This window comes from Pelobates fuscus, chromosome 3 (assembly GCF_036172605.1).
Source record: "Pelobates fuscus isolate aPelFus1 chromosome 3, aPelFus1.pri, whole genome shotgun sequence".
NCBI classification, from domain to species: Eukaryota; Metazoa; Chordata; class Amphibia; order Anura; family Pelobatidae; genus Pelobates; species Pelobates fuscus.
Window position 1 is genome coordinate 250,278,684 of NC_086319.1, and position 144,179 is coordinate 250,422,862.

General features: G+C 41.3%; 3 protein-coding genes across 3 annotated transcripts in view; all 3 read right to left on the reverse strand.

Annotated features, from left to right (window-relative positions):
* Nucleotides 1-13,581: 13,581 nt before the first annotated feature.
* Nucleotides 13,582-86,071, reverse strand: NRF1 (nuclear respiratory factor 1). The gene is made up of 11 exons (XM_063448310.1): nucleotides 85,953-86,071; nucleotides 66,346-66,601; nucleotides 62,559-62,673; nucleotides 59,195-59,321; nucleotides 57,090-57,230; nucleotides 46,712-46,870; nucleotides 44,166-44,360; nucleotides 41,524-41,625; nucleotides 38,060-38,217; nucleotides 34,377-34,501; nucleotides 13,582-16,096 (listed from the first exon to the last, which is right to left on the reverse strand). Exons 2-11 carry the CDS (start codon nucleotides 66,590-66,592, stop codon nucleotides 15,933-15,935), a joined length of 1,533 nt encoding a protein of 510 aa, XP_063304380.1. The 5' UTR covers nucleotides 66,593-66,601; nucleotides 85,953-86,071; the 3' UTR covers nucleotides 13,582-15,932.
* A 35,518-nt stretch (nucleotides 86,072-121,589) lies between these two features.
* AHCYL2 (adenosylhomocysteinase like 2) overlaps nucleotides 121,590-144,179 on the reverse strand; it is a 198,520-nt gene continuing 175,930 nt past the window's right edge. Inside the window, exon 18 of the transcript XR_010090444.1 lies at nucleotides 121,590-121,599. The gene's annotated coding sequence lies outside the window, so the exon portion shown is untranslated. The remainder of the gene's footprint in view (nucleotides 121,600-144,179) is intronic.
* The window catches only part of SMKR1 (small lysine rich protein 1), a 7,401-nt gene continuing 1,364 nt past the window's right edge, over nucleotides 138,143-144,179 (reverse strand). The window contains exon 2 of the mRNA XM_063445473.1: nucleotides 138,143-138,560. Within this exon, the coding sequence (XP_063301543.1) occupies nucleotides 138,321-138,560 (240 nt within the window). The 3' untranslated portion in view covers nucleotides 138,143-138,320. The remainder of the gene's footprint in view (nucleotides 138,561-144,179) is intronic.

A 144,179-nucleotide genomic window follows, 5' to 3' on the forward strand; every position in this document is an offset into this window, starting at 1 on the left:
AACTGCCGCTCGAGGGCTGTGGTCTTTTGTTTGAGGTGCGTAATCTCCGATTGCATGGAGGTGATGTTTAGGTCGTGTGCTGCCGAGGTGACTTCCAGGGTGTCCAGCCTCGAGGTGATGCCTTGTAGCTCCGCGCGGAGGGTGGCTATGTCCCCATGGAGCGTGGATTGCAGGCCTGCCAGCAGGTTCTTTAGTACCGCTGTTGTAATCGGTGCTCCATCAGGGTCCTGGGGCTTGGACACGGCCACCGGTTGTCTCGGTGTTACTATCGTGTCCTCCTCCAGGGAGTATTCGTCTGATAGGTCGGAGTACGTGTCGGCGAAGGTAGCCATCTTGGGCCCTGAGGCTTCATGGGCTTGTCTCCACATTGTCCCAATATCGTGGTTCTGGCTTGGCCGATCCGGCTTCGTTTTTTTTGTTTTTCGACCCATAATTGTTCTGCACCCTTGTGCCGGTAGCTGTGGCTATTTTAGGCGGTTTTGTCGGGCCGTAGCAACGTATTTTGCAATATTTGCTCAGGAGCTCCGGCGCCATGCGACCTCTCTGCTTCGCAGTTAGACTCCGCCCCCCATTATGAAGGTTTTTAACACCTGCCACACCACAGATATATCTACTAAACCGCTAGCAGCTTGTGGATACACACTATAACCATGTAAGTGGGCAGTCACTGATGCCCAGTTGCTAGAAACACCTTATTCCAAGGTCATCGCGTTGGGGCTTTAAATAATGGAGGACAAACCGATCACTGTACCCTCTTACCTCCACTCATGGCCAGCGGGTGAGGGCTATTAGATAAAAATAGCTGGGGGACATCCAAGTGTCCCCACTTGCCCCAACCCATAGTCAGCAGATGCGGGCTGCTTATTAAACTAAACAAGGGTTACTTAAATATTTCTCTAGCCCCCACCCCTGGGTGGCATGTGGGGGCTTATCATTCTATAATAGCCAAGTGTGACCTAATGTCCACCCCTAGGCACAGACACTAATAAAATATAAAAGGAGGGTGGACATACCTGACTAGCAGTTGCCATGCCACTCACCAAAATAAAAAATAATATTTGCCATCTCTCAAAACCCTAGTACATTTTGTACAGATGTCCCTAAACACAGCTGCCGATTCCTGAATGAGGTTTAGCTCAGTGACAATGCTTCTGCATGCTCCATAGACGACCGTGTCACTCTTATTTACACACATGTACATCAACATTATTCACCTCACGTGGGCTGAAGTAGTTGAATATTTCCTTATCCACCTGTCCAATGCAGCAAGATGCTTTTTTTTTTATTGTTCGCTAACAAAAAAAAGCAAAACATTGTTAAAAAATATATTATATTGCTCAAACACCAATACTCTTTTAGAAAACAGAATACTATCAAACAATCCAAAAAATAATTGTGTACATAGCAGGGAGAATATAAACCAATAATTAGAATGAAAACTGTCTGTATGATGTGATTTTTGTGTTCCCCTCAGTGTGGTTACTTTACATGTACCTTCTGTACATGCCAATAAAGTTTTCAGTTTTACTTATGGTGAAGGCAACTTTGGTATGCTTTCATTAATACGAATGTTCATAATGAAGTACAAAAGCATATTAGGTGAATTTTACAATAAGGAGGTGTAAATAGGTTTAAATAAACACATACAAATAAGGAAGATATTAGCAGAACAAGAAATATGAAGGAAAGATGATATGCACAAGACAAGCTGATTATTAGCATCATAAACCATGCAATATAACTCTCCCATAAAGTCTATCCAGAAGTCCTGTATCTTGTGGAAAGGATAAGAGTTATTATGGACCAAAGCTGTTAATTCATCCATGAGTTTAAGATGCTTAATTTTGGTAATCACTCCTGTAAGACAAGGAGTTGTATAATTCAGCTAGCTCCCTACAGGCTGCTAAGGTAATTATAATGAAAAGTTTTTTATTGATAATTAGTAAACCCCTCTCAAGGTCAATATAGCAGAAGAGTCCATCGGTCCAAATCTCTAGGAATCTGAAAGATCCTAGCTAGTTCATCCTTTATTCCCTTATTATCTTCAAGTAGAGGATGACCTTGGGCATGAACCCACAAAATGCAACCCTCGGTGCCCTCTAGAGTGCCATAATCTAGGTAGAGCATTTAATTAAAAACGGTTTGGCCAGAGCTTTGGATTATTGTAATAATTATATTTGGAGATTTGTTTTGAAATTTGAGATCTGGCCCGATTGTGTGGTCATCGAATTCTTGAGATACAAGCTAAATTGTACCAGAATCACGGGCCAACTGAAACGCGCAATGGCCGAGCATAATCATTTTGGTACGTCATTTTGTATTTGGCCCGTGGTGCCAAAAAATATCTGATTGATGGGGAAAAAAACATAATTGATGACTAGGGCATAGCCCCATTTTTTGGGCTCTTGTCCTGGTATAAATGGGTCACAAGACTTGTCTTGCATAACTGGCAACCAGAGAGCAGTGGCTGCAGTCCTGGCAGTAAGTCATTAAACTTTATTTCCTCCCAGCACACAGAGGGCTGCGCAGGGGAGAAATATAAGGCAGGAGCAGTTTGACAGCTGCTATGGAGAAGGTCCCTAAAAACGACAGGACAGTCGAATCCCTACCCCAAGATCACTCTATTGGCTGTGAAGCAATCATGCAGGCAAAGTGCCATGGATGGTGTATCACTCGCTGCTTGTAGTAGCTCCAGGATACATGTATGATGGAGTATTTTCCACAACGCTATGTGGGGTCAGGTTCTTATCTGCCAAAATGATGCTGGTACTCAGATTTGCGGTAGAGCACCCCTATGTACTTGTAAGCCTTGCTCATGAGTGGATATCATTGTTCCCAGAGCTGCTTGTAGTAGCTAGATCTGTGAGTGTTTGAATGTGTGTATGTAGATACATGCGTATATGTGCTGCAAAGTGTGTATATTTTTAACAGTGTATTTGGGTGTATAAATGTATAACAGCAGATGTGTATGTGTAACAGTGCATGTGTGTGAATCAGTGCATCAGTGTGTGCTAGTTGAACCCCAAAGGCGGATTCCAACGGCATCTGACTTCTGAAACTGAGTTTTAAGAAGCCTGGAGTGCCGCCAGGCAGGGGTGCCAATGATTGGCTAGAGCAGTCAGCTGATACTCTTAGCCAATCTGTAGCTCCACGTTTAAAAAAAAAAAAAAAGAAAAAAAGAAAAAAAAAGGTCCGTACCTTTTTTTTTTTTTTTATGAATGATGCACCTAATTTATGGCTTGAGAACGACACTGACACACACAGTGTATAAAAACGTAGCATTTCTGTGATAACTGAATAAAACCACCACTACACCATAATTGCACTAGCATTTTCCTTCTCTCAATTGTATGCCTTATAATCCTGTGGGACTGTATTTTTCTAGCGGCATAGGCAGCCATGATTGGGGTTCATTGTTACGCTACACACTTTATTTATTTGAAGTAGGAAATACCAGCCCCATATATTCCTAGTCAGGCCCTGCACGTGCATATCAAATTTTGTGATAGATTCTCGGGTTTCAACTTTATTCTTTTTAAATAATAATATAAAATTGTTACTTTTCAAAATATCTTTTTTAAAAAGGACACTAAGCAACCATTATAGCTAATTGCAGTCTAGCTCTTCTTCCAGTCTGTGGTATTTCTCATGTTCCTTCTTCCTGATGTTATAGTCACTGGGTATTGCCACATCCACCACCACTACAGTTTTCTGTTCCTTGTCTACCACTACGATGTCAGGTTGGTTGGCCACTACTGGTTTGTCTCTCTGTATTTGAAAGTGCCACAGGTTTCTAGCCCTGTCATTCTCAACTACCCTTTGTGGTATATTATCTGGACTTATGGAATATGGGTCCAGCCCGTATTTGAATCAGATATTTCGGTACACAATTCCAGCAACTTGGTTATGCTGTCTTTGCCAACATCTTGCACCCGACTACTACGTGCTGGATTGTCTCAGATGCCCCTTTGCACAGTCTGTTCCTTGGGTCTTACCTGGAGCGGTAGACTCCTGCTTCTATTGATCTTGTGCTAAGTGCCTGTTCCTGAGCTGCTAGGATTATTGTCTCAGTGCTGTCTTTCAGTTCTACATATTCCAATTACTGGTAGGATTTTGTAATTTGAGCCACATCCACTATCTGCAAGAGGTACACCCCATGGAGAGGTTTGTCTTGCTATGGAACTGTCACCTTTTCTGCATTCTCTATTGTTGTCTTAGGCTTTCCATTAGAAGTTCATCTTTTGGAGCCCTCATTGTGATGTACCTGTTGAATGCTCTGCATTTTATCCAGGACTGTGGCCTTCACCCTTATAGGGCTGCAACCTCCTTCCTTCCTTCCAGCTAGTATACAGTGTCTGGGTGCTGAATTTTGAGTGGAATCCTCCATTCATAGTAAGTAGTTAGTCCATGGTGATCAGCTCTTCTCTTGGCCAAGTTATTATTCCAGCTAGGCACCTACTAAATGTTAAGACATATGTGTTGATGGCTTGGATCTTGTTCTTGCCATTGAGCTGGGGCTTCAGGGCCTGTTTGACTCTCTAGAAGTACCTGGATGTTGATATCCTTGCCTCTTCCACATGGTTGTCATGTGTTTGTGGTGCCCCCAGGTACTTGTTGCAGTTTTCTAGATCCTATATTTTATTTTCTGGCACTTTACATCTTATATTTTACTTTCTCGAATTCCTTCTGTCCTGATCATCTTCTCTCTTTTTGCTATCATCTGCCGAAACGTACCTAGTCAAAACAACATTGTTTTGTCCTTGCTGTATATCCTAGTTAGGCAGATCAGTGAATCAATCACCTGCTCTCTCTTGGCATCCAGCTTGATGTCATCCATGTAGAGTAGATGGATGATGGTAGCTACTCTCTTTAACCTGTATCTACTCTTTATGATGATCTGCCTATAGAGAAAAGCATTAAGGATAGCGCCTCACTTTGGCATATGCCACTTGTGTTATTATCCTGGAATTGATCTTCTAGAGTGGTTTTGCATTTGCCCATCAAGATCTTGATAAAGGCTCTTTAGCAATCCTCTACACCCTCTATAGCCTTTCTCCCCCCCCCCCCGTACCCACAACAGCCTGTTAACCATCTCCATTACCTATATTCCTCCCTTGCACCCACTACAACCACAATCACCCCTGCAACAACTATGCAGTGGTGGAAATTATTGGTGCACCCCCCAATTGGTGCCTATAGTATCTCTTTAAACCTCTTCACAGAGACTGTCATATGAGATATGCTGTGGCTTTTGGTAGCCAGCAGCTTACATGTCTTTGAATATACTAATTCCTTGCGGTTTGTTATTTTGAACACAATATCATACAAAACCTAGATTAAGTGTAGACTGTGTGTTTGCTTTCTGGTCAAAACAAATGAATTCTATCCCATACAGTGAAGACTCACTAGTGGATACCTGCTTAACCACCATGTCCAAAAAGTTTATTGAAAAAGGGATACAACCACCGTTCTTCTCCAGGCAACAAAACACTAAATGATGCATCTGTAATGGACAATCTGCTCTCAACACCCCACAGAATTAAATCTGATTGGCTTCCTTTTATTAAGTACATTGTACCCTTTTACTTCTTACAATATCCATCTTATAATTTAAAAAGGCCATACTATATGTACTATGGTAGTCAAAGCAGACAATTTAACACAAAGTAAGCACTTACCCTTGACACAGTGTCCCCCCGCATGATCTCAATGACAAGCGTGAGTGGGAATGGTTCCTTTAGGTACATCCTGTAGTACCCACTGTACAGTGAGTATTTTTCTTTGTCTTTTTGTGTCTATTGACCTTCAGGAATTATTCTGCTAACCTGATCTATTTGGCACTGCTGCTAACTTAACCAATTCCCTGCAAAGAGAGTTTGTTATGCTAATTTCATATTATCACTTTTATGCACTCATACTGAAGTCACTCTTTTTATATTTTGGTTCTGTCTCCCTAGACGTATTGTGCTTTTTTAAACACAATGGTCGAATATTGATGCCGTTTTCCTGATTTTCTGTTTGAGAATTATGAGGGAAAGTTTCCCTTTACAAGTGTTTACATTGTGTTTCTGATGGTTACAATTTGAATTATTTCTCAATGCATTTTTGTATGCCGTGCACAGCGATTCTGCTTGAAATGCCGTTTAAACTCTTGCTAATTTACCTCTGTAACCACTTTTATGTAGCTTCATCTTAAACATGCATTTTACTTGTATCATAGCAACACCGTCCAGTGACGCGGGATCTGTGCAAGTTGCACTTGATGTCACACTGGACCACATCAGTGTGGAGAGGATGGCGAGACATGCTGGAGGAAGACCACAAGGTTCTTTCTTTGCGGGTGGTACTTGGCTTGATGGATTCACTGATTGCTATGTATATATACTGGTGAGTGTTCCTATATTATTATTATTATTATTATTTTATTATTTATATAGCGCCAACAAATTCCGTAGCGCTGTACAATGGGTGGACTAACAGACACATAATCAGACCACTGGACGTACAGGAACAGAGGGGGTTGAGGGCCCTGCTCAATGAGCTTACATGCTAGAGGAAGTGGGGTATAGTGACACAAACGGGTTAAAGTAGGGGAATTAAATAGTTTGTTAGAGAAGGGTTTATTGAGTGCTTGGTAGGTCATTTTTGACAGTTGCAGGAAAGGAGTCATGGGGTGGGGGATGAGAAGCCTGCTGACAGTTTAATTGATACGCTTTAACGAAGAAGTGAGTTTTCAAAGATTTTTTGAAGGAGTGGAGGCTGGGTGAAAGTCTGATTGAGGAGGGAAGGGAGTTCCACAGAATAGGTGCAGCCCTAGAGAAGTCTTGAAGGCGAGCGTCAGAGGTGGGGATCCGGGCAGAGGATAGGCGTAGGTCTTGGGATGAGCGCAGGGGTCTTGACGGGACATACTTGTGTATGAGGGAGGATAGGTATGTTGGAGCAGCATTATGTAGGGATTTGTAAGCAAGCGCCAGAATTTTGAATTGGGCCCTATATCTAACTGGAAGCCAATGCAGGGACTGACAGAGCGTGGAGGCGTGGGAGGTGCGACCGGACAGGAAAATAAGCCTCGCAGCCGCATTCATTACAGATTGCAGCGGTGCAAGCTGGGAACATGTAAGACCGGTCAGAAGGGGATTGCAGTAGTCGAGGCGAGAGAGAACAACAGCATGAACCAATATCTTAGCCGCGTCTGGCGTTAGATATGGGCGGATGCGCGCTATGTTCTTGAGTTGGAAGCGACAGGATTTGACTATCGATTGGACATGGGGAATAAAAGAGAGGTCAGAATCGAAAAGAACCCCTAGGCAGCGAGCCTGCGAGGTAGAGGTGATAGTAGCGCCGTTGACTTGGATGGAGACAACAGGAGTAGCAGCACTTGAGGGAGGAAAAACTAGAAGTTCTGTTTTGGACAGGTTGAGTTTAAGGAAGTGAGCAGCCATCCAGTTGGAAATAGCAGAGAGGCAGTCAGAAACACGAGTCAAGTTGGGCGGAGAGAGATCAGGGGAGGACAGGTAGATTTGCGTATCATCTGCATATAAATGATATTGGAAACCAAAGGAGCTGATGAGTTTACCAAGGGAGGCAGTATAGATGGAGAACATTAGGGGGCCGAGGACAGATCCTTGGGGGACGCCGACAGAGAGGGGTTGGTGAGAAGAGGCAGAACCAGAGAAATAAACACTGAAAGAGCGCTGGGAGAGGTAGGAGGAGCACCAGGAGAGAGCAGTATCCCGTAGACCAAAGTTACGAAGAATGTGAAGAAGCTGTTGATGATCAACAGTGTCAAATGCGGCAGAAAGATCAAGGAGGATTAGGATAGAGTAGTGGCCGTGAGATTTAGCAGCAATTAAGTCGTTGGATACTTTGGTCACAGCAGTTTCGACAGAGTGACCAGCGCGGAATCCAGACTGAAGGGGGTCAAGCAGAGAGTTGGATTCGAGAAAGTCTGTCAATCTGGCGTACACAACTCTCTCGAGGATCTTGGAGGCAAATGGGAGTAGTGAGATAGGGCGGTAGTTGGATGGGGAGTTGGGATCAAGGTTGGGCTTTTTCAGAATCGGGGTTACGGTTGCATGTTTGAAGGGTGAGGGAAATGTGCCAGAGGAAAGGGAGAGATTGAAAATGCTAGCGAGAGGAAGAGCAAGAAAGGGAGACAAAGTGCGGATGAGATGCGAGGGAATAGGATCGAGAGAGCAGGTGGTGGGGCGAGAGGACAGGAGCAGTGCAGAAACCTCTTGTGCTGTAGCAGGTGCAAATGTGCATAGGGTGGCAGGGGGAGTGGGGTTGGGTGATATAATGATAGGGGAAGGAGAGAGATTAGAGATCTCTTTCCTGATTGTAGAGATCTTCTCAGTGAAATGAGATGCAAAGTTTGTGGCGGACAAGGTGGTGGAAGGAGGGGTAGTCACAGGGCGAAGAAGAGCATCAAAAGTGTGAAACAGGTGTTTGGGTTGATGGGACAGTGTGCTTATGAGGGTTTTGAAGTAGTTTACTTTTGCAGAGGAAAGAGCCATGCTGTAGGAGCGCAGCATAAATTTATAGTGGACAAAGTCAGATGCAGAGTGAGACTTTCTCCAGCAGCGTTCAGCAGTTCTGGAACATTTTTGGAGGTAACGGGTCAGCTTAGTGTGCCAGGGTTGTAGTTGGGGGCGCTTGCTGCGTTTAACTGTAGGAGGTGCCAAGATGTCAAGTTGAGAGGAGAGAGTGGAGTTGTAGAGTGAGGTTGCAGAGTTAGGGCAGTTGAGATTTGAGATGGGTAAAAGGAGTGTTTGGAGTGTGGTGGAGAAGTGCTGGAGATCGAGGGAGTTGAGGTTTCTGCGAGGTTGGAGAGTTGAAGGTGTAGAGATTTTGGTATGAGGTATGCAGATGTTAAATGTTAGCAGATGGTGGTCAGACAAAGGAAATGGATCAGTGGAGAGATCAGAGGTGGTACAGAGATTGGTGAAGATGAGGTCAAGAGTGTTTCCTGCGGTGTGAGTTGCGGAGGAGGAAATCTGTGTGAGTCCAAAGGAGGAGGTTACAGAGAGCAGACGGGAGGCATCAGGGCAGTTGAGCTTGTTGATAGGGATATTGAAGTCCCCAAGTATGAGAGAGGGAGTGCTAGAGGAAAGAAAATGGGGTAACCAGGAGGAAAAGTGTTCTATAAATAGTTTAGGGTGACCGGGGGGGCGATAGATGATGGCAATTCTTAAAGGAGTGGGCTTAAAAAGGCGTACAGTGTGAACTTCAAAGGAAGTAAAGGATAGGGCAGGGACAGGGAGGATAGGTTGAAAGGTGCATTGAGGGGAGAGAAGGATGCCTACACCACCTCCTTTACAGTCGAGTCTAGGAGTATGGGAGAACTGTAGACCACCGAAACATAAAGAAGCAGGAGTAGCGGTATCGGATGGGGACAGCCAGGTCTCAGTGAGTGCCAGTATTGTGAGCGAGTTAGAGATGATGAGGTCATGTATAGCTGTAGATTTGATGTTAGTGCAAATGGAGCGAGCGTTCCAGAGTGCACACTGAATTTTGGTAGAGTTGGATAAGCTGCAGGGTATTTGGAGGAGGTTTGCATGGTTTCTATTTATTTTGGTGTGAGCAGATGAGGTGTGGGGCCCTGGGTTGGGAGAGATGTCACCAGCTGCCAGAAGTAGGAGGAGAGATAGTGACAGGAGGTGTGAATGGGTTTTATATGGGCGGCGACTAGGGTGAGATTGGGTTAGAGCAGGAGAGAGAGAATAGAGAAATGAGTGCAGGGCTTGAGATGAGAGAAGGGGGGAGTGTAGCAAAGAGGGATTGATGTAAATGTGAGTGTGTTGAGGGAGGTGGGTGGAATTAGATATTTTGATTCTGAGGGAGATAAGAGAGAAGGAGAGGAGGAGAGTATAGAGCATTGCTCTGATGGGTAGGTAATTAGAGGAAAGGAGAATGAGCAGAAGTAAGAAGGAGGACTGAGTGTTAGGGGTTAAGAAGGTGGATTGTGCTCATTGCTGGTAGTGTTTGCAGCTGCTATTTGGAGTTATCTAAAGTTGTGTGAGGGATTCAATCTATAAATGTAGTAAGAAACATGGGGTGGGGTGGTGTTGGGGAGGGGTGGGTGGGACCCTGAGCACTGTTCAGGTTTGTTAGAAGTGGTCTTTTAAAACTCTGACTGTGGAAGAGAGGGATGATAGGGTCAAAACAGGACTGCAATAAAATCTATGGAATGGAGATGCACAGAAGAGGTGAGGATTGGTCAAGCAAGACATTTGGGTGGGTATCAATAAAATAAGGGGGGGGAGAGCAAAAATAACAGAGAAAGTCTTTAGAGATAAGCAGAATGTTAAATAACATTTAAGTTAATAAACCAGTGATGAGCAGGGCAGGGAGCAACTAGCCTTAGCATGCAGGGCAAGATAAACTGCAGAATATATGCATGTATGTGTGAGCAAACACACACATCTATATATCTATATATCTATATACATACAAATACACATATGTATATACACACACACACACATACATATATTAAAGAACAAGCACACCCAGTTAAGATACAATGACAAAGAAATGGTGGTTAGAGATACATAGTTTAAAAGTATGCAAGTGGTTAAAATTCAATACAATTATAGTGTCCAGTATTAAGAGTAGATAGTTTCCTCCATAGTCTACCTTGCAGAAACTCAGATATGCATAAGGCCTTTTCCTTCAAGCTGTAGGTGATCTGAGCACTGTTCAGGTTTGTTAGAAGTGGTCTTTTAAAACTCTGACTTGCAGAAACTCAGATATGCATAAGGCCTTTTCCTTCAAGCTGTAGGTGATCTGAGCACTGTTCAGGTTTGTTAGAAGTGGTCTTTTAAAACTCTGACTTGCAGAAACTCAGATATGCATAAGGCCTTTTCCTTCAAGCTGTAGGTGATCTGAGCACTGTTCAGGTTTGTTAGAAGTGGTCTTTTAAAACTCTGACTTGCAGAAACTCAGATATGCATAAGGCCTTTTCCTTCAAGCTGTAGGTGATCTGAGCACTGTTCAGGTTTGTTAGAAGTGGTCTTTTAAAACTCTGACTTGCAGAAACTCAGATATGCATAAGGCCTTTTCCTTCAAGCTGTAGGTGATCTGAGCACTGTTCAGGTTTGTTAGAAGTGGTCTTTTAAAACTCTGACTTGCAGAAACTCAGATATGCATAAGGCCTTTTCCTTCAAGCTGTAGGTGATCTGAGCACTGTTCAGGTTTGTTAGAAGTGGTCTTTTAAAACTCTGACTTGCAGAAACTCAGATATGCATAAGGCCTTTTCCTTCAAGCTGTAGGTGATCTGAGCACTGTTCAGGTTTGTTAGAAGTGGTCTTTTAAAACTCTTGCAGAAACTCAGATATGCATAAGGCCTTTTCCTTCAAGCTGTAGGTGATCTGAGCACTGTTCAGGTTTGTTAGAAGTGGTCTTTTAAAACTCTGACTTGCAGAAACTCAGATATGCATAAGGCCTTTTCCTTCAAGCTGTAGGTGATCTGAGCACTGTTCAGGTTTGTTAGAAGTGGTCTTTTAAAACTCTGACTTGCATATAATGTAAAGACATTATACATTGACAAAGGGGCAACCTGAGACGTTTGCTTTATTGTTTATTTTGTCCTTCAAATAAACCGTTTTAGCACTGCTTGTGCACCCTTCATCAGGTAGCGCTGCCCTCATATTTTCTTACTGTGATTACCTTTCCCTATCTGAACTACAGTGGAAGGTGCATGCAGCACAAAGTGAATTTCCTTTTTACTTATCAATGGTACTGTAGTAACCGAAAACTAACATCTGTTCGCTTTACTTGGTTTACAAACAGTTTTGTTGCACAATTATGTAGTGTATACTATCAATAGTTGCCAGCATCACCAACTATATTTTTTTATCTGCTTCTTACATCCTGCTGACTACAAGTGGTATTCAGCATGGAAACAGTACCAGCTGATAAGAAACCCTAATCAACCAAGAATCTCAACCTGATTAAAGAGAATGTATACCCCCTAAGCGGTCATGTGGTTGAAGGCAGAGCCAAAAAAAAAAAAGGGAAATTAGTGTTCTCATCATTAAAGATCAAATTAACCCAGTCACACAAATAAGGATTTAGAAGATAGTAAAGTGGGATAAGCACTCAACCAGAAGTCTCGGTTGATGCACTAACACTAGTTACGGCAAAAATCTTCAACACAAATAACAACGTTTCAGTGTCACTATAAAATCTTTGACAAATTTTGACAAAGGTCTCATAGTGGGACCAAACATTGTCATTTTTCTCTTGACCCAATAAATCTGCTTAACCCCTTAAGGACCAAACTTCTGGAATAAAAGGGAATCATGACGTGTCACACACGTCATGTGTCCTTAAGGGGTTAAATAAGTGTGACCATAAGGATTGTCACCTTTTTAATATATCAATAAACAAACAGACATAAGCACAGAAATACAGCTTTCGGGACAAAATGAATATAAAAGTTTCCTAGGGGTTTCAGACAATGCATACAATGGTTCTATGTTTAGATTTGCTGTTTTGTTTTTTTCATTCACGATTACATTTTTTTTTATATTACCATATTTTATTCAGTCACTCTAAACTATTTTTTATTATAAAATACAAAACAAAAACATGATAATTGGCAGATATCAGATATCTGTAATGATTTAGGTTGTGTAAGCTACTATATAGTACTTATGCATTTGATAGCTTCAGTTATGCCTATAAAGATGCAGAGGAAACATTTGCCATCTCTATGACTTTATAATATGGTCAACATCTGTTATATGAATGGTTACGCATCCAAGATACGGATACACACATTTTAAACAATTTATTTTCTCAATGCAGCATACACTGAAAGAGTAAGACATATTTCATTCAATGCCAAGATACATTTCAGAGATACAATTTTCTTTTTCTCTTTTCAATGTATTTTCTCGGTTATACATTTTGTTGCAGTAAACAAAACAATTCAGTCATTGGGAATCCTCAAAACAGGTAAAAATAAAATGTTCTAGAGGCTAGACCAGTTAATAGATTATCAACATTGCCCTAGACATTGATGGAGTAGCAAAGAAAACCCAAATAATACACATACACTATTTCTGTATAAAACACAGCAGAAGTATTTAAATAATCCCAACCAGGACACAGGCCCCAAAGTGACACAGCAATCCTACCTAGAGCAGGAAAGGTGCCAAAATAATGCAAGGCAAAAAAATAACGAGGACAAAGAATTGCTAGTTCAAATCATTTGTAAATACAACGCTTACTGAAAACGGATGGAATTGTCTTTGGAAGCAAACTGGCGCTCACACAAAACAAGAAATGGGGAATCGGATTTTAATCCATAAATCTGAATAAACTCTCAAATACTCATTCCTATTGTTTTATATATCTCTTAAACCTGCATATTTCGAACATATATGTTACTGTGATACATGGATATTTAAAAACAGCAAGTAAGGGACTTCATATATAATGAATTCAAAAACTCTGCAAAAGAAACAACCTAAATCTCCCCCCCCCCAACAAACACACTGATAGTAGTTTTATAATTGTGAACTTGTAATAGTTTATTTTGTATCAACTATATGATCAAAACCAATTGGGAGTTCTTTAAATGTAACTAAATCCCAGGCAATACTTAAAGGGTACTCATATGTTAATCTACCTGATTATCTCATATATTTTAACACTCTCTTTTCAATACAACTAGTGATGAAAGTGTTCTTTTAACCCTTTACAATGACAGGATTTTTTTTCATTTATTTATTTATTTAGAAAACCGGGATGAAAATATTTCATAAATTTAGATAATGCATCATGGTCATCATTACAAATCTTTCAACAGTACGAAGTCCATGATTTCTCAGTTAAAACTAGCAAAGTGTAAAACTAAAACCCTTATGACTTCATTTATAACCCAAATGTTTCAAATCTAAAAACATGACACATGACACATGAGTAGCAATGGTAAAACATGAGTTACAACTGAACTACGATTATAAAGTAGACCACTCCCAGTGACAAGGTTAATATGTCTGGATTTACTTTATCAGATGCAATGAAGCTCCACTCAGCCCTTCTAAACCTAATCTAGAAAGCCACACCATGAGGATACATGGTCACCATCATGTTTGTGTAGTAAAAAAAAAATTCTCTAAAACAGTCTTTCCCTACACTATCTTCTAAATTAATGATATTTACAAGGAAAGGAAGATAACGCTGATTTATAAACCTCTGGCAGAAGAGGAGATCACAAATTGTAATAATCTCAACAAGATTTGTAAAAACAAGTGTTGTAACTTTGTGCCATCTTGACATTTTATCCAAGAGCTGTTCATGAGCAAAACGACCAATTAGCATTTCATTCTGGTCGTCAGCAATTAAAGTATAATCCACCATAGCATCACACCGCACTCAGGGAAAAAGGTCACTGGACACACAAAACCCAAGTTCCATTAAACATGGATCCACAAGTCCTCAACCTAACTAATAATGCAAAAAATGGTGATCATAGTTAATGTGCACAGAAATATATTAGGAGATAATCAACCACAAAAAAAATAAATAAAAAAAATGCAATGCGTTGTCCAAAATTACTTTTTCTATGGCTCCTTTATTAGCTGTGATCACTTGTATGTTTTGCTATTATTAGTTAAAGAAATGCATGTCTGACATATGAGTAGTAAGTTGCTCAGGTGATATTAAGAATCTCACAGCCTACTAGAAAGTAATTCAGGACTTTGGGTCATTGAATGAGCTCAGAGAAAGTTGTGATATTAACATAGATGCCTAGCAACACAAATATGCAAGAAACAAAGTCCAAATGATCAACGCACATTAGCACAATTATTATATGAACATTTTATAAGTATACATTTTAGATGTGTGTATCTATCAGCAAACAAATATATACCATATATGTTCTCTTTTTAAGCAGTTTACACCAACTTTTATTCAACACAATGCTGTGTGTGAATGTATTTTAGCCCATATGTAATTTTATTTTGGGCAAGGAAACAATCAATTTCATAGAAGCACTGATTACACTAGATGGCAATTGCATTTTTACTTTTGTATTTTCCTGGATCCATCCTTCATGCTGAAAGACAGCTACTTGATTATTTAATTCTAGAAATTAATAGCATGCCAGAGAAAAGTTTAGTAGTCTTCACTAGGGGAAATATCAGGACACAAGGTGAATCTCTCTCACAAAAGAGATGGTGGAAGGTACTACAAAGTCAGATGATGCAGCCACCATAAACTGGAGAAACAACCTCATTCGATCCTGACTGACCTGATCTATGAAATAGTACCGCTTCAAGACTCAAGGTTTTCAAAATTTCTTGTACAGTGGCCTAATGACATCCAGGCTGTTGGCCAGACTTTGAGCACATCCTTTTTTCACCGAAATTTTTTAGAAAGCAGGCATTTAGAAATGTATATTACAAAGTCAAACCACAGATGTAGGTGGACAAAAGGGCAGACACAACTTAAATTAAATTTCATTCACTCCTCACCACCCACAACCCTGCCAACCCAATCCCCCCAAAAGGACATATTAAAAGTTAGCATTTTTTCCTTTTTCCTTCCAGAATAGTCCCTTTTATTGCAATCTGAGATTAGAGTATGAAGACAAGGGAAAATACAAAGTCATGGCTTTTTTCTTCTTCTCCCCTTCAGTGCATGGTACGTTCTCTCCTGGGCTGATGCACTTCCCAAAAAAAAGTGTGTATTCAAATAAATTAAATGGAAGAGAAAACAGCAAATGGGCAAATGAGCAGCTCAGCTAAAATGAACAAAAATAAGGGTTTACGATGCTTAATTTGGAGTTCCGTTTCAAACACCCAGGACCTGACAGAATAGCATCCGTTGTGGATGTCCAGAAGCACTTCAGATCAGAAAACAGGATACACAATGGAGACAGGAAATTACATCATGATTCTTCCTTGGCGTGACAGTCATTGCTCCAGTGTTACAACCTCAACTGCCTGCCCATCGACAGTGACAGTCGAATCAGATATCCTAGCAGTAACTGGTGCCATAGCAACTTGTACAGGTCCATTACCCTGCGTCAGGCTTGTTACCACAGTTTGATACATACTGACTGGAATCTGGACAAGTCCTGAAAGGAAAAGATAAACAAAATGAATATTTTTTATGTTACATCAAGCAAGAAGGCATTAAACTTCCTTGAACCCATTTACTCATTTAATAACTTAACAGGTCCCTTTACGTTAATAGGTTGGCAAGTGTTATGCCATAAAAACACTTATACATACATGAAAATCTTGAAGGCAAATGAGGTGATAGCGCACAAATGGTAAATGTAATTCATAACAGTATTGGAAGGCAGAATGGAACCTATTAATAAGAACATAAAAGCGACATAGCGCAGACTGTATATAGTGGTATCCGTGCAAGAAGTATAGAGGACACTCACACATTAAAAAGCCTAAACTCAGTAGGTAATTTCAAAACTCTCAGAATGATGTGGTATGCCTGGTCCCAGCGATATTTTCCTTCTATATTGAAGATCAGTAACCAGTAGAGAAGTAAACAAAATTACTTTATTACAAGATATAAAAACCCAACAAACTTTGGAGGTGAATATCTCAGCACAACCGCCTTTCGACTGCAAATGGTCTTCCTCAGGTGCATATCCCTACAGAGTTCTAGTTCTCTAATTTATATTGAAATAAATCGTAAAATCCCGAAGAGTTGTAGCATTATTAATGCCCAAATATGGTATTTCCGGGATAATCGGCCATTACCCATCAAGCAGAATGATATCCCGCAACCAATCCCAAACCTCCCAATGTGTCAAAAAAACACCCACAATGCCGCCGTTCTTGTTCCACCTCTTCCGTCCATTCCTTGCGTCGAACAGGGATCTTCAAGATGGCACTCCGTTCATTTACTGTCAGGTGTGTTCCGGACGTCATCACGTACCCGTGATGACATCATACGTCCATGTCCGTAATCCTGAACTGGTACAGCCTGTCCCTTAAGTCCTCACTCTTTCCCATATTCTATATGGTGGCTATGGGCAATAATAAAAGATAACAGTGAGCAGTCATATAAAAGAGATAGAGGAGGATTGATGTATAAAACATTACAAAAATTAATAAGAGGGTGGAGATAAAATACATATATTGATTAAAAACAAACATTAAAACTGAAAGGTTCAAACAATTATAAAATTGTTACATGATCCATTTTTAAAGTGCAAAAGTCAAAATGAGTAGTATTTTGGGCAGACTAGATGGGCAGAATGGTTCTTATCTGCCGTCACATTCTATGTTTCTAAGTATTGCCAATAAAAGATTGAACAATTATAGAAGTGTGCCAATATCAAAATCTATATTTAACCCTTTTGGGGACAGTGTCTGCAGTTCAAAAATCAATTTTAACTCCTGTGTCTAGACGGCTGACTAATCATTGGAGGGGTGGGGACAGTGCCTGCAGTCTAGACAGACAGGAGATAAAATGGATTTTTGAACTGCAGACACGGTTCCCAAAATGGTTAAATATAGATTTTGGTATTGGCACCCTTCTATAATTATTTAATCTTTTATTTGCAATACTACTCATTTTGACTTTTGCAGTTTAAATGTGGATCACGTAACAATTTTATCATTGTTTGAATCTTTCAATTTTAATGTTGATTTTTAATCAATATATGTATTTTATCCCACTCCCCCTCCCCCCCCCATTAATTCTTGTAATGTTTTATACATCGATCATCCTCCTCTTTTATATGACTGCTCACTGTTCTCTTTTATTATTGCCCATATTCTAAATGGTGGCTGAGGACTTAAGGGACAGGCTGTCTCAGTTCGGGGTTAAGGACATGGACGTATGATGTCATCACTGGTACGTGATGACGTCCGGAACACACGTGACAGAAAATTAATGGAGCACAATCTTGAAGATCTCAGTCCGACGCAAGGAATGGACGGAAAAGGTGGAACAAGAACAGTGGTATTGAGGGTGGATTTTTGGGATTGCTTGCGGGATATCATCTGACAATCTCCACCCGATGGGTAATGGCGGATTATCCCGGAAATACCATATTTGGGCATTAATAGTGCTACACCTGTTCGGGATTTTATGATTTATTTGGATATAAATTAGAGAACTTGAACTCCATAAGGATATGAACCTTAGGAAGACCGTTTGTGGTCAAAATGCTTTGTGCTGAGATATTCACCTCTAAAGTTTGTTGTGTTTTTATATTTTGTAATAAAGTATATTATTTACTACTCTACTGGTTACTGATTTTCAATATAGAAGAAAATATTGCTGGGACTAGGCATACCACATCATTCTGAGAGTGTTGAAAATACCTGAGTTCAGAGCAGACTCTTTAATGTGTGAGTGTCCTCTATACACTGATACTGTCGTGAATTACATTTACCATTTGTGCCATTACCATTTGTGCGCCATCACCTCATTTGCCTTCAAAAACTTGTCAGTTTCTGAATGAATGAAAGTATGACTGCATATATATTTTTAGGGTGGTTGGTTGATGATTATAGACGATAACACAACTTTTATGCATTTTAATGCTTTTACCTTAAGTACCTACATGTAGGTGTAATCTGTGTACACTTTTTGTATAGGAAGAATAAAAGTTTTGGAAACATTCTGCATCTTAACGCAATACAGCACTCACCTCTCCTTTTCTAAATTACTTTATTCTTGCTGGTTAGCTTGCTACAGCACTGAATGTCACAACACATATCACAGACAGGAACAGATATTGAACCACATGAAGGTGGACAGGTTGATTTACATCGTTTCAAATAATAGGCTTCAGCCTGGAATTCCTCTTTAATATTGACTACTACACGATCACAAGATTTGTTGGTGAGCAGATGCAGGAAAAATAAATACAATACAATAAAATAAAATAGACGAAAAAATGCATGCTAATGCAGAAGCCTTTCATAATACAATGATTGGAAGAGGCATATACCAGTGTCATCCCCCCATGAGAATCATTAATGGTGCAGGATTAAGGATTATCAAATAGAGTTCAGATAGGGATATCTGTAAATCCTGGAACATTAGCAGCCCTTTAGGAGAGGTTTGAGAAGCTCTGGCATGGGCTATTGCTAGTAGCATTTAAAAAAATACGGACACCTCAGCAAAACGGAGTATGCAGGCTCACGTACAAACAAATTGTATAAACTTGTGTACAAATGTATATACAGATTACACAACAAATAAGCCACATATTTTGATAAGACATATTTTATTCTATGCAGATAACTCAGTTTCTGAATACCAGAGCAGTTAATTTAAGGTTTAAATTGTCAAAATTGGCGTCAGTAAACAGATCGACACATATACAAATCTGGTAATGTTGAAACCGGCAAACATCACGGGACTGCAGCACAGCCCACATTGACAAAGAATTTCTCCAAGCTAGCCATGATAAATATGGTCAGTTGTATGTGTATATCATTTAAAAAAAAAAAATATGTTATAAAAGGACAAAGTAGATTAAAGGTAAGCCACAATTTGTTCAACTCCGTAAGCAACTAATGCATTCAAATATGCATGTATATAAAAAATAAAATGAGAACGAACAGATAATTATTTATAAAAGGAACAAAGTATTAAAGATAATGAAATCTATTCCTAGAGATAAGGCATTAAGTTGAATTCTTCATTCAAACCTCTCAGGAACATGATTTTAAGGGTAGGCAACCTTTGGCACTTCAGATGTTGTGGATAACATTGGCAAAGCATCATGGGAGATGTAGTCCAAAACATCTGCAGTGCCAAAGGTTTCCTATCCCTAGTATAGATCCATCGTGATTCCAGTTTCAAAAGATGGTGGTTTATCTTGCCTTTAAATAAATTGATTTTTTTTCCCCTATGACTTGAAACCGTAGATTTTTTAGGAATCGTGTTATGATTGCAAAGCACATGTCTTGCAATAGGTGTTGTCACATTCATGCTGGTAATAGAATTAATGTGTTGTAAAAGTCAACGCTGGAACTGTTGATAAGTTCATCCTATGTATTGTAACCCACAGGAGCCCATAGTCAAATAAATAATCTGTGTGGTGCTACAGTTAACAAAATACCATGATACTGAAGTCGATGGTTGAGTTTAAATCGCAGACCTTACAATGACCACACCAGAAGAAAGTAGACCATGTAGATTCAGGGTTTTGGAGGCTCTAAAGCAAGCATGTCAAACTTGCAGCCCATGTGCCGCATGTGGACCACAATGATTATCTTTGCTGCCCACATGCCCTATGGCCACTTTGTGTTGTGGCTGCAACTGATTCTTGTCCTCCCTCCCACGGCCGATTGTGTGTTTCCGTGGCCGAAAGAGGGCAGAGTGGCTGTCTGCACAGCAGGCCAGCCACTGCCCCTTCCCTCCTGCTCGCAGTGCCAGAGGAGCAGAGAAGAGCAGAGCTGGAACTGGAGGACGGCAAAGAGTGGCTTGGGAGACCTTCCTGTCTAGTGTGTTAAATGGGTCAGGGGGGCAGTGTATTGATTTGAGGAGTGGGGCAGTGTATTAATTTGGGGGAGGGAGTGGGCAGTTTATTAGAGTAGTGAAAGGTGGGGCAGTGTATTCACTCCAAAAACACACACTGCATTCACTATACACACACTGCATTCACTATACACACACTACATTCATTATATACACACTCCACTAGTAATCGACCGATATTGATTTTTTTTTATAGCCAATACCGATAATGTAAACTTTTAGGTCGATAGCCGATAACTTACCGATATTCTCTACATTTACCATTTTTAAAGAATAAACTATTTCTACACAAATCTACTGTTAACTGAACATGTTTATTATTTATTTTTTTGGGGAAAAAATTGTATTATGGTAAATGCACAAAATATACATGCCAGTGTTGTATATGTGTCAGTCTGTTTACTGATGCCAATTTTGACCATTTAAACCTTAAATTAACTGCTCAGGTATTCAGAAACTGAGTTTTCTGCATAGAATGAAATATCGGTCTTATTAAAATATGCACAAAATATACACGCCAGTCAGAATTTATGTTTTCAAGAATACGTGTGTGTGTGTAGTGGATGCAGTGAGAGTATTTGATTAGAGAATGCAGTGTGTGTTTGTGTAGTGGATGTTTGGGTTTTTTTGGCTTAAAAAAACATATTGCTTAAATATTGGCCATATGGTATCCCAATTTTCAGGTTGCAGAGATGGTCATTCTCCCAGTGCAACAGACTGTTGGGTGCTCTAGATTTCCTGTGTAGGTTAGTTTCAACACTACCAATCTTGTAGGATCCTAATTCACATTCATCTATTTGCGTAAGTTTAAGATCAACATCAACATCATTATTGTTCAATTCCTCTACTATTTCTTCAAACAGTGCTATGGTGCTGGCCCAGAAAATCAAAATGTCATCAATATAATAACCTTTAATAATGTGGGATGTATATTTAGAGTTTGAGGGCACATGGACCATTGTTTCTTCTGAAAAACCTAGAAAGAAGTACCTCATGGCTGTTCACTTTAATTAGAGGTAATATTTTCCATTAAAAGGTGAAAAAAATGTGAGAACACAAATTTAAACAAAGCCAAGATCAATTCTTTTTCAGAAGAATTTAAGTGATTAGACTTATGGAGAAAATATGAACATCGATCCAGGCCTTTGTCATGGGGGAAGTTACAGTAAAGGAAACAATGTTCAGATTGGCTATTAGAGTAAATAGGTTTACAACTCAATTTTCAAAAGCCAAGAGTGTTTGATTTGTATCTCCTAAAAAGGATTGCAGTTCTGATACAAAAGGATGTAAACATTGGCAAATTTGGATAGCTTGATACTTATATTGTCAGCTGTTAAACAGGATTGTGCCTGTGTTGTAATTCTTGTATCTCCACTTCCATTTGTCTCAAAGGTCTTCCTACTTTGGATGGGGCATTCCTGTTCTAAAAACAGGAGATTCTGGGACTGAGGTAAAGACCAGAAGAAGTTGTGGTGTTATAAAGAGAATTTTTTCTCTGAAGGTTCCAAAATGTCCGTCGACATAAAAGGCAAATGTTCAGGGGGTCTATCGCTGGAAATCCTATGTGAAGTTGTTATATCGGAAGAGGATGCTACTCTACCCCTGGAGTTTCTACAAAATCTGTGTTTGTGTCAAAAGATGTCACTATCTTTAAAATCTCTATAATCTCTCTGAAATGTAGAATTGTTTTTTTATTTGTTTATTTAGATTGTTGTTAAATTCATTGATCTTTGTGATTTCACCCTCAAAGTTTTTACTGATTTGGTCCAGATGTTCTTGTTCAAATTTCATTAAAAAAACTATGATCTTAGATGAGCACCCGGGCATAATATTATTCCATTCACCAATCTGTTCTTCTGTTTTAACCTTATCTGGCATAAAAATATCTGGTCGTAACCTCTTTTGATCAATATATTGTCTGAAGCAAGCCAATTCCCAATAGATTCTTTTTTGATTTTGATATATTTTAAAAATTATTTAGTATTAGTAAAGTAGGCTGAAAGAGCAACGTTTGTCTTTGTCTAAATGACAGGACGTTCGAACGGCGAATGAAGCAACGCATGAACACGGGTGAGTATTGTGGGAACATTTCTTTGACCACAGGAAATGGAGCAACTTAACCTCCTCCGTTGGTCAAAGAAGGTCAAGCATAGGAAAAAAAACATAAGACAAAGTAGTCCCTTCATTTGTTTTAGGTTTTAAAGAAAACTAGATCAGATATGAAGAAAAGAGGAACAGATTCAGAGAGGAAGAGAAGATAAAACAATAGGAGAAAGGTAACTTGGGCATGACAGTGCCGCTGTAAATAGTGAGAGCATGAAACAAAGTATGTATATATACCCCAGCTAGTATTAAACATCTAGAAAGAAGGAACACTTGTATCTAAGGCAAAAAAAGACACAGACATAGCCGTCACTGTAATATAAAAGTGCTATGCAGCAGTTCACCTTTACATACGTAGTGATGGCCTAATGCACTATTTATCAGCTCATTGAATACATTGCTGGCAGCCCATGTGCTTATATTTAGCAATCAGAATTTATTTATGACACTTTCACACACTGGGGGTTTGTTTTTTTAAATTGTTTTCTTTTTTTAGATACAAGTGTTACGTACTCATTGCCAGACGACAAAAAAAAAAAGAATGACTATCTGACATGTTAGCCCACCACTCACAGTCTTAATATCCAAGTTTGGATGGATAATGTGGAAGTGAATATTCTGCCTTACTGCAGTATCTGCAAAGGAAAAGTGCTTTATGTAATGTGGAGTGTCACACAAAACCAGGCAAATGCACCATAATCAGTACAATATGTATGGAACTTAATTACCCTAACAACTGATATAACATCAGATCAGGAAAAGCTTTTGGTTGTAGCAAAACTTCATTTTTATATAAATGTCAGATAAAACAATCTAAATAATGATTAAAAAATATATATATACATAAAATCCCTTTTAGAGTAAAACAAAAAAACAAAACCGAACCAGAAATGTTGCCAACAACTAACATTCAGAAAAGGCTGAAAATTACAACTGGAAAACATTGGTAATTTTGTAAGGAGGTAGTGAATAATAATTGAATAAACTTTGCACTTTGGATTTAGCAAAACACAAGATTTTGTAAGTACAGCATTCCTAGAGTATGGAGATGGCAGCAATGAGTCTCCAAGATGACAATGTAAAATAATCCATGTATTAGAGGTCATAGGACAGACAGTGGAGTGATTAAGCCTTTGACATGTATTAATCAGGTTTGTGATTGTCCCGACACTGCATATGGTCTGGCGTGGGGCTTTGATTAGGCTAATCTAGTCTGCACATGTTCATAATCCAAAGTGTGGGATTAAGACCCTTTCAGTTTTATTAAAAGACAGTCATGCTTCTGATACACTTATGTTCAAGCATTGTCTTTTCAGTTTTTTTTCTTTCTCAAAAAGAAATTTTGATTATGGAGTTTTGCTAATTTGCTTTTTTTGTTGTTTTTTTTTTTTTTTTAAAGGGAGAACTTTTTCTTCCTTATTTTTTTTTTTTCTTCTACCGGTAATTTGTAACTGAAAACGAATAATGAAGATGAATAGGGGAATTACAAAACTATGTTCTGATGTGAGAACTGGCTTGGCACTTTTATGGATTAATACGAGCAGTAAGCAAAGTTCACATAGCTGTGCAGTGAGCCAGCCATACATTATGTTTTTTTAAGGTAAGAGCTGCACTGATTAAGTTATTTAAACACAAGCACCACATACAGCACTGAAAAAATACAACTGCATGAAATACAGCAATGTTCCTCTAAAACTCATTTTTTTTTATTGTAGTGTGTGTGGGTATCTAGATCTATTTATATATAGATAATGGTAAGCCACCGCAAAAATACAAAAATCTAACAACACAGCACCCCACACAACATTTATTTCACTTACCAACAATAATAAGTGCGCCATGCATATAATTTTGCTCCATAAACCTTTTCTAAAATCTGAGATTATTATTTGGCTATTTCATCCACAGGAATAGGAATGTTTGAGAGTATGTTTTCTAAAATATTACTTTAATTAAAGTAGCACTGTCCTCCTCTCATGAATATTTCATAAAGATAAAATCTTCAAGAAATACTCACATTGACTGTGATGGCATTTCACAAAAAAATACCAAAGCAATCAAAAGATACCATAAGACAAATTATGGACTACTCTGTATCATGTATATTCCCTACACCTGACAAAATGTGAAGCCTACCATAGTCAAGTTTTGCCATTTCCCCTGGTTGTCCCTAATTATTGCAGTGTTGCAAAGGCTTTGTCTAAGGAGGCTCGATCCAGACCTCAGTGTTGTACTCCTGTACATGCGTCAGAGAACAACTACGACATGGGCTCCTGGCAGATGAAATGCCAGGTGCTGAAATGGACCCACATTATCGTCCATGGTGGTGACCATGAGTGATAGCTTCAGATAGCTCTGTTGACAGCTTTTTACTTATTCTTAAAAAAGAAAAAGAAAAAGTTACTTGGGTAGTATCCAAAACCTTATGGACATTTAAATAACTGGAGGTTTTTAGTATCACTCCAATAGCCATTTCAGTGTAAGCTCACCTGCCATATCAAGGAAAAACCTCTTCTAAGGGGAGTCCTACGCTAATAATTCACCTTGCTGCTTTCAGCTAAAAGGTAAAATCTCTAATGGGACGGAGAGGGATATTTTTCTAAACCCCTACATACTTACTAACCCTTAATGGGAAACACATGGGATAGGTGGCAGCACTGTAGCATGGCTGTGTAATACAAAAGCAAATACAAACATACAAAACTAAGTCCGTGCATTAATTTCTTAAATAATCTTATTTATTTTTTACGTACAATTTTGCACTACCGTGCTGTTTTTTTGTTTTACATATACCAAGATGGAAAAAGATTGAAGACACCATCTTCCTGTCTTCCACTCCAATGCTTTCCTAGGGGATTTCATGGACGCTAGATGCCCTCACGTAGAGCGTGAGGATGTCCAGCATTAGTTAGGCCACCTAAAGTCCAGCAAAATACCAAAAGTGCCTCTATTGGCTGTCTGATAGACAGCCACTAGAGGCAGTCTTAGTCCTGCAATATAAACATTGCAGTTTGCTCTAAAACGGCAGTGTTTTACATTGCAGGGCTAAGTGTGACCGGGACACCGCCCCCAGACTGTTTCAATGAGCTGAAGTGGCCTGGGCGCCTATAGTGTCCCTTTAAAATCCAAGAAGCAGCTTATCAACACAGTCTGTGAGATAGTAGTGACTGTGCAGTGTACAATGACATTTACATTTGTACTTGCTTGAAAAGATGAGAAGCAAGAGACAGACTGTTAATGTAATTTAAAACAAGTATTTTTACTTACTGGGAATGTAAAGCTCTACCAGTAGCTAATAGCATAATCCGTAACTGCACGGCTTTATTTGAAATGATCAATGGGTAAAATGTATTTGTAACAAGAAAAATTAACAATTTGTTTTCAAAACATTTCATCCAGGTGTGCCATGGGAAACGCCACATCTGTAAGGAAACTACATGTTCTACTACAAGTGAAAAGACTAGTTACTGCAAATCCTACAACTTGGAAAATGTATTGCACTTGGATCATAATGCATGGTTTTACCCGTTTACTGTATTGTAGAATATAGTAAACTCCCAGCACTCAGCAGCGGTGGCGACTGCCTCAGAGTCTAGTCTGCAGTGCGGAACAATAGGCTCGATTCAACCTGCAATGTTCCTGCACAGCTGTTTACTGGCTCCGGATTACTGCAGTCACATGAGCTGCTTTACAGCACAGCAAGCTGTCAGGAGCTGGGAAGGTCATGGGGAGGAGAAGGGAATCAGGATTGCTCCATCCCACTGCACTGCAGTATGAGGGAGGAGGTAATGAGAGCATGTCCCCCCCAAGCAGTGAAACAGGGTCTGGGCAACTTTAACCCCCTGAAAGCAGTTTTACACTCTATTCCGTGCATGTATGTGCAATATTTTTACTTTATGAAACTTCCCCTCGGTAAAATCCAAGAAGGGAAGACCGAGGACTCAGAAGGACCACAGCGACCTCTGCCCATCGTAACAGGAAGCTACCAACCATATGACTGTTTTTCCACCATTAACATTTTACGCAAATCGAATATTTGGCCAATTGCTACTACAAACGGCAAGCAAGGAGTAATAATGTGCGGTTTATCTTATATATAGCAAATAATAGGTTAATAAACAAATATAATTTATAGTGTATATTTGCAGAACAAGTATTAATCATTAGGCCGGGTACTTACTGCACGCAAGCACAAACAGAAAATTGCTTATAAATTGTCGTGCTCTCTGCCTGCAAAATTAGCTACTGTAAACACGATACACACATCACTTAGATATTACTTTGCAGCTAAAATTCCTTTGGGAAAGAATTATAAAAAAGTCTATGCTTTCTCAACATACAAAATTAAGTCAGTAAACGTTTTATTTCACACAGCACACTTCTTACCAGTTATATCAGCAAAAACAATGATAGAGTTCCAAATAGAATATAACTCTCACGAAACAGGACTTGTATTCCAAACGAACATTAGAGCTTGGATAGGATGGCTGAGGGGCCACAGTAATAATTAATACGGTAAACAAATGATAGAACGCTGGAGTACTTCCAAATTAAGAGTGATATAGAATGAGGTACTGAACTAAACAGATTGACATTATATTCTCAAAATCTCCCTGAATTATCTGCTCTTCATACATTTATGAAAACAAGGGGAGTATTTTGTAGAAAATAATGCACAGAGGAGAACAACATTAATTTAGTAAGACTGGATCACAATCTAGTAGTCTCTTCTTATCAACATTGCCCAGGGAATATAATTTGGTTTGAGTATTAAAAAAAAAAAATTACAAGTCTTTTAGTCTGTGAACTTTTTGATCATCTCTGTCAACTCCTGTGCACCAGATCTTTTAAAAGCTGCTGCTTGTATTATGTTTGGGAGTGTTTTATTTTTTAAAAACCTGACACTGCCCATTAATGCATATAAGTACCTTTTGTATTCTGTGGCCAACACTGGTGTTTTGCTGGAATTATATTTTTATCTGGGTATCTCCTAATGATTGGAGGCCTTTAGTCTGTGTTTTTACAGTTTGTTTAGAGGTTTGCTACAGGAAGACTGCAGATTGCCTCCAGTGAGAACATATTTTATTTTCTTAATTTTATCTGAATGTCAGGAACCACTTTACTACACAAGATGGTGTATGCAATTATAGTCGCCTTCTGGGAATAAGGCCAACAGCATCTTTCAGATCATGTTACTACTTTCCTATGACAGCTGTCTGTGGGAAACTATAGGTTATCTATACATAGAAAACAAATATCGAAAATGCAGAATGACGTATTCATTCCGAGATTAAGTATAGAGTTTGAATGGCTAAAAAGGAGCGTGATCAAAATCAAATCTGCTAACACCATAAAAAGTATGTACTTAGCTTCTTATTCATCTCTACATTTTTGAGATATGGAAAGGACCCTGCTCACATTTATAAGTAAAACAGTAACAGTAGCAGCGGGGGGCTTTGTAATCAAGGACTTAATATCTCTGGATTCCCAAGGTAAGGCGTGAGATTATCTCTATGGTTATGGGTATTCCTTATAAATGATTCCCAAAATTACTTGAGGAAATCTCAATCATGTTCTGGAAGTCGCATTATCAGGCAAACACAGATTTCGCGAGAGATGATGGGACAAAGAGCAAGGGGTCTGGGACATGTGGACTATTAGAGTAAGAATTAAAAAAAAAAAAAAAAATCACCATAATTTACTTTATTGGGTCATGCTCAGTTTGTATAATACATAATCAATACATTACCTCCCATTCCGATATTTTAATGAAAGAAAACAAAGAAACCCCGAAAAGTAAAATAAATAAATATATATACACATGATAACCCATGCTTTTTTAAATTAGACAAACACTATATGCAGGGCTGTATAAACACACATTCATCAGTGAACAGGTGAAAAAGCATCTCCACAGTTCTAAGATTCAAGATAATAATCTCTTGTGTGTTTAAATGGCTCCAGTTATTGTTTCAAGGACAATAAGTGGATCACAACAGGTCTGACCTAATAGCTACCTAGTACTACAGAGATAAAAAATAAAAAATAACACAGCCACTAAATAGTGAAAACTGTTACCCTCTTGTCTTGTCAAACTTCTTGGCAAGAACAAATCCACCCATCCTATTTTATACAAACAACTTAAATTATACATATAAAAAGTAAACTGATATTTTATGACCTCTATATTATTATTTACTGCAAGTTATTTGTAAACTGGAAGATCAGTTAATTGTTCACAAACATTTTTTTTTTTTAAACTGAATGACCATAAAGCCATAAATCACGTGAAAGAAAAACTTCAATAACGTCATTAAAGTTCCACACAACATTTATAAAAATTATAGTCTATTATGATCTTCTAGCAATTACCTACAAGTTATTTAGTTCTAAACACATTATGGACTATGTATTGCCCATTACAATTTTATACGTTCCTTATTTATTCTGCTAGGGAATATAGTATCAGTACATTCAAGTGGGTGAGAGACCCTGTTCTGAGGTGTGGTTAACGGACACACATAGAAACATAGAATGTGACGGCAGATAAGAACCATTCGGCCCATCTAGTCTGCCCAATTTTCTAAATACTTTCATTAGTCCCTGGCCTTATCTTAAAGGGAATCTCCAGTGCCAGGAAAACAATCCGTTTTCCTGGCACTGGAGGGTCCCTCTCCCTCCCACCCCCCAATCCCCGGTTACTGAAGGGGTAAAAACCCCTTCAGTCACTTACCTGAGGCAGCGGCGATGTCCCTCGCCGCTGTCTCCTCCTCCGCGACGTTCCTCCTCTTCATTGCGTCGGCCGGTGGGCGAGACTGATCCCGCCCACCGGCCGAGGAGACCTAATGCGCATGCGCATTACGTATCCCCATAGGAAAGCATTGAAAAATTATTTCAATGCTTTCCTATGGGGAAATGAGCGACGCTGGAGGTACTCACACAGCGTGAGGACGTCCAGCGACGCTCTAGCACAGAAAACCTGTGATATGAAGGAGGAAGTGAACTCTAGTGGCTGTCTAGTAGACAGCCACTAGAGGTGGAGTTAACCCTGCAAGGTAATTATTGCAGTTTATAGAAAACTGCAATAATTACACTTGCAGGGTTAAGAGTAGTGGGGGTTGGCACCCAGACCACTCCAATGGGCAGAAGTGGTCTGGGTGCCTGGAGTGTCCCTTTAAGTCTAGGATAGCCGTATGCCTATCCCACGCATGCTTAAACTCCTTTACTGTGTTAACCTCTACCACTTCAGCTGGAAGGCTATTCCATGCATCCACTACCCTCTCAGTAAAGTAATACTTCCTGATATTTTTAACCTCCTGAAATTATTTTTATCATATTTTTTACATCCTTGGTTTTATAAGAGGATGCTCTTTTTTTGTCCACTTCTACTCATATGAATTATCAAAAAGACAGACAAAATGGCAGTTGCGAGTAATTATAGATACGCAAAGGATAACAGTAATATATTTTGGTATTTGCAGAAATTCACTTTGCATTTATACTTTGAATAACAGTCTTACAAATCACTTTTTTAATGGCAATCTATATTCCCTTTACTTAATCCATTAGCATTTAATAATCAAATAATTGCTCTCTCTTGCACAGCATGATATTTTAGACAGTTTTTCAGTTAGTATCTTTTTTATTATGTATTGCTATGCAAGCTCTTTTCAATGCAAGCTTAATTTAGGCCAGTTGTCAGAGGATTTTGTCACAGTTATCACTATCACTGCACATACATGTCTTTAGGTGGAGTCAGCAGAGGTCCTCAATTAATTCCATGCCAAACTAAGATTTATTTTAGGAAGGATTATATACTCTATTCTACAATAAGGCAAAGTATAAACTGCATACATTCTTCATAAGTATAAACTACCGTTTATGCGGTTTTTGAAGTCCAATAATTGCCCTTTTCCCTGTACAATATAAAGCATGTTTGATGGTCCTTTGCCCTTTTCCTGTATAATATAAAGCATGCTTGATGGTCCTTGAGTGGATGCTACTGAGAGGAGTGAAATTAACGTGAATTTAAAGTGAGGAGGGTGTCTTACAGCTCTGTCAACAGTCTATACTACTCTCAGCTGCTTCTTCCTATAAAGTCATTTAGGTTGTGAGTAGATATTTTAGGATATACTAGGTAACCGCCATCTAAAATAATTATATTTAATTACTTTTTTATTCCTGGAGCTCACACAGAGAGATTGAACAAAATAGTTTTCGAATCCAACAGCAATGTGCCAAAAAAATAATGTCTATGTCTTGAGGAAGGGAGGTATATTACATTTAACGAATGTGATATCAGAAACTGCTTGCTGTCCTCATCTTGTATTTTAATTTGAGACCGAAAAGGGCATAAAACTGTTCATATCTGATTTACCCATGGCGTCTCACACACACACACACACACACGAGACAGTGATCAGCCTTGATCTGCTTTGTGGATTATATTTAGTTTAGGAAGATGGGCAGATCAGGACTAATCATCAGCAGGAGTGCTCCAGAACTTCATAAGAATCTGGTGGGATTTGTACTGCTGCAGTGTGCTATAGCAGAGAGCTTCCACTTAATTTAGAATTTACAGTATGCACCGTGGAGCCAATGCCACAGCAAGGTAACATCTCCTGGGTGCACTTTATGAATACTCAGCAGTCGCAACAGACTTCCAACCAACATCTTTGTCATTTATTACAATTAGAAAAAAAATAAAATAAAACAAAAAAACTATTCAATGCCATGAAAAAGCCAGAAACGAAAACTTTGACATCTTTTTCCCAGGGCCGAAAGAAAACAGGAAAACTTGGGACTTTTTATTGGCAAGTCAACAGTTTAAATGGATCCGTTATAAAGACAATGCTCACAATTAGATCAAAACTATGTCAAGTAATTTTTGTTGAGTCCAATTAAAGGAACACATTAGTGTTATGAATACAAAGATGTATTCCAAACACTAGTGTCCCTCTCCCTCCCTCCACCCCATCTATGAAAGGCTTAAAATACAAAACCCTTTAACACTTACCCAATTCCAGCAGCAATGTCACTCGTTACTGGGTCGGGCCTCTCCTCTGCTGACGTCAGCCGGTGGTGGTAATCTAAGGCGTGACTCAATGCTTTCCATGGGAATTTAGAAGACGCTGGACATCCCCGTGCCAAGTGTGAGGACATCCAACGTTGTTTCAGTGTCAAACAATGTGAAACTAGAGAAAGTGCCTCTAGTGGCCATCTGATAGACAGCTACTAGAGGCAGTCTTAAACCTGCAAAATGAACATTACCGTTTCTCTAAAACTGCAAAGGGGGACAGGGACAGTGCATTCAGACCACTTCCACGAGAGATGAAGTGGTCGGGGTGCCTACAATGTCCCTTCAATGTGTTCCTGTAGTGGTTATTTTCCCAATCCTTTTAGTTGATTTTAAAGTAATTATAATAAAATAGCTACAGTTTGCTCTGTAAATCTATACTACTCATGTTATAAAGGGGATATGCATACTTTTCTATTAATAAGGAAGCAAAGTCCAGCTCGCTTAATTCCACAATGCAAAGCAAAATGACAGAACTATGCCAGAAGAACATGAGGAGGGATATTTTGTGTCTCAATCTCTCAGATAAACAATACACTCCGATTTGTACTCCCTGTATATTGAAAAGCGCACAGTAATCCCATCCTGCTTGCGTCAAACAGCAGTAATGCATTGCTGCTTTCAGCATTAATTAATCTGAACCCGTTACATAGTAATCCGCTCCAGGTTGTATTTGTGTCTAAATTTAAACAAGCTCAAGTCACATCAAAATATATTAGGGCAAAATATCCTGGCAAAACTGTTAATGTCGGTATTTACGGGAGAATAAAAGAGCAATATCCATATAAATCATATTGTGTAATGCTGAACAAACTACTTTCTGTAATTTCAAACATATTTGCAACCACTTGGCAAAAGGACAGTTTACAACGCGTTATTGTATTCACAATGCATATATATCTATTGCAGGAACCATAATAAGACATAGATGTTATGCACTGCCCTAAAAAGCAAACCTATCAACATGGAAATATTTGTGAGATTACTTCTCTCTAAGCTTTTACCTAATTCTGTACTACATTTCTCCAAGGCACACATATATATATATATATATCTCCCCACAGGTAATTGTTTACTAAATAGTGATTTGTAAAACTGCAGAGACCAATGAAAGAATGGTCTAAAGAGCATTTTCTGAGCTACTTTAAAGATACACTATATAGTGTTACGAATGAAAACCTGTATTATCATAGAAACATGGAATGTGATGGCAGATAAGAACCATTTGGCCCATCTAGTCTGCCCAATTTTCTAAATACTTTCATTAGTCCCTGGCCTTATCTTATAGTTAGGATAGCCTTATGCCTATCCCACGCATGCTTAAACTCCTTTACTGTGTTAACCTCTACCACTTCAGCTGGAAGGCTATTCCATGCATCCACTACCCTCTCAGTAAAGTATCAACACTATAGTACCCCTGTTCCTTTTTACATTCATGTTCCCCATCTGTCTGCCATAATAATATTAAAGGGACACAGTGGGAGTGGGCCTATGGGAAGCCAGGAACCCTCATTCAGTGTTAAACTGCTCGTAACTGTTTAACACTGAATAGATGGACAGTGCAAGGGGATTCTAGGAATAATGATAAATTAATTTAGATTAAATTGTTATTGTGTCACTTTAAACAAAAAAGGTTTTCACTTGCCTTTTTCCTGGTGACTTCTCCGCTTCACGCAAAGTCATCAAGGATGAGGCGACTGCTCCATCACTGGTCCAATCAAGCGCTCCTTAGAGAGGAGGAGCGAGCACTGTGCACGCGTGCAGGGCTTCTTATAGTTAAGCATTGAATCCAATGCTTTCCTAAGAGCTGCAACATCAAGTGACCCAGGAGTGGAGTGTTTAACCTTCCAAGGTAAACATTGTCCCCTTCTTGAAGCGGTAAACATACAGGACAACTGTACCCAGACCACTTAATTTACATGAAATGTTCTGGGTGACTTGCGTGGTCCGTTTATAAAGTGTATAAATGCATTAGAGAGGATGCATGGTCACTAAGTGCAATAATAAAACTGTATTTTCAGTGCTGAATTGCATCACTTCTCTGAACATCCTGGCTTGCTTTGTATTAACACAAAGACAGGCTGGGTGTAAGTAGTCAAAAAATATCTTGCCGTAATGCATGTTTTCCTTGGTCAAGACAAAGCGATATGAAATAAAATGTTATTGAAATTTCAGGTTTACAGAGTTTAAAATAATGTTTTCTTTGGACACCAACATCAATCAGTCCTGAGTTGTCTACATGAACATACCTTTATAAATATTATGAATGTAAAGAGGAGTAATCATTCAACCGTTAGGATTATCTTAATTCCATAGCTGCCCTTAACATCTTTGCAACTGCTAATTTCTTTCATCGTGAAAGCAATTTTCCTGAATATGGTGTTTTTTTTTGTATCAAATTATTAATGCTGTGTGTTAAAGCTAAGTGATGACCAAATAGTGCTACACCAACAAAGAAATGGGCATCAAGAAGAGCCACAAACACACATCAGAGTATGCTAAGCACATCTTTAAACGCAGTGTACTCAAGCATTTCCTAAATATCCCATTGGTCAATATTTCTTTGTAATCTGCCAAGCCAATCATGGAAAGAGGAACATACCGATTCCATGCATTTGAGAATACTATCTTATATGGTAAAAGAAATATATATATAAAAAAAAATCCTTCTACGAAGAGGATCCTAATAAAAATTGTGTTTTCCTACCATTGGCATCTGGCACTCCGGTCAGTGCTCCCACAGCTGCTGCAGTTTCACCTGACAATACTATTTGTCCTCCTCCCTGCAAGGTAGCTTCTGCCAGAGTGGCTACAGCATGAGCAGCGGCTTCACTATAGTTAGACAAACAACAACATGGGAAAAAAGCAGATTTGAAACATAAAAACGCTGCAAAGTGACTCCAAACAATAGTAGACTCCACAATAACAGTAATATTAGCCCTGCAAACATCCAAAAGCATTGATATGATTACAAAAGTAAAATATTTGTAGAAATCAGCAATGGCACAAGGAAACTAAATAAGAGTGTCAATGGAATACTGTGTGAACTATGCAAAGGTACTTCATATATTAAAAGGATTTTATTTATTCTAAGGTTGGAGACCATAACCACTACATTCAATGCTCAAAAAATACATTTATCTGTAAAAATAAATAAATACACACACATATTATATAATATATTAAAATAATACAATACAAATATATATATTATTGTATTTTTAAGACTGAACACCAATAAAATATTGATAATTTAAAAGATTTGAATAATGGTTTCAGGTTGCCAACTTTAAAATGATAAACATTCCAAGCATTTATAATTTTTTTGATCATAAACAACAGTTCTAAAGTTCTAATAACAACATTGAGAATAATGCTAATGTGTAGTAGCCATCTGCACTTCAAGATTTAGATTAGGGATCGATTTAATAATCAATGTATCAAATGTAAAAAACAAGAACAAAAAAAAAAAAAACATTAAAGTATCAATAATGGTTCCAAGATCATTTAGAATGTTTATATATTTTCTATACTAAATAGAGATGCACTTTTAGTACAAGTCTGGGATTACTCCTCCAGCTATAGACAGACTAATTTTCTATTAGAATGGCTGCAGAGCATCAATGGACTTTGAGTGCTATTACAGCTAGAGAACTATTTACACCATTGTTATACGTTGTTTAATATATTATATGTATATTATTTGTGTTTGTGATGGCTGAATATTTTGTGCGTGGCAACCAAGCACTAAATTGATTTGGGAAAACTGGATATTTCAGCTGAATTAGCACTACATTTTGTCTGTTAAAACGCAGTCACTGCATCAAAAAAAAAGCAAAAAAAAATTCAGTAGCAGTGCCCTCTTGTGATAGAAATGAGGATCAGGCACAGACCATCTCTGAGGTCTTCCGGCTTTACTCCCTGCACAGAATCAGAGAATATCTTAGAGACTAACTGTCGGAATACAAACACTCTATGACTCAAGGTGTATGCATATGGATGAAGGATCCTGTCATATACTAAGGGTAGGGATGAGATTTCTTCTTTATTTACATATATGTCACTTTAAAATAAATCCATTTCCTTTCAAAACTTGATGAAATTATTATTTTATATAAAAAATATTTTGAGACAATAGGTTTCCTTTAAAGGGACTCTCCAGGCAGCAGTTTTTACTCACCTGGTTCCAGCGCCGGGAGCCTCGTGAAGCCGCGCCCCCTATTTAGTCAAAATGACGAAATAGGCGGGCGCGAGCAGGGAGCAATCAGACGCTTCTATTTGGAAGCGTCATTGCTCCCTTGTGCGGCTTTGCTGCACATACTTCAGAGGGCGGCATTCATGCCGCCCTCTGAAGTCCTGAGCGCACTAGCGCGCAGTGTGCGGCCGCGAGATGAGCTGACTGACAGCTCAGTTCGCGGTCTTTGCCCGCCCCCCTCCTCTGCTGACAGGCTGGAGAGAGAAGGCGCGCACACAGTGCCTTCTCTCTCCTGCACACGTCAGATGTATTTTAATACGTCTGACGTGTACAGGGCCTTTTTAGGGCCCTGCATGATAGGAAGTCCCTCTGGTGGCTGTCTGAGTGACGGCCACTGGAGGTATTCCTATCAATCAATGTAAACACTGTATTTTCTGTGAAAATACAGTGTTTACATTAGATTGCCTGCAGGGAGCTATAGATCATACCTGAACAACTACATTAAGCTGTAGTTGTTCAGGTGACTATAGTGTCCCTTTAAGCTGGTGGTTGAAAATGATAAAAAAAAATAGTAAATGTACTTGCATCGAAGATTGATTAGTTTAGTCTAGATCTGTTAAGTATTCAGTACAGGCAAGATTATACAAGTAGGCAAAGCCATACAGGGCTAACAAACATTCACCTGCGTTAAGAGCACACATTATTTAAAAAGTCCACAGGAAATACACTTTACATAACTGCATTAATTGCAAAAATGGCCACAATATCCAGAATACTCGTTTCATAGACAACTGTGGCACAAGCAGGTGGTTTCTCAAAACAAAACATTCCCAAGCTTACATAATCTTAAGAATACAAATGACAGAGGCAGATAGTTTGTGCTGTGGAAGTCATTATATGAGCTGCAAACATTTCAGATGGTCAGAGAGAGGCACACTCTATGGTAGTGGTGCATAATGTGTTATTCACTTAAGAGTGAATTTTCAGACATTTAAAATAAATAAATTTTAAGCCCAAAATGAACGAGCTGTGAACATTTTCTAAGTGCTTCTACTTGGGCTACTTTGCCTTTAAACTTGAAATAAATTTTGAATTCTCACTTTAGTGAATAAACCTGTATGTGAACGATGAATATCTTAAAATGTGACTAGTACTTCAACATACTGTATGTAAATAACAGACAAAAAGTTTAAGACCTCCACTATTATATTATAGTAAATAAACAGATTACATTTAAAATGGCTTTATACCACAGTAACACATTTTGCACGTATGATAGACTATGAAAAGTATAGAGTATAAAACTTTAAGCTGTTGAATAAAAACTTTAAGATCTTAGGGAATCAACATCACAATTTAGTAAATCTGGCAATCACTCTCATCTTGCATCATAATGCAGTCTAAATTGGACTTAAAGTCTCATAGCTGTTCTCAAAGACAACCAGAAGACAGTTAGACTATCTTACAGTAAAGTGAGCTAAAGTACTAGAGTTCTTAGAGGAGACTAGAGGTTTTTGCCTCATTACACACAGAAGATAAACGTATAAAACAATGTACTAAATGTACTTTAAGAAACACTGTAGGGTCAGGAACACAAACATGCATTCCTGACCCTATAGTGTTAAAAACACCATCTAGCTCCCCCTTAATATAGCAACATTTTACTTTTATGCCAGTCTGCTGTTGCTGGCTCTGACCCTGATCTGCCTGCTTGGCTGACATCATCTGAAGTGTTGATCAAAGCCAATCATAATGCTTCCCATAGGATTGGCTGAGATGAGGGGGCAGAGCCAGCACAAGTCAAATTAGCCCTGGCCAATCAGCATCTCCTCAAAGAGATACATTGAATCAATGCATCTCTATGAGGAAATTTAAGTGTCTCCATGCAGAGGGTGGAGACACTAAATGGCAGTGCTGCTTACTGTGCAGTACTGCTCCAGGAAGTACCTCTAGTAGCCATCAGAGAAGTGGTCTGTGGTGGTATCCTTAGGCTGCATTTTCTCTGAAAAGACAGTGTTTACTGCAATAAGGCTGAAGATAATGATTCTACTCAACAGAACAAACAGAATAATGAAGTTGTTCTGGTGACTATAGTGTCCCTTTAAGTTGAGATACCAGGTTTTCATGGTGTGGAAGTGTCAAACAATAAACGATCTTTAGATATCATGAACATGCTATCTTTAACACTTAACTACCTGTTAAGAGCCATGGTAACTGTAGCTCCTTGTGCCATATCATGTGACGCTGCCACTGCTGCTTCTGCCAGGGATGCCACAGCCTGAGTGGCTTCAGATGCCTGCGTCGTTTGGATGGTCATTTCACCCCCCTGAAGTGTAGCCCAATTCTGTTCTACCTAAATGGCATAAAAAAGAGAGCCATTCCAGAGGTTAGTTGGAGGATTTGTATATAAAGACTGGGTTTTTAGTTCCCTTAAAGAAGGAGGAGGATTTCAACTAAAGCAGAGAAGCAAGTTACTGGGAGAAAAAAAAAATTATATAAAAATAAACAAACTAATAAACCAAACCAACACACAATCAATATATAAAAGAACACCTCAATCAGAATTATTAGTGATAATAAAATAAAAAAATAAAAGTCTATTTCTGTTAACATGATGAAATAAAGAAGCCAAAAAATAAATTTAAAAAAACCCAAACAAAAAAATAAACATGTAGGAAAGCAACAAAGTCTTGAGGTGTTTATATTGCTGCATAAAAAGTATAAACATAGAAGTGTTACATTATAACCATGTCATACCACAATCATGCAGGTTCCCAAATGCCCCTACGTGATTATTTTTCTTTATTCTTAAAGGGACGCTCCAAACACCATAACACCTAGAGCTTATTGTAGTGGTTATGGTGCAAGGTAGTCAGTCACTGTTTTCCCCCAAAACTATTTTCGAGTGGTTTGACAGAAAACTGGAGAATTTCCTGACATCTTGAGCCCTTCCCTTTGCAATGTCATTCTGAGAAAATCTCAGTTTTCTTAAAGTAAACTATAGGAAATATGGTGCTTGGATTGCCCCTTTAAGATCTGTATTTTAGCTGTATACTACTGTGGGAACAAACAAAATTACTGATAACCTTCTAGAGTAAGAATGCTTGCACTGTGATTATGCAGAACCAAGGATGTATGCAATACTCTCTCTAAAACAGACATTTCATCTTTATACAAACAGATTACTGTTGAATAAACTAGAGCACTGTGGTCATCAAAATGACCCGCACACTTCTGTACAGTAAACGATGAAAGTATATTGTTACATCACAACCAAAGAACAAAGGCAAGCAATGTTTCATTTTTTTGCATACTGACAGTAACCATGCTTGCCAATGCCTTCAAAACAGCTATCTGTATCTGTAAGCATATTCTCTAGTGCTATGCTGTAAAAATAGAGTCCATCATAGTTTAAGATGCTTTGCTTGCAGCTAAAATGTACTTCTTGTTTCAATACATAATTTGCACAAAAACACTTAGTACACAAAAAATTGCTTAATAAGGTTAATATTAAAGGCTACTGCATTCTGATTTAAAGCTTAAGTCTAATGAGTGTTGTTTCTCTGTAGGGCAAAAGCTGAAAAGTGCAATCTCCGGTCAGTCCAATCGGCTTGTGGCCCAGACAGGCTCATTGTTCTGGCAGTTCTTCATTCAAAAAGCATGTGGCTGATGAATATTTTCTCACTTGCGTTTAGAAAACCCGCTCCAGATAAAAATGTAATAGGCATTTATCTTCACACACAGCTCTTTGTTGGAACAGCCCACCTACAGAATCATTCACACTTTACGGAGATATTTTAGAAACATTTTTGATTTAGCCTGAGCCACTTCTGCCACTAGAATGTTTAATAGTGTGTGGACTTGCAGATAATGCTGAACTGGCAAAGTACTAATACACATTAGTTCTTTCGCTTTGTGTATTTTTTTTGTTTGCCTTCTCTGATCATTTGTGAACTATAAATGATGCCCTGACACATGGTTGGCTGCAGTCTCTCTAGTTTTATAACGTTTCAGTTCATTAATGTGCACTACATTAAAGTGGAATTGTCCCTAGTCTGGAAAGAACACTATTGAATAAATCTTAAAAAGCCATCTATAACTTTTGTTAACCTTTATAATGTGATGCTCAATTATATAAGAAAGTTAGCAAATAATGCCGTAATTCAAATTTATCTAGGCACAGTCAGAGAAAATTGCAATTTAAGATGTAAAATAGAAACGGTTTCATTTCTCATCTTCTCTCTATGCGGACAGCCAGGTGCAAAGGACAGAGATTGGAACGACGACTGACAAGGATGGAGGAGTCCAATTAGGAGGAGGAGTCCAGGTCAAATAGCTGTAGATTTCTACACTTAAATTTATGTTGCATGCATCTCAATACATATTTGCTAAATAAAGAGGATGAACAAAAATTACTATTAAAAAGCCCTGGGAAGTGACATGTCCTCTTTAAGCCATATCCAATACACAACTAATCATTCAACAGGATTAAAATATACAAAATTAGAAAACGTAAAAAACAATTTATATGCAGGGATTGAATGTTTAATTGTGGTCACCAAATCAAAAACAGATAAATAAAATATATATGAGGGGGATAGCACTGAATGTACTAGGGAACTTAAAGAGACACTATAGTCACGCGTGAATAACCTGTCCACGCAGGCTGAGCACTGTAAATGCTGCCTTAAAAAAAAAAAAAAAGCACTTTTTACATTGCTGTCTAGTAACACCTCTAGTGGCAGTCAGACACACTCGAGGTGCTTTATGGGTTGGTGCTGCACAGTGTGCAGTACTGGTGTTCAATGCCTCCACACTCTGCATGGAGACTCTGAACTTTGCCCATAGAGATGCACTGATTCAGTGTTTGTATTCCTGACATTAAAGTGTTCCTTTAAGAGGTTAATCTCTTCAAGGTTCACTGCAGGCTGGAGTTGACCCCAACTTCTTAAGTTTTATTAAATAATTCATTAAAATACAAAAAGGGGATTTAAAATAAAATAGATAAAAACAAAACTGAAATATATACTAGCTTTCAAAGTTTGCACTCTGGTTGCTGCTAACTTGAGAGCTTCAAGGCCATCTTGAGATAAAAATAAATAAATAAAAGCTACAGGGGTAGCACTATACCCACAATGACTGTGATAACGCAAACATTGTACAGAAAATTTTTGAGCTAGGTAGTGCCACAAGCACTTGCAAAGACTTCTGGAAATGGAAGCTGAGATTGGATGTTTTACCTGCAAAACCTTATATGTACATTGGTGAGGTAAGCTGTTTTAATGTATTTTAATGTGCTCTTAAACAGTTCAGGTTCTAGAATTTCAAATCAAGAAGATCTCTTCAAGGGAGAAAATATATTCCTTAAATGTCACATTAAAATAAAAAAATATAAAAACGCAAAATAGGTTTTTCATGATTTATTTTCTTTAATAGCAATATTAAAAAAAAAAAAAATATATATATATAAAATGCAATGTTTTGCCATTTAAGCAGTAGCAATATTATAAAGCTACCTGAATTTTACAATATTTATACCATAATAGAATATTACTCATGGCAATCATTATTCTGGTTCATGGAAAGATGTCAAAGTCTTTGCAGCGTTTCTGCAGTAAAAAGGAAATTAACTGGCGACTTCTATAAACTCAAACTGTACCTCTCCATCGCTCACTGTAGAGTAATTTACTTGAGCAACAGTCACTGTCGTTGGTAGTTCTGATGCATCAGCAAGAGTGGCAACAGTAGCTCCTGTGCCAACCTAGGAGATATAAAACAAGGGAGAAAGTGGTTAGCCCTGAGATCCTGCCCCGGCATAGTTAACTCAATTATCGCAACAGTACTGTAATGTAATGTGGATTTACACAAAAACCATGGAAATAAAATTAAGGTAGTATTGTTGGACATATTGGCTGGAAAACAGAGACCATTGCTTACGTTATTATGGTTGTTAAAACAATCTGTTTATTTTTTTAACTTGTGTTTCATTACATTGTTTATACTTTAATCATACACTTCACTCAATATATTATTGCACAAAACTATTTCTTTATTGAGTTTTTGGTACATCAGATCAAACACTTTAAACTTCTAGAATTTATATAAACCATCCAACTGCCTTGACAAAGTTATTAGTGCCGACTTTGGATTGCGTGTTTCAGGTGATTAAAAGCACAAAATGCTAAATATATTCGCCTTGTTTTTGTCCACACTTTCAATATGCTCTGAATACATTAACCATATCTTTAAAATTTATAACAAATCACTGCTCAAAATGGAGTTGGATTTGTATAAAACAGTTTATGCAAAATATCACATACATATTGTGACAAGCTCCCCTTCCCACAAGCTCCTGAAAGATCCTGGCCACAGACTATGGGCCCTGTACTATGCCCTGTAAAAGTCTCAGTTCGTGTATATGGACTATATGGTTCGGGAACCGAACAGATTCACGAACCGGAGACCACTGGAGAGCTTGTTAAGCCTAATTAATACTGTGTAGCAATTTTGACAGCGGTGTTCTACGTGTTCGTCTGGGTGGCCGCATTTCCTATGGACGACCACGAGGTGGCGGCCATCTTGTTGGCACGAACGCAGGCAGCGGTGTACTATTGTCAAGTTCATGGAACTGAAAACGGACACAGAATCTCTCAAACACTGCTGGACTTCCAGCATCACCTGCATTCGTTTCTACAACACTTAGGAAGACACTGCTCGGTGGAAACGTTCCCACAAACAAGGGAAACAAGCTCCAGGGTAAGAATATTGACTATGTTCGGTAGTTTGTTCGGTTTTAAACTACCGAACTAGACCGACCTAGCTCTGATTGTATGGAACAGTTTTGGGCAGGAGCCTCATGTGCAGTTGGTCACTTAGGACTTCCAGGAAATTCCTGAACCCCTGAACTGATCTAGGTGATTTTTGGATACGTTGGTCACCCAGATCAAGGCTATCAGGGGATGTAACTTTTGTGGGATTTTTAAGGTATTTTGAGGATATTTGTGAGTCTGGAGATAATTGGGTTAGTTCAGTTCCTGATTCAATTATCTCTCAGGCACAGGGGAGGAGTTTGGGACTGGTCACTAGTCCCCTCTCAGGTCCAGGATAGGGATTAGCTTGTTTGTGTGGGAATGTCAGGGGCGTGCTTAACGGTGTTCAGAATTGCATAAAAGCAGGCCATCTGGCCAGATTAAGTTCATTCAAGCTTGTACTCCCAGTCGCCTGTTGTCTGGTTACTGGGACGGGAAAGGGCTAATCACTTATCACTGTTTCAGTGTAAAGGATTCAACGGGGAAAGTCCTTGAAAGGACTAGAGCTCTCAGGACTGTGTGTCGTCCAGTGCCTGGGGGTGGCTAGAGCGAGTTCCCCATTTGGCTCCAAAAGGGAGCGGTTCCAGGACCCCAGTCAAGCCACGGCGACTGTGGGCAGAAGTGCTGTGGTTGGTTCCCTGTTCCAGCTAGGAAGCGGTCCTTGGCGGAGGTACCCAGCCAGGGGTACAGAGAGCTCCGTGACACAGTTTTTAACCCAAATAATGTTAGCACTATTTTTTTTTCTAACTGGGCACAATTATTGTATTAGCCTTGTATTCTTTGCATACAGGGCTAACAGATTGTTGTACATGAAACAAAAAAGCAAATCAGCTGAAAAAAACAATCATTTCTATTTTTATTTTTATCTCTGTAATATAATAATGTAGAGGTAAAAGAACAACATTATGTTAATAATCACACCATAGATAAAAAACATTTTACTTTTAGTTAGATTGCAAGGGTTTGAATGGCCATTGTTTTAAAAGCGTTAAATCAGACGTACCAAAAAGTTAATCCCAGATGTTTTAAAAACAGCTACCATGATGCTTTGTCATTCTAAAAGCATGTAAGCATGGGAGTTATAATTCTGCACCTGGGGATCTACCTTTTGGGCCCCCCTGCAATAAAGGAACCCTGCATGCTAGTAGACGGATGTGAAAAGTCGCATATATACACGAGTGAGACTGGACTTTGTACCAAGTTGCAGAGCGACATGTGCTAATGACAGAACCTCTATAATCTAAGGTTATTTCTAAAAACTTGTATTTTGACAAACTAGCCACTAGAATATTTTAAATAAGTTTATCTTACTTTCAGTAAAATGCTTGTGCACACTGACTTATTAGACTCAAGACATTACTTTTTTTCCATGCTTTATAAGTATGCTCTCTTGCAGCATGCTAGGGATTTCAATTCAGATTACTGTGATTCAATTTCTGGGACAAGGAATCACACCTGCTGGTAGGTTATTTGTGAAGGATTAAAAACATACCTGAATGAGGGACACTGTGCCATCTGGGTTGCTAATTGTTTGTACCACGGTCTGCGAAGGAACAAGATGAGCAATACCATGCGCTGTTGTCACCTGTGTCGTCTGCTGATCTTCAAATGCATATAAGAGGTCTTCCCTACCGTGCTGTTTGTAACAGTTCTTAACTATCGTCCGCAATGCTTGAGTCCAGGAAACCTGCATTGCCACAAATTAGACATACCACAGCACTTGTTAGCAGCAGCTCTGTTAAGCTATGTCAATAACACTCAGCCGTATAAAATCATATGAATAAAATTAGTTTCTTGATTCAAAAACTATCAGTTGTCTTATTTTCTGTTTTACAGTTATTGAAAATGGAACAAGTTACATATATCAGACCAGCTCACTAAAGAAGGTGCCCCTTTGATTCAGATATTAATTTTAATGCAACAAAAGTACATACACATTTTCTGAGTGTCTCCCGACAGTAAAGCATGAAGCATTGCTGTCTTTTTATGCGAGGAAAAGAGTAAAGCTGCTCTTGTCTGGCAATTATGTTACTGACTGTCATAGGCCCAGCATATATATCTAGCCTACCAAACACTTTTAGTTTGCTCTAGTCCCAGCCTCTGCCTCGGTCCTCAGAAGTTGGAAGCAGTGAGGCAAGAGCTATAGCTATACTCTGGTGAAGTAACCCACCAAGCATTGCATAGAGGTACAGGACTCCAGGTTTTTAATTAACAAAGAACTAGCCTAGGGGTGGTGCCTTAGCTACCTGGCTACACGGGTGTTTGTTGTCCAGAAGCTTTACTGCTAAGTTTTGTTACTGTATGCTTCGCATTTACCCATTGCTGACATGGCCTGTTCCGGACTTTCTACCAAGATTGATAAAAAATATTATTCTGATACCAGACTGGTATTAACAAACATGTAAAAACCTGGTCTATTCATGCACTAGTACAGAGGTAGACAGCCTTTTAGCAGCACTGTGCCAAAATAGGATTGTGATGTCCTGTAGTGTGTCAGCCCTATTTTAATTTTTTTTTTTAAATAGACATGTGTATGTTGCCATGTTCTGCTTGTGTTATTTATACTGCAGTTGCTTTGTATCATTGTAGTTGTGCATATATGAGTTATTAAATTTGTATATGTTCATGAGTAGTTTGTGGTATCGTGTATGATACCTATGAATGTGGGCTGTGTATGGGGACTGCTTGTGGAATTGTGTGTGGTCGGATCCAGGATAGGCCACATTGTGTGTTTGTAGTGTGTGTATGTGAGGGGCTGTTTGGGGTATTGCATGTGAGAGGCTGCATGTATGTGGATTGTTAGTGTTGCATTTGTGCAGATTGTGTGTATGTTTGTGTGTGTGTGTGTGTGTGTGTGTGGGCTGTTTGTATTATTTGTATGAGGGGAGGGTTATTCTGCATTTCTGTGTATATCTAGCAGTGTGGGTAGCTTCACTGGGTTCTAGTGGGGACAAGGCTGGCCAGGTCAGGTCAAGGACAGGAGCTGCAACAGCAGCTGCAGGCTGCTCTACTCCGGTGTGGATTCCCATTCACAAGTGCTGAAATTAGTAAATTGAGGATTGTCCTTCACCACATTTTCGAATATCTGAAGTTTCACTGGGACTCCTGATAGGCCAGAGTCTGTTTGGCTCCAGCAGCCTTGAGTGCCGTGCAAAGACACATCGAGTGCCGCGCAAAGACACATCGAGTGCCGCGCAAAGACACATCGAGTGCCGCGCAAAGACACATCGAGTGCCGCGCAAAGACACATCGAGTGCCGCGCAAAGACACATCGAGTGCCGCGCAAAGACACATCGAGTGCCGCGCAAAGACACATCGAGTGCCGCGCAAAGACACATCGAGTGCCGCGCAAAGACACATCGAGTGCCGCGCAAAGACACATCGAGTGCCGCGCAAAGACACATCGAGTGCCGCGCAAAGACACATCGAGTGCCGCGCAAAGACACATCGAGTGCCGCGCAAAGACACATCGAGTGCCGCGCAAAGACACATCGAGTGCCGCGCAAAGACACATCGAGTGCCGCGCAAAGACACATCGAGTGCCGCGCAAAGACACATCGAGTGCCGCGCAAAGACACATCGAGTGCCGCGCAAAGACACATCGAGTGCCGCGCAAAGACACATCGAGTGCCGCGCAAAGACACATCGAGTGCCGCGCAAAGACACATCGAGTGCCGCGCAAAGACACATCGAGTGCCGCGCAAAGACACATCGAGTGCCGCGCAAAGACACATCGAGTGCCGCGCAAAGACACATCGAGTGCCGCGCAAAGACACATCGAGTGCCGCGCAAAGACACATCGAGTGCCTTAGGTTGCCTACCCCTGCACTAGTATATTACCAATCACTCTGACTACTCTATTATTTTAGGTATCAGCTTATCTGGTATGGCTTCACTATAAGCAGTAGGTTTGATGGCTATGAGAAAAGACCCAGACTGAACCTACAGAGAACAGTGGCCAAAAGTAATCAAACAACTGTGACAAGAAAACATAACTTTGCAATTTAAAATATTTCTTGAATCACAGTCATATCTTACCCTTTGTTTCTGCTCTTCTGTGCGTACGTCACTGCGGACATTAGCCCATGGGATGTCATTAGGCCACCAAATGGGTTTGCAACTCTCCTTACCCCAGCCTGGTTTGCCTCGTCCAGTGGAGTATTTTAGCATTTCGGGAATGAATGCCCGCAACTGAGCCTAAAGAAAAATTAGAAAGGATGCATTTTATATGAAAAGCTTGAGTGCCTGTAAGAATTATTCAAATCTCCTTGCACAGAGGCAAACACAAAAAGAGTCAATTTGGAAAGTAGACATTGGTTCTTGTACACTTCTACTTAATTTCAGAGATCTAAGCAAATGTATAAATATCAAACGTTACACATAACCATGGGGCAAGGGCACTATGGGGCTAAGACAAAAGTGAGCATTTTAGGTTTGGTTTAAGAACATGAATTAGTCCAATCAACAATGTTAGCAGTTTCATGTTTTATGAATGGAGGGGCTATAACACAGTATTCTCCTACATAATTTGGGATACTTAACTTAGCCTGTAGATTCTTTACTATTTTGCATGTTGCTGCCAAAAGCACCAGCATACCAAACTCGTTTGTTTATTAATTTCTACACTAGTAATAATTTACCCTATATGTGGTATTACAAAACAATGCCATGGACAAAGCACACCGTTTCTGGCAGCTGTAACCATACTCTCCAGGGTAATTATAACACACATATGCAATCCTATGGAAATATTTCACAGCCGAAAGCTCCAAAGAAACCTTACTGGTCTATAGGGATACATGTGCACATGAGATGGTATCCGGCATCTGTATAATCAGACTTGTTTTAGTCAAAGTAAGTTGTGCAAAGAGGTTAGCTAGTATGTGAAATAATGCAAGCTCAATACTTTTATGCCTCAAAATAAGAAAAACATCAGATACACCATTACAAAGGACAATTTTAATAAAGATATTATACACACACACATATATATATATTTTTTTCAATTTGTTTTTTAATCAAACCATACTGGAGCAGTTTGACAAAAAGCAGGGTTCTCCCATGTTCCCAAATCCCAGCACTCTTCAGCAGCTTTAAAAATAAGGAAGATTGACTTCAGTACTGTCTGGCCAACCATGGATTCTACAGAGAGGCTACAAGGGCTCTTAAAACTGTTTAAGAGAAAACAGTTACAGCAACAAAAAAGATATAACGCATCATTTTGATGCTTTGAATGCACACCCTTTCTCCCCCCCTCCAGATCTGTATCCATGCTGCCTATTACAGATTATTACAAGGAGTGCCTTACACTCATGGACGTGGACATCATTTTTAGTACTTCAGAAACTTTTCAGTTGATCCAAGTCATGTCAATCTACTAATCATTTAACTAGATGTGAGACTGGATTTGTATAATGTAAACTGACCTTAACATTTTCTGCATTGAAGTATATTAAAAAAATAAGAACTAAATAGATCGGAGATCGCAATATTTTGATCTCAAGAAAAGTGAAAAGATCCCATTACATGGCTAACCCTGCGCAATCACGTGTTGTTGTATTTATGGTTACATTTTCTTTGATCCTCCTGCAGTCAAAAATAAATTAGACCTGTTACCAGGTCATGAGAGCTTTGATTTATCACAGCTGGATTACAATAAGTATCTGCTACTCCCAACTATTACTCAGGAATACACCCTTCATCTTACCTTGATGGTCAATGTGTTTTCATAGAATGTTCTAGTAAATATTAGAAAAGCCATATACCTATACACGCGCCTTTACAAGCTCCAAAATATATATGTGTGTATATATATATATATATATATATATATATATATATATATATAATATCTCTATAACATCAAGAAGTCTAAAAACCTCATATCAGAACACTGCTGTAACTATGGCTTTTCAAAATCACGCTCTATCCAAACATTTTAGAGTGCACCATAATGACCCAAACTTTTTAGTTACTGGTTTCCAGAAATTTAACAAACCTTGGAGCAGTGGAGAAATTAAAAAGATATTAGGCAGAATTGAGATTGATTGGGTTTTTAACCTAAAACCCTTATATAACAATTTGACCCTTTTTATCCTAAAAAAGGGGGTGGAAAAAGGGAGAAAACAAAAATAATTTTTTAAACTTCTTTCCCTTTCAGATGCCTTTTTTTTTTTTTTGCTTTAAGTATCACTATTTTTGTGACCACTCATCCCTCAATATGCCCTTCTCTATGATGGCCCACGTGGTCCAAGGCCCTTCTCTTTATTGTTTTGGACTTTATTTCCCATTACATCCTACATGGAGGCCGCTTCAGTTCACCACAGAAACTTTCATCAGGACAACAGAAAGTTAATACATCAAATTATAGATATTTATAGACAAAGTAATTGATTTATCCTCCCAAGTGCTGTGCAGAGTGCATCCTCTTACACCGTGTATGCATGCACGATTCCAAACTCCTCCCCATTACGTGTGATCATGTGACTGGCAACACAGGTTGCCTAAAAATTATAGAAGCTTCCTCTCTCCAAGTGTTGTACTGAGCGCATTATCTTACTATGCGCGTGCATGCGTGGGTCAATATAGCTACAATTATATGTACTAACTTTTTATTGTCCTGATGAAAGTTCCTGTGGTGAACTGAAATGTCAACCTATTTGTTTAATGGATTAAAAGTATAATAAAGCGTTTTTTGTTGTTTTTTTTGTATTAGAAACTCAGACTGCCGATATTGATTGATCCAATTGTATATTTGCTTTTGCTTTGTTGGAGTGCAAGGCATCTTTTTTTGGAATTGTATACTTTTATATTTTATACTCCATGATTTTTATAGGGCACTTTTAGCTGCCTTACATTTAAAATATATATCTTTTTTTTTTTTTTCTTTAACCCCTTAAGGACCGGACTGTTTTTGCGATGTTGTACATTTGCGACCGGGCATCTTTTTACACTTTTGTGGTGTTTGTGTTTAGCTGTAATTTTCCGCTCTCTCATTTACTGTTCCTATACAAATTATATATTGTTTTTTTCAGGACAAAAGGGGCTTTCTTTACATACCATTATTTATATAATCTCATGTAATTAAATTTTTTTTAAATGAAAAAATATGATGAAAAATTGAAAAAATACATGTTTTTTTACTTTTATGTGAAAAATCTTTTACTCATCTACAAAAGCGAATGAAAAAAAACTGCTAAATAGATTCAAAATGTTGTCCTGAGTTTAAAAATACCCAGTGTTTACATGCTTTTTGCTATTTTTTTTGCATGTTATAGGGCTATAAGTACAAGTAGGATATTGCGGTTTCAAAACATACATTTTTAAAATGTATCAATAGTGACATTGTAACACTATTATCTGTCATAAATCGCTGAATAACACCCCACATGTACATATTTTTTTTAAGTAGACAACCCAGGGTATTCAATATGGGGTATGTCCAGACTTTTTTAGTAGCCACTTAGTCGCAAACACTGGCCAAAGTTAGCGTTCATATTTGTTTGTGTGTGAAAAAAGTAAAAAACTAAATTGAACGCTAATTTTGGCCAGTGTTTGTGACTAAGTGGTTACTAAAAAAGACTGGACATACCCCATTTGCAATACCTTGGGTTGTCTTCTTTTGCAAATGGTATGCCATCATGGGGGTAATTATCATTCCTGGGCTCTCAAAGGCAACGTAACCAACCTGGCCATTTTCAATGTAAAAATATTTGACCCATATATTTGACCCTGTAACTTTCAAAAACGCTATAAAACCTATACATGGGGGGTACTGTTATACTCAGGAGACTTTGCTGAACACAAATATTAGTGTTTCAAAACTGGAAAATGTATCACAACAATTATATCATCAGTAAAAGTGCTGTTTGTGTGTGAAAAATGCAAAAAAGTCACTTTCACTGACAATATCATCGCTGTGATATGTTTTACGGTTTTGAATCACTAATATTTGTGTTCAGCGAAGTCTCCCGAGTAAAACAGTACCCCCCATGTACAGGTTTTATGGTGTCGTAGAACGTTACAGGGTAAAATACAGTGATAGCAAATTAAATTCTCTGGACTTTCGGCCTGGGTTGGCAGGCAGGTTCCTTAAATTGCAATCAATAAAATAACTTAGTTATGTAAAAATATTACATAAATACGCACGTAGAATTTAAATATATATGCATATTTATATATTTGAAGTCTACGTGTATATTTATATAATTATTTATGTAATTTTGTATATGGACATATGAATAGTTCGTATTCGTTTTATTTATTTATATATACATAGATATATATACAATTTCATTCTAAGTGTATTTTGATATAAATATATATTAATATCAAAATACAGTTAGAATAACATTTCGTATAGATATATAATTTTTTTTTAAATTTGTATTATTATTTTTACATGTTTAATTTAATTTAAATTACTTATTATTTGTATTTTATAATATATATATATATATACACACAATATATATAGTTATTATATATATTATATATATACACGTGTGTAATTTAATTATAAGTGTATTTTTATATTAATATATGTACATATTAATATAAAAAATACACTTAGCATGACATTATATATATGATATATAGACATATATTATATAGGTATAATATAGGTCTATATATCATATATATATATATATATATATATACACATATATAATAAATTTTTTTTATTAACTATAACTTTAATTTTTTTTTTGATTTTACACATGCAGGGAGACTGCCTGTCAGCACAGGCAGTCCCCCTGCAGGCAGACACATGGACACCTATTGTGACCATGTGGTCGCCCTGTTGGGCGATCACATGGCCACAGGGGTCCTAATTCGCCATGAGGAGACTGTCTGGGCTGCAGGCAGTCTCCCCACAACGGGAGCACCGCCGATCGCCGCCGGGGGAACAACGGCGATCGGGTAAGTACATTTTAAATTTAGGACGGTTCAGGACCGTCGTGGGTCGGCAATGAAAAAATGCCGATGACGGTCCTGAACCGTCCTGCGTCCTTAAGGGGTTAAATTATTTTTCAACCATCTTATTTATTTTTATGTATATTTTAGTAATTTCCCTATACATTTATCTCCTTTTTACATTAAGATACCTTTTTGAGTTTCCTCATATTTGTAACATTGATACGCAAGTTATTTTTATTCTTTCACTTTAGATGTCGATTTTAGAGCATCAGTTTAGCTTCAAGTCCAGTTTTTTTCCCTTACCTGTCCTGTTCTAAGATGTCTGTGACCCGCGATTTTGACTTTTTTCCACCGAGATGTACTCTACACCCTACCTCGTAATCAGAGGCTTTTCTCTGTCTGCATTGGGGCCCTCTCACCTGCCACTAGCCCATTTGTCCTACAATGGTTGTTTTTTTTTTTTTTTTTATATTCATATTCATGCTTCAGCTTATTGAAGTGGTCTGGGTACAGTGTCCCTATTGCACTTGGTGCTGCAATGTTGAACATTGCAGCATTAAGTTTGTCTCCAGTGGCTGTCTCCAAGAAGGTCACTGGAGGCGCTTCCTGGATCCTTACGGGACCATTGGTCCGGTAACGGACACTGGGCACCCTCCCTCTCTGCATAGGACATCCCAGCCTCAGATTTTTCCCCATAGGAAAGCAATGATTCAATGCTTTCCTGTGGGGACGTCTAATGCGTGTGAGGCATTTGCTGCACAGTTGCATTAGCACCCGATCATCGCGGGATGCCGGAGAAGGCAAAGCCACGAACCAGCGCCGGGGACATTGGCGCTGAGATAAGGTAAGTAATCAAAGTTTCTTTAATACTTTATTCACTGAGTGGGTGGGTGGGGAGGCAGAGAGAGCTTTATTGCCAGGAATACAGCTTTGTATTCCTGGCACTTATAGTATCCCTTTTATTTACTAACCTCAAAGCTGCCCTTTATTTGATATTATTTATGTGAGTACACATTTGTTTTAACTCTGTATATGTAAGATTAGCTACTATACATGTTCACGATGGTGATGTTGAAGAGATCGTTGAATTGGTCTGCTTAATTTGGAGATTGTACTACCCTAAGCTTGAAATAGTGAGCTGAGATGTAAGCTCTTGCCAACTATGTCACGCACCTGTAAGTTAAGGTAATAGTATACACTATTGTATTTTGTTTTTTATATATTCATCACTGAGTCTCACCTGAAGTTACAAATGAAATACACGTATCAATAAGTGGGGATCATAACACTGCACGCTATTACATACTGAAGCTGGTTTACAGCTTTATTACATATGAGTGGGAATTCACACATTTCTATGTTGTGTGTTCTCCACATATTGAGAAATATTGCACTATTGGTTTCCCTTTCTATCTTTTACATGTACCCACGGACACAAGTTTTTTTAAGAAGCAAGACCTACTGGCAAAAAAGATAAAAGTATATTTCGGTCTGTGTCCCTTTTTCTATATTATTGTATTATTCTATAATATATCATCCATTTGACATTAGTCCCTATCTGTTCTTTTGTTTTGTCTTTATGGGATAAGTAACAAATTCCCCCAGCCACAGTCCCACTTTTCACACAGGGTGGGGACTACTGCTTTGTAAGTGCAAACACAGTACATGCATAAATTGGATGAAATTTGCTACAGGCACCCCAGAACATATTTTAGCTCCTTGTTTGACAGCTTTCTCATAGGTGTTGTGATTTCTACACATCTCTACAGTTATAAGTCACTTTTACAGCTGAGAGTTCTCTCTGCACCACAAACCACCATCTAGAGCAGCTGAGGGACTTAATGTGAAAGGAATATATTTTTTGGGCTATCAATTGGTTAAATTTCTTCTCTCTGTGCTACCGGTTTCAAGAATGGAAATAATTACTGGAACTCACATGCTCAAACCCCCTGTTAACATTTATTCTCCAGAGATGCAATCAGAAGCTGAAGCAGTGACACTGAAACCTGTTCAACTGTAAGAATCTTCCTAATTAGCTGCAGGACAAAAATCTACAAATCTGAATACCGGATACCCGACCTGTGCTCAGCCCTTCATGTGGGCACTTATTTTCATGGTTTATTTTAAAGGGACACTATAGTCACCAGAACAACTACAGCTTAATGTCATTGTTCTGGTGAGTATAATAGCTCCCTTCAGGCATTTTCATGCAAACACTGTCTTTTCAGAGAAAATGCAGTGTTTACATTGCCCCTGGGGACACCTCCAAGTGGCCACTCCTCAGATGGGCACTGGAGGTGCTTCCTGGCTCAGTGCTGCACAGTAAGCAGCTCTGCTGTTCAGCGTTTCCAGGCTCTGCATTGGTACGCTGAATTTTCCTCACAGAAATGCGCTGACTCAATGCATCTCTGTGAGGAGGTGCTGAATGGCCAAATGGTGTTTGGCCACGCCCCCTTGCTGATTTTAGCCAATCCAATGCTTTCTCCATGGATTAATGGTGGGTTTTGCACTGTAGGGTCAGGAATACATGTTTGTGTTCCTGACCCTACGGTGTTCCTTTAAGGCTTTAATGTTGGCAGCAAACTGATTTATTTAAACTTACTTGCAGAGGAAGACAGTGTGCCACTTAATCCCTATGGGATCAAGTTTGCCTTGAAAAAATGTTTTGTTAGGTCCCACTCACACAAACCTAAATGGGTCTATTGAGATTCCTAAGAACAGGTAATTGAACAGATATAAGAGCTGCCTATGGTATAGTCACCAAAGCAACTTTGGATTAAAGGCAAAGTCACCAAAACAAGTGAAGCTGAATTAAACAGTTTTGGTGTATACATTATGTCCCTGCAGTCTCACTGGTCAATTCTCTGCCATTTGGGAGTTAAATCACTTTTGTTTCTGTTTATACAGCCATGACCAGCCTGCATGAAAAAAAGTTTCATTTTCAATCAGATGTTAAACATGAAAATACTTTGCTCAAAACTACTGTAAAAAAGAAACTAGTTCCACAGATAATTACAACATTTCATACAGAAATATTGGGGTAATGTATAAAAGGGTCTGTGAAAAGATTTTGTAATTATGACACAACCACCATCTGCTATCAAATATAAATAGATTCCAGGCAGAAACACATTCCAGTGTCAGTTGCAGCAAATGGAAACTTATTTCTAATTATTCATTAATTATTAGGCTTGTGCACAAAACTTTTCAGTGCATTGAGCAAACCAAATGCATATCAGTCTACAGATGAACAGATTCATTAACATCTGCCTAACAAATCAATTCGGCCATCAATCGATTGAATGACAGGCATGCATGCTATTCATTCAGCACACCTGACATGGATTTGTGCACGTCTATAAATTATTTTGTAAGAGATTTTGAATAAAACTTTGCTCAATAATGGCCCAATATTTAGATTATTTTATTGAAATCTTCTCAGACATCCTGGATTACTTCCAGATCGAACACTAGAAACCCAATAAATATATATATATATTTGTCTAAAATATTTTTATATTTTATATATATTATTGCTGCAATAACAGAATTATTGTAAATTGCAAACACAGCATTAGGAGTGCAGCACCTAACACAATTACACCTTTATCTCCCACATGACATCTGTGGAGAATAGGGCAATTAAAGACCTATCACTTGAATCTCATACCATTCTAGTGAACTGCACACCTGTGCTCTTTTGCAACAAGTTCCCTTTAATGAACCAGGCTGATGAAAGGCTACTGGTGGTTGAATGGTGCAGCGATCTCCCAGAGGAAATCACACTCTGCCCTAGCTTTCCAAAGCTTGTTAAAATAGGCTGGTTTAAAAATTCAGCAGAGGAATGGCCACTGGCCCCAAATGTTATCAAGTGCAATTCTATATAAACGGTAATGTTTACAGAATTATGTAAAAAATACTTTAGAAGTATTTATATACACATACATATATATTCGTCAGATTTTAATAAGGACGCTGCCCTAAAACACATCTTAAGAAAGTTATTGAACATAAACACTCCTACTCAACCCCATTTTAAATCTGCAGCTGAAAACTCTGCTATTTCAATCAGATTAAAAATAGCAACACTCTGCTATTTAAATCTGATGATCTCAGAGACCGAATGATTGGAGCAACAGTATTTTGCTGTGCATGCTCCCTAGCCTCTCAATAGGTGGGATTGAGATTAATGGTCTCAGCCAATGTAAGGAGGAGAGGCTAGCGGCAGAGACAGGAATTGTGAGGGAGAAAGTGTAAAACATGTTTTTTCTCCCTGCAGCTAGGGGCCTGTCATCTGAATGGGCACCAGGGCACTATAGCATTAGGAACACACATTTGTATTCCTAACGCTATAGTGATCCTTTCAAGTTGCTGAAGTGCTTTCATATCAACAGCAAAAACATGTGAAAAAGGCTGAACTTGATGGATGCATGTCTCTTTTCAGCCTATATAACTGTGTGTTCTTGAGTCTGTCACATTTGTGACAATTACAGTGCCGATTTCAATAGAAATCTGCACTTTTATAACTGGGGGCAAAAAAACCCCCAAAAAACTCCCTGGCTATTCCTCATACAGCCAAGGAGGTTTTCTTCCTCCTGTTGCACAGAGCTAACAGAAGTGACAGGCGTCTGTCTGCCTTCTCCCATTCTCAATGAGCTTCATTACAGCTCATAGAGAAGCCTCTGTTTTGAGTAATCAAAAAGATGGGAGGAAAAAAAAAAAAAGGTGGGTGTGCAGCACAGATTCAGTCTTGCTGAGATCTGCAGCTTTTGCAAACGGTTTTTAGGTTTGTTGTTTTCCCCCAGTGGGTTTATGTCTACTAAATAATGATTTTTCTTTTTCAAAATTAAATGCTATTTACTCTCATGGTTACTTTCTAAAAAAAAATTATTTCACACTAAATAAAAAAATTCATTTCAATTAGAGAACAATTAAGGGGATACTTTAGTAAGAGGAATACAAAGCTGGATTCCTGGCACTATAGCTCCCCCTGCCTCCCCCCTCCACAGTAAATAAAGGGTAAAAATCCTTTATTTATTTACCTACAAGGTAGCGCTAATTCACATGTGCACATTAGGCTGTCCCCATATGAAAGCATTGAATCAACGTACTCTCATTGGGAATCAGCAGACGCTGGATATCCTTATGCAGAGCGCAAGGACGTCCAGTGTCAGTTAACGGATCAAAAGTCTGGTAACATTCAGGAAGCGCTTCTAGAGGCTGTCTTAGTGCTGCAATTTAAATATTGCAGCTTTTCGAAAACTGCAATGTTTTACATTGCAGCAACACGTGCAATAGGGACACTGCACCCATACCACTTCAATGAGCTGAAGTGGTCTGGGTTCCTATAGTGTCCCTTTAAGTGACCAATTTATTTTAGAATGCTTAAGACGTGTGTGTGTGCTATTACTTACAGGGATTGTGATTATTATTTAGCAATGACAGTATACTGATGCCAAAGACAGTCTGTAAGCAGTGCAGTGCATTCTGCTATTACCTGTGTCATCTTGTCTACAGATACTGGAATTCCATCTATAGTCAAAGGGGGCAGGTCTGAGTTGATGTCCTGCTGGACAGGGGCATGTTCTGCTAATGCAGTTTCCAGGTCTTCCAAAATCATGCTCTTGTATTTGCGGACCTGAGGGAGAAAGTAAGCAGTGAACAGAGAGAAGTGAACGCTCCAGCCTCCTTCTGCTTAGTAACATGACTACCCTGGGGCACTCTGGTTCTGCTGGCAAACACTACAGCTGTCAACTAAAAATAAAAATATTATCAAATCTCTACTGAATAGACATGCAGGAAATGATGATGAAACTTTAAGTAATACCATTCAATATCATAGTGCTGAGGAACAATAGGAACACTAGTTAAAACAACACAGTTTTACAGATATCACTTGCACTACTTATACAGAAAGATTTCTCAATGAAAGACCATTAGTCCAAGTTCACTTAGTGCACACTGCTGCATTTGGGACACAGGTCCTCTTTGTTGTACCCCTTCCTTAGTTTGTTTATGCATCTTGCATTAAATATGTTTCAAAGATCGTCTAAAAAAAAAATTGAGACTATTAATAGTCAAATATAGAGGGGGGAGTGGGAGTGGTCAATAGAGAGAGAATATAAAAAATGCCTGGCAAAAAAAAGTGCAGAAAGCTCTGTATAGGCAGTGTTTCACACAAAAACGCTGCACATATAGATTACTTGCTCCATGACCACTTCTAAAAGTCAAAATGGTCAAGTAGGCCGGAGTAACCCTTTAATTGCTGAGAGCTGGAAGTGACTGCTCACAGTCACTGTGGGAGTGCTCTGAGCACAACTACATTTGGCATTGTATGCATTAACTGGAAAGAAACGTTTAAAGGGTTACTCCAACCAAAAAAAGGCTTTTCACAAAAACTGTCCTTTGCTGTATTGCCACTCTACCATGGCATTGTCTATACCATATTATCCTCATATTACAGCCAGGGAGAAAGACTGATACACTGATGTACGCCTATATACATTTCTGACAGAGTATGTCTAGTATTTGTATGTGTGTGTACCTCAAAGAGTGTGTCTTACAGTGAGTATCCATGTGGAAGAATGTTTGTCTCTGATCATGTTTAAATCTGGGAGCGTATTTGTTTGGGGGAGATGCTTGTGGTCCCTGGTAAGGCTGTGTTTCATGTGTGGGAGGTGCTGTTTGTGTATGAGAATGACTGTCTTCAGGAAATGACTGACAGGGCAAGCAGGGAAGTGAATGTGGAAAGGCTAGCGAGTGTGACAGTGTAGGAGACTGAGTGTGATAGTGTAGTGAGGTATGACTTTGTAGGGGGACTGAGTGTATTCTTTTTTGAAACTGGTGCCAAAAATGTCATCAGCGGGATGGGGTTATAGTCACCAAAAGCCACTTAATGTAGTGGTTCTGGTGCCCATAGCATGTCCCTACAAGCTTTTCAATGTAAACATTGCTTTTTCAGAGAAAAGGCAGTGTTTAAATTGGTGTCGAGTAACACCTTTAGTGGCTGTCTGAGAGAGGTGCTTTCTAAGTCCACTCTCTGCATGGAGACACTGAATGTCTCCTATAGAGATGGTGTGTGCTGGATGTGATCGTGGATTTACTACTACCCCCCATCAGAAAGCTAAGAAGGGGGAGAGGGTTAGGGGTTTCCTATGGTCCCTCATGGTGTGCTTCCTGCCTCAGAAATTTCCTTTCACATAGCAATTCCTTATACCCAAGATAAATCTATGCCAATATATTTACGTATCAAAAAAAGCTATAGAAATTAATACATTTTGTATACCAAAGGATGTATGGCTCTTAATTATGTCACATTACGCTTGTTTAAATTATTTCTTACATTTGCAAGGGAAATATTGGATCTTCCAGTCTTGGAAAGAACAATAAAAATAAATAGGAGAAATGTAGTTAGGACCAGTTGAGTAGAATTTATAAGAGTTCTCTAACTCTTAAAATAAAATCTCTCAAACAACAGTGTTTGAAAATAAAATGGCACAAGTTATGTAATTCAGACACACAGAAAGTTTAAAAAAACAAAAACAAAAAAAAACATTCAACCCCTGAATGCATTCTCAAAAGAGACCACGATTAACCACTTACTACATTTTCCAGTGGTGCAGCTCCAAAAACCTTAAAAACTGGGTTGGGCTTAGATGGAGAGATGCACAGGACAATGGCTTGTTGCCCCACTCGAGTGGTGTATTCATCCAGAGTTGCACGTAGTTTCCTATAACATAATAAAAAAAAAATGTTTCATATTAAAGTTCGTTTCAATGACCCATAGTAAGTCATATAATACTAAAAGAAGATGACATTTAATTCATTGGGAATTAAGGAATTCATACGTTTGGTATGAGAGACGTATTACAGACTAATACTTGCATGTGTGCATTCTTATGTAAAGGTGTAGCAGCAGGAAAACGTGAAGGGACTTTAATATAGGAATTCCCATTGCTATATTGCACAGAGGAATATTTATAGTATCCTTAGATTGTTTCTATTAGAAATGGATACTGTAGGTACATTTTTTATGTTTTATAAGGTAAGGACAGACTCTTCACTATTGAGTTAGTCAGGTACTTTACCAACCTCTATAAGTTTTCAATGGCAGCTACAATGCAGATAATGTTTAGGGCCTGTAAATGAATGCCTCGTAAGAAACAGTGTGTAGTTGCATCAGAAATCCCCAGAGACAGAGAAAATCTATTGCTTTACCTGACCTATTTTCAAATAACCAATTATGATACACACACACACAGCTATAGGTGTAGCTAAAAGTAGTTTAAACTTGCTAGATTAACTCCTAAAGAACATTTTTTTTTTTTTGCAAAATGTGTTAAAGCACCAAGCTTCAAGATGTTTCTGTTTCCCTGTGTTGCCACTTCCCATCAGCCATTGGTTGAAACTTTTCCCCTCTCCCCACTGAGCACTTCCAAGCAGACACATCAACTTGAAGGGTCTTTATGAACAATGAACCCCTTAATTGACACGTTCACTTTATTATGTAATCACATCTGGTAAAAACGGATGTTTGTACCTGCAAATTATTGAGTCTCTTTATATGCTGTAATTTCACAAATATTTAAAAGAAACACTCAAAGGAGATAAAATGAAAAGATTATATATATGTTACAGTGTTTGTATTAGTTTATATTGAAAAAAGTAAATATCCCATTTCAAAATACCCCCTGGCTTACACATGTTCTATTGGCACAGTCATTTCATAAAGCTCTTTGGTCAGAAGCACAGTATAACCAAACACTAACAACATATGTAATCAAGAGTCAGGAAGTGTTCACAAATCCGGATGTGATGTGCAAGCAGCAGCATAACAAAATTGCACTCTATTGCTTCCAACAGGCGGAAGAGTAAGACCGGAGTGGCACTAAAAAGAATTATATATAATCTTTAATTTCAACAATAGATTTTTTTTTTTTATAATTTTCCTATAATTGTAGGATCAATGACAGTTTTAGAAAATGAGATAAATATCTTAGAAGAAATATTAACATCACTGTTAATGAAAAAACAATATTTACTTCAGTCAAAGACAGGGCTGGCAATAAAAACATGCCACAAACCACACATATGTACAATGCAGAAATATTTCATACAACTATGTCTCTCCAGAGACAAACATGTTTGCTGAAAATAGTGATCCACAAAGCAAAAACTTCTCCATAACAGAATCATGTATAATGACAATCTCTTATTTAAAGAAATTATGATACATCAAACAATAAAATAGAAAGTCTAATTAGCACTGTATCAGACTGAAAAAGTCAAATTCTACTAGCTAGGTAGACCTTTAGATTGGAAGCTTGTTTGAGCGTTGCCCTCTTCATGAACTGTTCCCATGGCATGTGTTTTGTAAATCTTTGGCTTGTTTACCTAGTGCACAGCACTGCAAAGTATGTTGGTGCTATATGAAAAATAGTTACTTGCAACTGCTAGCCTGGAGAGTGCGTGGCACATTATCCAGGGTGAATTTGTACTCACCAAAGTGGAATGTTCGCTCACAAGTGGAGAGTGGAAATTGTAAGCCCTGCTCTTTATTATGATTACTAGTTAGGAACGGTTGTCTCAACCATTATTAAAAGATGTATACACACACATATTTACACATACATTCTTAGACTGGAAGAAAGAAGATTTCGTCTAAGGCAAAGAAAAGTTTTTTTTACAGTAAGAACAATAAGGATGTGGAATTCTCTGCCTGAAGAAATTGTTTTATCAGAGTCCATACAGATGTTCAAACAGCAACTAGATGCATACTTGCAAAAACTGAATATTCAAGGATATAATTTTTCAATGTAGGGTAATAGCTGCTTGATCCAAGGATTAATCTGACTGCCATTCTGGGGTCAAGAATGACATTTTTTCCTAGTTTGTTGCAAGTGCTCCAAACTGTTTTTTTTTTTGCCTTCTTTTGGATCAACAGCAAAGGAAGTGAGGAAGGCTGAACTTGATGGACGCAAGTCTCTTTTCAGCTATGTAACCTCAGCATATCACACTTTACACAGCACTTACCCAAATTATTTGGTTCTAAGATATCACTAGGCACTTTATTTAGTGTTATTTGGCACTTTTGGGGACAGAGCAACAATCAGGGAGATGCTGGTGACCACTTGGTCTACTTCCTATTTATATACACACACATCTATATATATATATAAAAAATATATACACACACACACACACACACACACACCTTGTTGTATGTGTCTATTATTGTATTTTTTCATGAAGAAAGTCCCTGAGAGAACTGAAATGTTGAATTTTAACACACACACACAAAACCTAGGCAAAAATATTCAGGATTTAGTTCCAGTATATAATCATACATTGTTTAAGACTGCCACAACACTAATGTACCCCATTTTTGGCATGTCCTATCCTAGCAACCTAATGCCTGCTCTTATGAGATTAATCCACTTACTTGGGAAATCCTTCCTCCTGGGACTCTCTGCAGGGAAAGGTTAAGTATGTCCCTGGAATGAGGCACCTGTGACAAGTATATCTATCTGAAAGAAGCAGCATTGTTGCAAGAACACAAATAAAATCTCCACTAATTGCCAGTTTCAAACAATAACTGGATAATTAGCAACAAGCTCTTCTGCTCTCCTTCAGATTCAGCAATCTATACCTGCATACACTGTGCTGATAAAGCAATTCATTATTTAACAAAACACAACCAGTGCCAAACAGCTCAAATGTGACATGCATGAAAAAGACTCAGGTTCTGAAATTAACCAGATCATGTATTTATTTATACTGCTTCGCTAACAGACGCACGCATGTATATCTCAATATAGATGGCCCGGTCTCACTCTTCACAAGGTGATTTGCTGTCATAACAGTTTAGTGCTGTGCACACGTCATAACTGCTGTACATGGTAGATGGGCAGTGGAGACACAATGACCTGTTCTATAACACCCTTTTTAATTGTTTGACAATGCTCACCTCAGTAGGCGTGTTTGCTGACGTTTGCGTATAGAAGGATTTGATTCAAATATATGTGGCCTCTTTCGTTTCTTCCCTGTAGCCACAGCAGCTGCAGCAGCCATTCCAACAGGACCTGAACAGAAAAGAACACGGTGTGGTAGGTAACACATCTATAGGGTCTCAGTTGTTTGTTTTAGAGATTAACGTGTACGGTCTTTCACAACTCTGATTAACAGGTGCAGGGCTCAAAATTGGAGAATTAAAACTGGACTTACTACAAGTCATATATACGTGATATAACAAACAATAGATAAACTAACAAATAAAGGAAACAACATTAAGGAGTGGACAAAATATATATTACATTAATTTAGAAATCCAAACTAATATTTTTTTGGAAGCAAACTTCAAGATTGGAAATGTGTTTAGGTAAACAGACAATGTGTTCATTATACTGTACTGTGTGCCACAACAGTAAAATTAAATTTCACAAACTCCCAATAAAACATAGGACAAAAAAAAAAAAAAAAGCATTAAAGAAAAAAATATGATCGATCAATTATTTACTATACGCCAACATTGGGTGCAGTGTTACTGCGCCCTCTGCTGGATATTGGAGACATTGTATTAAGACTACAAATAAATTATGTTATGAGAATAGACGCTTTGCAAAAAAAAGTATGTATATATATTAGTCATTAGTTTGCATTGGGCATTTCATGCACCTATAAATGATTGGTGCAATATGTACAGTATGGTTAAAGGGGCACTAATTGTGAAAGAATTTACTTTGATTCCAAGGGTCAAGCTTATAGGAGTCATATTAGATTTCCTATATTAAAATTGGCTAACTTGGACTCAGGAAATGCTTAATGCTTAAAAACGACACTTAAGACCATATATGTCCGGTTTCGGGAGCAGATAGCCTCCACCTGAGCTGTCTCTTGAAATAACAATGATCATATTGGATCTATATCAATTTGTGCCGAAACCCGGGATCAGACGTATCTAACCATAACTATTACAGCCAGTTGTAATGGTTAACATGCAAACAGGCTACATATGCCGTCCCTGTCAATGATTTTGCACACACTAAGCATACCCCCATGTGCTGTGGCACAACCCCTTGAGTTTGTACTGCTATTGCTGAACTTGCACTTCCAGCATTATTTATTTCACCCAAGTTTGGAGAGCACTGATTGGCTGTCAGTGTCTGATGTCATTCTCAGCCTATCAATGACACCCACATTTAGACCATAATCAGAGCCATGGCTTTCTGTTATTTTTCCAAACTGTTCATCCACTCACCATTACAAAAATAAATAAAATGTGAATTCTCCTTTAAAGGGACACTATAGTCACCTGAACAACTTCAGCTTAATGAGGTTGTTCAGGTGAGAACAATAGTTTCCTGCAGCCTCTCTCATGTAAACACTGTATTTTCTGAGAAAGTACAGTGTTTACCTTGGAATCTAGGAACACCTCCAGTGGCAGTCACTCAGACGGCCACCAGAGGGACTTCCGAGTTTAGGGCTGCCTAATTCACATTCATCACGTCTGACGTCTTCACGCTTGGGTGAATACATCAAACGTGAATCAGGAGACAGGAGGCAGCCTCCAGTGTCCTGTAGTTAACCCCGGAGCCTGTCAGCAATCAGTGCCTACAGTGTGGGAGATAAGTATCTCCTGCACACACAGCAGCTCTGGCTGACAGGCAGAAGACCGGAGACCGAGCACGAGGATCCAAACCGTGAGTAAGCTTATTTTGTGGGTGTGGGTGCGAGCGGGTGAGAGAGTGTGTGTGGGTGAGTGTGAGAAATCGATAGAGATAGAAAGAAATAGATAGAGATGGATAGATAAGATATAAATAGAGTGTGTGTATGTGTAACAATATATATTTTAAATGTGTGCGTTTGTGTACAAACACTATATATAGAGATACCTCTATATATAGTGTTTGCATACTGTATAATTTGGGCTGGAGGGTTGGGGCAGGAGGGGGCGGGCATGGACAGTGAGCTGAGCTGGCAGTCAGCTCAGCTCAAAAACATGCATACCGCTCACATGCGCGGTAGAGCGCTCAGTGTTCATCCATAGGGCGGCATTCAATGCCGCTCTCAAAAATGCGATTGGTGCAGCGCGAAGCCACGCATGCGCACCAGATCATGATGACGCTTCTCTAAGAGAAGCGTCTGATTGAGCCCTGCTATTTTGTCATTTTGATGAAAAAGGGGGTGCAGCCTGCCAAGGATTTTGGCGCTGGAACGGAGGTAAGTTTTATCTATAATAAGGACTCGAAAATATTTTTTATTAAGGGGAAGTTAATATAAAAGCAAGAAAGAAGGCTAGGGGACCTGTCTTTCTTGCTTTTATATGTTGACTATAGTGATCCTTTAAATTAATTGGAATATGAGATGTTGGGTAGGAACATGTTTCAAGATCAATAAGGTGATTAATTAAATCACCTTATTGAATTAATGATTAATTAAAGCAATGCTTAATGATTAATTAAAGCAATCCATGCATGGTAATTACACAAATTGCAGGCTTTTGTCCCTTAAGGAATAGATAGATAATTGATCCTTAATGTCTGAAATCAGCTTTTACCCATACTGAGACCCCAAGAGTGTGGAGTCTTGTGTTAGGCAGTAAAAGATAGGTTAGATCTCACCATGGACAAGGGACAGACAGGTGGTGGAAGCGGTAGATTACATTTCAACTTATTTGGTAACTCCCACCACTGACCATTAGAATAGAAAGGAATCCTCCTCTTTAGTGAAAGTGGTGGGAGAAAAAAATAAATAATGATAACATTTTAGAAGGGCCGAAGAGAAATATGTTCCTTTGCAGTCTCCAATTAGTAAATGGTAATTTTAAGAGTTTCAAGTCACACTGAATGTCTAACATGTGCCTTTCGGTATGTTAATATAGAAGGCTTTTGCTTACAGTCAGATTCACCAACCGTTTTACCTTTGGTTTACCTCAACTCGCCTCAAACGTGCAAATCTAATTCATGAAAAGACAATTTGAAATAAAGCTAGATTTATATACAAGAAAGCAAAGGAGCTTGCTTGGTATTTTGTGTGTTAATATATGCTTGATGCAATTACATATTTTACACAAAGCGCTAATATTTTGCATAATTCTTCATTGATTCCAACATATATGTGGAAAATCAATAACTAAATAAAATCTTACACCTACACTCCAATTACTATTCTCCCACTTTTGAGGTCTAGAAAGAAGCAAACATCTTTGGTTTCCCAAAGCCATCTTCAGAGTATTTTCTCATTCAAATGGAAGAGGGGTGTAGTAGTGATTTATGGGAAACATAGTATTTGAAACATTAAGATAATGAAAATAACTACTGTGAAAGGGAGGCACTATTTGAGAGAACCATAAAGTTTAATACTATTTATATAAAACTACAAGACTATTACCATTAGAGAATTTAAACTAAAACGGTGGATGGAGCCATATTCATGCACGTATACGTTTATTCACAAATCACTGAGTTTATCAAAGAGTTGTGAATTAAAAATGACTATAGTAGAATTTTTAGGAAGAACTTTCAAAATACACATTTGTGGGCCTAAGTTGTGCAATTTAGTTCTCAATTTACTACAACTCTATTTACATGTGGGAATGCTGTATAGCGGTGTGAGATTTATATAAAAACATTTTTACAAAATTAAAAAAATTAAAAGGCATGACACGATCAAGTCAACTTATATTTAAAGGAAACATCTGGAACAGATATAAAAGAAGACTAGATAATGCATTGTGAGCCCATATGTGTGCTTACCTGCAGCTGCCAAATGAGCAGTGATCTCATCAGCTGCCGTGGAGTTTAGGATGTCGGAGTCATCATAAGATGTGTCCTCAGGAGAGGATGGAGAATCTTCATCAGCGCTCAGCATGCTGTGGTCAGTGTATGTTGCAACATGAACCTGCTGGACCTGCTGAGCCACAGAGTGTGCTACAGTGTGAGCCACAGTATGTGCTTCAATTGTGGTCAAAGTATCTGTTTGGGTTACCGTATGATCCTCCATGGCTTTCTACTGCAAAAAAATGGGCAGTACAAGACAAACAGAACATTAGCAATCATCTTAAATCAGACATTTTCCACAATGCCATTAACATACACCGACCAAACAGCCCTGGTCAAACATGCCCTTAGGAGTAGGTTCTGCTTGAGTGAATGGTTATAAATAACTGCAGCTTCTCTCTACATGGTATTTTATTTCTCTAGTGCAGGCATAATGCTTTGCTAGCATTATGGGGGATGTAGTCCACAACATCTGGAGTGCCGAAGGTTCTAGGGTTTCTAGGGGTTATAATTGATGAAAAGAGACCATCCCCTACTAGTACAATGCAAATCACTGCATACCTTATCAGCAATATGAAACACTTTATTTTAGCTTTTTATAACCTCAACTTAAAGGGACATGCAAAACACTAACTCCATTGTAGCTTAAAAGTGGTTATTGTGCTATATGTTAAGTCACTCTGGGCTTTGTCAAACTATTTACAAAAATCCAAAGCACTTCTGCTCACTTTTTGAGCTTTTCATAAAGATAAACAGGGTTATTCAGTAAAGTGAGATTCTAAGGTTAAATCAAAGTGATTTTTAAATTTATGGTCAAAATAGCCAAACATTTTTTTTAATGAATTGTTCACCTTTACCTCGTTGGAATTTTACAGATATTAAAAAGCAATCAAAAGATATCACAAGGCAAGGTTCAACAAAAGGCTGAGCTTCCACTGCCAACTTAACCCCTTAAGGACTGAGCCAAATGTACACGTTGTGATCAAAACAAAACGTAAACAACAACTTGAATTTGCGCTATATGTCTGTTCAGGCGTAATTCGCCTCTTATTTTATGTGCACCTACACTTATTATATCTCATTTTATTCATCAACATTTATGTATAACATCAACTATTTATGTATAAAACATCAACTATTTATGTATAAAACATAATTTAATATGAATAAAATATTTTTAAAAAATGGGAGAAAATAAGAATTTTTAGAAAATGTTTAGTTCTACGTGACATTCTAACTGTTAATGTCATAATACTGTTTGCTTATACTGCAATAAAATAGATATATTTGTATTCAGCGATGTCTCACGTGTAAAACAGTACCCCCTATGTATAGGTTTTATGGTGTTTTGGAAAGTTACAGGGTCAAATATAGCATGTTACACTTTTCAGTTTTTTCACATTGAAATTCGCCCGATTGGTTACGTTGCCTTTAAAACTGTATGGTAGCCCAGGAATGAGAATTACCCCCATGATGGCATACCATTTGCAATAGTAGACAATCCAAGGTATTGCAAATGGGGTATGTCCAGTCTTTTTTAGTAGCGACTTGGTCACAAACACTAGCCAAATTTAACGTTAATAGGTGTGTGTGTGAAAAATGCAAAAAACTAATTTGAACGCCAATTTTGGCCAGTGTTTGTGACTAAGTGGCCACTAAAAAGACTGCAATACCTTGGGTTTTCTACTTTTGCAAATGGTTTGCCATCATGGGGGTAATTCTTATTATAATATATATGATCTAAGTATATTTTATTTGTAACTGTAATTTATTTATTTAACTAATATTTTTACTACAGGAGAGGGGCAGAGACGGTGTCAGCCAGTGATTTCACATCACTGGCTGACACACAGGATCAGTGATCACAGTGTCTGCAGATCGCGGTAATTGACCACAGGGGGGGGGAGTGCCTGGGTGGTACAAGCACTCCCCCTACCGATCTGCAGGGGGATCATTGCGCCTGTTACATGTATCAGCCATTAGGCTGACACATGTAACATTGATTGCAGTGACAGGCTGTCACTGCGATCGCAGTGAAAGCCTGTCACAGTGATCAGACAGTGCAGATCGCGGTCACTGACGCCAGGGTGACTGCCTGGGGGCCAGGTATGTCCCCCGACCGCGATCTGCACAGGGGAAAGCCGCCGGCCACGTGTGGCTGACACACGGTAAATACGCATCGTAGTGACAGCTGGTCACTGCGATCAGAGACTGCAGATCACGGTCACCGGCCACAGGGGGGCCAGGCATCCCCCCCAACCGCGATCTGCAGCGGGCGATTGGCGCCGGCCACGTGGGCGGCCATTATAGCGAGGGCGTTCTATTACGCCCGTCGGCGTTTAGAGACAGCTCCTGCAGGGCGTAATAGTACGCCCTCCGGATTTAAGGGGTTAAACATATGCAGAGAACCACAAAAGAGACAACTGCTTTAAGGCATTGCAGGGCCCAAATAATACATCCTTAAAGGGTTCACGGCAACCAGATTACTTTAGCGAATTGCACTTAGTGCTGCAATGTTAAACAGACAGCCACTAGAGCACTTCCTGAATTGAACCGGACCTTTGGATGTTGTGCATGAGGACATCCAGCATCAGATTTTTCCACATATGAAAGCATTGATTCAAGAGAAAGAGTAAGTAAGTGTCGTGGGAGGGGGGGGGAGAATGTGTGGGGAATAAAAAGTAGAATCTTTGCAGTCAGGGTGTTGTGCCCTCCAAGCATCTAGTAGCCCAGTCTTTCGGATGAAATGGTGTAGTAGTTTATCTTGTCCACCCATACCATGAGATCTGGAGATGCCCGGGTGTGGCACAGCATTTAAGTCACCCCGAGTACAATGATACTAGATGATAGGGAGTCAACTTCAAAAGGACGGTTTTTGTTGTCTTTTAAAAATTTAAAATCAGAATCATGGATTTCATAAATAACAAGAAACTAGAAATACATTTGTGACAATTTTCACTTTGGTATTTTAAAGCCTTTATGAAGATTGTTCCTTTAATTCAAAGAACAATTATAGTTGCTACTGGAGATGAGGCATTTCCAGTTTGTGTACCCTGGGGTTTTTTACATTACCAATAAAATTGGTCCCAGTGAGCACTGCAGATATAAAAGCAGCAGAGGATGGCAAAGAGAAATGTATCAGAGCAATATCGTTTTTACCCTTTATTGCATGAAAAACAGTGCACAATCAATCTACTATCATAGCCTGCTTAATAAAAAGCTAAGAAAACATTTAAACAAATTTGTACGTAGATCAAACATTGCGTGATTAAAAAAAATAGTTTATTTTTTAAATGCTGGGGGGTGGGGGGGTGGAATAGGTGCTATTCAGGGTAAAGAGATTTAAAGAAAAATAAATAAATAGTAACCCTCTTACAAAACAATAGTATTTCTCATCATTTAGCACTTTGCACTCAACATGGCACTTGTTTTGCCTTGTAATTTGCAATGCACCAAATTGCATTAATTTGCTGAGAAAGGTCAGCTGGCACTTTCAGACAATGAATTGCGACTGCCACAGCTCTGCAGAAACAGTGATCATGTCACAAGACCACTAGGGAGCATTGGAGTTCACTGGGGAACCAGGAAAGGGCACACCGTTGCCAAGTGGTTTTCCCCATTACTAAGAAACTGGTCCAAGGTACTCCTGGCATCATAAACACTACAGTGATACTGTTTTGGAGTAACTCTAATGTACAACTTAACAAAAGGAGTGGGAAGGCCAACTAATTAACCAACTAATCATGCACAATTATACATTACCCATGCAGTTTCTTAACCCCTAAAAGGACCACTATAGTGCCAGGAAAACACTCGTTTTCCTGGCACTACAGTGCCCTGAAGGTGCCCCCACCCTCCGGGCTCTGGGGGGAGGAAGGGGTTAAACTTGCCTCTTTCTCCAGCACCGGGCGGGGAGCTATCCTCCTTCTTCCATCACCGGCTGAATGCGCATGCGCGGCAAGAGCCGCACGCGCATTTAGCCAGTCTCATAGGAAAGCATTTACAATGCTTCCTATGGGCGCTGGCGTCTTTTCACTGTGAGAAGCGCCTCTAGCGGCTGTCAATGAGACAGCCACTAGAGGCTGAATTAACCCATTTATAAATATAGCAGTTTCTCTGAAACTGCTATGTTTATAGCAAAAAGGGTTAACCCTAGCTGGACCAGGCACCCAGACCACTTCATTAAGCTGAAGTGGTCTGCGTGCCTATAGTGGTCCTTTAAGGACACATGACATGTGTGACATGTCATGATTCCCTTTTATTCCAGAAGTTTGGTCCTTAAGGGGTTAAAGGGACACTATAGTCACCAAAAGAACTTTAGCTTAAAAGGGACATTCCAGACCCTTTTTTACCCTCCATTTTTCATAAAGAGCAGATTACAATAGAAATTTACACTTTTATAAATTGGTTAAAATGGTTACACCCCTTTCACTTTCAAACAGACAACAGGTAATGTCACTTGCTGATTTGGTTAGCTCAGTGAAGCTAAACTCAAGAGGCAGCAATTACCCAGAGTACCTGCCTTGCAAAGACTTCTCATTGAGCTCCATTGGGATGTCTGTGATTGGACAGCCACAGAAAGTCTGGGCTGGGTTAGGGAGGGCTTGCAAAGGCTTCAGACAAGAGAACTTCAGGTTTTGCAAGCTGTTTTTAGATATACCCCCAATGCAAAAAATGCATAATTAAAGGCATGCATGTTTTCATTGGGGTATGTCTACTAAACAGTGATTTTCATTTAATTTGTACTTGGGCAGTGGAGTGTCCCTTTTAGACAGCAGTTTTGTTGCCTAGATTATGCCCGTGCAGATTCACTGCTCAACTCAGTAGATGAATCTTTATGATATATACACCAACCCTCTAGAATGTAAGCTCATTGAGCAGGGCCCTCCACTTCTCTGTTCCTGTACGTCCAGTTGTCTGGTTACAATTACATGTCTGTTAGTCCACCAATTGTACAGCGTTACGGAATCTGATGGCGCTATATAAATTCTAATAATCACAGATCCACTTAGCCATCAGCACGGACCCAGCACTACATTCGATAATTTGCATGTGTGTCCCACTACACCTGACAAAAATTCTTACAACCATTTCACCAGAGGTACGTGTAAGAAGTCTGTTATTTTTCCATTATTGAATTTTTATATTACCATTTAATAGATATACCCTCAAAGAATACCTGGGTGTAATTTCTTTCTGCAGAGATACCGGAAGCAGAAGAAAACCTACCTAGGTGTCACTTAGCATTGATTGATTGATGAAGTTGCAGGTTTCTGATGAAATACATTACATCCTCCAGTAACATAAAGCACTTAACCTCTTAAAGGGACACTCCAGGCACCCAGACCACTTCTGCTCATTGGAGTGGTCTGGGTGCCAACTCCCACTACTCTTAACCCTGCAAGTGTAATTATTGCAGTTTTTCATAAACTGCAATAATTACCTTGCAGGGTTAACTCCACCTCTAGTGGCTGTCTACTAGACAGCCACTAGAGGTCACTTCCTGGGTTCTAGCACAGGAAACCTGTGCTAGAGCGTCGCTGGACGTCCTCACGCTGTGTGAGGACCTCCAGCGTCGCTCAAATCCCCATAGGAAAGCATTGACATGATTTTTCAATGCTTTCCTATGGGGAGACGTAACGCGCATGCGCGGCATTTCCGCGCATGCGCGTTAGGTCTCCTCGGCCTGTGGGCGGGATCAGTCGCAATGGACAGGAGGAGCGTCGCGGAGGAAACAGCGGCAAGGGACATCGCCGCTGCCTCAGGTAAGTGACTGAAGGGGTTTTTACCCCTTCAGTAACCGGGGATTGGGGGGTGGGAGGGAGAGGGACCCTCCAGTGCCAGGAAAACGGATTGTTTTCCTGGCACTGGAGTTTCCCTTTAAGGACACATGACGTGTGACATGCCATGATTCCCTTTGATTCCAGAATTTTGGTCCTTAAGTGGTTAAGCAAAGTGAAATGCTTTGTGTCTGTAGTGTTCCTTTAAGGAAAGCTCTTTCAAGCTGTGATTGTATAACACTTTATTCTAATCACTGTAATGCTACCTCTTGAATGAGTCCTTTTTTAGACTCATTTGTGCATGGCAATGATGATCCTTTGAAAGTTCATGTCTAAATATACAGACTTCCCTATTTCTCATTATCCACATAAGAGTATCCAACCTCATATAAGAGATGGTGTTTGGCTAGCAAATATGTATGCTTTAGTAAAATAAATAAGGAAAGATGCCCCCCTCCATCCCACAGCGACTCAACTCCAGATTGGAACAGCTGAACAAGTGACACAGCTACAAACGTTCAACAGATATTGAAGATCAAAATTAAAGTCTTGGATGGAAAAAATATCATGACACGAGGCATAGTACAAACATCTGATGATAGGTAATCTCCCTCATAACCTGGCGACTATTCTACTTCATCATCAAATTGAAAACCTTGAGGTCAATGCAGGTCATGGTCTTCCAAAAACCAACTAAATTTGGTGAGAAGGCACAGTATTGAAGGTGATCAGAGATAAAGTACCTTCCTATTTGAGAGACGCCATCTTTTGCTCCTGTATGTCCACCTACATGTGAAGACAATATCATCAGATAATAATCAAGATTCTGTGGGATACTAGCATACAGGTTGGACCCAACTCGTTTGCCTATAAATTAACCTCCATGGCAAAATCTGCCTTTTTCCAGGCTGTCTGAACCTGCGACAATATCAAGCGGACTGTTGAAGTCTACTGAAGCCTTTAGCCCTCTTCTGTCGCACCTGGAATCTTCAGGTATTCAGATTTATACAACCTCTAGCCTTTTTCAAGCGGTTTTATTTGGTTCCCTGGTTATTATATTTTAGACATTTTATTCCTATTACACATATAGGGTTAAAAAGCACCTTCAACATTGTTGGTCAAAGTAACAAACTGAAGTCACAGACTTATTTTTATTTGTAAATTGACTATTTTCATTCGTACTTTTGGGTATACTCAAGGCAGGGGGAAGAAACAGATTGCCTTTTTGAATGAACATGTTCATTGTAGACTTTCAGGTCAATACTATCATGCCCAAGTTCCCACACTAATTTCTACAAATATTAATAAATTGGGTACAGAAACTGTTGCTGATACTATGCCAATATGTCTTGCACTGGTATTTTACATACTGATGCATGTATGCCTTTTGAAATAAAATTATTAAGAAAAATGTACTACAAAAATAACCTTTGCTTCTACATAGAAAACTCAGTTTTATTTTTTTTTCTCTCGCAACCATACATGCTGAAAAAAAGTCAGTTAAGTTTCCAGCAAACCAATCATTTAAATAATACATTTAAACTTGCTTCTGTATCAAGATGGCCGCCATCCTGGATGTGAGCTGATCATCCACTTAAATAATGTGGGCATGGAATCTCATATTGCAGATCATGTGAGCACAAATAAAGCATTTTGGGTTTATCACATGTGACATGTGGAGGCTGCAATGTAATGTTTGCCATTGCCATTTCTTTACCATCTACAACCTTCAAGGATGAAGTACTTAAAGTCCTTTCCATTATGTTCCAGCTTGCTTCTAAAATTGAAGTTATTAAATAGGACACTATAGGCACCCAGCCCACTTCAGCTTATTTAAGTGGTCGTTGTGCAATGTCCCTGACCCCTTAACCCTTCAACGGTAAGTATTGCAGTAAGACTGTTAGACAGCCTCTACAGCAGGTGTGCCCTAAAGGTAGATCCCAAGATATTGTAGAACTACAACACCCATGATGCTTTGCATGCCTTTAGAATGACAAAGCATCATGGAAGTTGTAGTTTGAAAATACCTGGGAATCTACCTTTAGGGCACACCTACACTAGAGGCACTTCCTTCTAGTTAGGCAACTTTTAGTTGCCCAACGCTAGATGTCCTCCCGCTCTGCATGCAGAGTCAAGCAAAACCCCATAGGAAAGCAATGTAGTAATGCTCTCCTATGGAGAGGGCCTATTGTGTTCCCTGTCGGGTGACATTGGAGTAGGTGGAGCACCGAACCAATGCCGATTTTGGGTAACTACAGTTAGAGTTTATTAACCCTTGCAGTGTTGACGAGGGAGCTGGGGTGGGCAGAGAGCTATAGTGGTAGGAATACAGCTTTGGTTTTTAGTGCAGGACAAGCTAACACAAAGTTTAAGATGATGTCATTGAATGTGACACACGCTGAGCTGAAAGATATAAAAAGATTAAGGGTGGCATGTTAAAACACATGAATTTAGTGGAAGACGTTAAGCTTTCTCCACACCTGGTACATGGATGTAATACTCTCAACATTTACTGTTTTGGACATTATATCTAGAAGTCATAACGTATAAATTAAACTGGCATTTTGGAATCAGTATTGTCAAAAGCACAGATCTTTATAAATGTCCATCAGCAGGGTATTTGACCTTTGTCTCTTTTGTGTTCATTACATAATCATAAGGTATCCATCAATGCTATAAACGAGTATTGAGGGTCCTGATTTCAGTAAGGGTGCTCCAGGTAAGAAAGGAGGGGGACTAATAACCTTTTCTGCTTTGGAGGTCACCCTCGTGTACTGCCGGTATACGTATTAAAGGAACACTATAGTCACCTAAATTACTTTATCTAAATAAAGCAGTTTTAGTGTATAGATCATTCCCCTGCAATTTCACTGCTCAATTCACTGTCATTTAGGAGTTAAATCACTTTGTTTCTGTTTATGCAGCCCTAGCCACACCTCCCCTGGCTATGGTTGACTGCATGAAAAAAAAATGGTTTCACTTTCAAACAGATGTAATTTACCTTAAATAATTGTATCTCAATCTCTAAATTGAACTTTAATCACATACAGGAGGCTCTTGCAGGGTCTAGCAAGCTATTAGCATAGCAGGGGATAAGAAAATCTTAATTAAACAGAACTTGCAATAAAGAAAGCCTAAATAGGGCTCTCTTTACAGGAAGTGTTTATGGAAGGCTGTGCAAGTCACATGCAGGGAGGTGTGACTAGGGTTCATAAACAAAGGAATTTAACTCCTAAATGGCAGAGGATTGAGCAGTGAGGCTGCAGGGGCATGTTCTATACACCAAAACTGCTTCATTAAGCTAAAGTTGTTCAGGTGACTATAGTGTCCCTTTAAATACTCCTGTCAAAATTAACATGACTCTGCAGTTTGACTTTAAAGAGCACACGTTCAATTATACTCACAGTGTCAAAATTCAATTGCGCGCTGGAGGTTTTAATTTTACATGAAAAGAAGAGAAGAATATCACACCTTCTATCGTGTCCCATTAGTTTCCTTATGTTTTTGGATAATTTTTCTATCCCAGCCCCCACAGTAATTATAAATTCTGAGTATGCGGATATCAGATCTTCACAGCTATGTGCATATGAGTATCAGACCTGCAGCAGTCAACACATATGTGCAATGTGTTCGAGCAGGACACAGAGATCCAGAGTTATACGGAGTCTGTGCTACATAACAAGACTTTGCAGCAAGTACACACTAATTTGTGGTCTGTGTGAGTTTCACACAGCTCTGCAGTAATAAAGCACAGTTATGGAGTGTTTAAGTTATCCCCATCCTTTCAACTGGCAATATTTATCCGTAGTTTGTGTTAGCAAATGTAGAAATAGGTACAGTACATAATTTTGCCCACTTTAGGCTTTAGTGCCATGCCTTTGGCATGCATCCACACACTTTGAATTGTGCAATGGCACTTATATCCACTCCTAGGCACCATGCTGTGTGTGGAGGAATCCAATGCTATCTTTAGGCAGCGAAGACGAGGGTGGTTGTTTTCTCGAAGCTGCTTGCTCTGATGCCGTGCCCTTTAATCAGAAGAAGCTTTGTGACTGGGAGATTATTCTTGTCACTTACTTCATTATTCAACCTCTATAACCTCCTAGAGTTAAAGCTGAGTAATTATGGAGCAGTGAGACTAATGCTAAAACAATCTGACTTCTAGATGAATTAAAAAGGATATTCAAAATACTGGATGGTACCACATTTCAAAATTTCTTTGCTAGGCCACACATTTTTGCTCGAAAACTGGCTAGAAATATTTTTCAATCCCTATTATATAAAAGCAGGATTGTTTACCTGCCAATACCTTGTTTGAAGCTATGTGCTTTTCCAGAGAAAGAAGTATGACTATATACGGTAAACAGTATCTAAATACAAATTCTTAAAGGAACACTATAGTCACCTAAATTACTTTAGCTAAATAAAGCAGTTTTAGTGTATAGATCATTCCCCTGCGATTTCACTGCTCAATTCACTGTCATTTAGGAGTTAAATTACTTTGTTTCTGTTTATGCAGCCCTAGCCACACCTCCCCTGGCTATGATTGACAGAGCCTGCATGAAAAAAAAAAAACTGGTTTCACTTTCAAACAGATGTAATTTACCTTAAATAATTGTATCTCAATCTCTAAATTGAACTTTAATCACATACAGGAGGCTCTTGCAGGGTCTAGCAAGCTAATAACATAGCAGGGGATAAGAAAATCTATATTTAACAGAACTTGCAATAAAGAAAGCCTAAATAGGGCTCTCTTTACAGGAAGTGTTTATGGAAGGCTGTGCAAGTCACATGCAGGGAGGTGTGACTAGGGTTCATAAACAAAGGGATTTAACTCCTAAATGGCAGAGGATTGAGCAGTGAGGCTGCAGGGGCATGTTCTATACACCAAAACTGCTTCATTAAGCTAAAGTTGTTCAGGTGACTATAGTGTCCCTTTAAGGTCTATAAACCCTTAAGAACGGAGGCAAATGTCCAAGTTCTGAAAAAGAAAAAAAAAAAAACACTGACAGGTGACGTGAATAACATTGATTATATCATTACAATGGCACCTGTCAAGGTGTGTGATATTATGCAGTAAGTGAACAGTCAATCTTTAATTTCATGTGTTGGGAGTTGGAAAAATGGGCAAGCGAAAAGATCTGAGTGACTTTGACAAGGGACAAATAGTGATGGCTATACTGGGTGACAGCATCTCCTAAACTCCTTGTACGGGGAGTTCCCAGTATGCAGTGGTTATACCTACTAAAACTGGTGCAAGAAAGGACAACTGGTGAACGAGCGTCAAGGTTATGTGCCCCCAAGGCTAGTAGATACACATTGGAAGCTAGGGCTAGCTGTATGGCTCAATCACACAGAAGAGTTACTGTAAATTGCTGAAAAACGTAATGCTGACCATGATAGAAAGGTGTCACACAGGGCATCACAGTAGCCACCAGCCAAACAGAATGGCCATGATTAACCCCTTAAGGACCAAACTTCTGGAATAAAAGGGAATCATGACATGTCACATGTCATGTGTCCTTAAGGGGTTAATCAATGGCAGATGGATGCCATTTTTTTTTATTTTAGGTCAGGTGGTTGGTAGGGTGTATGTGATTTACCTTGAGAAGAGATGACAGGAGAATGTATTATGGGAAGAAGGCAGGCCAGCAGAAGTAGTGTTATACTCTGGGCAATGTTCTGCTGGGAAACCTTGGCTCCTGATATTTTCTGGATTGTACTTTTACATGTTCCACCTACCTAGAGATTGTTGCAGACCACGTACATCCCTCCATGACAATGGTGTCCCCTAATGGCAGTGGCCTTGTTCAGCAGGATAATGCACACTGCAAATATTGTTCAAGAATGGTTTGAGGGAGTTTCCTTGGCCTCCAAATTATCAAGATCTCGTTTGATCCATCAAATCCATGAATGCATCTGGCAACTTCCATGACTTAAATGATCTGCTGCCAGATACCACAGGACACATTCAGAGGTCTTGTGGAGTCCATGCCTCAGTGCATTAGAGCGGTTTTGGTGGCACAAGGGGACCTACACGATACCAGGCAGGTGGGTTTAATGTTGTAAATGATCAGTGTATGTTTGTACAACCATAATGTACTGCTTTCATATTTAGTGCAGCCACACTTATTAGATATCATTTATTCAGGGCAAATAGGGCTTTCATTTCTCATCAAATATTTGAAATGTAATGTAGCTTCTGTACCCCAGCTGAGTATCTGCGTTAGGTTGGCTTATTTACGGCTACCAGGGGATTCTAGAGTATTTCAGGCCCATTTGTCAGAGCTGGACTGGGATCTCTAGGGATCACATTCCATGGACAAGGCTGCAGTGGTTATAGCGCTTCTCCTCTGGATACCTTCTCTCCTGTACAGCAGCAGGGATTATAGCTTCCTCCCTAGATATTAGTCTAGTCTGAATGTAGGGGGGTAGAATAAATCTTTACTGCACAACATAGCTATTTATACATCTAATGTGGATTCCCCCTCTATATAATGCAATTGCCCTTACAATAGTCCCTCTTCAATGCCACTGTGTGGCGTTGTTAGTGTGCTCTCATGTATTGCTACAGTTACTCCTGTATTGCTGCAATTACTGTATGTACTACCTGAAAATCAAGGGTTGCCAATTTGCATATTCAGGTAATCTGCATATTGCTATTTCTGCAGACAGGAGAGATGTTTTGTGTTAATTATGGTCTTTCCCACCCATTTATACATATGTCATTATGTTATTATAAGTTCCTGTATGTTGTCTAATGTGATTTGACGGTTTATATTTTTATTGAGTATTCACAGTAATCTGTATATAGAATATGTGGACTAGTTCCAAGTAAAAAAAGTTGTGTATGTTTATTCCTTTTGGAACTTGTGTCCTGTGTGGATTTTTAGGGATCCCAGTGACAAAGTCCTTGGACCGGTTTGCTGGCTGAAGGGTCCCTCTAGCCCTGGGGTAAGTCAAGAGAGCTAGGCCTGAGAGCCACAAGTTCTTTTGTGAAGGCAATTGCAAACACTGTAAGCCAAGCTGCAGAGGGGACGATACGTGCCTGAAAGGAAAGCTGCAGCCTAGTCGGGTGGAAAAGTTTCAGAGGGACCTCAGTCAAGCCTCGGCAACTGGGGTCTGAAGTGTTCCAGGATCCCTGCAAGCGGCAAGGAAGCAGACTGGGCGGAGGTACTCAGTCACAGTACGGGAGCTCCGTCACAGTAGGCAAGCCAGACTTTTCCGAATGGTGTATTTTTAGTTGTTTGGTCTAGCCACTTTATCTCAAATGCAGGTCACATTTAGAAGTTTTACTTTTTTTAAACATATGAATTGCCCTCATCATAGCACTGCATTTTAAAAAGTATTCTAAATTTAGTATTTTGAGTTGTTTGGTGTACCCACTTTATAATGGCTTGGCTGAATGTAAACAGGGACAGACAATGGTCAGGGGTATCCAGAAGTCAAGAGTAGTTGGTACAAGCCAATAAGTCGGTATAAACAGTTAAAGTAATAAAGACAAGTCGAGGTCAGGAAGCCAGAATAATCAATCTAACAAAGTCACAAAGTGATTCAATAGCTCACACTCTGAAACAGTCTGTTATGCAGAGAGCAGGTAGAGATGGGCAGGAAGGGTTTATAATAACTACAGTCCTTTTAAACTCCCTTTTTGTAGCAAACAATATTTTTTTCTGGGTGACTTCCCAGTGGCTGCATTTGTATAGAGGAATACATAGGAATTAGAAATTGCAACTTAGCTTAAATAGATGGCAATTTGTTTGTACCATTACCTAGTCTTTCAGTTGACCAAATAAGACTGTATACATTCATCAGCCAAATCTACTCTCCCCATATACTTGATGTACTCTACAATGCACTTCTGTTTTACCAGCTGCTCATTTCTTCCTCTGACAGACATTGGCACTGTACTCTCATGCATTATAGATAACATGCACACATCTTTCTTATCTGTGTACCAAAGGCCTGTACCTAATCATGACGTAGAGCGAATGTCGAGTGCATTTCAAAGTCAAATATTTTTTTTCTAGTATTATAATTCTCAACCATCAACCCATAGATGATAACCTATTTAACAAGGGAAGGAGTAGATCGCACACAATCTTGCCATTTGTGATCGTACCTAGTAATGTTAAAAGTGCTGACACTTACTATCAGTAATGTTTTCTCAATCACTGTTTCCCACATGACTCGTAAACTTTACTTCCGTGCAATAGTGACCAACAAGCTTTGTGTCGCACACCAGGGCACCCCACGGTTAATACCCTTGAGATATCTCTCATTGCTTGCCTGCAAATTGTATTGTTTCTTCGCATTAATTCAGTTGCTTATATTGCCTTATGATTTCTCATCATTCTATATTTGATTTTTTTTTTTTTTTTTATTTACAAATTGTTTTTGTTGGATTCACTCTGTGTCCCGTTTTGATTCTGTGGCTTCTGTACATCTCAAGGGAATGTGTCACCCCATAAAGTGACACCCAGCCTTCCTACCTCAGAGCCAGGAATGTAAGGCTCTGCCAAAGGTGAGCTTAACATTTATATATATGTTAAGTGAATTAAAAAAAAAAAAAAAAGACAATCTACACTATTGCATGTTTCTCTCTTTCCACTTATATATCTTGAGTAGATCTGTCCTTAATCCAGGAGGGGTATGATGCTGCCCTTAAGAGCATAAAGGTGTTGTCTACTGAGCCAGTTATGTACAGGCTCATGTCCATGTGAGTTGTTAAAAATCACTATCTATAACATAATAAAAACGTTATAACATCTGCACTATATTTTTTATGCTTCTACATTTCATATACTCCGTTTAATGATCTATCCCCAGCTGTATTGTATTATTGAGAGGTAAGCGTTTTATGCATGTTTTATCTTTCTTTAAGTGCTCCACTTCAATATAGGCTTACCACCTATAGAACACCTTTTAGTATAAGAAACTGCTTGTGTTTCTCATCATATAACAAAAGCATTTAATCTTGCCTAGTATTACCATACAACACTTGTCGACATATATATATATATATATATTATTATTTATTTAAATCATCTTTCCAAAAGAAATAAAGAATGGGAGGGGTTAATATCATGGTTCTGTCCTACCAACGTACCTCTAATCACTAATCCTAGTAATAGTGAACGTTTAAACTAAAAAGTTGTGTTATTGCTATGAGATGGTAATATTTCAAATCCTGAAAGCATGGATAGGAAAAACATTAAAGGATCACTATAGGGTCAGGAACACAAACCTGTATTCCTGACCCTAGAGTGTTAAAACTACTATATAGCCCCCCCTGGGCCCCTCATGCCTCCATAAATATAGTAAATATCTTACTGTATTCAAGCCTGAAGCTGTAACTCTGCATGCTTTTAGACTCAAAAAAACAAGCAGTCTGCTGACATCATCAGAAGTGGTAGCCTGATCCAATCACAATGCTTCTCCATAGGATTGGCTGAGACTGACAAGGAGGCAGATCAGGGGCAGAGTCAGCTTTATTCAAACACAGCCCTGGCCAATCAGCATCTCCTCATAGAGATGAATTGAATCAATGAATCTCTATGAGGACAGTTCAGTGTCTGCATGCAGAGGGAGGAGACACTGAATGTTTGGATGCATTTTAGGCAGCCATGACCCAGGAAGGATCTCTAACAGCCATCTGAGGAGTGGCCAGTGAAGTTATCACTAGGCTGTAATGTAAACACTGCATTCACTCTGAAAAGACAGTGTTTACAGCAAAAAGCCTGATGGTAATGATTCTACTCACCAGAACAAATTCAATAAGCTGTAGTTGTTCTGGTGACTATAGTGTCCCTTTAGTTATAGCTTGATTAAGAACTACATCACTAGGATAGGAGTAATAGGAGTCCTTGAGACCAATGGTTACATTACAAAGATTATGAAATTAGTGACCCAGGCTGCATCTTCCTAATTTAAGAACCAAATATGCAGAACTGTAGAACCTTGTGCTCCTACAGACAGGATGTGTGTAATTAGGGTATAGGTAAAATCTCTGGGAAACAACATGCAATCTCACAAAGATTATATATCAACTGCCTTTCCAAAACATGGTAATTCAAGCAACATCGCAGTGTGGCCTCAATAATTCAGTAATACGATACAGCAATTATTCCAACCCTTATTTAAAAAACAAACAAAAAAAATATATATATATATATATCCAAAAGTACAAGATAGCACTCCAGGGACTTCCAAGTCGAATGAATAAAACAGCTTTTATTATCTCAAAATAAAAATCAGTGCATTACTATTTATTATATATATATATATATATATATATATATATATATATATATATATATATATATATATATATATATATATGCGCGCTGGCCCTGCTCCCGATCCGCCTCCTTGGCTGACATCAGAATTGATGATCTCACCAAATTACATTGCTTTGCTATAGGCAATAATGCTTTTCCCTGTACCCCCTAAATTTAGTAAAATCTTACTTTTATTCCACTCTGCTGAAGCAGGTTCTGCCCCAATATAAAAGCATTGGATTGGCTGAGATTGTCAATTCTGAGGATCTTAGCCAAAGGACAGACCCAATTTGCCAATCAGAATCTCCTCAAAAGAGATGCATTGAATCAATGCATCTCTATGGAGAGCGTGGAGGTGCTGAACGTCAGTGCTGCACACCCAGGAAGCACTTCTTGTGTCCATCTGAGTGGCCACTAGAGGTGTCCCTAGCCAGTAAGGTAAACACTGCCTTTTCTCCTTTGCTATATTTAGGGGATTGGGGGTTAGGGGGGGAGCAAGATGGTGTTTTTAACACTATAGGGTCAGGCATACATATTTGTGTTCCTGACTCCATAGTGTTTCTTTAAAGCCTAGGGATACCTTCAATGACCACTGGAGGTGCTTCCTGGGGCAGTGCTGCACAATGTGACATTCAGCGCTAAACTTAACCCATAGAAATGCACAGATTCTATGTGAAAGCATTGGATTAGCATACATCATTAATTCAACAAGCCACCTAAATGGTGATAATACCACTATAGGGTCAGGAATACATGTTAGTGTTCCTGACCTTACAGTGTTCCTTTAAGCTAAAAGTAGTTTTGATTCCTTTAGTATCCCTTTAATAAAAGGAAACAATTTCTACACAAATCTGGCATTAACTGAACACGCTGACCGCAATCACACTCCTATCATTCTCAGGCAGCCAGTACATGCTGAGATCAAAGATCCAAGCATGCACAGCGCTATTACTGATAGGAGTGTGATTGCTGAGAGCAAATCACATTTCTATCACTCACAGGAAACCATCCCTCCAGTCGATTATTCAATATTTTAACTTCATGGCTCCAGTGGAGCTCCGTATGTGGAGACTTACAGGGAGGAAGAGTGATATGAGGTTGTAGTGGTATCTCATTGGCTGGCGGCTGGAGTTTATGGATGTGAAAGACTGCGGTGACTGGAAGAGTTATAAGTGATATCAGTAAATTACAAGACTGGTACCAATTACCAGAAATGTGGCTCTAAAAATCGGCTGAACCAATAATTGGTCTATCACTAGTGCCTATACTGGTTTTTAACCAACTTTTCCCATTTCTACATCTCCACTGCAGATATGAAAAAAAACTCAATGAATCAGTATGTGGTATACTTTTAATTTACAAAACGACTTGTTTGCAGCTTTTTGGTTCATCATATTCTTCAAAACAACCCTCATTGCTGCATACAACAGGGAACAATTGAGAAAGTGTTCCCTTGGTAATTAGCTACAATTCATTAGTCATAGAAAATCAAAGACTTGATGCGGTTGAAAAATATATTTCACATCATTCTATGCTACTCAGAATGTTCATAGGCATTCTAATCAGCAACCTTCAATTACTTCTATCCTAGTCACATTTCACTACTATCAATCGAAAAACAATTGTAAATCAAAGTATCTTAATAATCACTGACAGGATTAGTTCCCAAATTAAAGCACTATATACGATCAGTCTCTTCAGTGAGAATTGTTTTGTATCCACAACATATTCTCCTGACAAGGCAAAACAGTATGCAAAATCAAATATACTGCATAACCATGTGAATAAATGAAAACACAAGTATTTAAATGTTGTAGACAAGGATTATAATATTGAATGAATTACCAACAAAGGTGTACCACCTGAGCCTTCAAATGGATTTTCCAAAGCACTAGGCACGTGTATTTATGGGTAACTAAACACAATAAAAGCAACAACAGCTTTATGTAGTTATTATGGGGTGCAGTCCCTTCAAAAACTGGGGCTCTCCAAGCACCCAACGCCTGACCTGCCGAAGGGTTGGGATTATTTTCTGGGAAAGCCCTGTGGTTTGCAAAACTGCTCAAAAGATTTTGACAAAAACAGCACCATAACTACTACCATAACATCTGTAGTGTCCCCTTTTCAGTATTTATTGGTTTTGTGTCAGCTGATGGTTCTAAACCTGGTATGCTTAGGTAAGATAACAAATATATAAACTTACACTTTACTCGATCGAAAGGACTATGGTTGGCTGACAGAAAAGTATCAAAACATTTGTAAATGGTTTGACAAATTACTACTAAATGGCACTGTGGACTCCTATCATACTATAGTGGTTATGGTACCTAAGCAGTCTAACAAGCAAAACAAAAGCATAGCTCCACTGAGAACTTACTCAGCCAATTATTTCAGAGAACGATGAAAATAGTAAATCTGAGATTACCTCTTGTTGGAATAGCCAGCAGTTTGTTAAGGATTGAAATGCATATTTTTTGGGGGGAGGGGGGCTTTTGTATGTGTGCAATAAGAGTTAACAGTCCCACAAGGGACTCAAAACACATGGCACTTAAAAAGGATTAAAAGACAACCTTGCCTACAGTTTTAACACTATAGTATCACCACGGTAAATCCAATATTCATCCTTTAGAGCAGGGGTAGGCAACCTTTGGCACTCCAGATGTGAACTACAATTCTCCTGATGCTTTGCCATCAATATGGCTGAAAGAGCATTGTGAGAGATGTAGTCCACAACGTCTGGAGGGTGAAAAATTACTTTTTTTTTCACAATCTTAATTATAAATATACCAAAAGGAGTGTGTAACCCAAAGTACCGGTGTGCACCACAAGATTGCATAAAAATGTACCTTTAAAGGGACAGTAACGGGTCTTAATATATAAAATATGCACACGGAGACAAAACATTTGGACTAACATCTCTCTTATGGTTGAGAACATTATTGTTACATACAAGACTGAGCATAACTCAATGAGTGTATTATTCAGATTTTCATCGATCAATGACCATGAATGAATTTTTTTTTTTTTTTTTTTTTTTTTTTAAGTGGCAAATATGCCCATTATTTATCTTTTTGCAGGGCTATTTTGATGATCTCATGGCGCCTTAGCAATACATCACCCACCCTGTGATACCCAGGTAGCAGCACAGTAATAGGATTCACACACAGTAATACACACATATCGCCATAGATCGAGTTGGTGAGGTTGGTGTATATATAACGCACACGGTCAGTCTGGCCATTTACTGCAGTATTCGGTAGATGGAATGTTTACCATTCGGCCTATTCTATATGGAACACAAGCTAACCCGGGCAATTCTATTAGACAGGGGCCTAGTGCGGCCTGCTGCCCGCCATCACCGGACTCCCCACGCCAGCCGGTCCGCGGCTCCACTCTCCCGCAGAGTTCCCCGGCGAGCTGTGAGCAGGGCGGAGCTGCTGGCTGAGCCCCGGAGCCCGAGCTCCGTGTTGCGGCTGCGCCAGCAGGGCTGAGATAGCTGGAGATTGCGCGGTAGGGCACTCACCTCAGAGCGGCTGCGCTGCAGCGAGCCTGCGCCGTGACACTCGAGCGGGGACCTCTCTGTGCTGCAATGGCTGCGGGAGCCCACGCTGCACACGGCCGGCACTGTGGCAGCGTCACTGCCGCCCTGACGTCAGCCACTGCCTAGAGGACGTGGTGGCCGGACTGGGCCGCCATCTTAGGAAGGTCAGAGGGAGAGTTATTCGGGTTATTATTCATTTTTACGGTGGACTGTCTGGTTTTGTAATTTAGTTTAAGAGGAATTTAGAGTTTTAGGAGAGAAAAAAAAAACTTGATTTAAAAACAAATCTCTGAAAACCCATTTTTAGTTCAGCTATTTTAGCCTGAAGTTTTACAGGAACACTGTAGGAACTATAACAACTTAATAACACCCCAACTCCTTTATTTCAATAATTAGAAGTATTCTGGTAGAATTGCAGCTTTAAGTCACACCTCCAAGCTCTCTGGGTTTAAGAGCTGGGACTCTTACTTACCAGCACTTGTACCGTGATGTCACTCATGCATGCGCAGTGCCGTCACGGTCTGCCATAAAGGATCATTTTCAATGCTTCTCTGTGGCAGAATCATAGGCGCACTGCAGCAATCATAGCACAAGTGCCAATGGTGCCCAATGCTCCTCTATAAGGGGCATTGCATTGTACTGTCATGCTGGAGGCACTCCTGCAGAATGACATCAGCCAAAGAGTAGGCTGCCGCAGCAGGGAAACTCAGCATAGGAGAAAAGGTGAGTAATTAGTTTTATATCTTTTAATTCTCATTTTTTTATGACGCTTGGGGTATCTCTGAACTAACTAGGGACACCAGGACTGTAGTGTTAGAGATTTATCTTTAGTTGCATTGTCTATCACCACATTCAAAGGCATTGTACCCAGCCAGTATCTTGTTATAAATTTTACTGCTTCATAATAAATATTAGAGGAAAGGATGGTAGTAGAAGTAGAGCATCGTGGGACATCTCCAATAAATCCGAGAACCATGCCTGACTCTGCCAAAGTAGAGCTATGAGAAGTAGAGATATCTTGTGGGTACGTACGTGACGGAGCACTCTTGCAATCATGGAGAACGGGGGAAATGCATATGCCCCGTGCTTCGGCCATGTTTGTAGGAATGCATCTACTGCTTCACAATTCGGATCCGGGAGCCAACTGTAGTAGTTCTGAAGTTGGTGGTTGGTCCAAAAAGCAAATAGATCCAGAATCAGTGGATCCTTCCAGTGGCGTTGAGTTTCCAATCGCTGTTGTCTTGCAAATGGCGAGAGAACAAATCTGTCGTCAGGTTGGAAATTTCCGGTAGGTATTCTGCACGAAGTGTGATATTGGGAGATAGGCAGAACTTGTATATGTCCTTTGAGGCCTCTGTGAGGGCTTGGGATCCGGCTCTGCCCAGGCGGTTGCTGTACTGCACAGCTGAAATGTTGTCCATGCGGAGCAGAATGCAGCAGTTCAACATGTCTTTGGCCAGCCTGTGGATGGCGAAGGACCCCGCAGTAAATTTTAGACAGTTGATGTGGAGATCGGTCTTTTTGCCCTGCCAAGGTCCCCCACACTGCGCCCCAACCCTGCCCTCTATAGACCAAATACTTAAATTGCTATCTGGAAGGTAACCACACCTCCAGTTTTCTATTGGTCTATCACCTAGTGAATTTTCCCTTTAACCCCTTAAGGACACATGACATGTGTGACATGTCATGATTCCCTTTTATTCCAGAAGCTTGGTCCTTAAGGGGTTAAAAAGTTAAGACACAGGGAAAAGAGAGAGGATGCAAAGGAAGCAAAGAAGCAAAGAGGTGTGCAGTCGGGGGCTATGCAGAGAAATCCATGACAGATATCCACTCCAGGGCACTCAGAATTTCTTACACACCATCACACATCCATTCAGTTCCTGAGACTACCTACTAATCTGATGAAAATATCTACTCAACTGGTAATTATACTGGTTTCATTTAATTAATCTAAATTAATTAAAATTTTCTAATAGCATGATATATGACTGGATAAATCACGATCAGATTTCGATATTTACAAATCTTAGTTACTAAAGAATATATAGTTATAATATTCTATTCTGCAGATGGAAAGGAATAATTATATATATTAATGTGACGTATCACATGTTAGCATATCGTGATATTTATCCAGGTGTATTGATTTGCCCTAAAATAAGATAAAATATCTGTTTAGGCAAGTTAAGATTCTGCTTATAGAACATGGTAGATTACTCTTATTGGATGGTTCCAGGAAATGACTAATGAGCTGGTATAAATGTTATTTTATTTAAAATCACATGAGAATAGGTCTTAATTACCTAGGAGGTCTAACCAGCATTGAAAAGGTTATTCTAACTGTCAGCTAAAGTTTTATGGCCTTAAGCTGCAAACTCTGTGTGTTTCACTTTCATTTCTCTGTGAAGTACCGTCATAAATCTTCTCTTGACAGCTAATGTTGTAGATTCTATACTGTGTCAGCCATTGGAATGTGTATTGCCATTTGTATTGCATACTCATGTTATACTGAGTATTCATTGATTATTATCACGCATGTTACATATTATTATTATTTAACCCCTTCAGGACGGAGTCAATAGTACACGTTCTGATCAAAACAAAACGTAAACAAAAACTGGAATTTGCGCTATATGTCTGTTCAACCGTAATTCACCTCTTTCATATTAAATGCACCCACACTTATTATATATCATTTTGTTCAGGAGAAACAGGGCTTTCATTTCATATGAAATATTTGTATATGAAACAATTTATTATGAATAAAATAAAAAAAAACTGTGAGAATTTTTTTTATTTTTTTTTAATTTGTAGTTCCGCCTCACATTTTAGCTGTAAATGTCATAATACTGTTTTACTGCAACAAAATGCACATATTTGTAATCAGCGATGTCTCACGAGTACAACAGTACCCCCCATTAACAGGTTTTATGGTGTTTTGGAAAGTTACAGGGTCAAATATTGAACGTTCCATTTTCAAATTGAAATTTGCCAGATTAGTAATGTTACCTTTGAGACGGTGTGGTAGCCCAGGAATGAGAATTACCCCATAATGGCATACCATTTGAAAAAGTAGACAACCCAAGGTATTGAACGTGGGGTATGTTTAGTTTTTTTTAGTAGCCACTTAGTCACAAACACTGGCCAAAGTTAGCGTTCATATTTGTTTTTGTGTGAAAAAAGCAAAAAACTAATATTTGGCCAGTGTTTGTGACTAAGTGGCTACTAAAAATGACTGGACATACCCCATCTGCAATACCTTGGGTTCTCTACTTTTGCAAATGGTATGCCATCATGGGGGTAATTCTTATTCCTGGGCTACCATACGGTCTCAAAGGCAACATAACTAATCTGGCAAATTTCAATGTCAAAAAAATGAAATGCAAGCCTTACATGTGACTCTCTAACTTTCCAAAACACCATAAAACCTGTACATGGGGGTACTGTTATTCTCGGGAGATTTCACTAAACACAAATATTAGTGTTTTAAAACAGTAAAACATATTACAACAATAATATAGTCCATAAAAGTGCCGTTTGTTTGTAAAAAATGCAAAAAACTTCACTTTTACTTAAAATATCATCGTTGTAATACAATTTACCAGTTTTAAACACTAATATTTGAGTTCAGCGAAGTCTCCCGAGTAAAACAGTACCCCCTATATACAGGTTTTATGGTGTCTTGGAGAGTTACAGGGTCAAATATAGTGCTTGCCAATTAAAGTCTCTGCACTTTCTCCCTGTGTTGTCAGGCATGTCAATCAAATTTTAATTAATCAAATGACATAATTATGTTAAAAAATTACTTAAATATACACGTAGAATTTTAATATATATGCATTTATAGGTATATAAATTCTACGTGTATACTAATGTAATCTTTTATGTAATTATATGTATTTATCTCTATATATATATATTTGCGGTTATTTGTATTTTATATATAGATAGATATATATAGAATGTCATTCTAAGTGTATTCTGTTTCCAATATATATATATATATTAATAACAAAATACAGTTAGAATGAAATTACATATGAATATATAATTTATTTTACATTTTGTTTCAATATTTTATTTATTTATTTAATTATTTTATTTATTATTGTAATTATACGTATATATATATACTATATATGTAGATCTATTATATATATATAATATATATACATATTATATATATGTAACGTCATTCTAAGTAACGGCGTTAAGGGGTTAAATTGTCACAATAAATTGTATCTATTTTTATAACAAATTGTGATTTTATTTATATGGAATACATTTCACTTACACGATAACGATCTTTGGGATCTGAGAATTGAAATAGTGGGCAATTCTCAACTGTTTACTATTATTATCCCATAAATATCCCCACAGTATCCAGGCATTGTTGGTGATCGCCTCCCAATTCTGTAAGAAAAGAGACAGGTTGCCAGCGGTAAAGTTGGGAACAGGTAGACTGGTATGGACACTTACCCGTCGTGAAGCGACCACGTCCACGTCCTTTGGAGCCTCTGACTCTATCTGTGCCTCTGTAGAACGAGGATCTTTGTGCCATGGTAGGGAAGAAGTTGGACGATTGTGGGTATGTTCTGGAGCCCATCGACCAGAAGCGGCTGGTGGCGCGGTTCCGCTGCCGAACATCCCGCCCAAAAACACCTCGTCCAGGTGGGACGCAGAAGACCTGTTTCAAGGATGCTTGCGCCTTGTTAAAAGTGGTAAACAGGCTTACATGCCTCTTTAGTTTGGCTATGAAGGCTTCGTCGAACAATAGACCTTTAGCTTCTGGCCTGAGTTCTTTGGATCCAAGGTCCAATAACTTGTTATCTATGCGGAGCAAGGCCGATCTGCGCCATTCGGTGCATAGTGCTGCATTAGAATTTCCCAGCAGGCATATGGCTCGTTGGGCCCATTCGCGAATAGTGTGCGGGTCTAGTTGGGTGCCTTGGGAGAGCGTCAGGTCCGCAAAGTAGAGGATCTTGGCAATAGGGCCGAGAAAGTCTAGTAGCTTGTCTTGTGCGGCCATTAGAATGGGACATGAAGACCACCACCATGGTGTTGAATTCCAGAGTACAGGCCACTTTGTCCGGCAGGAGCAGTCTAGGGCATTCGGCCTTTAGGCGTGCACGAACCTCCCTCTCTAGGGACTTGCATAGCCAATAGTGTACGAATCTCACCAGGTGGTCGGGAAGGATGTCCAATGTTCTGAGGGTCGAAGAGTGGTACTCATTGCTCATCCAAGAAGATACCATCTTCGGTCATCTTAGTTTTAGGGACCCTCAGGGTATCTTTGTGTCTGTCGACCTCCCCGAGGACGGTCTCTTTGACATATTGTGAGAAAGACTGTGGTAGATCCTGCAAGTCGTCATCGCTCCACTCATCCACAATGTTGAGGTCACCTGGTGGACCATAGTCCTCTTTATCAGAGGAAGGTGGTGGAGGGGGAGCACGTTCCACCCGTTTGGGCCGTTTAACCGGCGCTTTGCCCTTGGTCCTAGAGGCCGGAGGGCTTGTTCCCTTCCAATGTCGTTTGGATTTCGACAGTTCCGAGCCCAAGGCCTCCGCCAGATCTGATGGGCCTGTGTCGCCTTGGGGCTGGGGTAGTGCTCGTAGCAGAGCCTTCTCTACTGAGGCCGCCACCGCAGCATTAATCATTGCTTGGAAGTCTTGGGTCGGTTGCGGTGTGTCTTCCATGTCGGGAACTGTCCTGTGTGTGAGACAGTGACAGTCGGTGAGGTATTGTAGCGTTACTCACCTTTCCCAGGGGCCGGCCGCGGTCCTCTCTTCAAGCCGCGCGCGGTCCTGCGGCTGCACGAGCCGCGCGCGGCTCATCCGACGCTTCAGACAGGAAGGCGGGCAGTGACCGCGAGATGCGGTCACATGTCCCGCCTGAATCTAAGAGCGCGCCGCGAGTCTCGGGCACGCTCTTAAAGAGACAGTGGGAACCTAAATTGCCAAAAGGCTCCCATTGGCCCCTGTCATCCCACACACCCCATACACTTACCTTTTGGGGGTGTGGAAGTGACAGGAGCCAATCACATTAGTTTTGAACCTATTTATACTTACCCTTTTCCCTTAGTTCCTTGCCCTATCGTGGTTTCTGCTACAGTTCCCTTTAGCGCTTGTTGTGTTCAGTTGTGTTCCTCCGTACTTGACCTTGGCTTTGTATTCTGACTTCGTTTTCGCTTTATCCTTGTCTGTTCTGTTTGCCGGCTTGCTGTTTCCTGTGTACCAGACCCCGGCTTGTCCTCGTTTACGCTGTCTCTTTGTGCCCTTGACCTCGGATTGTTCCTGACTCTGTACTTCTCCTATATACAGGGGCGGACTGACCGGTCGGGCACTTCGGACATGGTCCGAGGGCCCGGCCGGGAGGGGGGCCCGCCATCAGGGGGCCCGGCCGCCCCTTTAAATGCTGCAGCCGCCTGAGCGCTCTCTTAAGAGCGCTCAGGCGGCTGCAGCTTCTCACCTCCCCTCCCCGTAGCGTGGCCGAGCTGCTCTGCGTCCGCGGTGCCTGCCGGAGTGATAGGAAGGTGCACACACATTGAGTGTGCACCTTCCTGTCAGTCCGGCCGGGTACAGGAAACAGAAACTCCTGTTCCGCGCGGAACAGGAGTTTCTGTTTCCTGTACCCGGCCGGACTGACAGGAAGGTGCACACTCAGTGTGTGTGCACCTTCCTATCAATCCGGCCGGCACCGCGGACGCAGAGCAGCTCGGCCACGCTAAGGGGAAGGGGGTAAAAAGAGAGAGGGGGGGGGGTAAAAAGAGAGAGGGGGGGGGTAAAAAGAGAGAGGGGGGGTAAAAAGAGAGAGGGAGGGAGGGAGGGGGGGTAAAAAGAGAGAGGGAGGGAGGGGGGGTAAAAAGAGAGAGGGAGGGAGGGGGGGTAAAAAGAGAGAGGGAGGGAGGGGGGGTAAAAAGAGAGAGGGAGGGAGGGGGGTAAAAAGAGAGAGGGAGGGAGGGGGGGTAAAAGAGAGAGGGAGGGGGGGTTGTTAAAAGAGATGGGTTAAAAGAGAGAGGGAGGGGGGGTTGTTAAAAGAGATGGGTTAAAAGAAAGAGGGAGGGGGGGTTAAAAGAGGGAGGGGAGGTTAAAAGAGAGAGGGGGGTTGTTAAAAGAGATGGGTTAAAAGAGAGAGGGAGGGGGGTTTAAAAGAGGTAGGGGGGTTAAAAGAGAGAGGGAGGGGGGTTAAAAGAGGGAGGGGGGGGTAAAAGAGAGGGGGGTTGTTAAAGGGACACTATAGTCACCTGAACAACTACAGCTTAATGTAGTTGTTCAGGTATTATCTATAGCTCCCTGCAGGCAATCTAATGTAAACACTTTATTTTCAGAGATGGCCTCTAGAGGGACTTCCTATCACGCAGGGCCCTAAAAAGGCCCTGTACACGTCAGACGTATTAAAATACGTCTGACGTGTTCAGGAGAGAGAAGGCACTGTGTGCGCGCCTTCTCTCTCCAGCCTGTCAGCGGAGGAGGGGGGTGGGCAAAGACCGCGAGCTGAACTGTCACTCAGCTCAGCTCGCGGCCTCGCATGCGCACAAGGGAGCAATGACACTTCCAAATGGAAGCGTCTGATTGCTCCCTGCTCGCGCCCGCCTATTTCGTCATTTTGACGAAATAGGGGGCGCGGCTTCACGAGGCTCCCGGCGCTGGAACCAGGTAAGTAAAATCTCTTCCCTGGAGAGTCCCTTTAAAAGAGAGAGGGAGGGGAGGTTAAAAGAGAGAGGGAGGGGGGGTTAAAAGAGAGAGGGAGGGGGGGGTTAAAAGAGAGAGGGAGGGGGGGTAAAAAGAGAGAGGGAGGGGGGTAAAAAGAGAGAGGGAGGGGGGGTAAAAAGAGAGAGGGAGGGGGGGTAAAAAGAGAGAGGGAGGGGGGTAAGAAGAGAGGGGGTAAGAAGAGAGGAGGGGGAGTAAGAAGGGAGGGGGGAGTAAGAAGGGGTGGAGTAAAAGAGGAAGGGAGAGTAAGAAGAGGGGGGAGGGGGGTAAGAAGAGGGGAGAGTAAGAAGAGAGGGGGGGAGTAAAGGGGGTAAGAAGAGGGGGAGGGGGTAAGAAGAGGGGAGAGTAAGAAGAGAGGGGGGAGTAAAGGGGGTAAGAAGAGGGGAGGGGGGAGTAAAAAGAGGAAGGGGGAGTAAGAAGAGGGGGAGGGGGGAGTAAGAAGAGGGGGAGAGTAAGAAGGGGGAGTAAGGAGAGGGGGAAGGGGGAGTAAGGAGAGGGGGAGGGGGGAGTAAGAAGAGGGGGAGAGTAAGAAGGGGGGTAAGAAGAGAGTGGGAGTAAGAAGGGGGTAAGAAGAGGGGGAGGGGGGAGTAAGAGGAGGGCAATTGCCCCCTCCCCTGTCCGCAGGCACCGTGCGGCAGCCGGCAGGGGAGGGAGGAAGAGAGGACCCGGGAGCTCAGCCTGCAGCTCCTCTGGGTCCTTCTTGCGCGAGCACAGATCGTTGCCGCGGTTACCACGGCAACGTTACGGCTCTTGCGAGAGTAAACTCTAGCCCTGGAGCTACGGGCTAGAGTTCACTCTCAACACTGTGACCACCAGGTATTCCTGGTGGTCGCAGTGGTGAGAGTGAACTTTAGCCCCATAAACACACTGCCCCCACACACCATACACATTCACACACTGCCCCCCCATACACACACACTGCCCCCACACACACCATACACATTTACACACATTGCCTCACACACACACACACATACACTGCCCACCCATACACACACAGCCCCCATACTAACATTGCCACACACATACACAGCCCCCTCGTACACACATTGCCCCACACACCCTACACATTCACACACTACACCCCCTCACACACACTGAACCTTTCACACACACTGCACCCCTTACACATTGCACCACTGCTCCTATATCCTACTACAGCCTCATATCCCAGCAGACCCCAGGTAAGTTGTCAAACTGTTCTTAAACGGTTTGACTACTTACTCTGGGAGGGGGGCCCGGCCCTCCTGGCACCATAACGACTACACAGAGTAGTAGTGGTTATTGTGCATGGATTATTTCTTTAACCCCTTAAGGACCAAACTTCTGGAATAAAAGGGAATCATGACATGTCAGACATGTCATGTGTCCTTAAGGGGTTAAATAATCTACGAGTGCCCCAGTAGCCAGCAAGCCAGCCAACCCACAGGCCAGCCAGCCTACAGGCCGGCCAGTAGACAGCCAGCCAGCCTACAGGCCACCAGTTAGGCTTAAAGCCAGCAAACCCACAGCCTGCCAACCGCAGCCAGCAAGCCACAGCCTGCCAGCCAGCAAGCCACAGCCTGCCAGCCGCAGCCTGCCAGCCGCAGCCAGCAAGCCCACAGCCTGCCGGCAGTAGCCAGCAAGCCCACAGCCTGCCAGCAAGCCTACAGCCTGCCAGCCGCAGCCAGTAAGCCTACAGCCTTCCAGCAAGCCCACAGCCTGCCAGCCGCAGCCAGCAAGCCCACAGCCTGCCGGCAGTAGCCAGCAAGCCCACAGCCTGCCAGCAAGCCCACAGCCTGCCAGCCGCAGCCAGTAAGCCCACAGCCTTCCAGCAAGCCCACAGACTGCCAGCCAGCAACAGTAATTAAGGTAAGAGGAGCCAACTTGGCCTAGGTATCAGCTATGTTGTGTTGCTATATTGTGAATAGGAACCAGAGTGTTGGAGAGACCCCCCTCCAGGCCCCATTAGACTCCATTGTAGTCTCTAATGGGACCTGGAGGAAATTCTTTCTAACACACTCTCTAAAGGACACTGAGATAGCCTCTGCTAGAAAGACCCCCCTCCATGGCCCATTAGCCCTCAATTGTAGTCTCTACTGGGGCCTTGAAGGGATTATTGCACTTTTGTTCCTTGTGTCTAAAGATTGTGTAGGGTGTGGCTGGAGGCGGTGCATGGAGGCGGGACATGGGTGGCGCTTGCTGCGGAGTATGGGTGGGGCCTCTAAGGGGGCCCTTGATTTATTTTGCCCGGGGGCCCTGAGGGTTCTCAGTCCGCCCCTGCCTATATACGTCGAGTCCGGCCATTCTAAGGTCCGGTAGACGTATCTCTCCTCTGTCCTGCCTTCTGTTTAGCTAGATCCTGCGTGTAGGGGTATATTCTCGTTACATTACGATAGGGCCATGGACCCCGCAGATTTAGCTCAACAGATGGCGTCTCATGAGGCTAGATTTGTAGAGCAGGATCACCGAATGGATCAGATAGCCCAGGCTCTCCAGACGCTCTTAGCTAGAACCATTCCAGCAACCACACCTAACCCTCCTACACCCCTTCTTCCTGAAGTATCGACTGTGCCTAATGCTACAGCCCATTTAACACCTCATCCTAGATATGGAGGGGATTCTAAGACATGCAGAGGGTTCATGAACCAAATAGAGTTTCACTTTGAGATGTATCCACGTTCATTTCCCACAGAGAGGTCTAAGGTTGGGTTCTTTATGCACCAACTTACCGACAAAGCACTTGAATGGGCGAATCCTATTTGGGAAGCTAATGGACCTATGGTGCATGACTTTCACAGTTTTCTTACAGCATTTCGCAGAACTTTTGACACTATGAAAAGGTCTAAAAATGCCGCAAGAGCATTAATGAGAGTTAAACAGGGTTCTAGGTCTGTGGCTGATTACGCTATTCAGTTTCGTACTCTTGCCTCACAGGTAGATTGGACCAACAATGGGTTAACTACTGCCTTCATGGAAGGCTTATCAGACTCTATATTGGATGAGGTAGCAGCTAAGGAGCTTCCTGTTGCTTTAGAGGTGTCAGGATCGGGTCAGGGATCCAACACGCAGAGTACAAAGAGTAGCAGATACGTATACCGGTCCTTAGAATGGCCGGACTTAACGTATAACTACAATAGAATGGTCAGAGACAAGCCGAGGTCGAGGGAACGAGAGGACAGGTAAGCGAGAGACAAGCCGGGTCAAGGATAACAGAAAGGCAGGAGAATAAACAACAAAGCCGGGTCAGAACCAAAAGACAAGTGAATAACAAAGCACTGTGTGACTAGGCGGACTAGAACCACGACAGGGCAATGAGTGAATGAGAGAGCCACTGTTAAGTATCCTGGCTAGGGAGAGAAGACACGCCTCCGGCGAGTCCTGATTCGTCTCCCGAGATTTGAGTGACAGGACGTTCCGGGTTGGCGTCATGACGTCTACCTCCGGTCCTCCTGTTATAAAAGGAAGTGACTCCCTCGCGGCCGGCGTTAGCAAGACCGAGTGAACCGCGGGAGGCCGAGGAGACATGCCGTCCGGACGGATAAACTTCTAAGTCTCTACCTCTCTCAAAGGTAGAGACTTCAGGTACCCTGACAGTACCCCCCCCCTCAGATACGCCCACCGGGCGGAAGGAGCCGGGACGAGATGGAAAGCGGGAGTGAAATGCCCTGCGAAGACGAGGAGCATGAACATCCTCTTGTGGTACCCAACTCCTCTCCTCAGGACCATATCCCTTCCAGTCAACTAAATATTGTACTCGCCCCCGGGAGACACGAGAATCAATAATGGAGTTAACCTCATATTCCTCCTGACCCTCCACCTGAACAGGGCGCGGAGGGGCGATTGTGGAGGAGAATCTGTTACAGATTAGAGGTTTCAGCAATGACACGTGAAAGGAGTTCGGAATGCGTAAGGTAGCTGGGAGAGCTAGACGATATGCCACTGGGTTAATTCGAGTCAAGATCCTGTAGGGACCAATATAACGAGGAGCGACTTTCATGGAAGGAACTTTAAGACGAATATTCCTAGTACTCAACCACACTCTATCGCCTGGAACAAAATTCGGAGCCGCCCTTCTACGTTTGTCAGCATGTTTCTTAACCAGTACAGAATTGTGTAGAAGAATCTGTCGAGTCTGATCCCACAACTTCCTCAAATTGGCCACATGGACATCAACCGACGGCACTCCTTGGGAAGGAGAAACCGGGGGAAGAATAGATGGATGAAAGCCATAGTTCATGAAGAAGGGGCTTGAATGCGTAGAGTCAGAAACGAGATTGTTGTGCGCAAACTCCGCCCAAGGAATCAAACCGACCCAATCGTCCTGGTGTTCGGAAACAAAACAACGTAAGTATTGCTCAATCTTCTGGTTGGTTCGTTCAGCAGCCCCGTTAGACTGAGGATGATAGGCGGACGAAAAATTAAATTTGATGCCTAATTGAGAACAGAAGGACCTCCAAAAACGTGAAACAAATTGGGAGCCTCTATCAGAAGTGATCTCCGAAGGAATCCCATGCAAGCGAAAAATCTCTTTAGCAAAGACTTCCGCCAATTCCGGGGAAGTCGGGAGTTTAGGCAAAGGTACGAAATGTGCCATCTTGGTAAACCTATCGACTACGGTGAGGATAACAGTGTGCTTTTTAGAAACAGGCAGATCCACAATAAAGTCCATTGCCACACAGGACCAAGGTTTGTCAGGAATTTCCAGAGGTTGTAGGAGGCCACAAGGAAGCGAATGCGGTAGTTTAGTTTTAGTACAGACCACACAAACCCCGATAAAATCCTTAACATCCTTCCGTAACGACGGCCACCAGAAATCCTTGGAGATCAAAGAATACGTCTTGCGAACACCCGGATGACCCGCCACCTTACTCTCGTGAAGACACTGTAAGAGCTCCAATTGGAGTTCAGGAGGGACGAAAAGTCTGGAAGCCGGAGTCAGTCTAGGTGCCAGATGCTGCAAGTTCCTTATCTGATCAAGTAGCGGAGAATGAACTTTGAGAGTAGTGTAAGCGATAATGTTACACTTGGGGACTATAGAGGACAAAACCGGCTCAGATACGGCAGCAGGTTCATATTGGCGAGATAAGGCGTCGGCTTTAGAATTCTTAGAACCTGGCCTATATGTGAGTACGTAGTTGAAGTGAGTGAGAAAAATGGACCAACGAACCTGTCTAGATGATAGTCGTTTAGCCTCTCCAATATAGGATAAGTTTTTATGATCTGTCAAAATAGTAACAGGATGCAAAGTACCCTCCAATAAATGTCTCCACTCCTTCAAGGCCATTATAACCGCTAGTAGTTCCCTGTCACCGATGTCATATCTGCTTTCAGTACCTGACAATTTTTTGGAAAAGTATCCACAAGGATGTAATGGTTTATCTACACCCAACCTTTGGGACAGAACAGCACCTATACCTGTCTCAGAAGCGTCAACTTCGAGTAGGAAAGGTAGAGTAGTATCAGGGTGAACTAAAATTGGTGCGGAAGCAAACAGCTCCTTGAGTGTCTTAAAAGCCAGAAGTGCTTCAGTAGACCAATTCTTAGTCTCAGCCCCTTGTTTGGTCATATTGGTGATGGGAGCAATGATAGAGGAGTATCCCTTAATGAAACGTCTATAGTAATTAGAGAAACCAATGAATCTCTGGATAGCCTTGAGACCCTTAGGTAAAGGCCACTCTAATATGGATTGGAGCTTCTCCGGGTCCATTTCAAACCCCTCCCCAGAAATCACATAACCAAGAAAGGTAGTTTGGGATTGGTCAAAGCTGCATTTCTCTAGTTTGCAGTATAAGCCATGCTGAAGAAGTTTGTGTAAAACCCTTCTGACTTGTCCGTGGTGAGTCTCAATATCCCTGGAATGTATAAGTATATCATCAAGGTATACAATCACACAGTCATCTTGAAACTCCCTAAGAACCTCATTAATAAGGTCCTGAAATACCGCCGGAGCATTGCAGAGACCAAAAGGCATTACAGTATACTCATAGTGCCCATATCGAGTATTGAATGCAGTTTTCCACTCGTCACCGTCGTGGATTCTCACCAAATTATAAGCACCTCTAAGATCTAACTTAGTGAAAATTTTAGAACTTTTTAATCGATCAAAAAGCTCGGTGATCAAGGGAATCGGATATACATTTCTGATGGTTATCTTATTAAGGCCTCGGTAGTCAATGCAAGGTCTTAAAGAACCATCCTTCTTTTTAACGAAAAAGAATCCAGCCCCAGCAGGAGAGGAGGATCTTCTAATGAAACCCTTGTCTAGGTTTTCACGAATATACTCTTCTAGAACTAAGTTTTCATTCGTAGACAAAGGGTATACATGACCCCTGGGGGGCATGGTACCAGAAAGTAAATTAATTTTGCAATCAAAAGGCCTATGTGGTGGTAAGGTATCAGCCTTTCTTTTGTCAAATACTGCCTTTAAATCTTGATACAAGGACGGTATCTGTACTTTGGTAGAGTCGGTAGCGTTATTAAGTGAGTTGACACTACAAAGAGGTGAAACTTTCTTTAAACAATTCTCTTGACAATTCTGACCCCACGAAACTATTTCCCCTGATCTCCAATCTATAACGGGGTTATGTCTCTTAAGCCAGGAGTATCCCAGGACTATGGGAACAGAAGGGGATGAAATGAGTAGTAGGGATATTTCCTCCTTGTGTAGAATACCAGTAGTTAAGTAAAGAGGTGTGGTCTCCCGGAAAATCACAGGCTCAACTAAAGGTCTACCATCAATGGCTTCAACAGCCAAGGGTGTCTTCCTTAACTGGGATGGGATAGTGTGTTTGGTGAGAAACTTTTGGTCGATAAAACTCTCAGCAGCGCCGGAGTCTATCAATGCCATAGTCTCTAAGGTTCCCTTCTCCCAAGTTAAAGAGACCGGTAATAGGAGTCTATGTTCTTTGTAGTTATGAGTAGAGGACAAAATCGAAACACCCAAGGTCTGTCCTCTAGAGAAACTTAGGTGCGAGCGTTTCCCGGACGGCTGGGACAGCTCAAACGTACATGACCTCTGGCCCCACAATACATACACAGTCCCTCTCTTCTCCTGTACTGTCTCTCCTCCTCTGAGAGACGAGTAAGGCCTAACTGCATAGGTTCTGAAACCTGTGGATTTTTGGTTTCAGAAATTTGAAATGATGGTGCTAGTCTAGAGGAAGATTTAGCGGTTCTATCTCGAGTATTCTGTCTCTCCCTTAGACGTTCGTCAATACGAGAGATAAAGGAAATTAAGTCCTCCAGGTTCTCGGGAAGCTCTCTTGTTGCTACCTCATCAAGTATTACATCAGATAATCCATTTAAGAATACGTCTATATAGGCCTGTTCATTCCATTTTACCTCTGCCGCCAAAGACCTGAACTCTAGTGCATAATCCACAAGTGTTTGGTTGTCTTGTCTAAGGCGCAACAGTAATCTGGCTGCATTGGCCTTCCTGCCAGGGGGGTCAAAAGTTCTTTTAAAAGCAGCTACAAAGGAATTATAGTTATAGACTAATGGATTATCATTCTCCCACAACGGATTAGCCCATCTCAGAGCTTTCTCAATGAGTAAGGTAATAATAAATCCCACCTTTGCCCTATCAGTAGGGTATGAACGGGGCTGTAGCTCGAAATGAATACTGATCTGGTTCAAAAAGCCACAACACCTCTCAGGAGAACCAGCATAACGTACAGGTGGGGTAACTCGGGAAGAAGCACCTACAGTAGCTACCTCTAGCCCCGAACCCACAGAAGAAGCAGACGTATTACGCATCTCCTCAGGTGGATTAATAGGGCGAGACAGTAGCGCCTGTAGTGCTAGAGCCATCTGATCCATCCTATGATCCATGGCGTCAAGCCTAGGATCAGGAGAACCAAGCTGACAATTTGTACCTGCAGGATCCATGGCCCTGTCGTAATGTCAGGATCGGGTCAGGGATCCAACACGCAGAGTACAAAGAGTAGCAGATACGTATACCGGTCCTTAGAATGGCCGGACTTAACGTATAACTACAATAGAATGGTCAGAGACAAGCCGAGGTCGAGGGAACGAGAGGACAGGTAAGCGAGAGACAAGCCGGGTCAAGGATAACAGAAAGGCAGGAGAATAAACAACAAAGCCGGGTCAGAACCAAAAGACAAGTGAATAACAAAGCACTGTGTGACTAGGCGGACTAGAACCACGACAGGGCAATGAGTGAATGAGAGAGCCACTGTTAAGTATCCTGGCTAGGGAGAGAAGACACGCCTCCGGCGAGTCCTGATTCGTCTCCCGAGATTTGAGTGACAGGACGTTCCGGGTTGGCGTCATGACGTCTACCTCCGGTCCTCCTGTTATAAAAGGAAGTGACTCCCTCGCGGCCGGCGTTAGCAAGACCGAGTGAACCGCGGGAGGCCGAGGAGACATGCCGTCCGGACGGATAAACTTCTAAGTCTCTACCTCTCTCAAAGGTAGAGACTTCAGGTACCCTGACAAGAGGACCTTATTGACTACCTCATTGATATAGATAATAGGATTCGTGACAGGCTCTATACCAAGAACAGAAATAGACGTTTTGTTACACCTATTCACCCCAGAGTTAATACACCGGAGAGTGTTAAAGTATCTGAAGAGGAACCTATGCAATTAGGGGTTGCCAAACTCTCTGATAATGAAAAATAACATAGGAGAAGGGAGGGACTCTGCCTATATTGTGGTAGGAGAGACCATATGGTAAAGGAATGTCCTTTGCTCCCGGAAAACTCTCGCACCTAAGACCTTATAGGGGACTGGCCTTGGGTGTGATTTCTAAGTCTCCTACATTGCCTCCTAACCGACTGCTTCTCCCTGTTTCTTTACATATGGGAGAGAGTTGTATAGTTGAAAATATATACGCCTTGGTTGACTCTGGGGCAGCTGAGAATTTTATAGACTCTGGTTTTGTAAAGAAAAACAACATTCCCATCAGGGAGAAGGAGATACCCTTGGCCGTTGAGGCCATAGATGGTAGACCATTGATATCTCCAGTTGTTACTCATGAGACTGCACCGTTACACATGTACACAGGGGTTTTACACTATGAAACCATTCGGTTCCAGGTCATCACCTCTCCCTCTTCACAGTTAGTGTTAGGGTATCCATGGTTACGTGCCCACAATCCCATTTTTGACTGGGAGACAGGGCAGATAAAATCATGGAGTGAGGCCTGCCATGAGTCATGTACTATTGAAGTCACGCCTGTGAATTCTATTAATGTTCCTACCACTCCTCCTTTGTCTACGGCTATACCCTCTCAGTATTTATCTTTAAAGACTGTCTTTGATAAAAGAGAGGCTGACAAATTACCGCCTCACAGACCCTACGATTGTGCTATTGACCTGTTGCCTGGCACTATACCTCCAAAGGGCAGGGTGTACCCCTTATCGGTTCAAGAAAACCGTGTCATGGAGGAATATATTAAAGAATCATTAGACAAGGGATTTATTAGGAGATCCTCTTCTCCGGCTGGAGCGGGGTTCTTCTTTGTATCGAAGAAAGAAGGTGATTTAAGACCTTGCATTGATTATAGAGGTCTTAATAAAATCACCATCAAAAATGCTTACCCTATACCATTAATAACAGAATTGTTTGACAGGCTCAAACGTGCTGCGGTATTCACCAAATTAGATCTTAGAGGAGCATACAATTTGATACGTATAAAAAAGGACCACGAATGGAAGATAGCCTTCAACACTAGGTCAGGTCATTATGTGTATACCGTCATGCCATTTGGACTTTGCAATGCCCCAGCAGTATTCCAAGAATTTATTAATGATGTCTTAAGAGACTTTATTCACTCATTTGTTATTGTGTACTTGGACGACATTTTAATATATTCTACAGACTTACACACTCATCACAGACATGTTACGACCGTTCTGAAGACCCTTCTTGCTAATGGTCTTTATTGTAAATTAGAAAAATGTCTATTCGACCAATCCGAAGTCCAGTTTTTGGGGTATTTGATTTCCGCTAAGGGTTTTCGTATGGATCCCCGGAAGCTCGCTGCTGTCATAGAATGGCCTCTGCCGCAAGGTCTAAACGCCATCCAGCGTTTTCTGGGTTTCTCTAATTATTATAGACGTTTTATCAAAGGTTTTTCGTCTTATGTAGCACCTATTACTCGTATGACAAAAAAGGATGGCAATACTCGTGTCTGGTCTACCGAGGCACTTCAAGCTTTTGACTTCCTTAAGACTACGTTCGCCTCTGCACCTATTTTACAGCATCCTGTCCCCTCATTGCCCTATATACTTGAAGTTGATGCTTCAGATATCGGGGTAGGTGCTGTTTTATCTCAAAGAGAGTCTCCTGAAAAGCCATTGCATCCTTGTGGCTTCTTTTCTAAACAAATGTCCAAAGCAGAGAAGAATTATGATGTGGGTAATCGCGAACTCCTTGCTATCATTTTAGCACTCAAAGAATGGAGACATTTGTTAGAAGGCACTAAGGATCCCATCCTCATATTTATGGATCATAAGAACCTGTCCTACCTTAGCGAAGCTAAAAGATTGTCTTCCAGGCAGGCTAGGTGGTCACTGTTCTTGTCCCATTTCAATTATATAATCACCTATAGGCCAGGTGATCGGAACACTAAAGCGGACGCTCTGTCCAGACAGTTTGAAACTATTGACAAACAGGAGATTGATGTTACTCCTGTCATTCCCCCAGACAGGATAATAGCAACTACTGTATTGTCTATTTCCTCGTCCCTCTTGCAGGCCATACAAGCGAAACAAAGCATGGCACCTAGCGAGAGGCCTAATGATAAATTGTTCGTTGACGTTCCCGAGAGACGGGATATTCTGTCTCTATATCACGATACTAAGACTGCTGGACATCCTGGTATTTCCAAAACCGTGTCAGCTGTTTCTCTGTATTTTTGGTGGGATTCCTTACGAAAGGATGTCACTGACTATATAAGTGCTTGTACTACTTGTGCCTGTATGAAATCCTCTCGTAGAGTTCCTTGTGGGCTGTTGCATCCATTACCCATTCCCGAGAGACCTTGGTCCAACCTATCTATGGATTTTATTGTTGAATTACCCCCTTCGAATGGTAATACAGTCATCCTGATGATAGTTGACCGGTTTTCCAAAATGGCTCAATTTGTGTCTCTTCGCAAGTTGCCCACATCCAAGGAACTGGCCCTTATCTTCGCTAGAGAAGTATTTCGGTTACATGGCATTCCCTTATCTATTGTGTCCGATAGGGGTAGCCAATTTATTTCCAGGTTCTGGAAAGCCTTTTGTACAGAAATGGGTATTTCTCTCTCGTTTTCTTCCGCTTACCATCCCCAGTCTAATGGAGCTGCTGAACGTGCCAACCAGTCTCTGGAGCAGTACCTCCGTTGTTTTGTGTCTCACCATCAGGACAATTGGTCTGACCTGCTTCCTTGGGCTGAATTTGCTCGGAATAACGCCACTCATGATTCTTCCGGCAAAAGCCCTTTTTACTTCGTCTATGGCCAGCATCCCGTTGTTCTCCCGGCTGCATTCTCCTCACAGGGCATGCCAGTTCTGGATGAGCATTTGGCTGGTTTGCGTAATACTTGGGAGCAGGTTCAGCGTTCTTTGGTTGACTCTGCTGCTCGCCAGAAGGCTCAGGCTGACAAGCATCGCAGAGAGGCTCCTTCCTATGTAGTGGGGGACAGAGTTTTGCTTTCCACGCAGAATATTCGCCTCCGGGTGCCTTCTATGAAATTGGCTCCCTGCTTCATTGGTCCTTATCGTATTATACATAAGGTTAATCCCGTTTCTTATGCCTTGGGTCTGCCTAAGAATCTGCGCATACCTAATGTTTTTCACACCTCGTTGTTGAAGCCTTACGTGCGCAACCGCTATACCCGGCATGCTCCTCCTCCTGTCTCTGTGGAGGGTCATGAGGAATTCGAAGTGTCTGCTGTTCTTGACTCTCGTTTCCTTAGGGGTCGGCTTCAGTACTTGGTACATTGGAAGGGTTATGGGCCTGAGGAGCGCAGTTGGATTTCTGCTGATGCTGTTCATGCTCCCCGCCTTGTGCATTCTTTCCATTCACGTTTTCCTGCCCGACCTAGTCCTGCCCGCCCGGAGGGCGTGTCCTCAGGGGGGGGGTACTGTAGCGTTACTCACCTTTCCCAGGGGCCGGCCGCGGTCCTCTCTTCAAGCCGCGCGCGGTCCTGCGGCTGCACGAGCCGCGCGCAGCTCATCCGACGCTTCAGACAGGAAGGCGGGCAGTGATCGCGAGATGCGGTCACATGTCCTGCCTGAATCTAAGAGCGCGCCGCGAGTCTCGGGCGCGCTCTTAAAGAGACAGTGGGAGCCTAAATTGCCAAAAGGCTCCCATTGGCCCCTGTCATCCCACACACACCATACACTTACCTTTTGGGGGTGTGGAAGTGACAGGAGCCAATCACATTAGTTTTGAACCTATTTATACTTACCCTTTTCCCTTAGTTCCTTGCCCTATCGTGGTTTCTGCTACAGTTCCCTTTAGCGCTTGTTGTGTTCAGTTTTGTTCCTCCGTACTTGACCTTGGCTTTGTATTCTGACTTCGTTTTCGCTTTATCCTTGTCTGTTCTGTTTGCCGGCTTGCTGTTTCCTGTGTACCAGACCCCGGCTTGTCCTCGTTTACGCTGTCTCTTTGTGCCCTTGACCTCGGATTGTTCCTGACTCTGTACTTCTCCTATATACGTTGAGTCCGGCCATTCTAAGGTCCGGTAGACGTATCTCTCCTCTGTCCTGCCTTCTGTTTAGCTAGATCCTGCGTGCAGGGGTATATTCTCGTTACAGGTATAATGATGGCAGGGCAATCACGTAGAGGTATCAGCCTCCTAGTACAACTGGGGCTCACCCGGAGGAACATTGTCGATAGGCCTGAAAAATCCCAGTACCCCGGAAATGGTCCAAGCCACTAGTGGTAGGCGATCCTCTAATATCAATGTATGTGGATCTTCTTGAAGATCCCGTAGGAGACACCTGGAGACAGGGAGTAGTAGAGGGTTTCACCCGACAACTCCAGCAAGAGAGGGAACCATGGTTGACTCCTCCAAAGTGGTGTGACCAGGAGAAACGACACTCCCAGGAATATGGTCTGATGCAATGTCCGAAGTAAGCTGTAGAAAAAAGAAAAAGGGGAAATGCATACGCCCCCTTGGGAGGCCAGTCTTGGAAAACGCGACCACCACCTCGCTGAGGGGGTCTGGAAGCCAACTGAAGAACTAATCTGTTTGACGGTTCGCCCTGGATGCAATCAGATCTAAGTGAAGGGGAGCTCGGAGTGGGTCCAGTACTCGAAAACACCGGAGGGTGAAGTAGCCAATCGTTGGTGTCTCTCCAGTGTCGGAATAACCCATCCGCTACATGATTGTCTCGTCCCGTGAGATGTTCTGCCACAAGTGACAAATTCTTGTCCAGACAGTCTTGATAGAGATCCTTCATGAGATCCGACTGCAGACCGGAGCTGTCAGTCAGGACGTTGTCCATGCAGGGAGGGAGCGAGTAGTAATTCTTCCCCTGGGGAAGCTGCGAATGGCAAACAAACCTGCAGTTTGTTCCAGACTGGAGACATGAGGAGCTCTCTCCTTCGGAGTCCAGAGTCCACCTGTCACCACGCCATTGCAAGTAGCGCCCCAACCCATACAGCTGGCGTCCGATTCCGGGACGAAGTCTGGTTGGGGTCTGAAAGTCGCCTTGCCGTTCCGGGTCACTATATGTCGAAGTCACCGATGAAGTTCTAGACGAGATTCATCCGAAAGCCACATGATTTGGTCATACGAGGCCGAAGACCTATGATAGCGAGCCTTCAGGCGTTGGAGTGTCCGATAGTGCAAGGTACTGGAACGATGGCTTCAATGGAGGATGACAACAGGAATATCGTCCAGGCCAGGTCCCTCAGCGTGACCCGTGGGTTGCGGAACATGCATCTGATATCCTTCCTGAAGGCGGTCACCTGATATATAGGATATGGGGGTACATTGTGTTAATGTTGAGTTATTATGTAGAATGTTGAGCTAGATGAAGGCTATTGTGTTAATTGTATTATGTAAACGCTAATGGGCTATGTGTCTTGGTGTCCAGCAGGAAAAAAAGTTATCATGTCGTGACCCAATTATGTCCCAGACTTCCATGCCACTTATGTGTGACTTCTCACACCTTACAGAGTAGCTCTACTGGGGTTCCAGCTTCAAAGAGGAATTTAGGTTCTAAGCTCTGACCTCCCATACAATCAAATTAACCCCTTTTGAAATTGACAATATATAGGATGTGTTGCAGGGAGTTGAGACAACCGGTCTCACTTCCCAGTGTCAGTGCTTGTTTTAGGGAGAGGAGACAACAGGTCTCTCTCCTCAGCGGCAGTGTACAGTGCAGGGAGTGGAGACAACCGGCCCCCTCCCCAACAGCATCAGGAGTTAATGGGAGTGGAGACAGTCGGCCCCCCTCCCCAGTGCCAGTGCTTGTTACAGAGAGAGGAGACAACTGGTCTCTCTCCCCAGCTGCAGTGTACAGTGCAGGGAGTGGAGACAGCCAGTTCCCCTCCCCATCAGCAGTGCTTGTTACAGGAAGAGGAGACAATCAGTCTCTTTCACCAGTGGCACTTGGAGCTACCGGGAGAAACAGGGGTTGGCAGACGTTCCCCACAGTGCAACGGGGAACTACCAAGATGGAGCATTGTTCTGGAGGCTACCCGTGTGGATTGACTTTTTGGGGCTGGTTATCCAATTAACTCAGACTGTTTGGAGGTCTGGTACCTTGTTAGTCTACTCTTTGGGGGGAAGATATGTCACGGAAGCCCCTGTGACACAGCCTGCTGGAGAGGCATAACAGCTAGCCTCCTGCCGACACACTATGGGCCTGGTCACAGACTGTAAAATGGTTTATATATAGGATATGGGGGTACATTGTGTGTGGTTTTATGGATTTTATGGAGCCTATTGGGTTTAAGATACCACTGGTATAGCAATTTGCCATGAGCCTCCACACCTCTCGTACTTCCCTGCAAAGCATTAAGTAATCTAAGTAAGTTGTTTGGATTAATGTCCACCCACTTTTTTTATGCCCAGTAGGTCATGAAATGAAACATTTGATCTGGGGAAGAGCCTCAAAGCACCATCTAACATAGAAATGAGGATTTTGAATGCATTAGTGTTCTCTAATAGTACATTAAAAAAATTCAGATTTTCCCCAATGTTGAGCGACTCCACCCCCCAGGACATCTGTATCCCTTTTTCATTTGTAAATATAGAAAACATGTCTTGATGGTAAATTATAGGTTAACTGTAAGTCTGCAAATGGAATGATCGACCCCTTGAAAACAAAATCTGAGATCTTTGTTAAGCTTTTTTGTTCCCATGGGACTGTACTTAACTCTGGGGCTACATTACGTACGGCTGGGTCATAGTGTTAAAATGTATATAGGTTTCCCAAAATAATCCCAAATAACTACATATGTTTTAGTAGTTGGGAGTAACATAGTGTCCATCTGCATAGGGAGCATGGAGTCGAGGTAAGGCATGGACGGTAACTGAGATATTTCCATGATGGTTTGCGCCATTATAGCTGCCCTGTAATAAGCTAGCATATGAGGTGCACCCATGCCATCCATCACCATTGGGTGTTGAAATATAGTTTTAGCTAATCTGGCTTTTTGCTGGTTCCAGATAAAAGAAGAGAAAAGTGACTGCACTGTATTACAATATGTTAAGGGTATAGAGATGGGGAGCATTCTGAACACATATAAGAGTTTCGGTAGCAAGGTAATTTTAATCGCATTTATGCGACCTGCCCGGAACAAACTTATGTATTTTCAAGATAGAAGCTATTACTTGAGTCTCTTGAGTAATGGAATGTGATTGTGCTTATATAGCGTGGAAACATTTTTGGTGATTCACATTTCCAGATAGACCACAGACTCCGATGTCCACTCAAAAGGTAAGGCAGCTCTCAGGACATCTACCTCACCTGTTGTCATTTTAAGAGGTAGAGCTTGGGTCTTGGTAGTGTTAAGTTTACAATAAGAGAGGAATCCATATGCTTTCAATCTGCTAGTAGAGAAATCAGTGGGTAGGACAATGTTAATATGTCGTTCGCAAATAAAGAGAGCTTATGTGTCTGCTGTTTGATTGTAACTCCCTGTATGTCCTGGCGTTGTCAAATTTTTGGAGTCAAGGGTTCCAAGGAGTGAACAAACAACTATGGGGATAGTGGGCACCTTGCCGAGTCCCATTAGTTATCCAGAAGGGTGAGGAAACAACCCCGCATTAAATACACTACTCGATAGGTGGATGTATAGAGCCATAATCCCAGTAAGAAATGCTGAAGGTAGGCTAAAGTTTTCTAGAACCAGACGCATATATCCCCAGTTTAGCATATTGTAGTGGTTCAGGTGTCTAAAGCCTGTTCCTGCAGACTTTCCAATGTAAATGCTGCCTTTTCAAAGAAAAAGCAGTGTTTACATTGGTGCCTAGTAACACCTCCAGTGGCAGTCACTCAGACTGTCACTAGAGGTGATTCCTAGTTCAGTGCTGCAGTGTGCAGCATTAGTGTTCATCATCTACATTTTGCTGTGTATGCATAATAGCCTCCCAATGCTTTCCTATGGGAAAGCAATTGATTGGATGAGTTTATCAAAACTGATGATCTCAGCCATTGAGGCAAGACCAGGTAGGGTCAGCCGCTGCGAGACCAGTGCGGCATGGGAAAAAAGGTGAATGGTGTATTCCTGACAATATAGTGTTCCTTTAAGGAGGCGTCTATAATTATCTAATCCCTGGCGCTCTTTGATAAAGCCTGATTGGTCAAAGTTGATGAGAGTGGATAGTACGTGAGATAGTCTATTTGTCAGCAATTTAGCGTAGACTTTGGTGTCTATGTTAAGCAGTGAGATGGGCCTGAAATTGGAACACGTCATAGGTGATTTCTCAAGCTTAGAAAATGGTACAGTAAGCGCTAGTAGCATGTGTTCTGGTAGGGAGCCATTTTGAAAGCAGTGGCTAAAGAGTTTTTGACACTCTATTTTTCAAGAGACCTACATAACAATAAACAGTGATGATATACCAGTTCCAAGAACTACACGTTTCCACTCAATCATCAAGGAGCACGTATGTTACTGTTACACATACATTGTATTTATTATAACCCCTTAGGAGCCTTGAATATCTAGACATTTATCTTCTGACTACCCTGATCTTCCAAGCTATATGGCAAATGCACTTGATCTCAGAAAACAATTCTAACGTTGAACAGTCCTCGCTAAGCTACATTGATAGGAGTTACCACCCAATCTCAATTAACCCAGGAGCTTTGCTTATCTTAATAATTAAATGTGCCTACTCTGCTGTGTGGATATAGGAGCTTAAATTTGGGCTGTCATATCACTATAGTATACATATATATCTATACAATATCTCACAAAAGTGAATACACCCCTCACATTTTTGTAAATATTTTATTATATCTTTTCATGTGACAACACTGAAGAAATGGCACTTTGCTACAATGTAAAATAGTAAGTGTACAGCCTGTATAACAGTGTAAATGTGCTGTCCCCTCAAAATAACTTTTATTGTGGTCAGCCTAGGGCACACCTGTGCAATAGTCATGCTGTCTAATCTGCATCTTGATATGCTACACCTGTGAGGTGGGTGGATTATCTCGGCAAAGGAGAAGTGCTCACTAACACAGATTTAGACAGATTTGTGAACAATATTTGAGAGAAATATGGCTTTTGTGTACAAAAGAAAAGTCTTTGATCTTTGTGTTCAGCTCATGAAAAATGGGGACACAAGTGGTACCCTATTACCCCTATAACCTTTTAATTGCTTAGAATTTAGCAGGACGGACCTTACAAGTATCTAAGCAACAATTTTATATATTTAGTCAGATCTCTCTATTTATATTTTATAAAAAATTGAGAATACAATAAAAATAGGGATTTGGAAGCAATAATGTTTTGACTTTTAAAATATTTTATTGAATATAAATTAATATTTAAATTAATATAGACATATAAAAATTTAATAATCCATTAATATATTATAAAGCAGAGTATATAGAATTAAATTAATAAATGCTTGAAAAAAAATGTATTAGTTGACATACCCTCCCTGGGTGTACATGTAATCTCTCAGTAAAGTCTCCTTCATAGCTGGTCAGTAAGTCATGACCAGCATTGGTCAAGCAGACATATATAGCATAGCATTTCTAGTTACTACAGCTAATGTATGGCTAACTATACATCTTAAGGTTAAAAGCAGTCCCCATGTGAAAATTAGAGGTGTACATCTATTGTCATGACCTTGTTATCTTAATCTTTATTTGGACTAAAACGTAAGGATGAACATGACATAAACTAGTCCTTGACTTGTTGTCACTTTAATCTAGGACAAGATGGTGTCTTAAAGACTAGATATCTTATGCACTGCATCTGGGTAAGGGGTAATTTATTAAAGAAACTAGTTTAAAGGAATACAATTTACATTATTTTTTTTATATAGCTGCAATTATCCATCACAACAGTCTTTTTCGGGAAGCTTTCTAGTAATCTAAACAGAAGAAAAAGCCAGGGGTCCGTATCAAATAGCCTATGGAATACGGCTATCAAGAGGTCTATTTTCAGACAGTTCTACCACATGTAAAGGTAGGAGACGTGTTGTCTGCATAATCTCCAACAATCATCTGTTGGGATTTTCCCCATTCTATAGAGTTGAATAGGAGTAGTATACCAGCGAAATAAGATTTTATACATTTGTTCCTGAGCAGTTACATATATAGATACCCTGGCAGCTACCTCCCATATGCCCTCCCATACATTCCTTTCAATCTCCCCTCCCAGGTCTTGCTCCCATTGGGAAATATACTTAATTGGTCCCCGAATGGAAGAATGGGAGGATATGTAATTATACATCTGCAATACCAAGCCTTGTTGATATTTTCATTGAAGGCACAGTACTTCACAATTTTTGTTTATAGTGAAAAAAATCTTTGTTACTTAGATATGCTTTCTCCTTCAATGCTTTGTAGCTAACTACTGAGGACTGACTGCATAAGTGACTTTAACGTTGTATACCTACCTACTACTACTTCTAAGTTCTTAGAATCCTATAAACGCATTTCAGGACGAACTCCCGTTTCCTGAGGACTGGGGTCATCGGGGAAGGATCAGAAGTCAGTTGGAATTTATATTTTATTCTATGCCACGTGGAGGGGGATGTCAGGATGGTTGGACAAGTGGTATGGAGTAATGCATTCTAGGGTTTGTTTAGCCACATTGTTTAGAACACCGAGAGATAAAATCCCAATAAATAGGATAAAAAGTCTACCCATCTTCTCTCCCCGGTGGAGCGTGCCACATCACTATTTGCGTAAACCATGCTGATTAGTAATACATCAGTAGGTTTGAGAGTCCCAAATATCCTGTCTGTACTGGTTTATATAGTATATTCCTTGTCAATCTGTGCCACTTTTTGCCCCAAACAAATGGGTCTATAGCTCTTTGTATTCCATCAAGGTCCCGCTTTGTGTCCCAGACTGGGAGAGCCTAGAACAGAAAGAGCAACCTCGGAAGTAATATGCATTCTGCCAATCCATAAGATTAGTCTCTCCTCTCACGTCTCTCCTGATTTTTTGGAATAATACAGAATAATTTTTGCCAAATAAGGCTTTTTGGTCATGCATAATTTAAATACCCTAATGCCGAAAAGAGGATTTTATATGCAACTTATATGTTGACTTCATTACGTCCATGTTGCCGGCTCACAGATTCATAAGTATTGGGTGGGATTTGTCTATATAAATCCTATATCCAGATAGGGAGCCAAAGTCTTCGAGTAGTGCAGATAGTTGGGATAGAGAGGATGCAGGATTCTTAAAGATGTCATCAGCTATATTAAAAAACTTACCCCCTTCTTCTTTCCCCTCTATAGCTTGGATTTCCCTAATCAGATTGACAAGAGGCTTTAATGAAAGGACTAACAGCAGAGGGGACAAAGGGCTCCCCTGTCTCATCCTATTAGATAAATAAAAGGGTACTGGGTATGCCCCGGGGATGGCCAGTTGTGCCTGTAGCCCTGGGTAAAGAGCCTGCTAGCCCCTAAAAATGGGGAGGGAAGCCCCATACCTCCATTAAGCCAAACAGGTATGGCCATTCCACCCTGCCGATTGCCTTCACTGCATCCAAGGAGATGGCAAGGGGTGCATTCAGATCTATCACTCTTCAGGTATTCTCGTATGATTGTCGGTGAGTGATAAACCCCACCTAATCTGGGTGTATTAGTTTCAGTAGTATTGTGTAAAGGGAGGTAGCCAGCACCTTTGCTAACACTTAGAAATCTGAATTGATTAACGAGACGGGTCTATGGCAGTAAAATATAATTAGCTAAAGTCTTGATTCCCTGCTCCAGAATCACCATTCTTTCCACAATGTTTCTCTATATGATGAGGCGAATTGGGAAACTATTCTCAACTATTCCTTCTAGGCCTGATTGTCAAAGGAATGCTCAGGCGTATGATTGTACAATAATTGGAAAAATTATCCAGACAGAACCCATGGGATCTGATACTTGCAGTTCTTGTGTAGGATTATATCAACCCCATTATGTTTGTGAAATGCCCTGGAGGTAAATTTGGGAGGTTTTAGGTTGATGTGATTCCTGAGTAAAGGTAATATCATCTTTTATCCTTTTGAGTTCCCTAAATAACAGATGTCTTTTCTCTGGGGAATTTAAGTTCTTGGTGGTAAGTGTCAGGGTACCTGTAGTCTCTACCTCAGAGGAGGTGAAAGACTTAGACGTTTATCCTCCCAGAGGGGTTGTTTCTTCCGTTCCTCGCAGTCCTCTCGGCCATTTACAAGCCGACCGCGAGGGATCCACTTCCTTATATGACGCGACGCTCAGTAGTCGACGTCATGACGCCAACCCGGGTCGACCTGTCAGTCAAGTCCCGAGCACTAATCAGGACTCGTCGGGGGCGTGATTACCCTCTAGAATCAAGGTATAAAGTAGGCTTTCGGCATCTGCTCATTGCCCTGTCGTGGTTCTAGCCTGTCTAGTCACTCAGTGCTCTTGTATTCTAGTTGTCTCTTTGGTTCTGACCCGGCTTGTTTGTACTACCCTGTTTATCTCTGTTACCCTTTGACTCGGCTTGTCTCTCGCTTACCTGTCCTCTCGTTCCCTCGACCTCGGCTTGTCCCTAGACCATTCTCTACTTACTCCTTACATTAAGTCCGGCCATTCTAAGGTCCGGTATACGTACCTACCACCTGTTTGTACTCTGCGTGTTGGATCCCTGTCCCGATCCTGACAGTAAGTGAGAATATTTTCAAAGTCATAAAACCAACTAACTAAGAAAGAAAAATTTTGGTGCAATGTCGTACTGTTTTAGGATCCTACGAGGGCAAACGAGACCATCTCCAGAGGATTCCCCATCACGTTGTTAGAAAAAAGGGGGGGATTTTGAAAAAAACAAACACAATTAAAAGAATGTATTTACATATTAAACAGAACCAGTCAAATGGAATGTATGGACGTGTCAGGGAGGACATTAGTGGTACAGTATAGTTCAAGATACATTTTGATATCCTCCAGAACCTTAAGATTAGTCAATAAATATTTATTCAAGGTCAACACTCCAACTAGATAGGAACTGTTCAGAGAGTTGAAGAATGACTTACTTGGGCCATACATATTGATTAAAGTGATTTAGAGTTGTTGATATAACACTGCATAAGAAAAAACTGCAGATCTCTTTGAAAGATTATCTCCAGGAGGCTTGATGTTCCATTGGGTCAGGAACTTTATTCCCTGCTCCAGAATCACCATTCTTTCTACAATGTTTCTCTGTATGATGAGGCGAATTGGGAAACTATTCCCAACTATTCCTTCTAGGCCTGATTGTCAAAGGAATGCTCAGGCATATGATTGTACAATCATTGGAAAAATTCTCCAGACAGAATACTAACTTCCCAAAGGTGTCCCTAAATGCTGCAATTGGCTTGGGGTGAGCATAAGGGCGTCGCGTTCTGGCCAAGAATGTGTCCATTTTATCCACATTCTCGTAGAAAAAGTGTTGAGGCAACATGATCTGACGAGCAACATCATTAAACAGGAGTTGCTTAAGATGACCTCTAGCTGCTCTTAGGTCCTCTATTGATCTTAGGGTAGGATCTCTTTTATGACTGGCCTCTGCCTTTTGTAGCACTCTTTGGAAATCAGTAGTTGCTTGGAATTTGGCTTTTTTTTTTACTATGGGTGGCTATACTAATCATATGACACCTGATCACCTTCTAAGCTGTGGACAGGAAGATCTTGTTTGAAGTATTAGATACAAAATATTCTTCTAGGATAGGACCCTCTTTCCACTACGCCCAAAACCCTGAGCAGTGCCACAATCATCCTCCACGACCAGTAGGTATATCTATGTGATTGGACCACAAGATAGAATTGATCTCTGAGTCAGAAATCAAGGATATCAAGAACATATCTATGCACGAGTGTAGCAGAACCCCTTTGGCTGTCCAATATATTTCCTTTGTAACATTATTGTTGGAACCTAAGAGTTTTTCCTGTGCCTGGATTATACAGATTTGCATACAAAACATATGGGGCTATACTTTGTTCGGTAAAAAGATGTACAAGTCTGCATGTGAACTTCTAGATTCACCATCCAAACTAAAGTACCGAACAACCGGACCACCCTGGTGTGAAGTGTGGCTGTAATTTACCTCCCTGTATGCTCATTCCATTCCCCTGGTTTAAAACACGAACGCTCTGCTGTATTCCCTGGGTGGCCGCCATTTCGGCAGCCGAACATGTGGCGGCGGCCATTTTAAACTTGCGAACAGCGGTGTTTGGTCGTCGAGTGTCTGGAACTCAAATCGGACACTTGAATAACCGAACACCAGTAAGACCTCCAGGACTTCAGAAAGTGCCGATTGAAACACACGAACAGCCCGTCGTTCGGTAGGATGAATCCCACGAACTAGGGGATTCATCCGAATGCAAACTTAACCATGGATGGCATAGACTTTCGGGACTTTTGATGCACGAACAGAGACCGACCGCAGGGCCAAATCTTGTGGAACTATTTTCGGCTACTTTACCCAAGCGGTCGGTCAAATCTTTGCTTCCTCATAACTCCCGAACCCCTGGTCTGTTCTGGGTGATTTTTGAATATGTTTCTCACCCAGATCAGGGCTACCAGGGGGTACCACATTTAAAGGTGTATGTGGCGGAACCAGCCTCGCGGTACCAAGTACCATCTGTATAGGACTTTAAAGTGTGTTTCTAGCAAGTTTAGTGAATGTATATTCTTCATGACGTCCATCATTGAAGAACCCCATTGTTTCATATTGATATTGATATTTAAGTCTTAGCTGTTGGATTTATATCCTTGACACTTGCTTTGCTCAATATTAAGGCTTTAGAAAGTGGTTTATTAATTTTTTTTTAAGTAAATAGTAAATCAATCAGATTGCCCAAATTAGATTTTGATGTAATTAAATGTGTAGTCATGTAGCTTTTAAGTCTTAAAAAAATAAACAACTCCCTAGATCATGGGTCGTCAACCTGGTCCCTACCGCCCACTAGTGGGCGTTTTAGGATTTCAGGTGGGCGGTAGGGATTTCCAGGTTTTGACGACCGGGCGGGCGGGTGCGAGCCGGCGGTACCCCTGCGACTGGGTACCGCCGTGACAAATTGCGGCTCCGGCCCGCGCGGCAAACCGCCGGGGCTGCGTATGGAGGGGTCCATCGGGTGGCCCATGCTGTCAGGGCCACCCGATGGATGTGGATTGTGAGGGGGCCCGGTCAGCGCTGGGCGCTTTAACAGCGCGACCGGGCCCCCTGTGATGACATCGCAGAGCTGGGAGGAAGTGACTGCACATCACTCCTCCCAGCTAACCCTGAGAGCCGCGCGGGAGGAAGACCAGGGAGTCAGAGTGGGATCTCTGACTCCCATCCACCTGAGCCACCACTGGACCCCAGGGAAAGTCACCCTCCTGAATCTAAAAGGTAGGAAACAGGAGGGTGACTTAAATATAATGTGTGTGTGTGTGTGTGTGTGTCTTTGTATGTATGTCTTGTGTGTGTGTGTGTGTGTGTGTCTGTATATATGTGTGTCTTGTGTGTGTGTGTATGTATGTGTGACTGTCTGTTGGTATGTGTGTCTTGTGTGTGTCTGTATGTATGTGTCTTGTGTGTATGTGTGTCTGTCTGTGTTCCTGTATGTGTCGGGTGTGTCTTGTGTATGTGTATGTATGTGTGTATGTGTCGTGTGTGTGTGTGTGTGTTGTGTGTGTGTGTATGTATGTGTCGTGTGTGTATGTATGTGTCGTGTGTATGTATGTGTGTCGTGTGTCTGTATGTGTTGTGTGTGTCTGTATGTGTCGTGTATGTATGTGTCGTGTGTGTGTGTATCTATGTGTCTGTATTTGTGTATCTATGTGTCTGTATTTGTGTATCTATGTGTCTGTATTTGTGTATCTATGTGTCTGTATTTGTGTATGTGTGTCTGTATGTGTGTCTGTGTGTGTATGTGTGTCTGTGTGTGTGTATGTGTGTCTGTGTGTGTGTATGTATGTCGTGTGTGTGTGTATGTATGTGGTGTGTGTGTATGTATGTGTCGTGTGTGTGTGTATGTATGTGTCGTGTGTGTGTGTATGTATGTGTCGTGTGTGTGTGTATGTGTCGTGTGTGTGTGTATGTGTGTGTATTTGTCGTGTGTGTGTGTATTTGTCGTGTGTGTGTATTTGTCGTGTGTGTGTGTATTTGTCGTGTGTGTGTGTATTTGTCGTGTGTGTGTATATGTGTCGTGTGTGTGTATGTATGTGTGTCGTGTGTGTGTCTTGTACGTGTGTCTGTCTGTTATAGTGGACTATATAGTAAGTGGGCTACCTAGCTCAGCCTTCCTACTGGGCATTGCTACAAGGAAGGTTAAAAAATAGAAAAAAGGGGAAAAAAAGGTGGGGAGGGGAATTGAGGAGGGAGAGGAGATGAGCTGACGCACAAGAAAAATCATAGAGAGATAATATGAGAAATCATATTATGCGCAAACAGAGAAGTCGTCTGAATATCACTGAAAGAGACCTTCGTTTGTTCCTTACGAAAATCGAACCAGATATCAAATATTTAGTCTCGCAGCATCAACCTCAAGGATCTCATTAATCACTAGTAAAGGTAATTTCAATTTACTTTATTGTTTTCTCATTACACTTTATAAAGTTAAAAACCTTATAAACCTGCATTAAGTAGAAATAAAAAGATAAATGTACGTACATTTATTTTTTGTAAAACACCCTCCTTTCTAAAAAATATTCCGCATTTGCGCGAAAACTGGTGGGCGGTAAGGAAATTTTTTCAACCAAAAAGTTGCATTAGTGGGCGGTAGGTAAAAAAAGGTTGACTACCACTGCCCTAGATGGAAGGTTTTATGCACGTGTTATTTGAGCGAAAGTTTTGATTGTTCCTTCTGTCAATAAATGTTTTAATCGTAATATCCCTAATTTTTTCCAGTTATTGAGGTTTAAATCTTCTACTTGATTTTCCACAGTATTTAATTCCAAACAACTCGGAACTTTTTTTCCAATATTTAATGCTTTCTTTATCTTAGACCAATTGTTTAATAACTGAGTCAAAATAACATTAGGATAATCTTTTTTAGAGGTTTTGTCTATATTCCAAATTAAGCAATCCAAACTAGAAACTTCCCCTGCCCTCATTTCCATCTTATACCATCCTTCATTTTTATTTTCTTCTAGTTGCATTCTATAAATATATAAGATTGTGGCTGCTTTAAAGTTGTTTATTATTAATGGATAAGCGAGTCCGCCCTTATTTAGTTTTTGTGCTAATATTGACTGCTTTAATCTTGGCTTCTTACCTTTCCAGATATATTGAGTAAAACTTTTTTGTATTAATTCAAGCCAATGAATCGGAATATGGAGAGGTAGCATTTGGAACATTTAGTTCCACTTTGGTATTACATATGAATTGATCACATTTATTCGTCCCCAAAAAGTGATTTCTAATTTTCTACGATCTTTTAACCATTTATTGAGTTTTAATAATAGTTCTAAAAAGTTTATCTCCATAATCTTATTTACCTCTCTAGTGATTTTAATTCCTAAGTAATCCATACTGTCTTTAACCCAAATAAAGTCATAACTGTTTTTAATCTCTTGTTGCGTTTTTTTATCGAGATTAATATCTAAAATCAAGGATTTATTTACGTTTAATTTGTAATTTGATATGTGACTGTACTGATCAATTTCATGCATAATATGTTCCAATGAACTCTTAGGATTAGTCACAGTGATTAGAATATCGTCAGCATATAAACTGATCTTTTGATCTTCATCCATTATTTTATAGCCTTTAATCTTGTTGTTGTTTCTAATATTTTCAGCTAATGGTTCAATAGACAGTAAATAAAGTAATGGTGAAAGTGGGCATCCTTGCCGAGTCCCATTTTTAAGTTGGAACCATGGGGCAATCATATTAGGTCCTATAGTACGTGCAACTGGGTTTACATAGAGAGCCATAATGGCTTTCTTAATCCAGCCTTCAAATCCATAGTGTGATAAAACAGCTTCTAGGTATTTCCAGCTGACTCTGTCAAATGCTTTTTCAGCATCAATCGACAGAGTCAGAACTGGAATCCCATTTCTGTTTGCATCATCTAAGACGTTTATAATTCTTCTCGTACTTGTATAAGAATTTCTACCTGGAACATATCCTATTTGATCTCTATGGATAATTGATGGAAGGAGTTTCTTTATTCTAGCAGCCCAAACTGAAGCATATAACTTAGTATCTACGTCTATTAAAGATATTGGTTGATAATTTTTAACATCAGTAGGGTTTTTATCATTTTTTAAAATTGGCAACATCTCTGCTGGAAGAACTCCTCTATTTGCAGCTGTGTTGAAAGCATTAGTCAAATGAGGACATAATAAATCTTTAAATGTTTTATAAAATAAATTGCTAAACGCATCAGGGCCTGGTGTTTTTGATCTTTCTAGCTCATTTATAACTCTCATAATCTTATCTATAGTTATGGTCTTATTTAATAATTCATCATCAGTTATTGTTAGTTGAAACTTATTTATACTTTCCAAGTATTTTTCAATATCATCATCTGTAGTAGTTTGAGGTATGTTGTATAAATTACTATATAATTCATTGAAGTGTTTTCCTATTTCTCTAGGAGTTATTGCTGTTTTTCCATTGTGTATTAATTTTTCCACTTTGTTTTGTCCTTTTTGTTTTCTAAGTTTTTGGGACAGAATTTTATCGGCTCTATTACCTTTAGAGTAATATTTAAGTTTTAATCTGTCCATGTTTTTTTTTTGTTTTTTTTTAATTCTTTATTTTTGTGAGTATCGGCAAACAATACAACATATTTTGTGATCAGCAGGTAAAACAGTTTTACAGTACTAAAATCTATTTTGCCACTTAGCGTAGTCTACTCAGTTTTATTTTTGGTATATGCGGGTTCACCCAGGTGGCCCTATCGGCGTTCCTGAAGATTGCAGCAGTGTGGGGCGATAAACTTGGGCCGTATGTGCCTTATGGCTGGAGGCACGTTATGGTTTTATTGGGTAGGGGAGCCCTTGGGTCCGGGTGTGGGTTCCCATTTTGTTTTGCTATATCTGAGGGTGGGAGTTATGCTCTGGGCGCCCGGAGGGCTACTATTTTTAAGCTAGTATGTCGCATGGTGTCGCTTGGGGGGTGCTATGGGGTTGAGCTAGGTCTAAGGCTTTCGGAGCCGGCAACATTAACCCCTTAAGGACACATGACGTGTGTGACATGTCATGATTCCCTTTTATTCCAGAAGTTTGGTCCTTAAGGGGTTAAATAACAGATATAAAACATAACATAAACAAAAAGTAACAAACATAGACCACTTCCTTTCCCTGTTAAGTTAGAGAAGGAAGAAGGCAACAGGTATAGGGTTTTGTGAAAGGCAAAACTCAGTCCCTAGGTTCAGGGTGGCTGTGCTGCTGTCGTGGGTGCTCCCCCTCTTGGCACGAATGGAGTAATGTCCGCCACATTCCAGGCTGGGTGGGTTGTGACCTGTGGCTGTGCTGTCGGTAGGCCGAGGGCATGCAGGAAAGTAGAGGCTTCGGCCGGGTGTGAGATAGCGTGTGTTTTCCCTGCCTTATGAGCAAGTAGTCTGCGGGGGCCCCACTTGTAGGTAATGGATTTATCCTGAAGCACTTGGGTTATGGGCTTGAGAGAGCGCCGCCAGGACAGGGTATATCTGGAGAAGTCCCGATAAAATGCCAGCTGGTCGCCCTCAAAGGGCACCGTGGGAGTACCTCGTACAGCCCCCATAATGATGCCACGGTCCGCGTCACGTACCAGTTTAAGCAGTACTTCCTTAGGCGTCTCCTGGGGTGCAGCGGCAGGTCTATTAAGCCTGTAGCAAGAGTCCACTATTATCTGTTTAGAGTGCTTGGGCATTAGGAGGGTGGCAAGGAGTCTCCTGCAGTAGTGGGGGAGTTCTGTGTCAGTTACAGTCTCTGGGATGCCTTTTATACGTAGGTTGCGTGCCCTGGCCTTGTCCTCTAGGTTAGCCAATTGGGCTTGCTGAGCAGCGCTTTGTTTCTGCAGTGCTTCAATGGCAGCATCTGTGGCTGTCTGAGCGAGCGCGTGGCCTGCCATACCATCCTCCATCTTGTGCATGCGGGTGGTGAGCATGGATACCTCCTCCCGTATCGGCGCCAAGTCCGCCTTGAACATAGCTTGGATCTCTGCTACCAGGGCTTTGATATCTGCCCTCGTGGCCGGAGCAGAGTCCCCCAGCGCTGTGGTCGCCCTCGGCTCCGTTCGTCTCCTCGGCGGAGGGGAGAGGTCATCAGCCGTGTTGCTGTCCTCGTCCGAGGACAGATGCGTGTGGGCCGCTGCGGGCGCCATCTTGGTGTGTGTCGGCCTCGCTGCAGTCAGCATGTAAGTGCCGATATCCTGAGAACCCGAGCCCGGGTCTGGACGCAGCTTCTTGCTTTTTTTCCCCATGTTGTCGGACACCAGACTGCTTCCAGTGGAGGTCTAGTTGCGGGGTATACTCGGGGTTTGCTGTCTTTTTCTCGGGCTGAGTAGCGGAGCAGCTCCGAGACGCGTCTAGCTCGTTTGGGCGCCGGCTCCGCCCCTCTCTATTCCGAGCTTTTTTAACTCTGATCTGTCCATGTTTTTGACAGTTCTTTCTATTAATTTTTGCTTTATGTTTTCTTTAAATACTGATATTTTTTTTATAAATTTCAGGGTATGGAGATTGTTTAATAATATACCGTATATTTAGTATAAGCCGAGTTTTTCAGCACATTTTTTGTGCTGAAAAAACCCAACTCGGCTTATACTCGAGTCAGAGTCTGTATTATGGCAATTTGCATTGCCATAATACAGATCGGGGGAGAGGGGGGCTGGCAGAGCTGTACTTACCTGTCCTGCAGCTCCTGTCAGCTCTCTCCTCCTCCGCGCCGTCCGTTCAGCACCTCGGTCAGCTCCCAGTGTAAGTCTCTTACACTGGGAGCTGACAGAGGGAGCTGCACAGACCGTGCGGAGGAGGAGGGATCTGACAGGAGCTGCAGGACAGGTAAGTACAGCTCTGCCAGCCCCCCTCTCCCCCCCCACTGAACTGCCAATGACACTGGACCACCAGGGAAGGAGCCCCCCTCCCTGCTATGTATCAAGCAGGGAGGGGGGACGAAAAAAATATATAATAAAAAAATAAATAATAATAATTCAATTAAATAATAAATAATAATAAAAAATATATAATAATATTAAAAAATAAAAAATAATTAATAAAATAATTAATAATATATCAAAATGCCCACCCCCACAACACATACACAAACACACACTGCATCACACACACTCACACTTCATTCATATACACACACTGCACTCACACACACACTGCACTCACACACACTGCACTCATACACACACACTGCACTCACACACACACTGCACTCACACACACTGCACTCATACACACAAACTGCACTCATACACACACTGCACTCATACACACACTGCACTCACACACACACTGCATTCATACACGCACTGCACTCATACACTGCACTCATACGCACACACTGCATTCATTATATACACACACTGTAAATAAATATTCAATTAATATAATTTTTTTAGGATCTAATTTTATTTAGAAATTTACCAGTAGCTGCTGCATTTCCCGCCCTAGTCTTATACTCGAGTCAATAAGTTTTCCCAGTCTTTTTGGGTAAAATTAGGGGCCTCGGCTTATATTCGGGTCGGCTTATACTCGAGTATATACGGTAAGTCATATTTCTTAATTCAGTATGTAAGTAAGAGAGTAATATTTTTTGATCAACTTGACTTTGTCATTTGATAAAATGGCTCCTTATTACAGCCTTAAAGGCGCACCACAAAATAGATGGTTCAGTATTTTCTGAAATATTTTCTTTAAAATAATTTTTTATATTATTTTCTATATAGGTTTTATTTATTTCAGAACAAAGCAAGTTATCACTTAAGCGCCAAGTATATGTTTCTCTTTTGGTTATACAGAGACCTATTTCACACAGCACACCATTATGATCCGTCCATACTATTTCATTAATGTTTTTTTTTTTAATCGTATCAATAATACTTGGATCCACCCAAATCATATCTAATCTTGAATACGAAAAATTAACTTTGGAAAAATACGTATAGTCTCTCTCATTAGGGTTATAAATTCTCCAAATGTCAAATAAGTTGTATTCATCTTTAATCTTCCTTAAAGCTTTGGCTTGTTTTATCACCATTTGATTTAAATTATTTCCTTTCATTAATTTTTTGTCTATCTGTGGATCCAATACAGCATTGAAGTCACCTGCTAATATTAACTTTCCCACTTTAATTTTGTCTACTTTTTCTAATATGGTTTTTAAATAAGAAGCTGGTGAGTAATTTGGAAGATATATATTACATAATGTAAAAAGTATGGAATACATTTTACATATTATACATATTATAATCAAAAAATCTGCCTTTAACATCTTGTACTTGATGAATAATTTCAACTTTGATTTTTTTCTCCAAATACTATAGCTACTCCACATTTTTTTTTAATCTTTATTAGAGGCATGGATTATAAGCGGAAATCTTATTCCTCCCCAATTTTGTTTATCTGTTTGCCTCCAATGGGTTTCTTGTAGAAATATAAAATTTAATTGTTTTTCACTTAAATATTTATATAGTAGAGCTCTTTTTGCTATAGTATTCATACCTTGAACATTGAGTGTGAGCATTTTTATCATATTATTTCTCTAAACATCTTTGCATCCTTCTCCACCCCATAATCTCTAATATCTTTCGCCATTGCTGCAAAAACATACACATAGTAACACAAAAAACATAAATTTAAAATCCTCCCTTCTTAGCACAAAGACTGTACATTTTCATTTAGAAGATCAGTCTTTACTGTGTCTTTAAACCATGCCAAAATGATGCTATTTAAGATTTTACCCCAAGAATAAAATAAAAAAAATATTATTTTGAACGCATTATACCCCACTTTTTTCCTTTCATAAACGTATTTATTCTTAAAATATTTGTTATACATATTTCAACCAAAATGCAGACAAATTTAATCAATATTTACCATAATTTCAGTTACAAGTGTATTCAGTCTTATTATCTATTACTAGAATGTGAGTTTCTTTAATTTGAACTATGTGCAAATAGTGTTTATTGAACTATCATTCTTAATTATAGGTCGCATTTGTATTGATGTCTATATGTGTGTTTTCCTTTTCACACCTCCCTTCCTTTATTATTTGTATACCTTTAATAAATTATTATCCCAACAAATTACTCTTGTGTTTATTTTCTATATTGGTGTAAGCTTATAAGCTATGCAAGTGAAGTTTTACATGTGAAGATTTCAAATCAAACCTATTACTTAATTGTGTCTAAATTAAAAGGTCCCTTTACCCATAAGTAAGCAAAAAAAAAAAAAATACTTTATGTCTTCTGTCGCAACAGTCTTTTTATCTTTCTTCTTTAATACTGGTTAACCAGCTTTTTGCTTCATTTAAGTCCGAAAATTTTTTATTTTCTTGTTTCCAGATGAACTTTAACCCCTTAAGGACCAAACTTCTAGAATAAAAGGGAATCATGACATGTCACACATGTCATGTGTCCTTAAGGGGTTAAAGATGCCGGAAGGCCTCATTGAAATCTGATGTTAGTTTCTTTTTTCTTTTCCATAACCCCTTAAGGACACAACTTCTGGAATAAAAGGGAATCATGACGGAATATATTCGTCATCTGTCCTTAAGGGGATAGTGGTTGCCATTTTAGTTGCCATTTTGTTTCTTAACAACTACTTCATAGGAACTTCTAATTGAATAATCTACCTTATTGTTAACCAACATCACTTTTGTTTTGAGTGTTTAGATTGGTTAGTTTGATCATATGCCTTAAATGTTGCTTTGAAGAAAAAAAAAAGAGATTATTTTCAACGTTTTTTTTCAGCAATTGAACAGTCAAGCAGATAGAAAATTTCGAGTTTCGATTATTACCAATCACCTCTTGCCATATATGCAGACTTTATCTCAAGCCTATATTTATATGCAGATGTATTGATATATTGATATGTTGCAGTATATTAAGTGGTACTCACAATTTTTCCTGTAGCCCTTTAAAGATTTCTGAGGGTTTTCTCCTTTTTTTTTTTTTTTCCTCTCCTCACTTGTGCGAAAGGAAACCCCTTCTGTTTTAAGTATAAGAAAGCTCTGCACTCAGCGGATCTCCACTCCGTCAACACCCATCAGCGCGTGTCAATATGCGCATCAAGCGCCACTGTATTGTCACACTAGCTCTCCCATCCTCCAAGATTCCCCAACACCCAGCCGGACAATATTAGCGCGGCAGCGTGGTTAACTTGTCTCCACGGCCGTTCTCTTCATCTCTGTTCCGGACACACCCACCTCTAGCACGTGTGACGTCTCACGTCATCGCGTACCACCCACCGCCCATCCCTAAAACACATGTACCAGTTTTATGCAATAGCTGCACAGTTATATATTTTTATGTATTTTATTGTATTTTGCTACCATGTGGCTAATAGAGTTTTGCCTCTGTCCTTGGAGATAATTGGATTACATCCCAGGATAGAAGACTCTGTGAAACTGGTTTTGGGCAGAAAAGCCATGCTTCATTTGGTCAAATAGGACTTTGCCTTAACTTTTTTTTTTTGGTAAATATACTTTTTATTCGTTTTTCTTTCAGCAATGTACAATGAGGCTCGCAGGCCTCAGTTTCGCATGTATTCATATGACTTAGGGTTGTAGTAAGTTAAGTTTATGCATAGATATGTTTGGGCTCGCAGGTCCACGAGTATGATGGACACGCAGGTCCCTTACATTTTATTTTCAGGAGTGTAAACCCGTGTATCCCGACCTTTGATCTGGGTCTCTATCTTCGTGTTCCCTTCCAGAGATCTCTCTTTCTTTCTTTCCTCGGTAGTCTACTGGAAGATAGCCCTCCCCACCTGTCCCCTGTCTTTTCTTTTGGGCTCCCGGACCCTGTGGCCGCCTGGCTCACTTGGGTCCTCGTGAAGGTTCTGTGTGTGGGGTTTGTCAGTGCGGCTCTAGCCGTGGTTCTCGTGTGTTTTCCTATTGTGTTCGGTCTCATCCCCTTCTTCCCACCCGTGTCTGCGCCCGTTTTTTTGTCATTTATGTGACCCTGTCGGCCTGTAACCTTCTGGGGTGTAGTCGGGCTAACCGGTCCCTGTGTTGGCTGGTCTATGCCGGTCGGGTTTCCTTCCCCTTGTCTGCCCTGGTTCTGTTGTCTGTTTCGGGATTCTCCTTTTTATTTTCCTGTATTTTGTCTGCTGACAGTGTATTGTGAGTTTCTAGTCTAGTGTGTCCTATTGGTTGCGTTTGACAAGTTTTAACCTTGGGGATAGTGGGGACGGGTAGTAGTGTGGGAGGGGGTGGGGGAGAGGGGAGTGGCGGTAGTGGGTGGTCAGTATCTGTCGTCTAGTTGGTCTGTCGGAGACTCTGTTGGAAGTCTTCCTTTGCCGTCTCTAGGATCCAGTGTGTCCATATGTCTGTGTATTTCGTGGGGGTTGCCGAGGCTGTCATGTTCAGCTCCTCTATAGATCTGAGCTCCTCCATCTGGTCGAACCAGGCTTTAAGAGGGGGGGTTATCTTTTGTTTCCAAAATTGGGGGAGGAGTTGTTTAGCCACGTTTAGTATTCTAACCGTCATGGTTTTCTTATACTTTAATCTCGGGATGGGTGTATAATATAGTAGCATTTCAGCCGGTCCCAGGGGGGGGTGCATCCGAGAACTTCTCCAATATCTTGTGTATCCCTGTCCAGTAGGGTTTGATCATGTCACATTCCCACCAGATGTGTCATGTGGTGCCCACCTCTCTCTCACATCTCCAGCACATCTCTGTGTGGTCTGTGTCGATTTTGTGCATTAGGTATGGTGTTTTGTACCAATGTGTCAGTAGTTTATAGGCTGTCTCTTGGGTTCTGCTGTGTGTCGAGCAGTGGTGTGTGAAGTAGCAGATGGAGTCCCTCCATCTGTCTATGGCCGTCTCCCATTTTCCCATGAATAGGGGTTTCTCGGTGGAGGTCCCTGTTTGAAGTGTGGAGTATAATAGGGAGATTTTGTCCGAGATTGGGTCTGGGTGTTGGCATAGTTGTTCAAATGTGGTTCGATCTCTATTGAGTACTGGTCCCTGTGGGAAGGTATGGACATATTTGGTCAGTTGAGCATATTTGAAGTGATGCATGAATGTCGGGGGTGTCTCTCCCATTAGGTCCGTGAGTGGCCTGCATTTCCTCCCCCAATGATGTGGTGTAGGCATGGGGAGGGGGCTGGGAGGATACCTCTAAACGCTTTCGTATCTAATCCCGGTTGGAAGTCATCATTATGGGTCAGCGGTAGGAGTGGGGAAGGGTATGGTGCCAGGTTCCCTGCTCTTGCAGCCATCCTCCACACGCCTAGTGTGTGTTTCGTGTATATAGACATGCCCTCCCTGCCCTTGGGGTCTCGGTCCCAGGGTAGCTCTGAGATCGGTCTACCAGCCTCCGTCTCCTCTACCGTCTTCCATAGCTTGTGTACTCCCTCTTTTGTCCATTCTACCACCCTCTGGAGGTGTGTGGCCACATAGTAAAGGTGAAAATCTGGGAGGGCTAGACCCCCTCTGTCTTTGGGTTGCATAAGTGTGGTTAACCTTATTCGGGGTCTGCGGTTGTTCCATATATAGTGAGTCATTGCAGTGTTAAGGGTAGTAAAGAGGGTTTTGGGTATCGTAATAGGTATCGTCTGAAAGAGATATATAATAGGCGCGGGAGAAAGTTCATCTTAATTACCTGGACTCTTCCCAACCACGATATGTGTGGGAACGACCAGTCTCTCATTTCCCTCTGGAACGTCTGTAGCATGTCTGCAAAGTTTTCTCGGAACATATCTCAGCTCTTTTTGGTCAGCCAGATTCCTAAGTATCTGATCTGATGGTCGGACATTTGGAAGGGAAAGCTATGCCGTAGGGGGACGGCCCTTGCCGACGGAATATTTACATTGAGTATGTATGACTTGGTGTGGTTTATTTTGAGGTCGGCTATATGTCCGAACGTCTGAAGGGCCCTCACTATGTTGGGGAGGGAAATCTCTGGGTTTGTCACCACGAACAAATGCGACGACCTTGTGGTGTACGTTGCTGGTCTGTAGGCCAGTGATGTCGTTGTCATGGCGGATGTGGGTCAGGAATGACTCCAAGGCCAGCACGAACAGTAGCGGCGAAAAGGGACAGCCCTGTCTGGTGCCGTTTCTTATAGGGAATGCATCGGTGAATGCCCCATTGACCACTACGCGCGCCGTAGGTTCATGATACAACGCCTCTATCCAGCGTCGTAGGTGTGTTCCCAGCCCTATATGTTGTAGGATTTCGAATAGATAAGTCCATTGAACCCTGTCGAATGCCTTCTCTGCGTCTGTTGACAGCAGGAGAAGGCCTCTCTTGTCCCCTCCCCTCCCATGCATGAGGGCCAGTGTTCGAATAGTGTTGTCTCTTGCTTCGTGTCCCGTTACGAATCCCACTTGGTCTGGGTGGACCAATGAGGGGAAATGGGTCATCAGCCGCGTCGCCAGGATTTTGGAGAGTAACTTTATGTCACAGTTTATAAGCGAAATCGGTCTGTAATTCCCGCAATATTCGCTATCCTTGCCTTCCTTGGGGATGATAGTGATATGGGCTGTCAGGGCTTGTTTGGGGATGTGGTGGCCTTCCCTTATTGCATTGAATGCCTCCACCATCGGAGGGTAGAGGTCTTCTGCATAGTATTTGTACTCTTGCCCAATTTAGTTTGCTTGAGTGCCTGTGCGAGTTCCTCCATTGTAATTGGGTCATCTATTTGCATGGATATCTCCCTATCTAGAGTCGGCAGGGGGTGTTTTGCGAGATATGTCCGAATTGCCTCCTTTATTTGCACCTTCGCCGTTTCGGTTTGTGGTTGAGGCAGGGTATATAGATCTTGGTAGTAATCTCTGATTGTTGTCAGGATAACGGTTGGGAGGCGGTGTAGCTTTCCTCGTTTGTCTCTGATTCTGTCAATGTATGTTCACTGCCTTTGTTTCCTTGGCATTGTGGCCAGAAGCTTGCCACTCTTGTTTCCGTGTAAGGCAAAAAATGCCCTATGTCTAGCTACGTCTCTGTGGTGTTTAGAGTGGAGAAGGGTTGTTAGATCTCGTCTAAGCTGTAGGAGTCAGGCTTGGTCTTTGTGGGAGGTAGGAGTGGGTAAAGGTGGGAGGTAAGTGTAGGGATCAGTGGTGGAGGTTATTCTGTACCTCCCGAAATACCGTCACTACCAGGTGACGGTAAGGTGTAGGCGTCGGGGAGCTGTGACTCACCCCTGTGGTACCTGTGGCTTTGCTCACCTTCGGGTGACGCCCCTGCCTATGAGGCGGTGGGAGGACTACCGGGTGTCCTCTATGGTCTAAGGTAGCGTCTGGTTCCTCGTCCGTATGTATGGCTAGGCTCTGTGGTCGCCCCTGGCGGCTCAGTGGAGTTGGTATGGTGTCTACCTGTCGGTTTTCCTCGCCTAAATGTGTGGTGGCTCTAGGGCCTATATGGGTAGTGTTTGCTATGCTTCTATGGGTCTGTGTGTGTCGTCATTACCGAGGGTTGGTATAGCTCTCAAGTCGTCAACTTAAACATGTGAAAAACATAACATTTTCAGAACAATAACAGTTAACATTCTCTCAGTTGGAGATCAGAACAGTTCGCCCCATTCCCCCCCCCCCCACCCCCCCCGTGGGGGCCCCTTCCCATTGGATTCCCTACCGTGTCCTCCCCAGTAGAGTGCGTAGTTTCCCCCACCTCCCTTCCATGTACCATTGGGTGTCTCTAGGCCTTGGTTGCTGATTTGCAGGTCCCCCCTGAGAAGAGAGAAGGAAAAAAAAAGGAGGGGGTGGGGGTGGCGGGGGGAGGGGGGGTATAACGTGTCCCTGTCCCCAGGCCAACCTCCCTGATCTGAGTGCTCGGTCGGGGTTATCTCTTGTGGTCTCTTCATACCCCCACTCCGTCTCCCCTCCCAGGGGCAGCTTGTTCCTCTTTAATGGTAGGACTTGTTGCCCAGGTGCCCTTAGCCCCCCCAATCTCCCCTCCCCGGGTGAGCCTCACCGGCGTTGCCCCTGCTTATTCCCGGAGATCGTTGCAAGTCGGGTAAGCTCCGGCGGCGAGGCTCAGCCTGGGAGCCAGGCCCTCTCCCCCTCCTTCTCCCCCCAGTGAGTTGGGTTGCCACTGGTCCCTGGTCTCTACTTGCCTAGAGAGCCCCCGCTTCCCCTCATTCTCCCCCCCCAGCCTTCCCTCAGATCTCCCTCCCTTCACTGTAGGTGGTAAGGATGCAGGCAGGTAGTTCAGTCCCTGGTTCCATGTGCCCATCGTTCAGGTACCACATTCCCCCACCCCCCAGTCCGCTAGTCTGCTCCCCGGCAGATGTCTGTGTAAGGAGGTATACTTGCGGTTAGTAAGAGGGTTCGGTGCTTCTGTACCGGGTCCTCTGGCCCCATCGTCCTTAATTGCTCAGTCTCTTGGGAGGGACGGTGTCTGTGCCTTAGGCTTGTGATTCATGGGCCCCCCGGGGTTCTCGTGGTGTATGAGGCTGTCACATGTTGGCGCCCAACGTGCGGGTGGTCTGTTGTCTCGTCCGTCTTGGTCGAGCTGTCTGCGGAGCCTGATGTTGCGTTTCTGGCAGGAAGGTGTAGTATGCCAGCGGGTCTGGCCATCTCATTTGTATCGGATGCAGTTGCAGCTCTTTTTGTAGATCACCCAGATTTCCTTCGGTGCGCACGCTGAAGGGGCCTTTAAGGGTTGTTACCTGTAGGCCCGTAGGAAAATTCCAGCGGTATCTTATCTTATTAACTTGTAGGGCCCTGGTAAGAGGGCGCATGGCCCGTCTATAGGCTAGCGTCACTGGAGATAGATCCGGGTACAGCTGAATATCTGCGCCCCTGTAAATGACTTGTTTAGCGTCTCTCGCCTTTTTCAAGATGTCTTCCTTTGTTGGGAAGTGACTTAAACAGCATATGACATCCCTTGGTGGGGATTCAGGTGGGCCCCGCGGACGCAGGGCTCTATGCGCCCTGATGAATTCGATGGGTGTGCTTATTTGCCGTTGCAGGAGAGTGTTAAATAGTTCAGTTAGTGTGTCTGTGATCGCTGCTTGCTGATTCAGGTCTTCAGGTAGGCCTCTGACCCTTATGTTTATTCTTCTTCCTCTGTTGTCCAGATCTTCAACATGTAGTGCCATTTGGCGTAATTGTGCTTCTCGTGCTTGTATGATGTTGGTATTCGCAGACTGTGCCGTTGCCATGTGGTCACAGTCTGCCTCAAGCTGAGCTAGCCTGTGTTGCATGCCCTGAATATCCTCCCTGAGAGTATGCAGCTCCCCAGTAATAGATTTGTGCAGCGCCGCGTTTGCTTCCTTCAGATCCATTTTGGTGGCCAGATTGTGAAGAAGGGCCATCCATTCCGGTTGCTGCTGCTGTGTATTTGGGGCTTGCTGGGTGCTAGAAGGTAAGCTGCTGCCTGGGGAGGCTGGGCGGGAAAGGCCAGAGGCCTCCGAGTCTGTTGAGGCCTGGGAGGTTTGATCTACTTGTGCGGTAAGGAATTGGAGCATTCCCGCCGGTTGGGACCCTCGGGGGTGTTGGTCAGGTGGCTGCCCTGTGCAGGCTTGTGTACCTATGTCTGGCAGGTCGGGTGCTGGTTAGGCGAGTACTCGTTGTGAGCCAGCAGGGAGCTCTCCGTCTACGCCGCCATTTCGTCCGGCGTCCAGGCCACGCCCCCTTCCCTTAACTTTTTAACCCCTGAACCGATTGCCCTGATTTTTGAGTGTGTATATTTCAAGCATGCTGATTCTGAAAATGTATGTTTTATGTGAATGGCATGTATATTTTGGAAGTTATTAATATTTTGTAAAAATTGTATTTCTTTGCCTGTGATAATTATATTACCCATTGTGTTCAGTAATCATATCACAGGCAGAGGGGAGGATTTTGTGTGGGAGTGTCTGAGTGTATTGTTCGGATTGATTGGTTGTATTTCAAAACCCTGTGGGCAGTACTATGTTTGTGGATTGTGAATAAAAGAGGCTGTATGTGCCAGTACAGTCAGTTCTGCTTGACCTCAAAACAAAGTGTCGTCTCGTTATTGGGGGAATTGGATTGTATGCTGATTGCCAGGAGTGTAAGCTGATTGTATGCTTTTCCTGTTCAGCTGTTTACAGCATTCATATGCTTGAGAGCAATCATATGCTTCTTTGGTTCGGTGGTTGTGGTGTCTGCTGCAGTGCTTGGAGCATCCTTCAACGGAGGTACCCAGTCGGGATGCCCGTCGATCCGTTACAGTGTACCTACCATATTTGGGTACATCCAGGAATTGGGGAAAAGTATGTACATTATAATTATGTTAACTGTTAAGCTAAGGGGAGGAGATGTGTGGGAGGTAACGTCTATGTGATTGGTTACTGTAGTAATTATGGTGAATACCTCCCTTGCATGGGAGAGTCCCATAATAGCAGGAATTGTGTCATTAAAGTTCAGTTCTACTCCTGATACTGTGTGTCATCCAGTGATTGGGAAAGGTGATGGGATATTATTGGTTTGCCTGGCAGAATGTGCTTGCTACCCTATTGAATTTACTACTTGTTCCTGCATTATTCTAATATACCAGTGGAGTTAAGCTGTGGGAAATCAGCTCTCCGCTACAACGAGTATGTTTCATGGGGAGCAGAATAAAAAGTATAGTGTGATGTATTTTTATGCTGGGCTCTCCATATATCGATCAAACTACTGGAGTCTATAAATCTCTTCAACAGTCTTTTGTGTCCACCTATGTGATTGAATCATGCCCAGCTCAGATCTCCTAGCAGCCTGTGGAGACAGTACCACGTTGCAGTCACCTCTCAGGGGGACCACTAACTCTCCCAGGCTGTCCCAAAACATTCTGTCTGCATTGTTTGGTGCATATATGTTTAATAAGGGAAGGGTCTGTGACCCTAAAGTGCTCTTGAGGCATATGTATCTCATCTCTGGGTCAGTCTGAACCCATGTGATCTGATACTTGCAGTTCTTGTGTAGGATTATATCAACCCCATTATGTTTGTGAAATGCCCTGGAGGTAAATTTGGGAGGTTTTAGGTTGATGTGATTCCTGAGTTCAGGTAATATCGACTTTTATCCTTTTGAGTTCCCTAAATAACAGATGTCTTTTCTCTGGGGAATTTAAGTTCTTGGTGGTAAGTGAGACTTTCTTCAAAGTCATAAAACCAACTAACTATGAAAGAAAAATTTTGGTGCAATATCGTACTGTTTTAGGATCCTACGAGGGCAAACGAGACCATCTCCAGAGGATTACCCATCACGTTGTTAGAAAAAACTGGAAGAGGGGATTAAAAAAAACCAAAAAAAACACACAACTAAAAGAATGTATTTACATATTAAACAGAGCCAGCCAAATGGAATGTATGGACGTGTCAGGGAGGACATTAGTGGTACAGTATAGTTCAAGATAAATTTTGATATCCTCCAGAACCTTAAGATTAGTCAATAAATATTTATTCAAGGTCAACACTCCACCTAGATAGGAACTGTTCAGAGAGTTGAAGAATGACTTACTTGATTGAGTAATGAAACTAAAGATCACTGCTTGCGCCATACATATTGATTAAAGTGATTTAGAGTTGTTGATATAACACTGCATAAGATTCCATTGGGTCAGGTACTTGATTCCCTGCTCCAGAATCGCCATTCTTTCCACAATGTTTCTCTGTATGATGAGGCGAATTGGGAAGCCTCATTTGTATGGAACACTTTCGTCCCTCAGGGCTTTAGTAATAGTACACACGTTAATGGCAGGTAAGCCCAGCATGAATGCAGACCAGACTGCCTGTCCATCATGCAGACAGGCCCACTGAGGGCAGACCATGAAGGCAGCACCATTTCAGTACTTTCTGCAGGATTCTAGTGCCTTAATCATAGTGAGTGCGACTATTGATGCGCTCGTACTATGAATGTTGAGGACATGAGGGAGCTAAGGTGGGACAGGACCAGAAAATGTAACTGTCCCGCCAAATTTGGGATGGTTGGGATAAGCACATGATAACTGGATGGTACCAAGTGAGATGAGATGTGCCTATTTGGTTGAACTAACTGAATTCAATATTAATCTCTGCTTTAGCAAATATGAGAATTGCAAACTAGACTATTTTAACCGAATTCTGCTAATCCACACAAAAGTCCTTAATGAATAACATTAATAACCCATCTGTAGTTTCTCTTTCCTTGAGGCTATTACTCGCTTTTCTTTCTTGTTCTTTAGCCCATTAGTTTACCTGCAGTCTGTCAATCATTCTTGTAGTTAAATGTCACCAGCATCTGGTCTTATTGTTTCTTATTTGCGTTCCACTGACTAGAATTGTTTTCTTGTCCGGTCTTGTTCTATAATGTCTGGTTTAGCTTTGTTCAAGCCTTGCCTAATGTTAGCTTGAAAAAGACCTCTTAGGAGGTCGAAACGTTGCTGTTCTTTTTAACAAAGAAAAGAGAACAAAACAAGCTAGATAGGGAATTAAAGAGGTCTAAGTAATACCCCCTTCATTATTCAGTTAAAATAATAAAGCAGGGTGGCTAGACCGGCAAGCCGATATTCGTCGAAACGCGCGTCGGGACGTTATTAGCAGAGGGTGGAAGGGGTTGACAGGGGATTATGCTGCAGCCAATACTTTATTCCCGGTCTAGCCACCCTGCTTCATTATTTTAGCTGATTCTTAGATATGTAGCCACTGGGTAGTTTTGGCTACATTTCTTCTAACAGAGGGGAAGGAGATCTCGCTACCACGTTGGTACTGGGTGATGGGAGTTGGGGGACTAATTATCCTATCGAGTTTCCTGCATACTGATACTATATATATTTTTACCCTGTAAATCCTCGTGCCATAGGTGCTATTACCTGACAGGAGTAGCACTGTTTAGCTTGAATCTCTGTTTTGTTCACCCCTGTTCTTTACAGTGTTCAATATATAGGGATTTTAATCCTAGTTTAATTAAAAGTTATATTTTAAATTTATATCTTCCAGTCTATATGGGGTTGCATTAAAAATCTAAAAGCTGGAAGGGGGTATTACTCAGACCTATTTAATTCCCTATCTAGCTTTTTTAGTTCTCTTTTCTTTGTTAAAAAGAACAGCAACGTTTTGACCTCCTAAGAGGTCTTTTTCAAGCTAACATTACCCCCCATTAAGCATCAGCAACCTGACACACTCTCTCTACTTCCTTTCAAACTTAGTTGCTGTTCTTTTTGTTTCATTAAAACTGCCTGCGGCTTTAACCCCTTGAGTGCCTGGGGAACTTCCTTGTTGCCTTGTCGTTGTGGCCAGGGGCGGACTGACCGGTCGGGCACTTCGGACATGGTCCGAGGGCCCGGCCGGGAGGGGGGCCCGCCATCAGGGGGAGTTCCCCAGCACAGATGGAACCCGGCGCTGGAGAAAGGTAAGTGGCTGAAGGGGTTTTAACCCCTTCAGCCCAGCGGGAGGGAGGCCATGAGGGTGGGGGGGGGACCTTAGAACTACATAGTGCCAGGAAAACAGGTTTGTTTTACTGGCACTTTAGTGGTCCTTTGAGCTAAAGTTGTTCATATACCTATAGTATCCTTTTAAGACTATTCATTATGGAGCATTGGATCCTGCCTTAAAATAGGAGACAATAGTGATGAAATATTAAGGAATATCTTAATCCCAACTAATCCCTGGCACCTAGGAATTTTGCCTTTGCGCCTGGGATATGTGAGCCGTTTACCTCTGAGGCGGGCGGCAAGTTGGGGGATTATGGAGGTGGGCGGCATGCTGGGGGGTCGTGGAGGTATGCGGCTAGCTGCAAAATAGTAGGCGGGCGGAGAGGGAGCTGCGATGTCCCTGCTCTGCTCCCTTGCTCGCTGCTTAGTGAGACTGGGGCCTGTACTATTGCGTCATATTCCGGCTCCGGCCTTACTAGGCCGCGCATGGGGGAGCAGAGCAGGGACATCACAGCTAGCTGTCCGCCTCCACGACCCCCCAAGATGCCGCCCGCCTCCAAAATCCCCCAAATTGCCGCTCGCCTGCACAATCCCCAAGCATGCCACCCACTTGCACTGACCCCAGCTGGTCGCCCAGGTATTAATACAAGCAATAGGGTGTGAGTCTGTGTCAGTGTGTGAGTGTATGTCTGTCAGTGTGAGTGTATGGGTCTCTCATGAAGTGTGTGTATGGGTCTGTCTGTCATGGTATACATGTCTGTCTGTTTGTCATGGTATGTGTGTTGAGGTGACCAGACTTCTTCTGTTCGCAAGGGAATGGTGTTTATACTCACCTTTTATTCCCATATAGTACTGGTCTCCCCTCAACTGGCCCTGCCTCTATGGCCGAGATGATCAAGCTTGATGATCTCAGCCAATTCAATGTTTTCCCACAGGATTGGCTGCAAACCACTGCACCAATCAGCATCTCCTAATAGATATGCATTGAATCCATGCATCTCTATGGGGAACAATCAGTGCCTCCACTCAGAGCGTAAAGACACCTCTATTGACCATCTGAGTGACAGTCACTAGAAAGCAATGTAAACACTGCCTTTTCTTTGAAAGCTGTAATGGTCCTGGTGACTATCGTGTCCCTTTAAGAAATGTATTTTTGTCGTTGAATATAAAGCTATGTAAGTATGTTTTTTTTTTTTTTTTAAATCTGGCTCCTAGCTTTTTAAGCTGGCTCCTAGATTCAAAGTGAATTTGTCAAGCCCTGATGTAGGATTACATTATAATTATTTTTTATTACATCTCATAATCATTGACTACATTATCTATATAATGCAGAAAAAGTATTGGTACGCACCAAGATGGAACGTCAATTTAATCAAAGAACCAATCTTTACAGATGAAAAGCAATAAGTCCAAAATCTATGCAAAGAAAACCAACATATTTACACTGCTGCTGAAATCTACAATTTATTATTGCAGTAATTACGGAAATGGATTTTGGTATGGTGTTTGGCACCAAAGTCCCTTGCATCTAGGTGGCAATTAACAAGAATTAACAGTTTCTTAGTATTACTGTACATGAAAACTTCAGATGTTCAGAAAGATGGCATATTCAATATCTGTAGACTACTTTTTCTTTCCTTTCTTCCCCTTTTTTTTGGGTGCCCCAGGCCAGCTGAAGCCCCGGAATTCCAAACAGTCCACGGCATTATGGGAGATATAGTAAGCATTTAACATGGCAGCTGGACTGAGTATATCAACCTCTTGTTTGGGTGTTTTGCTTTTTTTTGACTTCTTAGATTTCTTAGACTTCTTGGCCTTGCCGGAGGATTTGCCGGAACCTTTGGATTTGGCACTTTTAGTAGGCTACAATGAAAACACAAAATGAAAAAGATGCATAGCAGTAATAGGTTGTTTTTTTTAAAAGTGATATATGGCACAATGGAATTTCTAGTTAGAAAATAAAAGTGAAAATTAAAGTGCTCCTTTAACTGGTTACTCCAACCAAAAACAGTGTTTTAGAAAAACAAACAGTAATTTGGAGGAAAGAAAAAAGACTTACCTTCAATACAACACTCGGACCAAGTTCTCCCTGCAGCCCAATCCTTCCCTTTGGTGATGTCACTCTCTAGAGAGAGACGTCCCGAAGGACAGGCTGAGGGGAGGAGTTGGGCATGCAGTGTGAGGATGTTGTGCCGCCATTGGTTATCTGTTGGCAGCCTGCTATGCATGCTCATGGCAGATGCCAAATATGCACATAATACACATGAGCCAACCCGGAACTCTTGTTCCTAATGACACTGCCAGAGGTGGAGTTACACCTCTAACAGCAAAGTTTTCTATCTTTGCGTGTGCAGTGTTTCATATTAAAACACTGCCCATACAGACTCCAAGCACCATGACCACTTCAAGTCACTTAAGTGGTCATGATGTTTGAAGTAACAGTCTAACTCATTTTTGGAAAAACCTCACTACTAATTAGTTTGTGATGCATTGCTATACACCACCAAAATGTTTAAAAATAAATTGGCCGCGGGCGGCGAGGGAGCAGTGGGCAGTGATCTCTCTACTCAGCTCCCTCACGCGCACAGCAGTGATGCTGGAGCCAGAATATGACGTCACTCCGGCTCCGGCATCACTAAGAGGCGCACGAGGGAGAAGAGCAGGGAGTTCACTGCTCCCTCGCCACCCGCACGCCAGCCGCTCAGCAGCTCCACTGGACCCCAGGGACTGCACAATCAGCCCAGCAGCCCCACTGGACCGCACGCTCAAACCAGCAGCCCTTACGGGGGGCTGGGTGAAGTAAAAAAAAAAAAAAAAATTGTATGTGTCTGTTAGTGAGTTTGTATGTGTTTGTGTGACTGTCAAATAGTATATGTGTGCTTGTCAGTGAGTGTGTGTGTGCATGCGTTTGTCAGTGAGAGTGTATGTGTGTCTGTCAAAGAGTATGTGTGTTTGTAAGTGAGAGTGAATGTGTATCTGAGTGTCAAGGTTTGTGTATGTGTCACTGTGTGTATCTAAGTGTGAATGTCAGTATGTGTATGTGCCCGTGTGCATCAGTGTGTTTGTATGTGCCTATGTCTATGTGTGTATGTCAGGGTGTGTACATGACAGTGTGTGTATGTGTCAATGTGTGTATCTGAGTTTGTGTATTTGTGGGTGCGAGTGTGTGTATATGTCACTGTGCGCATCTGAGTGTGTTTATCTGTGTGTATCTGTGTGCCACTATGTGACAGTGTGTGTATATCTGTGTGTCAGATACACACACACACACACAGATACATATAGTGGCACATAAAAACACAGATATACACACCTTGACGCATACAGGCACATACAAACACAGATATACACACTTTGACACACCGATACATACAAACACACAGATACACACTGTGTGTCAAGGTGTGTGTGTCTGTGTCAGTGTGTGTATCTGTGTGCATCTGTGTGTCAGATTCATACACACTGGCACATACAAACACAGATATACACACCTTGATACACAGACACATACAAACACAGATACACACTTTGACACACAGATACACCACACATTGACACACAGATATACACTACGTGTCAAGGTGTGGTGTATCTGTGTGCCACTATGTGCCAGTGTATGTGTGTATCTGTGTGTCAGATACATACACATTGACACACAGATACACACACTGGCACATACAAACACAGATTCACACACCTTGACACACAATGTCACATACCAAAAACTGCGCAATTGTGAAAACCACAAACCACAAGGGAAACGAGCGGCGCATGCCTCTCCTGGGTGGCAGCCATTTTGTATATATGAACGCCAACCAGGGGGGAGCATTTGTGGAATATGTCCTGGCACATTTGTTTCCCGAACGGGCCCCCCCCCCCCCCAGTGTCCTTTGGAATGTTCACGCCAATCAATTAGAACGTTCCCCAACTTGCAACATAGGTGCGAAACTGCAATAATTTACAACAAGTGTGAAATCGCAAGGGAAGTAACTAATGATTATGGTGGGTGGTCGCCGTTTGTATGGACGAACGCCGACCAGGGGGGGGCATTCATATCCCCAATGCAGACACTTTCCTTTCCTGGTTTTACACAGGGACTCCACGAACGGAGGAGGTTCGCACCGGACACCTTTGTTGAAGACCCTGGGATTGGTGTGGACATCCCTTTGGGGACAATGAGGGGAGGGGGGGGGGGGGGCGCATGGCAGGCTTTCTTTACCTGAGAACCCAGGAGGCGGGAGTCTTTCCCATGCTGGGACTCCCAGGTACAGAGTATCCTGGGAAGAAGACCCCCTGACACGGGAAGTGGGAAACCCTGCATTTGGGTGGCGGGAACTGGGGACAAAGGGACTGGATATCTTGTCACACGCAAAGGCCCCTGGGAGGGGACACTGAGGGCGTGAACAAGGGCGAAAGGGACTGGGGTTCCGGTTCTATTATATGATCCCTGGACGAGGAGGACCCTGGGAGGGGACATTGTCTGTATGAGTGATCCACCCTACAAAGTATAAAGCAAAGTGCGGTCAATAAAGTAGTTGTTGTACCCCAGGAAGTGTGTGTCGTCCAGTTATTGGGGGGGAAATGGGTCTGTGTGTTTATTAATAGTGGAGGTAACCAGCCGGGTTACTCAGGGTCTGCTACAGTTAGGAGATAACATTTGGCAATACATTAATATACATAGGCATATCATTTTAACCAGTGTCTCAAGCATCTTCAAAGAATGCCACAAACACAGTGACTGCTGGCATGTAACAGGCTAAATTGATATTTTTAAACAAGTGCTTTAAATTGGGATTCACATTTGGCTATTAAAACTATTAAGTCAGTTTATCTAGTAGTAAATATATGTTCCGGCAACAAAAACGTGACATTTACCCTACCAGTATACAGATGGCGTGCAAGAAAAGAAATAGGTGTGCCTTGGAATTTTTCTCACATTGCAATCTGTCTTGGTCCATAAATGTTGGAAACCATAGCTGTAGACAATAAACTAGTTAGGCTAATGCAGCTTTTATCTAACAAATTCGTAACATACGTCACCTAAATGAAAGCAGTCCACAAATAGCAGCTTTCATTATTGATGGTTATATCATATGTACAAGCAGAAGCACTATTGACTGCAGCCGCATTATTTGACAAAAGCAAATTCTAGGAACCCAAATACAACAAATTATAAATATATAGAGAGGTGTACATTTAAATGCCTACATTGTACCTATTTCCATATGAGACATGCTGTTGAAAAAATTGTTTTATTTATCTATGTTTTAAATATGAATCTGTTCTTTTCAGTTTAGTGTTACTCAGCAATCTAATGTTGAGTAGCAGAAACACATATTTCATTTGAAAAGTGGGAGGCACATATACAAACTGTTGTAATTCCTACACCGTTCACCTGATTTGGATGTAAATACCCTCAAATTAAAGCTGAAAGTCTGCAGTTAAAGCACATCTTGTTCATTTCATTTCAAATCCATTATGGTGGTGTATAGAGCCAAAACGATTACAATTGTGTCGATGTCCCAATATTTATGGACCTGACTGTACACTAACTCTGCTACACTTACAAGCACAATGTTATACATATACAGTTAATACTGAACACACAGAATAAAAGCTATATTTTATTGAGCTATCCTTTTTTTTAAAGGACCACTATAGGCACCCAGCCCACTTCAGCTCAATGAAGTGGGCTGGGTGCCAGGTCCCTCTAGAGAAACTGCTATGTTTCACTGAGGGTTAATCCAGCCTCTAGTGGTTGTCTCACTGACAGCCACCAGAGGCCGCTACCACGATTCTCACTGTGAAAATCACAGTGAGAAGATGCTGACGTCCATAGGAAAGCATTGAGTAATGCTTTCCTATGGGCGGTTTGAATGTGTGCGCGGCTCTTGCCGTGCATGCGCATTGGGCGCTGATGTCGGCAAGAGGAGGAGAGTTCCCCAGCGCCGAGGGGACTGAAGGGGGGGGGGGTGGGGGTGGGACCTAAGGAATACATAGTGCCAGGAAAACTAGTTTATTTTCCTGGCACTATAGTGGTCCTTTAAAGGGAAACTCCAGTGCCAGGAAAACACTGGAGGGTCCCTCTCCCTCCCACCCCCCAATCCCCGGTTACTGAAGGGGTGAAAACCCCTTCAGTCACTTACCTCAGGCAGCGACATGTCCCACGTCACTGCCTGCATCTCCCCCGCCGCTCCTCCTTCTTCCTCCGTCGGCCGGTGGGCGAGACTGATCCCGCCCACCGGCCGAGGAGTCCCAATGCGCATGCGCGGCAATGCCGCACATGCGCATTGGCGCACCCCATAGGAAAGCATTAAAAATGAATTTCAATGCTTCCCTATGGGGAATAGAGCGACGCTGGAGGTCCTCACACAGCGTGAGGACGTCCAGCGACGCTCTAGCACAAATAATCTGTGCTAGGGACCAGCAAGTTACCTCTAGTGGCTGTCTAGTAGACAGCCACTAGGGGAGGACTTAACCCTGCTAGGTAATTATTGCCGTTTATAAAAAACGGCAATAATTACACTTGCAGGGTTAAGGGTAGTGGGAGTTGGCACCCAGACCACTCCAATGAGCAGAAGTGGTCTGGGTGCCTGGAGTGTCCCTTTAAGTTACTATATTACAGCTGGCTTCACTGGGTCATAGTTACATAGGCTGAAAATAGACATGTGTCCATCAAGTTCAGCCTTCCTCACATTTGTTTTTTGCTGTTGATCTAAAAGGTAAAAAAAATAAATTAAAAAAAAAGCCAGTTTGAAAAAATCCCTCTTGACTCCAGAATGTCAGTCAGATTTATCTTTGGATCAAGAAGCTATTACCCTACAGTTGAGAAAAGTATAATTAAATAATTAAGTTAAGGTGTAATTAAAGGATCACTATAGGGTCAGGAACACAGACATGTATTCCTGACCCTATAGTGTTAACTATATGCCTCCATAAATATAGTAAAATTCTTACTGTATTTAAGCCTGAAGCTGTAATTCTGCATGCTGTTAGACTCAGAAAAACAAGCAGTCTGCTGAAATGTGGTAGCCTGATCCAATCACAGTGCTTCCCCATAGGATTGGCTGAGACTGACAAAGTAGATCAGTACCAGAGCCAGCATGATTCAAACACAGCCCTGGCCAATCAGCATCTCCTCACAGAGATGAATTGAATTAATGAATCTCTATGAGGAAAGTTCAGTGTCTGCATGCAGAGGGAGGAGATACTGAATCACAGGATGATGTGCACAGTGCCACCCTGTGCTCTGCTGACAGCAGATCTGAGTGGATGGAGGCATATTATGCCTCCATCAACTCTGAAGTTCCTCTGGTTCACTCTGAGTGACTGCAACTGGAGGTGTTGCTAGCTTTCAATGTAAACACTGTATTTTCTCAAAAAATACAGTGTTTACATGAGAAAGGCTGCAGGGAGCTATAGTTCTCACCTGAACAACCTCATTAAGCTGAAGTTGTTCAGGTGACTATAGTGTCCCTTTAA

What these genes read in the sequence shown, in the direction of transcription:
- NRF1 (XM_063448310.1), bottom strand. Translation starts at nt 66,592, where the DNA reads ATGGAGGATCATACGGTAACCCAAACAGATACTTTGACCACAATTGAA. An exon ending in TGCTCATTTGGCAGCTGCAG is followed by an intron (nt 62,674 to 66,345) that starts GTAAGCACACAT and finishes TTTTCTGTTCAG; the next exon opens with GTCCTGTTGGAATGGCTGCT. An exon ending in CAGCAAACACGCCTACTGAG is followed by an intron (nt 59,322 to 62,558) that starts GTGAGCATTGTC and finishes ATTATGTTATAG; the next exon opens with GAAACTACGTGCAACTCTGG.